The sequence below is a fragment of the Amaranthus tricolor genome, chromosome 3 (assembly GCF_026212465.1).
Source record: "Amaranthus tricolor cultivar Red isolate AtriRed21 chromosome 3, ASM2621246v1, whole genome shotgun sequence".
In the NCBI taxonomy this organism is placed as follows: domain Eukaryota; kingdom Viridiplantae; phylum Streptophyta; class Magnoliopsida; order Caryophyllales; family Amaranthaceae; genus Amaranthus; species Amaranthus tricolor.
In genome coordinates, this window is record NC_080049.1 from 30,045,781 (window position 1) to 30,161,289 (window position 115,509).

The following is a 115,509-nucleotide window of genomic DNA, read 5'->3' on the forward strand; positions in this document are numbered from 1 at the left end:
CTAAACTAACTTCAACTGACTAAAAAAATTCAGTCCCTATGTTGATGTTTGGTTTGATGCACTATCTAAATAATTTTCATCCCATTCTCTTTTGATTTTCTCTTGCTCTCGATTTTTACTGATTTTTTTTAGTGATTTTTACTGACTTTTCTTTGATTTTTTATTTTAGAGATTTCTTTTTTGTTTTTCTAATTTTTGTTCGTGTTTGTTTTTTTGATTGTTTCCATTACAGTTTTGTTTCTGTTATAGAGTTCTTTGTTTTTGAATTTAACTTTGTTTTTACATGCTTTTAGTTTTAAAATGGCTGTGCATGTGCTGAATTTTGTTTTTATTTGGATCATTTTGTTTTAAAACGTTAGAAGATGACCATTTGATTTTTGTTTCTTGATAACTGAAAAGGAACTCATTATTTTCAGTGTTGTTTCTTAATTCATAGCCAATAAGCATTGAAGAATTCCCTATTTATCTATGTCAGAGTTTCTTCGGCAATCGCAGGTTTATATTTTTCAATTTCATTTCTATTTTTTAAGGGTTTCATTTTGATACTTGTAATATTATTTGATAACTCGAGTAATCAATTTCAATTATTGATTTTCAGAATTTGCAGTTTAAGTATGACTTTAAAAATGACAAGTATCTCACTTTTATTGCGGAGCTACGTGACTTGATTAGAGATAATAATAGGACTTCCCATGGATGTCATATTTTACCATTGGAAGAAGAAGCTGATGCATTTTACATTGATCTTAAATTGCAAGAGGGTGGTATAGACAAGGGTTTAGTTGAAATAAGGAGGTATGATCTCCGTATAATTAACTACCAAGATCCTTTTGGCAATTCTCTTGATGTTAATGAATTTAATGAATTTACATTATACGATGATGACTCGAGACTACTTAAATTTGGGATAGAGGTTTTGAAATTGGAATTATCCACATTTTTGAAAGCCGTAAATTATCTCTCAAATATTTGTAAAAAGCTTTTGGGGACTTCTTTTCTCGTGATGTGTGATAAAAAGTTAGCTAAACACTCAAGAAAAGGTTAGAGTAAGAACTGCATTAGCTGTGCTGTGTTTTGTGACATGTGAAAGTATAAAAGTTGATTTATTTTCTTGCATATTAAGTAATGCTTTTGAACTTGGGTTTGAAGTACCTTTGTCTTCATGGTTATTGGATCGTATCAATGACTGGGGTTTCTTTTCTGAGCAGTTTTTGTCATATGAATTACATAAAAGTGATACTAGTAAGTGTAATGGTTGTATGCCTAACAGAAAATATTTCAACCAAACACTTGCCATCTAAAAGACACTCTTGTTCTATGGGTTCTATATGCGATGGAAATGCTTTACAAATACCTAAGAACTTCGCAACATCAAGATATGTAACTCCAATCACCCATCTTTCATCATGCAAATCATTTATATCATTAGGCATGCAACCATTACACTTATTAGTATCACTTTCATGTAATTCATATGAAAATAACTGCTCAGAAAAGAAACCCCAGTCATTGATACGATCCAATAGCCATGAAGACAAAGGTACTTCAAACCCAAGTTCAAAAGCATTCTATTTTTAGTTTTGGATTTAGTATAAGGAAAGTTGTTTTTAAATTCGGATGATTTCTTCACGCACATTCTATTTTGATTTTCTCTTATTCTCGATTTTTTTCTGGTTTTTCTTTGATTTTTTTTAATTTAGTGATTTGTTTTACTTTTTCAAAATTATGTTCGTTTTTGTTATTCTGATTGTTTCCATTACAGTTTTGTTTCTGTTTTAGGGTTCCTTGTTTTTGAATTTGATTGTTTTGGATTGTTCTTACATGCTTTTAGTTTTTAAATGGCTGTGCAGGTGCTGAATGTTGTTTTTGTTTGGATCATTTGAATATTCTGTAAAATTATTTAGGTTAGAATTATAACTGAAAACGAATTATTAATTTATATTGCAATAGGTACTGAAGAAGTCTTTGTGTATCAATGTCAGATTTTCCTCCGCTGTCGCAGATTTATATATCCTAATTTCTCTCTTGCTTCTTTTTTAGGTTTCATTTTGATACTGTTTTATCTAGTCATTTGATTTTATACATGGAGTAATCAATTTTAATGATTGATTTCAGAATTCGCAACTCCAGTATGACATCAAACATGACAAATATCAGAGTTTTATTACGGAGGTACGTGAAAAAGTGAAGGATAATGATAAAACGTCCCATGGATGTCCTATTCTACGGTTGAAAATAGAGAAATTAAATTTTGGAATTCAAATTTAAGAATTGTAAATGACACTTATATACTTAAAATTTGCAAATTTTAATACTTATCACATTTTACATTGTTATTGTAATTTTATGGAATTGACCTAATTTTACATTTTCAAATTCAAAGTTTGCCAAATATAGTATTTAACCCAATTTAACATTTGAAAATGAATTCTAAATTGCCAAACATACCATAAAATAATTTTATAAAATTTGATAGTGTAACTTGAGGGTAGTGTGCAGCCCCACAAGTAGTAATTAAAAATTTAGTATGAGAATAACAAATAAAACTCCTAAAATGACAAATAAAAGTTTCTTTAAAGTACAAAAGGAGTATAATTTTAAAAAAATTAGAAGTACAATTGTATTTCTTAAGATTTATAAAGTACTTTCTCTGTTCTAAAATACTCACTGCATAATAATAATTGATAGTATTTATCGTTCAAGCTTATTTTGCATATTGCGGCAAATGTGTAAGAAAAAATATAGTCAAATAATATCGTGTTTGAATCGTCTAATCGTGTACTTTTACATTAACTTTTTATAATTTTAAGACGTATATAATTTAATATATAAATTATCAAAATAAACATTAAATAAGTAGCCCATGGTTTTTACCACACAAAAGATAATAGTAGTAGTCCAACATGATCATTTTGTCTTTATGCCATTTTTATATAAGCCCTCATTTACGTACTTGGAAGTAAAATTCGAAATTTTTTTAAAATTATATATAATTTTAAAAAATTATGATATTTTTTTAAAATTTTACATTTTAAATATCTGAAACACACTTTGTAATTTAATATTGAGGCCCTCAACAATTTGAAGTCTTATACAAGACGTTGCAAATTAAAGAATTTTGATGTGAAGCTAATCCGATCGTATTCAGTAGCGGAACCAAAAAATAAATAAGTGATGTAATTAATTTAAATAAAAAAAATATAACATTGGACAATAGTTTGAATTTTATAAACATTCCATAACAATTTAAATGTACAACTACAAAGTTTCAAGTTAATGAAAATAAAATCAATACAAATACTAACTAAATATACCAAAAAAAACTAACTTGATCATAATAATTTTTCGGAAATTAATGTTATACTGAACAGCCCAAAAACATACAAAGGGTATGAAGATATTTAGTTGAGCAAAAGAAATATACATTTTGGATCATAAAATTAATGCTTTCAAAATTAAAACACCTACTTTAAATGATTAAATTATTCACTTTAAACACGTTTCACCATTAAATAGTCTTATACAAAAGTTGATCAATTTTATTTAAAAGGATATAAGTTAGTTTAATGATTAATGAGTGATCATTAAAAAAACTCGTAGAATAAGTAATTTAAATTGTGAAAAAAAAAAAAATAAATAAGCTTATTATAAAAAAAATTATCTAAATAAGCTTTGGAAAATTTTTATTCTCAAATAAGTGTCTTGTGTCCGAGTCTAAGGAAGCGAACAAAACAACTAGTCAAAAAAGTTATATTATTTGTTCGCGGTTAGCCTGTTACTGCGAACAAAAGGAACATTGAACAAAAGGAAGAAGGGAGAAAATGTCATGGTAAATTTTTCTCCCATCAATCGTTATGACATTGAAACTCTTTGTTTATTGTTAGTAACAACGAACAAAATTATGATAATAATTTATTTTTCTTGTTCACTGTTTATTATAACAGCGAACAAACCTGACTCTAAACTGATACATGAAGACACTTATTTTAATGCTCAAAGTTTATTTAGAGAATTTGTAAAGAACATAGTAAGGAAGTAAAAAACCTAAGTAGCGTGTGTAATTTGTAAAAAAAATGAGAACCTCTTTGTGTAAAAGTAGCCCTACAAATCAAATATTCACTTACAAGTGAACTCTGGGCTTCTAGGTTTAATATTCAGCCAGTTTCGGCCTCCCTTTGCGAAAATCGAAGCAAGTACATCAAAGCTTAGTTTCGCCTTCTCTTCCACGAAGAATCTCCGTCCACGGTGCAGCCAGCATTCCAGCACCGCGCCACCGCCGAATCTCCGTTAATTCCATCTCGCAGGTGATCCCTTAATTCTAGATGCTTGATTTGATTTTTTCATGATTTTGATGTTGATTCATGAATGGACTACTACATATGTATTTCCTACCATGAATGGACAGTGTACATCAAAGCTAAGTTAGTTTTCATTATTTTGGGCTTATTTTAAGAATTGAGATTAAGAACCCTAGATTTTGATGTCTACGTTAATTATATCAACAATCACTTATAAAAGGAGATTATTTTGCAGTTTTACCTGATTCTTTGGTCTATTTTCAACATCTCAGGCTAATAATTTACTACTTCTATTTGATTCTTTATGTTTTTATAGCTATGTGACTATGTCATCATCATCGAGCAATGTTGATGAAACAGAATCAAATACAGAAATTGCAGAAGTTTTTAGATCAAAAGCTATTAATTTTCCACCATTGCTTAGACATACTCTCGGATTTGCTCATACAAGGTCTATGGTTGAGATTTTTCAAATCCGCATTGATAAATTTGACGATACGGCGAGACGAGGAGAACTTTATGGAGACGTTCAAGTTGTTGATATAGATTATACCCATACTTTGTACCACCGTGATCGGGCAACTTCAGAGCATATAAGGGCCAATTCTAATATTTCGTTACAAGGCCCCAACCGCGCTATCGACCTGATGATTAATTTTGCCGTTAATATTGATCTCCGCTTGTGTGGTGAGGTGGAAGATGTTGTATCAAAATGGCAATTGTCATGGACCGCTTTGAAACCTGAAATTGCGCACATTACTAGAGGTCCCTTTTTGAAAGATTTTTGTCATCAGCCTAATATGTTAACATCTCAAACAAAAGATAAACATGAGTTTGCTGGATATGAGCAACCGCTGTCTGCAACCTTTGAAGAAGACAATGGATGTTGCGTCACCATGTTTTATGCTATACTTGAACATGCTGTCATAGCATCTATTCAAGTTAGAGTTATAGATAAGAATGTTGTACCTTTAAGTTCAAAATACCAAGTTCGTGGGACTATATTTGCTTCATACAGTCATTTTGAGGTTGGGGATGATTCCGTCATCAAGGAGGAGTGTAAAACAACAATTTTCAAGACTAGCGATTTCAAATCAGTGAAAGCAGAGCATGGAAAGAAACTTGAACTTTCTAGATGGGTTGTTGCTGTTCCAGCGTATAGTTCATTAATAATTGAAGCGGACTTGTGGGATACTGATTCTTCTATCAAAATTGCCGAAGGAAAACTGGAATGTTTGGCATCCAATATGAATTTATTGGCAGACTATATTTTGGGTTACAACAACCTTGCTATTGAAGTGATGGTTTGCTGGGTTTACGGGGGATCAGAGATTCCAGAAGCGTACCGAAATTAAACAGTAATACAATATTGTAACATGAAATTGAATTAGATTATTGTCGTTTAAAACTCAGTTTATCTATCTATTTATTTTAATATTGTAACATGTTTGAATTAACTTCATAATAGTAATTAGTGAGGTGTTTTTTCGGGTGCATTTTGGACTATTCCATGATTAGTTTTTTTTTTTTCTATATATAATAATAATAATAATAATAATAATGATAAGAATAACAGTGATAAAAACGCATAAAATCCTTGTTGCTCAAAACCTAGCCGTCGCTCTCTTCGCTCCTTCTCCTCTATCTTTCTCTCTTTTCCCCTTGCGCCGTCAGTGAGCAGCTGTGCCGCCACTAGCCTGCTGCACGGCCCCACAGAAACGCTGGTTTTCCTTCCCTCCTCCACGACAGCAACCAGCAGCAGCCGACTTCCACTCTCCCACGAGCAACAGCATGGTCAGCAGCACAAGATGCACTTGTCCACCCTAGCCGCACACCAACAGCCCCTCCATGAGCACAGTGCCGCCTCTATGCGCGCCACCATCACCGTGCATACCACCACTACAACAAGCTCTCTTCCACTCTTTTTCTCCAACTCTAATTGTGAGCCATCTATTCCTTACTTCCTAATTATTTCTTTAATAAATTGATGACTACTTTGTTATTGAGTTTACTAGCTACTTGAGTATTTGAAATGGGTACTGGTTAAAAATATCATCTTTAGACATGAAATGTTAGGGTTTGATTTAGTGAGGAGATTGTTAATGGTGCGTGTGCTTTTATGCTATATTTTGGTGGTATGATGATTGTTGGATAATCTTACAAGTTTTTTTTTTTAAGGCCTACTTGATTGATCAAATGTTGTTGTATGATAGTAGTAATGGTTAGTTGTCAATTGGGAGTAATAGTTGTTAAGTGTTGTGGTTTGATTGTTTGAATTACAAGTACCCTTGTTAGGTTATTGAAGTTATAAATAAATAGTTTTAGTAAAGTTATGAGCATAGTATCAACTTATTGTTGAGAGTTGCTACATGGTATTTGATTATAGTTCTTTCTAACTTTGGAGAATGTAATAAATGATGTTGTGACTCGATAACCTTAAGATTGTCGTTATTGTCACATTAGTGCTATATTGCCACCGTGAGATTTAAATGTAACACGTTATTCTATTTAATGGTAATGTAAATCTTTGTGACTCAAAGTTAGTTGATGTAACGAAACAGTTGACATAATTCTTTTATTCTTTGTCGATGAGAAGACTTGTGTTACCGTTGAATTGACGATTATATTTGGTGTTGAATGAGTTGCGTACGTGCTAGAAGTAATTGAAAAATTGTCGTGAATGGATGATAGTGGTCACTTTGGCTTTTAGCTGGTAGGTCAAAGTAGTTAAGGGAACTTATTTGTTCTATTCCTAACTTCTATAGGTTCCCAGTTCATAAGAGGAATGTAGAACCTTAGTTGGGTGATTTTTGTAACTTTGGTCGTGCAGTGACACTTGCAGGTACGTACACCAGTAATTAATTATCATATTCATCGTTTCAAAGTACTATCAATATTTCATGATTTATGCATTGTATTAGAATTATAGAGCGCCAGAAGGTAAACTATGTTAGCGAATAGTCATAATAGTGATATGGGCAAGTAGAATGAAAGCATTAGGAGACTATGAGAACAAATTTCTACATAGTAGAGAACGCACCATGGTTGTGTGTGGTAACAAAGTGATTTCCTACTTATTGAGCCTTGATTATGATTAGTTGGCGTCACTCAACTGGATTATGTCCGGTTGATTTAGTAGTCCCTATGTGCGATCCGACGGGATCACCGTAAGGGGGTATGAGCATACTTTTGTCATTGGGCGCCGGATGGCCGATACCGCCCCTTGACCGAGGTGTTACCATGCGGACTTTGCAAACCTCAATATGGTGGCCTCTTCACTAGTTTAGTACCCCAGTGTGTTAGTTTTTTCCCGAAGGTAGGACCCGAGAAGGTCAGCTGGAGGGCTAATGAGCTCATACTTTGCCATGGGCGCCGGATGGCCGATAACGCCCTTGGCCGTGTCACTATGCCATGAATAGAGAAAAGATCCACTACCTTTGAATATACTTCGAGGGATTAGTAGTTTGAAAGAGAAATCATGAGGGAATAAAGGTGTTTAAACAGATGAGTAGACTCGTTATTACCATACTATATCGTTGTCTATAGTTTTGTTCAATGACTCTAATTGTTATAAATTCATCGATTACTGACGTGTATGTGTTTGTTGTTGTTTGTTCATGAATTCCTATGATGTTCCTGCTATGACACATTTGACTTTGATCATTATGTTGAGCAGCAGGAGGATCATAGCTTGACATGATAGGTATAGGAGCTTCTTTTGCTTTGCATTGGGGGAAAGAGTGGAGTGCGATCGTGGCAAGATATGCTGAAGTTACCATTGAAATTCGAAAAAACACAATAATACCAAAGATGAAGTGCAATAACACAGGAGTATCATTAATAATTTTCCATTTGAAGAGACGGTATGGGTTACTATATATAAAAACTCATGAACTAACCCTAAAAATTGAAAAGAAAAGCCCGACACGGTAAAAACTTGTGATTGTGAAAGACTTCTCCTCAATACTCCTTCTCTCACCGTGATTTTCTTCCCACTTCGGCGCCTTCATCCACGAAGAATATCGAAATTGTTCATCTGATTTACATTCTTCTCAACACTCATTTTCTCTCCCTCGTTCTAATTCTTAGGTTCGTTTTCATTTTTTGTTTTTGGTTCAATAATTGTTGTTTTCGTTGTGGATGCATGCACTTTAATTGATGTTTGTTTAATGTTCGTAATTTGTGGATTTAGTAAAAGGAAAGCTGTTTTTGAATTTGGATGATTTCATCCCATTCTCTTTTGATTTTCTCTTGCTCTCGATTTTTACTGATTTTTTTTTTAGTGATTTATACTGACTTTTCTTTGATTTTTTATTTTAGAGATTTTTTTTTTGTTCTTCTAATTTTTGTTCGTGTTTGTTTTTTTGATTGTTTCCATTACAGTTTTGTTTCTGTTATAGAGTTCTTTGTTTTTGAATTTAACTTTGTTTTTACATGCTTTTAGTTTTAAAATGGCTGTGCATGTGCTGAATTTTGTTTTTATTTGGATCATTTTGTTTTAAAACGTTAGAACATGACCATTTGATTTTTGTTTCTTGATAACTGAAAAGGAACTCATTATTTTCAGTGTTGTTTCTTAATTCATAGCCAATAAGCATTGAAGAATTCCCTATTTATCTATGTCAGAGTTTCTTCGGCAATCGCAGGTTTATATTTTTCAGTTTCATTTCTATTTTTTAAGGGTTTCATTTTGATACTTGTAATATTATTTGATAACTCGAGTAATCAATTTCAATTATTGATTTTCAGAATTTGCAGTTTAAGTATGACTTTAAAAATGACAAGTATCTCACTTTTATTGCGGAGCTACGTGACTTGATTAGAGATAATAATAGGACTTCCCATGGCTGTCATATTTTACCATTGGAAGAAGAAGCTGATGCATTTTACATTGATCTTAAATTGCAAGAGGGTGGTATAGACAAGGGTTTAGTTAAAATAAGGAGGTATGATCTCCGTATAATTAACTACCAAGATCCTTTTGGCAATTCTCTTGATGTTAATGAATTTCAATTATACGATGATGACTCGAGACTACTTAAGTTTGGGATAGAGGATTTGAAATTGGGATTATCCACATTTTTGAAAGCCGTAAATTATCTCTCAAATATCTGTAAAAAGCTTTTGGGGACTTCTTTTCTCGTGATGCGTGATAAAAAGAAATTCGCTAACACTCAAGAAAAGGTTAGAGTAAGAACTTCATTAGCTGTGCTGTGTCTTGTGATATGTGAAAGTACAAAAGTTGATTTATTTTCTTGCATATTAAGTAATGCTTTTGAATTTGGGTTTGAAGTACCTTTGTCTTCATGGCTATTGGATCGTATCAATGACTGGGGTTTCTTTTCTGAGCAGTTATTGTCAGATGAATTACATGTAAGTGATACTAGTAAGTGTAATGGTTGCTTGCCTAATGATATGAATGATTGGCATGATGAAAGACGGATGATTGGAGTTACATGTCTTGATGTTGTGAAGTTCTTAGGTATTTGTAAGGCATTTCCATCCCATATAGAACCCATAGAACAAGAGTGTCTTTTAGATGGCAAGTATTTGGTTGAAATATTTTCTGTTAGTGTATATTTTAATGATGGACAATCTGGAAGTGCATATGGTTGCATCACGGTCAATACGGATTATGGTTCATTTTGTATTTATAAGCGAGATTGTAATGAATGTGAATTTATCAAGTCACATGGTACGCTTACATTACAAGATCCAAATGGCTTTATATCTACAAGGAATAAGGTTGAATTTGTTCTTGATCTCAAAGATGTGGGCGGTAATTTAGAAATCAACGAGGGTAAAACTCGGTGGGATGGTAGTTTAGGTGAGGATTCTTTGGACTCTCGTCTTGCTGTGATGGTTAAAGGTAAATGCGGCTATGCAATAGTGTACTACTCTATATTTATGCCGGCAATTCAAGTGGTGGTTGAGGCAACCCTTTTGATCAAAGAAGATCATTCTCATGCTAATGAGAATGTCTGTGTTTTTGGGAGATTTTCTACTCGCTCTGGTCTATCTGACTTCTCTACTGATTCATTTAAAAAATACTACGAGACAATCCTCTATCATAAACCTGTGAGCAAGGCTTGTACATGCAAACAAGTACAATCTGGAAAGGCTTTCAAATTGAAATTGTCCAAAACAAGGGTGAATGTACGTTTAATGGAATCGCTTATAATATTGGCAGAGTTGAAGAATTGTGACGGCAAGCCCATTGTGACTGGCTCTATAGAATTGTTACCTGAACAGTTAAGTGAATTTGAGGAGATTATTCAAGGGCATTCTGATGATTCTCATTTGCTTCAATTAAAGGTGAAACAAATAGGCTAAGCTTCATGTGCAAGATTATATTGATACTTAATTTTGATAAGTATTTTTATATTATAATAGTATTAGTTATGAATATTTTGAGGTGCTGAGGTGATGCACCATTTTCACTCTTCCTAGTGTTTATTTTGCCAAGAAATTGTTAAAGATATACAAAGCCTGATGTATATCCAATGTCTACACTGTAAGAAATTGTTTACTACTACCCCACTACCACTAGAAATTAGGGATAAGCACAGGTCTTGGAACCTAAGGTTCTACACCATGCTCGACCCTAGTTTAAGGGTTTGGATCTATCTAAATTTGGACCCTATGGGTTCAGGTCGGATCTAGGTTCATGACCTTAGGGTCTGAGTTTACGTTCGGGTCCACACGTTTTAAATCCAGATTCGAAACATAGTCCTATTTATAACTTTTTTTTCAAAATTATATTTAATCACCGTTTATATTTAATTATTTAATTTGGAACTTTGTATATATTGGAACATTATGTGATTTGAAACTTTATCGGTTGATTTAATTTGAAATATCTTCGTTGTATCTGTACTTTAAAAATCAAATGACTTGAATATTTCGTTTTAAAAACTTTAATGTTAGAAAACTTTATATAAAATATTACGATATCTTTTTTAGTTGAAAATGTTTAAATAATTTTATATAAATGGATAAAAATCATTTAATATATTTTAAAAAATTTTAAGGAAAAAAATAAAATATTATATTGGACTGATATTAGACCCCCAAATCTGGGTCCAAATTCAAAATTTCCAGATCCTATGAAATTGGATTCAACCATATTTATTCCTTCTAGGATCCATTTAGAGCACCTTAATTTTCACCTTAGTTTTCTAAAAATTTCACATACCAATGCCTTTTTCTTTACTTAATGAATATGCTCTCCTAGCCCCTTCAATTTTGTTATATATAAGTGATCAATGAAGTAAAACAATAGAACGAATAATTTTAACTTTCTTTTTTTAAAGGCAAATAACTTTAACTTAATAATCGACAAGTTTATATATAAATGATCAATTATAACAATTAATTATAATTTATAATCTTTAACAAATTTTTTGTAACCATAAAGAAATTAATTATATTCTTTAAAACTCTTATAAATTTGTTATGATATTAATTTTAACCTTAAAAATATTAATTGTGTCTTCAATAAGTAATTAGCCTGGTGCGAATAAAGATTAAGCATTGACACATCATAACATCAAATGTCAAGTACCAACCTTTAATTAATTTAATTGACATTAATTGAAGATTTTATTATCAGGACAGTATTGTAAAATTTGGTATAACCCTTAGTTGAGTTCCAGCGAATGCTCATCAATGGAGGAAGAGATTACGCTGACGGTGAAATGGAGTGGGAAGGAGTTTTCTGTTCGAGTCTGCGGTGACGATACGATTGGGGAGCTCAAGCGTCGTATTTGTCAATCCACAAATGTCCTCCCGAAACGTCAAAAACTTCTCTACCCTAAAATCATGGCTCCTAAGCTTTCAGATGATTCAACTCTTCTCTCTCTTTTACCTCTTAAATCTTCTGTCAAGATGACTATGATTGGGTGATTCGTCCTTTCTCTATTTTCTTTTGATTGAATTGAATTTTGTTTTTAATGAGTTGAAGAATTGATAAAAAAAAACTGTTATTGGGATTATGGTTATTGAGCATAGAAAACTTATTCTGAGTTTTAGTTTCTTTATTCTGAAATTTTTTTATTGAAGGTGTTTTTTATGAGTTGATCGAAGAATTGGAAAAAGAATATTAATCGGGATCATGGTTTGATTGGATAAACCAAACTTATGTTGAAGTGTAGTTTCCCTAATTAATTGTGAAGTGAGAAGTAAGAAGCTATTTTGAAACCCTAGTTTTGGAAATGTAGGTGCAATTAGTTTATTATTGTGCTCTTGTTCTTGCACAATGCCATTGCCATCCTTAAGAGGCGCTTAATTGTTTGGTGAGAACTCAGAACATCACATGATTCACTATCTTCCTCACGAATTGTCAATCAAAAAGGGAATTTTGGTCGGTTTTGATCTATTTTTGGCCATTTTGAGCGACAGGGAAATTGAAAAGAAGAATTCTGGTCGGTTTTTGATTCACTATTCCTGACGCAAGGCTTTGATCACTTTCATGGCATCCCCTAAGAATAATATTTTAACATTGTCACATGATTTACTATTTTCCTCATGAATTGTGAATCAAAATGCGAATTATGGTCGGTTTTGATCTATTTTTGGCCATTTTGAGCGAAAGGGGAGTTGAAAAGACAAATTTTGTTAACCTGGGTGGGAAATTGTAGTAATTGCTAGATTGATAATCAAATGACATGATCATGTAGGTCTGTTGAAGATGATATAATCATTGATCCAGTTGATGCTCCTGAGATTGTTGATGATTTTGAAATTGGACTTGATGAAGCTGTTGAAGTAAAGGATAAGGAGATTAACAAGCAGAAACTTAGGAGGCGCATTGATCAGTATAAGGTTGGTGTTTCTAGCTGTTATTATGAAATCGCTAAAACTATTCTTCTTCTTGTATTTTTTTGCTGTTGCTGTAATGATTAGATCGTTGAGTTTCGTTAATCCTTTGAATCTTCATGTCTGCTTTGTAATTATAATGTGAAAAGAACAACAAAGGGATACAATGTTTACTTAAACTAGTTAAAACTTGAAATACACTCTCAAATGAGATAATAATCAAACTTTTCAAAGCTAGTAATGCAGGAAGAAAGAATTGAATGTCACCCAAATTAATATTTTATTGTGTATGCAGCTATAAGAGTTTACATCACAATCACTTCAAAAAAAAGCACTTCTTATGGTTATTTATGTAGAACATGCGTGTTATCTCTAAATAAATGGATCAAAATAAGTACTATTGTTTAACTCCTGAAACTATAAATCAATCAATCCAACCCCTAAATAACATACAACACTCGATATCCCTCCTAGTGAATTCATTTACAGAAACAAATCTATGATTTGCTGCTGCATGCAATTTAATTTAATTTAACCCCGTTAAATATCAAAGGCTCAAAGCTCTTTCTCTTCAGCATGGATGCCTGCTGCATTCATTACAAACCCAAGTACATTAACCTCAACTTACCATACATCAAGCCCACAATGCCAAGATGATCAATTGGTGCTCAATGTAATTTAGCATATTCAGCTGCGTATTGTTATCAATTGCACACAACATAGAATTTTTTTTTTGCAGATGTCGTCATGATTGTGGTGACATTCTTGATGCTGTGATTCGTTCCGTGGACATCGCTATGTGGATTCTTAACTTGAAGTCAACTCTAGTTTTCTAGACCATATATTTAAACTAAAGCTTATGATAAACCTTTTAGAATCTAATACATATCGAAAAAAAGATAATACATACTTAATCCAGGAAATACAATCTAACACCCATCATGTAGCCACAAGTCTTGCACTAACAAAGTTGACAATGCAAATATTTAAACATCTTTTCAGACTATAATTTGTTTTGTAAGCCACACTCATCTCAAATATGATAATGCCCTAATAAGGTATTTTGTGTAGGCTTTCGCACGTACCACTCTCTACTTCTCCAAAATGATTTGTCGTGGATCTATCATCTCTTAGCAAAACGTTGCTGAGTACAAAAATAACAATCAAAATTGTACTTGTAGCAAAGTTAGTACATTTCCAATAAGAAAAACCAGATCAGATTTTACACTTCCTCCCTATTTTAATACAACATTAAGGTTTTTCATGTAACTCAATGCACTACTTGAGTCATTTATATCTTTAATTATGTACATGTAAAAATTATAAAAAATTTTGATCTTTGAAAACTACATTTTAAGACGAATCCAACGAGATTCCACTTAATTTTTAATTTCTTACAAATGGGGGAGAAAATTTGAAAGTTGAAACAAAGTCAACGAATAGTGTAAAAGTACAAGTGTTGCATTTAATTGAAACCACAGGAAGTACTTCTTATGAAATAACCAGCTACCCATTTCTCTTAAAGTAGGCAAAATAACTGAAGTCTTTTGTCATTAGTTTAGCCTTTTTACCCATCTGGTCTACAATAGTACTTTTTCTTGATGATGTTAACATACACACCATAATCTTTTTGACTGTAAATAACTTTGTCCATTACTTTTGATTCGGATTTAAACTTTGTTTCTATGACTTCTTATGTAAGCTTTTGAACCAATCCCATTCTTTCTTAAACTTTTAAGTGTTGTCGTCAAATATATTGAGTGGAAGTCATTATTAATACAAATTGTAAACCGTAAAGAGAAACTGTATAAGCTCGATGTTTCTGTTCAGAATTTTACTTTAATTCGTCACATTAGTATGACCTTGGAATCTACTCCTTCATACGAAACGTCTGTACAACCCCATCAAATCAACAAAACTACCACTGTCACTTCAAATGTCTACTGGACACTTTAAAATACCCTCAAAATACAAACGGAATTCTTTAGGAAAAAAAAATTAAGATACGAAAGAACTGCCCACAAACATATGGAGAAGTACAAAAAACAGTGACATAAATGACAGCTATTGTGGGTGTAGGGACATGATCTATAGAATCCTTTTTTCTTTTGCATCTATAAGGCTTTTTGGATGTACTTTTCTCATAGCAAATACTTAATTTATGTTGATTTTTGTTCTTCTCGGTGAAATCGTCCGAGTATCTATTCACTATTATGCCTCTTCTCGTTTTTTCTATATATTTAATCCATGAAGGTGTAATTGAAGAAAATTTAGCTGTTAGACGAAAAATTCCATATTCCACTCTTGTCGGTGTGGTGATTGTTTGGCATTGGTTTGCTGGTTGGATTTAAGTAGTGAAGTTTAAGAATTAAATATTCCTATTGATGTAAGAAATATGCTCCCTATTATGACTGAACTGGAAAATGAACACATGAGAATGTGAATTTGACAGAATTGTGTCTGATATCTTGCTGTTTTTCCTGTTTTTTGGAATCTACTATATCCTCTGGGATAATTCACATTTCCATAGCCCCTTATTTAATGTATATATCACATGATTTCACTTAAAGACCCTTTATAATTCTTGAGTCCACTCTTGCGGTCATCCAATTCAATTAGCGGCACCTTGGGAAGTAAATTGTAAACCATCACATTCTTAAGTTCTCCCAATGTTCTCTCTAGTTACCCAAAAATATATATGTGGCCGTTTTTTCTTGGGGTAGTGTGATTGTTATGTATGAACATGAGCCACATGTTTCTCTGGACAACGACAAAATAATTAAATCATCAGCATCAGCTTATTGCTCATGTAGTTTGGGTTAACCTAGAACCTGTGTATGTGATGTGTTGTGACCTCTTTATTGTCTCGTCAAACAATAGAAATAGTACAAGCTTTAATTCTGATCATCTGATTAATCAATAATTCTCTACTTGTTGTAATCTTATGTTTTCCTCATTCTAGATTCCTTTGTCTTGTGTTTTTGATTTCTCTTTTAGTGGAATTATGTTTCTCTTGGTCTTTTTGTGATCGGTTTCCTTCACCATTTGGGTATATTGTAGATTGAAGTACGGAATCCCTGCCGAAAGGGAAAGAAGCTACTTGTTCTTGATATTGACTATACTCTATTTGACCATCGTTCACCTGCAGAAAACCCTTTGCAGCTTATGCGTCCTTGTAAGTTTCTCTTTGGTGATTTGAACTTTTGTAGCAATGTATACAAGGGACTATCTAGTTGTGATTATTATTATCCTAATTCAGAACATAAAAATCATTCTTGCAGATCTCCATGAATTCCTCACTGCAGTTTATGCTGAGTATGATATAATGATATGGTCTGCAACGAGGCAAGTTTCATTTGTTTGGCCTACAAAACTCAAATATTATAGTTATCTCATCTCAATCATTTAGTCTTTTTAGCAATACTGAATATTTAGTCGACAATATTGCATTATCCTAATGCTACTTAATAGACCTGCATGGACCGGGTTATGTGATCGGATGCATGCAAGATGCAACCTTACTACCCTAGCAATAACGAATGCAATCTTACTGCCCTAGTAATATCAAAGAGAAGCTACCTAAGCAAACAAAATACTGAATATTCAATGAAGAAAGAATGGTTCTGTCTTTAAATTTTTTGATATTATTTAGTAGCACAAAATTTTGAATGGTGTGAATATTTAATTAAGGCTAATAAAATTGGGTACATTTTGCAGTATGAAGTGGGTTGAACTAAAGATGGGGCAACTTGGAGTACTTGACAATCCCAACTACAAAATTACTGCACTTTTAGACCATTTAGCAATGATCACGGTTCAATCAGAATCACGTGGTGTTTTTGACTGTAAACCCCTGGGTTTGATATGGGCTCAGTTTCCCGAGGTTAGTATAAAATTTCTTCTTTGTTTTGGATCTGCTCAACTTGTATTCTAATTCTGCAGGTCTCATAATATGTCATTGTAAACCTACCGTTTCATTTGTGGAGAATACCATATACACGCATTTGTACATTTGCACGAGCCTTAGTCAGTGTGCAATATCCGCTTTTTCTTGGGAGATAAATGCATTTGTGAATAATCTAACAATCGTTTTATGTGACAGCATTACAATTCAATGAACACTATAATGTTCGATGATTTGAGAAGAAATTTTGTGATGAACCCACAGAATGGACTGACAATCAGACCCTTCAGAAAAGCTCATGCTAATAGAGAGAGTGATAATGAACTAATAAAGCTCACACAATATCTGCTTTCTGTCGCTGAACTTGATGATCTCAGTGCCCTTGATCATCGTAGATGGGAATCATACACTGATGATAATTCAAAACGACGTCGTCGTGCTTGATGCATCTTCTATTGTTCTAATGCTATAGACTGGCAGCAGAAGATGAATTGTATTGTATTAATTATCAAGATTATGCTTTTCTTTCTTTTTTTTCTTAGATAAATTATGCTGTTGCAGATCATCAAGTTCATGATTAGTAGTATAATATTACTGTGGTGTTTCTGTAAAACAGATTGATGTGAAAATTATGTTTAATATTGGCATTTTTTTGAAAATAAGATTCTGATAAATGTAAGAGGTAGCCTCTATATCAGGTTAAAACGTTCATTGAAGCTTAAGGAGGAAATGGTTCAAAGTTAAGTTTATATTAGTAACTAAATGGTAAAAACAAATTCCTCCTGGTCTCGTTACATTAAATGCCCAATTTGTCTTCAAGTTAAATTTTCTTTCATTTAGGTTATCCCTAATTGTTGCTTTTGAGACCTTCTCTTTTAGAAACCTCTCCCATTTTTTTAAAATAAAAAAACTAAATGTTTCTATGATTTCCGATAAATGTTAAAGTTTGAAGAAGATAAGCTTTTTAAGCAAAAGATTTCAATATATAAGCTTTTGTAAAATTTAATTTCAAAAATCAGCACTTGTAGCCCAAATTTTAGTTAGGAATATGTTCGTAGTTAATAACAACGAATAAATAATTTGATCAAAAAGGTCACTTAATTTATTCACAGTTAGTAATTGCGAACAAAGATGTGGTCAAACATCTTTGTTCCCATTTAGTAAGTTACTCTCAATACATCATTAGTTAAATTTGAGATTGAAGAAGGAATATATGTTGATATTTTGACCTAATTTTAGAGAATTTAGTTGGTATTATAACATAGTTTAGTTGGAATTATAACATATTTAAGTTGTGGTTCTAACCAAAGCCATCTCCGACATTTCAAAGGCCCTTAGCAAAATATAAATTATGGGCCCGTAACTTAAATTATGTTCTTTTATATTTTGGTATTTGTAAATTTGTTTATTAATATATTAAAATATTTCTAAATTTTATAATTTTATGGAACCAATATCTCTTTATAATATTCATTGCTTCATTTTTAATATGTCCATCGGTCAATGAGAAACAATAATCATCATCATCCCGTTAAATCAATTGTAATCGTTAATTAATCTATTGTCAATCCTCTTGAATACTTGGTATTCATCTAACTAATGTTTTCTAGAAAAAAAATTGATATTGAAATAGGATAGAGTTGACATTATATATAGTACCACAAAATTGGTATTATAATACCATACAGTTGGGTTATAATGATTTACGTTTTTCTTTAATATTATTGTCAAATTACAATAATTAGATTTATAATTTTATAAAATAAATATTATAATACTATATTGTTGGGATTATAATACTACAACATTAGTATTATAAATTTACACAATTGGTATCATAATACTACAAAGTTGATATTATAACATTACAATTGGTATTATAATGCCATATGATTAGTATTAAATTACCACAAAGTTGGTATGTACTTCTTCCGTTCCGTTTTTTAGTTGCTACATTTGCATGGGCATGAGAATTAAGAAAAGTGATTGACCTACACTGTAGCTGATTGTTTACTTTATAGAGTATAGTATTTTATTATTGTTAATTGAAAAAGAAAAGGGAAAAATAGGTTGTTAGATGACTTTATAGAGTATAGTATAGTATTTTATTATAGAGTATAGAGTACGATAAAAATAGGGATAGGTAGAACTTTAAATGATTGTTTTTTTACTAAAAACGGAAATGTAACAAGTAATATGAAATTGTCAAAAATAGAAAATGTAGCGGGTATTATGAAACGGAGGAAGTAGTATATAGTACTATCCAGTTTCTGGTCTCCGGTGAGGGACCAATCAAGAAAATAAATAGATAAAAAAAGTGATTAAAATGAAAAAAGATAATACGTTTATAAATGAGATTAAAAGAAAAGAAGTAAAACCATTACCAAATAAAAGAAAAACGTAAATAAAAAAGACAAACTAAAATTAAAAAAAGAACGCAAAAAAAAAAACATAAAAAGTAGTAATATTTTTACGAAACCCATATAAATTATCCCATTTCTTATTTGTCGCCACCAATTTCATTTTATCGCCACCCCCCCCTTGAATGAAATTACGATTTTACCCCTGAAACTTAAAAAATTACGAAAATGCCACTAAGCTTATAATTTATATAAAAACACTTCAAATCCACTCCATAACACTTTCATCACTTCCATAAAATCAAATTCTTCACATAAAATTAAGCGGAGCTAAAACTTTGGAATCGAAATCGTCAACAAAAATTCGAGGTAAGTTTTTTTTAAATGAATCGAAGGGAAAAAAAAAAAAAAAAAAAAAATTCGATACGGCCCAGTCGCACAAAACGTGCGACTGTACAGTCGCACGTTTTGTGCGACTGGGCCGAAACCAAAATTTTTTTTTTTTATTTATTTTTTTTAAAATTTTTGAAAGAGTTCGTTGTTAGTTAATGTTATTTAGTAAATGTTGTAATAATATGTATTATGATAATGTTGTTGTAAGAAGTAGTTATTGATTTACGTATTCGAAAAAGAAAAAAAAAAAAAAAAAATATAACCGGTCGCACGAACCGGTCGCACAAAACGTGCGACTGTACAGTCGCACGTTTTGTGCGACCGGTTCGTGCGACCGGTATTATTTTTTTTTTTTTTTTTTATTGTAATGAATTTGTTTAGTGTAATTAATTTATTAAATTTGAGTTGTTTAAATATTTATGAATATAATAATTGTTTAATTATTTGTAAATGTGAAATATTTTACGTGTTGCTTGTTTTTAATTTATTTGATTTTAAGTAATTTAAAATGTTGTCTTAATTTAAATTATGAAAATTCTAGTAAATGGCTGGAAATCAAGGTAGGAAAAGGGTTTTTTAGAGGTTTATTAAGCGGCAATAGATCTAGGCCTACTTTACTGAGAGGTGATCCCCATGAGAGGGGGGTTACGGGATCTGCAAGGCGAGCAAGGCAAGAACAAGCGGCCATACATAGTCAGGCCCAACGTTCAAGTACCCTAGAGCAAGTGCGTAGTCGCTTTGAGCGCCAAAGTAGCCTACATAGTCATACGGTCGGCTCAGGTGACGATGATACTGATTACGACGAGTCTCTTAGTCGGGAAGAGTCTCTTGGTCAGGATGAGTCTGCATGTCATCCTGTTGATTGGACGATCGTAAGAGGCCATGCTGTTAAGTTCAAGAGTAGAGGGCAGGGCTCGAGTGGCACTTCTGATCAGGCAGGAGTAAGCCAGGCTGAGGATGCGGCTCCACGGGGGAGGAGGCGATCGCAGTCCGCGGACACGGACTGGTTAATCACATCAGCCCAGCCCGGGGGCCCTGTTGATACTACTTTAATACCCAGCTACGGTGGGCACGTAGCAAAGGCTATATTTGAGGGATCGGAGCGCACCCCTCCGATTTTGGAATGTCGTGCTCGGAAGAAAACGTTGGATTCAATCATTAGACTTCAGGACATGTCTGATGAATTGTACAGAGTGTTACCTGGTACTCCCCTTGGTCGGCTGCCGTATATAATGCACCAGCACATCGACAGTGCTCTCATTACGGCATTTGTGGAAAGGTGGCAGCCTGACACGAACATCTTCCACATGCCGTGGGGGGAGATGACCATAATGTTGCACGACGTGCAACGCATCTTGGGAATTGGCATTGACGGTTCACTTCCCGTGCAACCGTCTGATAATGAATGGCAGCTTGGCCTGGCCGGCCTTTTTGGTATGCCATTGTCGGAGCTGCGTGCGAAGGGGCACTTCACAAGCGGCAACATTAATGTTGGTGCACTGTTGCAGCTATGCCACCGTTCTCAGTCTATGGATACTCAACGTACCGCCTACTACATGGCTATAGTAGGTTCCACGTTGCTCGTGGATAAGACTAGAGTCGGGATGCGTCCTCACCCTGTTGTTACTGTTACCGCTGATGAGGCTGATATTGCTTGGGGTGCAGTGACGCTTGCTCACATGTATCGCCAACTGGGTATGGCGACAAGGACTGGGTGCAAGACTATTGCTGGTTGCCTGACACTGTTGCAGACATGGATTTACGAGTACTTCCCAGCCTTCCGCCCCCATCCGCGTCAAGCTGACATGCCGAACAAGACAAGGGCAGAGATGTGGTCCCCGCCGAAGCCAATCCGCGAGCTGAGCAGACTGATAGACTGTAGGAGCATACTGGATGCCATGACAGAGGCACAGGTTTTGTACATGACTTCAAACTTAATTGTTTAACTTGTCAAGGGCAGAGATGTTATGTTGATTATGTATTATATTCATTGTGAGCAGGTGGAGTGGACTCCGTACTTGACTTATGATAGGTCTTTATTGAACGAGCACCCACGTACCTCGTATATCGGTGGTATCACCTGTTTCGATATCGTGGAGGTCTATTTGCCTGAGAGGACAGTGAGGCAGCTCGGTTTTGCACAGGAGATTCCCCCGGCTCCGCTGAGACCTACCCAAGCTCTGCGACCAGCACAGGGCTCCTACTCAGTTACATTCGCTTCTTCCTGTATGTTTACGGAGATGTGGAGTAGGTTCCCTTACTGTGCCCGCGTAGTGGAGCAGGCACAGCGTCGCGCATCGGTTCCATCAGAGGCTGCCCCGGATTACGTGGACTGGTTTAGAGTGTCTTCCCACTGTTTTCTTATCCCAGGTGAAGGACCTGCTGCTGCGTTTGGTGCTGCTGATAACAGAGTCGAATATGTTAGTATTCCTAATTATATATTTTATTTTTATGTTTCATAACATGTATTGACTTTGCAATTGTCTGGTTTTACAGTTTGCTGCTGAATTTCCAACTCGACTTGCACCATTGCTCAGGATGCCAGCTATTGCTCAAATGACGCCTCGGGAAAGAGATGCTGCTGATATGTATTTAGAGGATCTTAGAGAGTTGTTTTCCGAATGGCAAGAGTGTAGAGGGCGCAGCCCCTTATAGACATTTACCTGTTTTGTAATGCATGAACAATTGTTGTATTTAATCTTTATGTATGAACAACTTTTTAATCGTTTGAACAATTGAATTATATATAAACACTATGGAGAATCTAAATTCACCGCGTCTCCAGCGGTGTTATTATGCTGTTGTCGTTGTATGTTGCACATTCTACTCCAAAGTGATATCCTATTACGATATTGTCTTTCTAAATCTGCACATGAATTGTTAGCTGCTCTCCAATTTTGTTGGACTGGCGGCACTGGAGATGAATCATCGTTCATTAAAAGCTGAACATAATGATTCCCGTTTACCCAAAGAATATGTATAAGTTTATTTACGCCATGCATTCCCCCTGTTCTTCTTAAAGGAAGCACTAAACAATTGTACATTGGATGACCATCCGCAGAGCCATAATACGCAATTGCTATGTTTAAAAATGTTGCTGCAGAATACAGTGTTGTCGCTTCCAACCAGTGATCGTACGGAGCAGGTCCTTTATTGTGGGCACCAACTCTGAATATAGCTTCCTCCACCGAATCTGCTGATAAATATAAGCGTGCATATTGTTCTCTATGCGTTTCCATTTCCAAACTCATTGCACGTCGTAACAGAGGCCATGCTTCCTCACCCCCTAACTCTGTGGCGGCAATAGCTCTAAATCCACAATTACCGTCACCTATAACATCAATCCAATCAAACAGATATGGCGGAAGAATAAATGGAATGTGATCTGGCCACGGAAAAAGTGAAAAATCACGACCTGCTGCACCATCTGAATAAGTAACAATATATCATTACGCCAATATTGATATAAAACATATAATATCTTAAATGAAAAGAAATAAGAGTACCTGATAAGTTGAAACTGAAGTTAATTCCAACTGACGATTGATGCGACCGGCTGCTTGATCTACCACTGGATCTCCCGCGTGATGATGATCTTGATCCGCGACCCCTTGAGGACGATCTACTGTACTCAAACGCACTTTTGTTTCTCCTCAAGGTTCTGCTTGTCATTGGTCTTCCTTTCCTCGGTGGACTTGCTTCGGGCTCAGGTATGTCGTGACCATCGGGGTGCAGCTCATGTTCAAGTACCTGAGAGACGCGTCGTAGTACTGAGGGGTCGGATTTTAAAACTTCATCCACCAACGATTGAAAGTACTCTTTATCATCGGCGTTTGCGTGCCGTACTTCTTCGTTCGCGTCTTCTTCTGCATCTAAATACTTTAACGTTTTCCAAAACGGATGTATATCGTCCAAGTACAGAGCACCATTAGACCTGATAGACAAGTAACAGTAACACGCGCATGGTAATCCGTGGGTTTTTTGAATGACACAACCGCATTTTTCTAAAAGACAACTGCCCAGGGTTAGCATCCGGTTGTGCTCCATCATCAATAGTTCCAAGGCAAATATAGAAACATGACGATACAACGGTCGTAGAAAATTTAGTCGCGACGTTCTTGAAATGGAATTCTTAGATTCCTCAAGAGCTTGTCTTATTTTTGATTGTTGATTCATAATTTGTGCGTGCGCCCTTTTAAACAGCGTATCGAATGAGCTATTACCGCTACCCAAGTAGTACTTGAAGGAAGAGTGTTGACTTTCAACTCGACTGGTAGTCTGGTTACCCAAGTGCAAACAATCATTCGTCCACGCACGCACATATTTCTCTTTGTGAGGAATCCATGTTCCTGCCAAATATTGCACGACTCTCCGGTTCCTAGTCGACCAAGTGGACACAATCCCTTCCCATCTGTTTTCAAAATCGGCGATCGTCATACTGTTAACCAAGGGGTTCCATTTTGTTTGCCTGAATAACTGGCCCTGTTGATTTTTCTTGCCGCCACACAATTTATCGACCATGTTCTCCACGTCATTGCCAATATGCCATACGCATAATAGATGTCGTACATCTGCATTAAACATAAATTTAAAATTAATTCAGAAATATATAATACATAGATCGACGATAATTAATAATTAAAACATGTTTACCTGGAAAGACAGCATGAATAGCTGCAGACAAACCTTCATCCCGATCCGTTACGATTACATCCGGCGTTTGCACTGTCCCGTAAATATCCCTCAACCTCTCCAACACCCAAGAATAAGACACAGCCGCCTCATCTCGCATCAAACATAATGCAACCAAGAAATTATGATTCGTTGGCGTCATTCCAATGATTTCGCAAAGGGGCCACTTTTGCTTATTCGTTTTGTACGTTGTGTCTATCAACACAACATGGGGCCACGAACGTAGCATCTGGATAGAAGTTGGATTCGCAATCAATAATCTAGTCAACTGATCCTCACTATCCAAGTCCCTCCAAACTACATAATTATGCTCCGTGGCCATATACAAACAGTGTTGAAGAGGAGTCCTACCATCCATCTCTTCTCTCCTCATTGACTGTCTCTCATTGTAAATTTGATTCATACTAGCATAAAAACGAGGAAAATTTCTTCTAATTGAAGACATTATAAATGCTGGTTGCATGCCAGTTGCACTTAGATCTCGTATGTGCTGCCTGATATCCACAGTCATCCTATTTACTCTTATTTGACCATCTACGTACATGAAGAACGGATGGTTATGTATTCCTTTTTCACCAGGAAACACTCTAACCGTCCAAGGTCTTTCCTTTGGGTTACGACTAGTTCCTAAAATCATAAATTTACACCCACAACCCCTACTTTTGGAACCTGGTCGGGGAGCATTGTCTAAGTTATGCAAATCAACACTTCTTTTATCGTAACGGTGACATCTTAAGTACAGACTCACTCTAGAACGCCCTTCTTTTTTTTTATATGAAGCACGTGTAAATTGAAATCCAATTGTTAGTGCTATCTCATTAGCCCAAGTATGTAAATCATCTACAGAATCAAATTCTCTATCGGTAACAAATCTATCAGAATAATCTATATTATCTCCTAAATTTTCAAAGTCCTGCAAATAATAATTATAATAACATTATCATAATATATCAAAATAATATTAACTTAAAAAATAATTATTTCTACAAAATAATTATAATAAAATACCATTATTATAGCACAACAATAGATTAAAATAAATTAATTTAATTAAACAAAATAAATTTTATAATTCGAAGTTAAAAAAAAAAAATAAATAGAAGTCGCACAAAATGTCAAATAAAAAAAAAAAAAAAAAAAAAAATAAATAAATAAATAAATTTGAAGCAGTCGCACGAACCAGTCGCACAAAACGTGCGACTGCCAGTCGCACGTTTTGTGCGACTGGTTTGTGCGACTACGTTCCTATTTTTTTTTTTTTTTTTTGCAAAAATCGAACCGATTAATTACTTACCGGATCGTTATCATGCACGTCTTGGTATGCCATTGATGTTCGATCTAGAGTACTAGCTTGTTTAACTTTACGTATTGTTTCTAGAGAGTTTTTAGAGAGAAGGTATCGTGTTTGAATTCGAATATACTACCATAAAGCCTCTGAAAATTCAATATATATATAATTCCGATAATAATGTCATTAAGCGATAACAATGTTATTAAGTGCCATTTACATTTCTTAAACATTTTTTAACTTAAGTGGCATTTTTGTAATTTTTTTAAATCTAGGGGTAATATGGTAATTTTGTTAGAAGGGGGGTGGCGATAAAATGAAACAGGTGGCGACAAATAATAATTCCCTAAATTATTTAGTGTGTATCTAAAAGGCATAGAAAGTACCAATCTTTTTCTTGGCAAGACCATATAAATCACTGTTAGAGTCACGTGACTTATGCCAAGTCACTCTTTATTTCTTACTTAGTCTTTGTTTTCTGGCCAAGTCATACTTATTTCCTTTTCCTTTTCCATATAAGCATTACAGTCATACAGTATTCATCTTGTGCATCTTATTTTTATGGATATACTTTCATTATATATTACTTTTTACGTAATTCAATATGTAATTTTACTCTCTTATATTTTAAATTATTCTTAACTAAAAACTAATAAAAAAATTTGATATGTAAAAATATGCGATTAGACGATTTAAACAAAATTTTACTTGACTATATTTCTTCTTATACACTAACCACAATATAAATAAGCTTGAAAAATAAATTATACCGTTATTTCTAATGTAGGGAGTAGCTGACCGCCTACGACTAGGGGTGTTCATTAGCGAGTACCCAAAAACCCGGGTACATATTTTAAAGGTCTGTGTCCCGGCCTAATTTATCCGGGTACTCGGATTTCAAGTACCCGGATAAATTGGATCGGGACACCATGTATCCGATTTTATTTGTGGTAATTTTGACCGTAATTTATTGGTAATTAAGCAATTCATTACAATGATACATCAATAAAATAACAAATTACACCATTTTTAGTTATGAAACTGTAAAGCAAATTCACAATCACATATTTGCAATAACCATTTTTAGTTATGAAACAGTAACTTTTTTTAAAAAAACATTGGTATGAAAATATATGGCTTGAGGGCTGTTAAGATTCCTAGCTTTACTACTATTGAAGGCCTTCTATAAAACAGTAAAAGCACTCCAAAATATGAAAAAAAATTTAATGTTCAAGAAATATATATTTTTTTGGTTAGCGGGTACCCGACTTAATGTATTTTATGGCCCATAACCTTACCCCGTTAAGGGGGGTCGAGTACCCAACCCACATCATCTTATTTTTAAATGAATTGACCTGCCATTTAAAATGCGGGTCGGGTTATTTTGAACACTCCTACGACCCCAGAAATAAAGGGTATCAAATATTAAATAATGTTGTGAGGCCTGGTTGAATAAGAAGACTATGAAGCTATTGAATAAGAGGTGTTCAGTGTCTACACCTAACACCCCTGCCATGATGTACCTTAGTTCTCTACTTACTTAGTTTTATCCTTTATAGTTTTGTACACATGTAAATATTTTATAGGTTTATGTGTATTTTTTTTCTGTTATGTAAAAGGCTTGTATTATGTTTTTTCTCATCAATAAACATTATTGATTGTTAAATCAAGTGTTATGCTTATAAAGAGAAAGTTTTAGTAAATAACAGTTATTTATAAAGTTAATAAATCATCCTTATATGGTAGGATGTGATAGGTGAGAATTTTATTATTTTAATTTATTTTTATTATTTTATTTATTTTAATATTATTTTTTTATCTTTTTGTGATAATTTATTACGGTTATTAATTAGAAATTTTTGACTTATATATAAGCTCCACCTCTACCTCTACCTCTACTTCACTCACCCTAGCTTCCTTTTGTCAAGTTTGTAATCTTGATAGTAGCATTCTTCCTTTTGTCAAATCTACCAATTCCACAACTTGTCTCTTTGTCTATTCTATATAATCAAAAATTTCCAAACTATTATTCCAAATTATTTTTGTTGTTGATACTCTAAGTTGATTGAGTGTTCTACATTTAACCATTTACATCAAGCAAGAGAAATGTTATTTGATTGAATGTAGTATAATTAAAATATCTCCTTTTTTAATTTATTACTAAAAAAAATAAATGTGAAAAAATAGAAGTGATTCAAATGATTTGAACTATTTGATGCCGTTTAATATATCTAACTCAAGTATTATTTTGTTGTCCTAATATTATGGGTTATAGTGCATTATGTTGGTATATGTTATTTTATTTGTTAATTAAAGTTGAATAGTATAATTAATAATTTTTTTTTATTTCAGGAAATTACTTTGATTGTGGTTACCTTAAAAATATGTCATTAATTGATCCTCAATTTGAATTTCCTCCCACGGCACCCACCTCCGATTTCGATAGTTTTGCTAAAAATTTTGGTTTTATATCAAAACATCCCTTAAGAATGTCAGCAAATGTTTCCGATCTACCCCGACAAGAAGAAACATGTCTAGCAAATTTGCCATATATAGACGGTCATGAATCTGAGTCCGATTCTAACTTAGCATATGACCAAACGAGAAAAAAAAAAAAAGTTAGAAGTCGAGGCAACATAAACAAATCAGAAATAAAACTTAAAAATTTTTTTCCGGTATCAATGACACACAAACAAAAATCAATATTATTATTATATAGTCGTCATAACGTCTATCTCGTCGTAGTACGAGATGCTAAACAACAATGGTGAGAATTTAGTATTGGTGGAGGTGTATTGTTTGAAAAATGTAAGGGACTTGATTTTTCGGAATCCTATACTCAAATGGTTTTGGAAACATCTATAAGCCTCTTCCAATTCCAGGAAGCATTTTATATATTTTCAGATCCTAATAAATGTACTATCGAACAAAGAAAATGAGCTACTAAAGTGATGATCGCATTATCAGCAGAGAGTGGTCGTATGACGACATTGTCCAAAAAATTTTGAGCCACTTCATGTGATGAGAGTGGACAATTAAAAGAAATGTTAAGCGGTCCGACGGACTTACTTATAAAAAATTGGAAAAAAATCAGTCATAAGATTATCGACAACTCAGGACCATCTAAAATAAACAATAACATGAATAATATTTTATATAAAAGCGATACTGAGCTTATAAAAGTATTAAGTGAAGTTGGGCTGAAAAAGTTAAAGATGCTACTAATATTTATGGATTGCTTCTGGTCAAACCAATCTTTGTTATTTAAGCTTTTTTTTTTTTTTCTAGCATTAACGCCTATGTACCTATGTAACTAGCTATGTAATTCTGATGTTTTATAAACGAAAAGTTGTTTTGGCATTTAACTAAAATGTATGTTTATTGTACTGTCCTTATATCTAGTTTATTACAATATATTTTCAAATTTAATGTTTATGATATAATTGTGAAGCTTAATAAATAAAATTAAATTAGATTATAATCGTTATATTTAATTTAATATTGTAAAATGTTGGATTTTATTCAATCCTATGATTAATTCTTTTTTTTTTTTTTTGTATCTCTGTGTACTTGATTTTTTCAAAAATATTCTTGTGTGCAATAGTACAAGAGGTTAATTTCAATGCGTATACCATAAGTAAAAATGAGCTTATTATAAAAAAAAAATCCCAAAAATTTTAATTAGTTTTTTTTTTTTACTTCCTTAGCTATTGTACGTGATATATTATGATTACTTTTTCATAGAGTAACATATTTAATGCTTTCATATTGTAAGTAATGATTCATAACTGCACTATTCCAGTAAGCCAACAATAAGGGAAAATAGAATAAAGTTGAACGATAAATACTGCCATAACTCGTAAACTATTATGTAGTAAGTATTTCAAAATAAAGGAAGTATATATAAATAGGTTATTGATGTACTTTGTTTTATTGATACATACAGAAATTACAATACTTCTTTCCATTTGCTAAGCTTTCCTTTGTAGTTTTAATGGCTACCACCTAAACTCTTCCACCATTTTTATTAATGAGGTTGGTTAAATTTAAGAGGCACAGAATCAATGCAAAGATGAGCAACGTTGTTAGTAGTACTTCCTCCGTTTCATAATACCCGCTATATTTTCTATTTTTGGCAATTTTATATTACTTGCTACATTTCCGTTTTTAGTAATAAAACTAGCATTTAAAGTTCTACCTACCCCTATTTTTATCCTACTCTATAATAAAATATTATACTATACTCTATAAAGTAACCTAACAACCTATTTATCCTTTTTCTTTTTCAATTAACAATAATAAAATAATATACTCTATAAAATAAACAATCAGCTACAGTATAGATCAATCACTTTTCTTAATTCGCGTGCCCATGCAAATATAGCGACTAAAACGGAACGGAGGAAGTATATAGTACTATCCACTTTCTGGTCTCCAGTGAGGAACCAATCAAGAAAGAGGAAATCATGTATTTTGGCTTGGAAAGTTTCTGTCAGCTTCAGCAACATCACTGGAAGAAGAGATTTTGCTGACGTGAAATGGATTTGGAAGGGCTTTACTTTTCGAGCCTTTTCCTTTAAACCTGTGAAAGTCATTGAACTATAGAAATTCAAACATTATAAAAAGTTAATACTATAAAATTATACGATTAGACGATTCAAATAAAATTTTACCTGTCTATATTTTTTTAACACATTAATCGCAATCTATAAAATAGACTTGAACAATAAATAATATCAAAATTTATTATGTAGCGAATATTTTAGGACGGAGTAATTACTTTTATATCAACAAAAGATTAAATAGGTAAACTGTTTTCATTAATACTTTGTCTGTCATGAGATATTTAGGAGTAATATATTATGTTTTTATACTATTTATCTAATTTGTAAGAAAATATATAGTCGAGCATAATCTTGTTTTAATCCTCTCATTGTATACTTTAATTATATTAACTTTTTATAATTTTTAGATGTACATAGTTCAATATATAAATAATTAAAATAATACATTAAATTGCATAGTAAATCAAATATAACAAGTATTATAGACCAGAAAAAATACTCAAATCATCAAAAGTAGAACCATAAGAAGGTGTGTCATAAAGTTGAGCACTATGTCAGTATGTTATTTCTCAAGTTGGGTAATATCAAGTCGACCCGATTGATCTTCCTCAGTAATATAAGTAGTCTTAGTAGTAAAAGTTACCCATCATAACGATTTTTAAACGGATGTCAGTTATTAGTATTATGGGATAACTCTTTTGAAAATTCGATCGAAATAAGTATTTATGATACCAATTGTGTAAATTTATAATACCAATGTTGTAGTATTATAATTCCAACAATATAATATTATTATATTAATTTATAAAATTATAAATCTAACTACTGTAATTTGACAATAATATAAAAGAAAAATATAAATCATTATAACCCAACTGCATGGTATTATAATACCAATTATGTGGTATTATATATAATGTCAACTCTATCCTATTTCAATATCAATAGTCAAATATATCAACTTAATAATTTAATACTTAAGAAGTATTGAACTAAAAGCAGTAAAGGGAGCTAAAATATAAACTAAAGCTTGAGCATATTTTATTGTCAAAATTACAATATAAACCAAATGCTTCATCTTGAGCAATCCTTCAAATCCGATATCCTTAAAATCCTCGATTTGTTTGGGAGTTAGTTTCATGACTTATTTTCCATTGGTGAGAAATAAATAAAGTTTGCAGTTAGTGTATATACTCTTGTCAACAATATAATAAATAAATTGCAAATTTATTAGATAATCATATATATAAAAATATATCATATTTAGCATAATACCAACTTAAGTACTTTATAAAGTCAACTTAAGTACTTTTTAATCACAACTAAACAATGTTATATTCTCAACTACATTATGTTATAACCCCAACTAAAAATGATATAAATTGCACTAAATAATGTTTGACTTCCAATTAAATAATGCTATACTTCAATGATACATCAATAAAATAACAAATTATATTTGCAATAACCGTTTTTAGTTGTGAAACAGTAACTTTTTAAAAAAAAACATTGGTATGAAAATATATGCTTGAGGGCTGTTAAGATTCCTAGCTTTACTACTATTGAAGGCCTTCTATAAAACAGTAAAAGCACTCCAAAATAAGAAAAAAAATTTAATGTTCAAGAAATATATTTTTTTTTCGGGTCAGCGGGTACCTGACTTAATGTATTTTGTGGCCCATAACCTTACTCTGTTAAGGGGGGTCGAGTACCCGACCCACATCATCTTATTTTTAAACGAATTGACCCACCATTTAAAATACGGGTCGAGTTATTTTGAATACTCCTACGGGCTACGCCCTAAAAATAAAGGGTATCAAATATTAAATAGTGTTGTGAGGCCTGGTTGAATAAGAAGACTATGAAGCTATGGAATAAGAAGTGTTCAGCGTCTACACCTAACACCCCTGCCATGAGAGGTACGTTATTTGATTGAATGTAATATAATTAAAGGATGTGTTTTTTTTTAATTTATTATTTTACTAAAAAAATAAATGTGGAAAAATAGGAGTGATTCAAATGATTTGAACAATTTGATTCAGTTTCAATATATCTAACCCAAGCATTATTTTGTTCTAATATTATGGGTTATAGTGTATTACATTGGTATATGTTATTTTATTTGTTAATTAAAGTTGAATAGTATAATTAATAATTTTTTTTTATTTCAAGAAATTACTATGACTGTGGTTACCTTAGAAATATGTGATTCTCAATTTGAATTTCCTCCCACGGCACCCACCTCCTATTTCGATAGTTTTGCTAAAAATTTTCGTTTTATAGCAAAACATCCATTAAGAATTTCAACAAATGTTTCCAAACTACCCCGACAAGAAGAAACATGTCGAGCAAATTTGCCATTTATAAACGGTCATGAGCCTAAGTCCGATTCTAACTTAGCATATGACCAAACGAAAAAATTAAAAAAATATAGAGGTCGAGACAACATAGACAAATCAGAAATAAAACTTAAAAATTTTTTTTGGTATCAATGTTATTTTCATATAGTCGTAATAACATCTATCTCGTCGCAGTATGAGATGCTAAACAACAATAGTGGAAATTTAGTATTGGTGGAGGTGTATTGTATGACTTGATTTTTCGGAATCCTATACCCAAATGGTTTTGAAAATATCCATAAGCCTCTTCCAATTCTATGAAACATTTTATATATTTTCAGATCCTAATAAATGTACTATCGAACAAAGAAAACGAGCTACTAAAGTGATGATCGCATTATCAGCAGAGAGTGATCGTATGATGACATTGTCCAAAAAATTTGGAGCCACTTTATGTGATGAGAGTAAACAATTAAGCGGTCCGACGGATTTGCTTATAAAAAATTGGAAAAAAGTCAGTCATAAGATTATCAACAACTCAAAACCATCTACGCTAAACAATAACATGAATAATATTTTAAATGAAAGCGATGCTGAGTTTATAAAAATATTAAGTGAAGCTAGAATGAAAAAAGTTAAAAATACTCCTAATGTTTATTGATTGGTTCTCGCAAAACCAACTTTTTCTAATACAATTTCGTAACTTTAATGTTGTTGCTTTGTTATTTAAGTTTTTTTTTTTCTAGCATAAATGCCTATGTATTATATAACTAGCTAGTTTAACACTTTTACTAATACTAGTTTAACACTAATAGAAGTAAAAGTTGGTTTGGCCAGAAGCAATCCAAACATTAGGAGCATCTTCAACTTTTTTCATCTCAGCTTCATTTAATACTTTTATAAGTTCAGCATCGCTTTCATTTAAAATATTATTTATATTATTGTTTATTTTAGATGGTCCTGAATTGTCAATAATCTTATGACCGACTTTTTTCCAATTTTTTATAAACAAGTCCATCGGACTGCTTAACATTTCTTTTAATTGTCCACTCTCATCACATAAAGTGGCTCCAGATTTTTTTTTGGACAATATCGTCATATGACCACTCTACTAATTATGCGATCATCACTTTAGTAGCTCGTTTTCTTTGTTCAACAGTACATTTATTAAGATCTGAAAATATATAAAATACTTCCTGGAATTGGAAGAAGCTTATAGATGTTTCCAAAATCATTTGAGTATAGAATTCCGAAAACCAAATCCCTTAGTTTTTTCAAACAATATACTTCCACCAATATTAAATTTTCACTATTGTTGTTTAGTATCTTGTACTACGACGACATAAACGTTATGATGACTATATAAAAATAATATTTATTTTTGTTTGTGTCATTGATACAGCAAAAAAAATCTTATTTCTGATTTGTCAATTTTGACTCGACCTCTATATTTTATTAATTTTCTCGTTTGGTTATAAGCTAAGTTAGAATCGGATTCAAACTCATGACCGTTTATAAATGGCAAATTTGCTCGACATGTTTCTTCTTGTCGGGGTAGTTGGGAAACATTTGCTGACATTCTTAAAGAATATTTTGCTATAAAACGAAAATTTTTAGCAAAACTATCAAAATCGAAAGTGGGTGCCGTGGAAAGAAATTCAAATTGAGGATCAATTAATGACATATTTTTAAGGCAACCACAATCAAAAATAATATCCTGAAAAAAAAAAGTATTAATTATACTATTTAATTTTAATTAACAAATAAAATAAAATAACATATACCAATATAATACAGTATAACCCATAATATTAGGACAACAAAATAATGCTTCGGTTAGATATTTTTAAACTGCATCAAATAGTTCAAATCATTTGAATCTTTTCTATTTTTCCACAATTTTTCTTTTAGTAAAATAATAAATTAAAAAAAAACTTAGATATTTTAATTATACTACATTCAATCAAATAACATACCTCTTGCATGATGTAAATGGTTAAATGTAGAACACTCAATGAACGTAGAGTATCAACACCAACAATAATTTCGAATAATTCCTTGATGTATTTCTAGCTGTGTGCATCTATGATCTGCATGTCTGAGAGTCGTTTTCTGCAAGGTGTTTAGGAGAATTCTTTGTTTGGGAGCTAAAGTAGTGGGATCTACTGTGTTTTTGCTTGCTCAAAACTGCTGATGGAGATGCTTGCTCAATAGGAGGGAGTATAATTTTAAAAAAATTTCAAATTTTACTTTCAAGTATAAGTAAGCAACAATACGTGAAGACAACAATATACTTGCTCAAATTTTAATATCTTACAAAATACGTGAAAAATACAGGGGTTGAAGAAATATATAGTAGTAGACAACAATATTAAAGTAAAACATTAAAACATATTAAAGGCTTTATATATTCAGTCATAAATTATAATTAGTTTGTTTAAGAAACCAACCAATTCAACTTTAAACGCAAATGTTATAATACTACGATGACAACAAAAGAACAAACCAAATTTGATGGAACAATTTAAAATGGAAGTATTATGATTATTTGTTGGGAGTTCTTTAAAATTAGTGAAGACATTTAATTGCAAATGTGGTGAGTAACACCACTATAAATTATCTTAATGACGAAATATTTGAACTTTAAATTACAAAAGATAAAACCATCAAATTTAGATTAAATCCAGAAAAAGTAGTAAATCTGACCCCTTATTATCAAATAAAATCTAGAGAAAAAGAAATAAGCAAAATTCAAATATGACCCACATTGTTAGAGAACATGATCTCCAAACAAGATGCGATATGGTGCAAGACTTTGGACGAACAAATTTTCGCAGTTACTAACTGCGAACAGTTATTTTGTCTTTTTTGATCTGTTCGCAGTTACTAACTGCGAACAGCCCCAAACCTTAGGTCTGGGAGTTTCACGCTTAGTTTTTGAAATAGTTTGGCTTTTCGGTTAATAAATTTATTTATTTTTTTCGCTTAACTTTTTCAAAAATTCCATAGTTGTTGCAGATTTAAAGGGGAGGAGTTTGAAGAAAAAATACAAACAAATTTTATCAAGAATACACTATCTTTTAAAGTGGGAAAATATGAATGGAAAATGCTGATTTTCCTTTCATCGTTCCCTCCCCTCTTAAACAAGCACAAGCACAGAGTACACTCGTCCTTTTCCTCCTCTTCTAATTTACTATCCAAACATAATGTTTGAACCTTTAATGTCCCGTCCTGAAGAAATTGAAGCATAAGATAGAATTAAGAAGGGCAAGGGAAACTAAAATAAGCTCGCAAAAACCAAGAAAAGAACATGAATCGCCTAATGTTCAAGTCGACTCGAAAATCTTCAAAAACTAAGATGATGCGTTAAAGTAAGAATCATAGATTTCACTCAATTTACAATCTAATGCTAAGCAGAACTCTGTACATCTTGTCATTAACCCAGCTACCACCATCCTTCATAATCTAAACTTCAGTAATCATTAAACAAACAAAAGAAGCCTCATTTCGGAGGGGGAGTCATGAGATGTCCAGTTTTCTGTCTGTGGCGGCTGAAATCGGACACAAACCTGAAAGTAAGTCCACAACCTTTAATCTTACACTGATACAGACGTTCACCAGTGTGTAATCTCATGTGTTCCGTCCTCGCCCATGCCCATTTGAAAGTCATAGCACATCCCCCCCACGTGCACTTCAGTGGCCTTTCGTCATCATGAACCCGCTGATGAAGAACCACATACTTATGGGACCTGAATGCTTTCCCACATTCCTTGTGATGGCATCTATTTTGGTTGTGTAACAAGAGATCACCCTTTGTCGTAAAACACATTCGACAGCCCTCGTAGTCACATGGGTACGTAATTCTTTTATCAGAAGATTTCTTTTTCTTCTTGGTCCGAGACTTTTCTTGTTCTGTGTGAACTGCACCCCCTTTATTCTTTCTCGGTCTTAGGCCTTCACACGGACTTCTTATAAAGTTATCTTCCGCATCGTTTTGCACCTCTATTATTCTCTTTCCTTTTCTTTTACCCTTTTCTTCCCGCTCATTTGACAATGAAGAAGCTCGCAAACCCATTTGAGAGGTATCGTTGAGGCTATCAACAGGGAGGACAGGCATATCTACCTCAACTGTAGCAGTTGACTCGGTACATGTTGTTACCAGCATTTCAGAAGTTTCATTACTAGTAGGATATATGTTTGCATATGGTTCCTCGGCCTCTTGACTTACCACGGAACATTTTTCAGAATCTGCCTCTGCTTTCTTGTAACACGGAGTCTTTGAACTTCCCTGCTCATCGATTTCATTAATCTTCCGACAATTGGTGTCGGTTTCTCCCCTTGAACAAGCCGAACTACACATAGGAGCTAAACTTTCCCTAGCTACTAATTGCATTTTAACCCTATACTTCTTCCTATAATACTGGAGAAGTATCTTTCCTCGTATTTCCATAGAATCGGACACCTCAATTGTATCCTTCTTACAGAGATTTCCATCAAGTCTTTTATGATTTGACTCCCGTTTAGTACGGGATTTTCTGGAACACCATTTGATTTTTGAGAACCTAGTAACAGGAGACATAATAGAAAGTAAATAATCAATATTTAGCGCATGCTCTATCTTCGTTGGCAGACAACTTTTTCTGGTCTTTACGCTTAAGCGTAGGTTGATTCCAAGTTTTGATGTCCAGTCTTCTTGGAAATCAGTAAGCTGCTCGCTATGAATTGCAATATCAATTATCTTCAAATCTTCCTGGGAAGCAGTATCGAGTTGGACCTCTTTATAATTGTATGAAGTTTTGAGCTCTTCTGCAATAGCTCTGGCATTTGCCTTTATTTTTTGATAATCTACAGCAAGGAGGCAATAGAACAAAGATAAGGAAAAAATGAATAATATCAAATAAATAAAAAAACCACAGTAGGGAAATTTTGACGCTTCTATACCATCCAATCTAAAATGAAAGACTGTAGTCTAGAAGAATATACAATGTTCTTAGTTCCAGAAAGCAAATGTTCCCAGGTTGAGCGAGTAACTAAACCTAAAGAGTGAGAAGCAAGGTAAATTTTGACTCTTGTATTACTGCATTTGCGTGAATTTTAGTATTGTATTTTTACAAAGAACAATTCGAGATTAAAAAGCGATAGAGATGAAGGGAAGATGCATATAACAGTTCAGAAGAGCAAAATAATCCCCCAAGTACACTTCACTAGTAGTGTTTATGTCCCATCTTTCACATTGCACCAAGGATGAACCTAGTGACTAAGTGCACCCTAGCACCTAGGTACATCTTTCAGCTTTGTTTCTAGGACTCTAGTTTACCTCAAGTACCCATGTAAAATCCCCAACATTTAAGACAAAAATTGGCACTTGAACACTTCCTTTTGGCCCAAAATCATGGAACTTTCATTTATAAACCAAGTCAGATGATTGAACGTGTATTCGTGTCCGACGTGGGTACATCAGTCAGCGTACATTAGGTCACTTGCTACCCTAAAACAATACACAGAGGTCCATAAATACGACATAACCCTGAGAAAGACGAGAATACTGAATAGGGATGATGCTGAAGCAAGAAGAACAACACATAATCACAACCCTGTAATTCCTGACTCTATTCAAATTAGAGAGTGAATGCCAAAGTCTGCACTGCTTCACTTATAATGATGCAGAAATATAAAACTGTAAAAGAGCAGCTTACCGGAGTGGCAGATTACAAGCATCTTTGATCCACCTTTGGATTGCAATAGCTTTTCCACTTGAACAGCATGCTCAAGGCAAAAAATGCGTGGTCTCAGGAAACCAGAATTATCCCATCTCTCCTCATTATAGGTTTCTGTAATAAATATGATTAATATTAGAGAGAAAAAATAACCATGGCCATAAGAACATATATTGCTCACTTAAGCCAACTTATAGACACTTAAAAGTGCACTTCAACATCAAACAGTTGGATCAGACCAAATAAAGTGCGAGTTAAGTACTTTATAATAACTCAAGGTCAATTGATATAAGTGCATGGAAACAATAGAAGATCTCCATTTGATAACAATAAAGCTCATTTTTTACCGGCAGCCATAAAGATTCTTAAAAAGGAAATCCCATGCAAAAAGGCAAAAGAAAGAGGAAAGAAATACAAAACGAAAAAAAAGAAAAAAGTAATCAACAGATTAGATCACCATTCCAGAACTTTTGGTTTGATGCAGCAAGAGAATCAACCATTCAATAAGAGAATCAGAAAAAAGAGGATATAAACAGCATCAAACAAATGGCAAACACAAAGCAAACATAAAAGAGGCAAATTAAGTTCATGTTAAAACATTTAATAGGAATCAACAACCCTCGGGAAATAAATTTTTGTTAAAAATGTGGAACCACTGAAATACTACCAAGCCAATTCAAGACAATCGCAATTTAATAGACAATGCCATACCAGGAAAAACATTCTTGATACATGAATCTGGCAGTAGTGGGATATGAAGAACCTCTTCAGAAGAACATTTTTCCATTAATATTTGTTTTGATGGTTGTACCACTGACATTATTGGATATCCAAGAATTCCACAGGCCACACACACCAAGGTTCCGGAGTCAATTTGGAAGTCACATGAAAGATCATTACTGTCCAAATACAAGTCATTTGAAGTTCTCCTATCAGTAATTAGGGGGTGAATATCCTGAGTCACTGGCTTCAGGGATGGAACAGACAGCTCAGTATCCAACACAGTTCCAACTGAAGACAGCTCAGTAAATGATGGCAGTGAATCAGGGTGCCATAACACAGCACGAATTGCAGAATTGTTTTCAATGAGAGTATTTAATAAATAATTTTCCTCGAGTATATCTTCAATAAAAGCTTTCTTGACCAGTTGCTCTCTTTCTTCCTTCAATCGGTTTTTCAAACGAGAACTTCGTGCACCGGGAAGCAGAGTTCTTGGTACACTGTCAAGCAAGTAGAATTTCAGCAGCTTTAAAAATAATAAACAGCTATTTAGCCATGTTAACTAAGAAAATTTCGTAAATTATTTCAAGTGAAGATGGGTAGGAGGGAATCAAAGAAGGATCTTAGCCATGTTAAATTAGATTCAACAAAAGGATTTCAGCAAATTGACAGGATTTTGTAGATTCAATTACTCTAAAACACAAATTGGAGCAGGCCAACTGTCCCAAAATTCAAAAGACAATGTTTGACAGAAGTATTTAAACTCCTTAAGAAAGCCATGGTAGAAGCGCTTGCAATGTAACACCCTGAAATTTGCACCTTTTATAACACAAAATAATTATGTAAAATCTTAGGTTCAAACTTTAAGAGTGTTACTACCACACTAATTCACCAAGCTAACTAAAGGCTATGAAAAATAATTACTATTTTATTACATAAAAATAAACTCCAAAATATCAAATATCCAAATCTTCAAAATCCTCCACTTCAAAAACTGAAATACTAAACTAGGGGATAATGTAATTCATCACACTTTCTAAGACGTGCGACCTACCTGCAAAATAAATAAGAAAAAAACACAAGGGGGAAATTCCCAAAGTTCGAAAATTTGAGTAATTTAAACTCCATTATGCAAAATAATAATAATTTCAGAACCAAAGATTAATTCAAAACCTCGAGGATCAGTTTAAAATGATTTGAGGATCAGTCAATCAATGAGGAATGGAGAGTCAATCACATTTTATATCCAACGACTCTGTATATGCATGGAGAACTACCATCTCAATAGGTACCATGGAAATTTTGACTACAACACAGACCAGGTACCCAGGTAGTTTACTTGTATTTACTTAGGGTGCAGAGGACCATTTTCTAACCTTAAAAGGGAGTATGATGGCATTATTAAGAGTAAACGACCAAATTGGAAAATGATGACAAGAGTCTAAAATAAGTGATGGATCAACAACGGAATAAAAAATGCCAATGACGATTGAGCAAACTAAATAACTTTGATTTTGAAATTCACTTCAAGCCTTGAATTTCAAATAAAATCATTGATGCAAAGTCAAACTTCCCATGATGATTGATAACATAAACCTTTGACAACTTTGACGAAACTGAACAAGGTAATTTGTTAAAGGTCCAAGAGTTATAAGGGAGTTTGTGGAAGAATCAAAGCATGATCCACAATATGGGTTGCTATACAAAGGATAACAAAATTAGGCAAGAAATCTTCTATAAGAGTATCATGAGTTCATGACTATTCAATAAGGTGTTCATTGTGGTGGCCTAAAAAACACCTTTTGCTGGCTGCTTTATGGTTTTCACCATAACACGATTTTGGTGGATGAGAGAACTTATGTTGAATACAGAGCAGAGAGTGTTTCGCATTGAAGCAATTGATGTGAGTTGAGGAGACTTATGGAAGTGATCAACAAATAGAAGAATATTTGTTTTGCTTGATCACCCAAGTAATAAGTCTCGAATTTGAGCTTTGGATTACACTAAAACAACAACCATTTTTCTTAAGTTTCCTCACTCCTTAGCCTAAATTTTATGAACTAGTAAAAATAATTGCCTATCCAAACAACAATCTAACAGAAAGAGACTCTCAGTACTTATAGCAATAATATAAAAAAAGTGCCCACTTCATTCTACATACTTAATCAGGTTGCACAAATCTTACAATTTTTTTGGTCCTAAACCCTCCACAAGGTGCTTCGTTTGAGGCGTTGAAGTAAATAGTATGGAAAGGTATTAGTTGGAAATCAAAGTAAAGTAAAATCTTACCAGTATATAAAAGACATCGTCAATAAGTACAGCAATTGCTGATGGGAGAGCATTGGCAGTTGATCCATGACAGCTCGACGAACAGCAGCTTCCTTTGCTATAGTGAGCCATTGAGGAGTACCAAAGTTAGCAGCTTCCCCACAGTTGAAGCCTAGACAATTTACATCAAATTAGCAGAACCATACGGAACTAACCATGAAGGTCGAAGTCCCTTCAAACACGCATAAACATTTATGACTGAAATTCTACAAACAAAGTCACAGAATCAATGTATGCGTGGTTACATCAAGAACTAAGCATAATGGAAGGAAACAAAAGCAAGACTTTGTGTTTACTTTTTCACGTTTCAATTTTACAAACTATTGCTTTTGCAAGGTAGGTTTTATGCTCTATTTAAAAGCCCACGCCCTCGCCCTTGCCCTTGCCCTTGCACTCTTCTTTTTTGAGTTTACTTTCCTTTAAATTCAACTGTACTAAACTGTAGCGTCAATGAACTGGCTTTTGTAGCCAAGCTCTATCCAGAAAATGTACACAGATAGCATAACTCAGTGGTTCTGCAGAACAATTCAACAAAGTAAAATACAAATGCCAAGAGAGAGATTTCCGGTGAAAATTAATCTAAAAGGTTAAAAATTTCCTCTTGGTATCTTTACTAAATCACAGGATATATTAACTCTCCAATGTAAAACCCACATAGAACCTAAATTACTCGGACACTTCACTTTGCTTCACGTACCTGTGTCCGATTCTTGATGCTCGGACATCGGTATGGCACTTAGACACTTCATTTAGGCGTAACATTGAAAATTTAGATGTATCCGACAATAGGATACGTACCAGTTTCCGACATCAGTACCCAAGTCCAAGTAACATAGCATAGAACACTGAACACTGAGCACTATCTTACAAGTTCATTTTCCTCGTCCAAGAACAAAGTCCTCAACTTAGAAAGGATTAATTCAAAACTTTGAACTGCAGTAAGCCACAATAGTTAAAGGCACGATTAAGCGGAATGTGGGCATGACTTTCTCATCGCACAAACTGAATAATTATGAGCAGAATCATATGTAGAAGCGAAAACAATTAACATTGACATAGCATTATATTGAACATGTCAAAAACTTATAACACTATACGTATTTTTGTTGAAGTAAAGCTGCGTATTAAGGTCTATATGGTCGGAAGTTTTACTGAGTGCAACACAATTTGTAATGAATTTTAAAAAATTCAAAGTAAATACCATGACTGAATCCTATATGATAAGCCCTTGGAAACGTCACAACGTATTCACCAGGGTTCTGTACCAACCTACAAAAGGTGCAAAACAATGTAATACTAATTCAAGAAAGATGGGCAAGATAAAGCAAATAACATAAAACAAAACTACTGATAGAATTTTATTATCTTTCAGTCACAGATTTGCAAAACAAGAAATGAGCATACCTGCAGCATGGAATACCAGAAGCAACAACTAGTTCAGGTGACAAAAGAGTGGTCTTCTCACCAAGAAGTTTCAATGCAGCTGTGCAATAGACAACCACCTGAGTTACAACGATATATTGTTCAACAAAAAAGAGAATTGACACAATGACAAAGCAAAATGAAAATCAATAGGTAATGCATAAACATTAACTCCACGTGATAAAATTCCTGTATAGCATGTTGGATATTACTGTTTGAAGTATAAAGCCTATCTTCAGTCTTCACAAACAAAATACTCACTAATTCTGCGAGAGAAAATCCCATCAAAACTCCCAACGGCCAACATATATTGTTACACCGGCTATGAAGGAGACTCAGTGGGTAACATACAAGAGGAGGAATAGGCAGAACATAAAGGCTTCAAAAGGCTGTAGGCCAGCTGTACATTTTCAGTTATGTTTTGTTATTTTTGCTATATTAGTTGGGGGCTGAACTGTACGGCTGTCCAAGTTAGTTAGGAGGTCAAGCTTAGGCTATATAAGCCATCATCCTTGTCATATGTAAGATGAGGTTGAAATTGATTAATAAGATTGGACAGAGACCGGCTCGAATGTTGCCACAACAAACAACAGACCATTCTGTTCTTTTCTATCGTGTGTGTTCTTAGATTTCAGTTTATAACACTCACCTTCTCAATTCTCACAAACTCATACTTGATTTTCTCTCTCCTCCCTCTTATACCTTGGACTTGACGAAGCAAACTCTTGCTAATTTTGCAGGAAAGATACAAATTTTCTTCATAGCTCAAACACAATCAAATCTCAATATTTACATATGCACACGAGTTCGATTACAAAAATCTATTGTGTTCCGTATGCTGTGTAGTGATTCCAAGTTAACAATATGCATGAAACATACATAAACAAAATTTTTACTACACCAATTGCCAAGTCACATTAACTTAACCAGGTAAGAAACCTAACATTTTTCACACATTAGAAACCCTCACTCTTCAGCTTTCTAAGCAACTAGAGATAACCATAGTGCAAAAATAAGGTCGCATCACATAGCATCGACAGCGTTATAAAGGTTTGGTTTTTATCCCATGTAGTCAAGGTATAAAAAATTGCATTTTAGGTCGTTTTGAGGGTCATATCATGTTTACGGCTGATATTAGGTGTTATGACAACCGATCACTGCTATGCCACTGTGTCGTTGCCGTAATCATGCATTTTTGCACCACGGATATAACAAAAATACATTTCTAATAGAATCATAATCATTATCATAGACTAGCAATTGAAAGCACTAACAGAAAATTAAATCACTATTATGTAATATGAATATGACCTACCCAAATGGTCAAGATCACCTCCATAAGCCTGTTTGCGTATAACATCTTCGAAAGCAAATGCATATTCCCCAGGTACAGCATACCATGTTTTTGGTGAGCCAGTATGCAAAAAGTTCAAGCTATGAAGCTCATGATCTTCAACGTGCCATGCAAACCAGCTAAACAACATACCAATGTAAACCATTGGAGAAGTAACCCCAGGAATATCATCGAGCATAAACCGAGTAAGGGAGCCAGCTGACCGCGCAATTACTTGTAGGTTCCAAGGACAATTTGATAGCTTCCATCCAGCAGTTCCTTCAAGTTCAGCATCAGCACACAATCCCCTCTTCTTAGAGTGTGATGAATCATCGAATGACGAATTTGATTGATCAATTGATTCCTTTCCGGACTCAGAAAAAGGTCTTAAATCCGAGATTAATGGTTCAATTTCCACCTCAACAGGCAAATTTCTTGCATCATTTACACTTGATTGCCCCCAGTAAGAGTATGATTTCCCTCCTTGAGTTTTAGAGCATAATTTTCTTCTCTTCTTATGAGTACAGGAGTAACCCAACATTCCTTCCGGTTCCCCAAACCCAGAACCCGGTACATCATTTGCATATTCTACATATATAGGCTTCTCCAACACGGCTTTCCAGAACAATGTTTCAATAACAAGTGGACTAACATCCTTAATCGAGCCTAAAACTCTTCGACTAAATGCTTTGGACTTGGATTCGAACTGTTCGAGTGTATAAAACTCCCCACTTTGCCATACTTGCTTCTGAGAGCCAGGTTGTGAGGAATCAACAGAAACCCTAATTCTCTTTGAATCTTGACCTAATTCTTGTTGCCTGGTGGTGAATACAGCTCTATTGATCGAACCCCTCTTCGAGGAATCAGTAGGTTCCGTCAAATTAAGATCCAAACCCAATTCGCGAGTTCTTAAAAGAGATTTATTTAGGTTATTGAAAACAAATCTTTTAGAAGGTTTGGGTAATGGAGGAATTACTTTACAAATTCCGAAAACACTAGCTTCCTTCTCAATTTTTGAAATATACGCAATTGGGTCTGCAAATTCTGTGTCGGTCGGTCGAAATTCCGGTGCTAACGGCAAATCCTTTAGCCATTGGGGAATTTCAAAATCACCCATTAAGAAACTACAACCAACATATAGAACACCAATGTGGTGTAAAACGGAATTCAAGTTGTTCAAAACAACAAGTGTAGGTTAAAACCTAGATTTGGAATCAATGGTTCAATTCAACTCAATAGTAGATAGAAATGAGATGATCCGGAACCCTTACAAGAGATATGCGAGATGAAATTGAGGAGTAAACTGACAGTTAAGCGTATGAGCGATGCAAACTGGATTGGAGCACTCCTATGAAACAAACAAGCACCGAATGCTTCGGGAATAGGACGAGGTATGGGTAGAGCACAGGTTAACACCATTGACCACTTCCGGTTTAACTTTCACCAATTGGGCTAACTATGGAAATTACGACATGTTGGACCGCATATTTCGTAATATCTTGTTTTGTGACAAAGTTTATTATATTAATTCGTTTCGTAGACAATGTTGTGCTTGTTGAACCGCCCAAAAATAAGGTTAAATCACATATGTTTTGTGTTCGATGATTTATGTGTCCTGTTTATCGTACTTTGTGTCATTTTGTACCAAGTTAAGTCATGACGTGAATAGTATATTGGTGACGTGTGTTGTAATTCAAAAGGGTTGTGCCTACACAACTTGCGTTTCAGCCCGGCCCACTTTCATCTTTAAATTGGGTTGGATAAAATTATGAATTTTGTAAATAGTAGACACCTAAACGGAATGTGAATATGAAGATATTATTCATCCACTAATTCTTGATTGAGACTATATCATGGTGAGACCTCTATTGAATAGGATGACCCATTAATTAAAAATTATAATAAAAAAATAAATAAAAAATAAAAATGATTGTTATAATTCCTAAACTAAGCATATTGTTTTGTAAACTACATTGTCTAATAAAGTTTAATTTAATTAATTAATGTTATTAATATATATGTATAATTTGGATTGCTTACGTGGTCTCGTCTTATAGTCAGACAATCCCATATAAGAGTCTCGTATTTCAGTCCGACCCACTTTTATCTTTTAATTGGATTGGATAAAAATATGAATTTTGTAATAGTAGACACCTAAACGGACATGAATATGAAGATATTGTTCGTCCTCTAATTCTTAATTGAGGCGATCTCATGGTGAGACCTCTATTTAATAAGATAGCCCATTAATTAAAAATTATAATAAAAAGTAAGTAAAAAAATAATAAATAATAGTTATAATTCCTAAAACTAAGCATATTATTGCCCAGCCTATTATGTTAATTTTAAAAAAAACAGATGCGCGCGTGTGAGTGTAATGTAAAAAGTTACATAATATATTTGGGTTATAACAACATTTATCTGGGGTAATAACATAATATATTTGCTGTTATACCAACATATATTTGAGGTTTATAACATAATTTATTTTGGATTATAACATAATATATTTGAAGTTATAACAATATATATTTTGAGGTTATAACATAATATATATAGGGTTATAATAACATATATTTGTGGTTATAACATAATATATTTGGGGTTATAACATAATATATTTAGAGTTGTAACAATGTATATTTGAAGTAATAATATAATATATATGGAGTTATAACAACGTACATTTGGGATTATAACATAATATATTTGGTGTTATAAAAATACTATACCCTCAAACACAGACTATTATATACCAAACTATACATTATATTATAACCCTAAATATAATATGTTATAACCTCAAATATATGTTGTTATAACCTCATATATATTATGTTATAACCTCAAATATATATATTGTTATAGCTTCAAATATATTATGTTATGACCCCAAATAAATTATGTTATAATCCTTAAATATATGCTGGTATAACACCAAATATATTATGTTATAACCCCAAATAAATGTTATAACTCCAAATATATTATGTGACTTTTCACATTACAATTACACGCGTGCGTCAGCTTTTTTTTTTTAATTAACATAATAGGCTGAGCTTCTGAAAACCGTCTCTAAAAAAGACTAATTTTACAAAGACGGGTGAAAAATAAATAAGACTCTCATTATTTATCCTTTTATTTGGTTATACTTTAGGCTCGGAAAATTATGCCAATGAAAATCAAACTCAAGTCCCAATTGGTAATATGGCACATGTCGATGTTGATGTTGCCACCGAGACAAAACACGACTCTTAGTAGACTTATTTTAATTCACAAATTTTTGTATAAGGCATGAGAAATGCCTCTTAGATAACCCAATAATAGAAACGTTTAGCTTATGGGCTTCGTATTTTAATTTCGTCGCACCGTAAGACGGTTTCATACAAGAGGGGCTGATTTTAACTTGTGAGGTTAGAATTACTAAATGATTATTTAGTATCACAAACAAATTTCGAGCTATTTTTGTACGCTGGTATGTTCATTACTGATGCCAACATATATTATGAAGATTATCACATTCACAACCAAAACCAACTTTTTGATGAGCTAATTTGCTAAAAAGAAACAAATAGTTATCTATTTGGTAATACAATATTAAAAAAATTTTAAAAAATTTATAGAATAATTTCGCTAGAAAAATCAAATGTAAAGATTCATGCTCATACTTATCTAACTCCAAAGATTTTCTTCACAAAATTCAATCCCGAAGATTATATGGGAATAAATATTGTGACGGGATTTGAGTTTAAAAGAATTACCTTGGATGATTTGAATTTTGAGAACATTGCATTGTATTATAGTAAAAAAAAAATGACTATATGAATTCATTTACATATGATGTGATACGAGGATGTTTGTAATTATCTGCAACGAGAGTGAGTCGATAAAGGGGCGGCCTTACATTTTGTACGCGCCAAAAATAATTTGCGTGGTCTCAAAAAGAGCAACGGAGAGAATATCAACTTATAGCACCTTGTTTGCTTGCTTCTGCTTCCTTTCTCTTAGAGGAAGGAAAGACAAGACCTTCATCCTAACAAAACCGAGCAAATATATTGTAATAACCAAACATGGAACGATTTATACAAAAAATAAATTTAGTACGATTAACGTAAATCCCTATTCTTTTACATTTTGATCTTCGTAATTTATGTTAGTAGAAGATAGAAAGTGAAGACATTGATCTACATTAGGGCAAAGGTCGGTCACAGCCCACCCACAAAAATCACCGAAAGTTTAGTTTATATGGTGTATGTGACCCACAAATTATTTTAACTCAATGTTCTACTTGCCCATTGGTCTTGGAATTAACACGAAAAAGCTGAACAAATGTGCTAAAATTCTTCTAATTTCAACCCCCTCATCTAAAATATTTGTTGAGATGTTAATATGAATGTTACTGGCTCCTCCTCACCTGAATCTGGGATTCGCCTAACACTATCCGTTGCAAGAAGTTCGAAGACAAATTACCTAGGCATGTAATATATTTATATGGAACCAAGTAGTGGCTTGTTGGGGGAACTCAAGAGAGGACTTGTGGAAGGGCAAGCATTTAGTGGATTGGTCGGACAAAAAGAAGAAAGAGAAGTTGGTAGAAACAAAAAACCAAGACGAAGCGAGGAGGGTGGTAGTTGATGGTGTTGGAAATACTTCATATGTGAGGAAGATCCCACATCGCTAAAATATTGAGTTGTGGAATTGCATATAATGCTTGGTGAGTAATCCTCCTAATACCATATGGTTTTGGAAAATAGTGAACCTCATCAACTGTGTATGCAAGTCTACACTTATTACCCGTGGGTTTGTGAGCCCAAGCTTACTGGTGCCCCGTGGGTGTGTCCTCATGAGTGGGCCTGCGGAGTGATTATGTGACGAATTGTCACGGCCTAACAGATGTAAGTATAGAACACAAAATAGACATAGTGGTGAAGGCTCGATGAAACTTGAGACAACGTTAAAGACATTATGCTTTTGGTGCTACACTTACATTCATAAGAATCATCCCAATTTCAAATCCTAGTTGTATCAAGAGCCAGCTCATAATAAACAAAGGTATCTAGAATTAGACCATGAATGAGAGAAGATGTGGAATACTTACGAGACATAATCAGCAGCACAAAATATAGGCACCCTTCCTAATCCAGCACCTAGCCACTGCTTCCTTGGAGACGTTACTAGATCATCAGCATCAGATCCTGTTGCTGTCAAGACAAACTTCAAGAAGAAATATTGAGAATGTGGATTTAGGTAAACAATTGCTACTATCATTCAATTTGTCTGAATCAAAAGAGGACGTCAAGAGAAAAGCACATATCTAGTATTCTGAAGCTATGATTTTGATACAAAGGAAATAAGGACAATATGACCGCCTAATTTTATCAATTAGCAGAAGTCCAACAACTTTTGTGGCCAGAATATATTACTATTCCTTCGTGCAACATGCATGATATACAATAAGAAGTTGGTGATTTGATTTTCTTACCAAAATTCAAATGTTTACCAACCAAAAAATTAAGAATGTCTTACTAAAGATGTATACTTATTGAAAGACTATTAAAATTTATCCATCACATCAAAGTAAAAAACGCATTTCATGATCACACAATGGAAAACTGGTCGATCAAAATTACTAGTGGTTATGTTTGAACCAGCTAGTTGAGGAATTCAGTTAGTTTTGAATCTACTTTTGCATATTAGCATTTAGCTGCATATTGAATTAAAACACATTCAAGGATAAGAAACGAAGCCTAAAACAAACAGCAGCGAGCATTTCAATTGTTATTTGTACAGTGAGAACCTTTCCATGTAATAAAGAAGATATAGCTCCAAGACACAGCATAAAATCCAGTACAGATCTCACTCTCATGGATCATTCAACAAATGGTCTCTAAAGTTAACATACCACTTACAATATATATCAACGAAAAAATTAAACCCCGTGATAAAGAAGGGAAAGACAAATAAAAAATTAACGAAAATTCCAAGAGTAAAGGAGCAACAGAGAAACTATGAGATCTTTTTGTTCAGAGAATTAAAGTGAACATACCAGAGGCAAAAGAGTGGCCATAACAGCATAGCTCTCCAAAGGAGGAAAACAGAAAATCGCCAGCACACACGGGCTTCCTGAAAGCAAGCCGCAATTTTTAGGAAAAGACGCATCGGAAATTCCCCCTATCTAACACCACAGCTTTATTAAAACTACTTTCAGGTGTACATAAATATGCTATGCCTTCTCCACCCATTATCTACAAACTCACCACACCATGCTTCTTATTGCCTTTCTTCATACTTTTATCTCAAATTTCGAATATCTTTTCTTTCGAGAGCCCTTGAGCATCTTTGACCACTAAAATCAATAACTTGGTTTTTGAACCACCCAATCCTTGCCAAAGAAATTTCTTATCTTGTAACAACCGTTTGATAAAATTCCTAGACCACTAAGTCATCTTAGTGTCATACCACTTGAACAAATAGAAAACCTCATCCTAAGATTAACATATATCCAAGCTTTCTTTAAAGCACTAGATGAATCACGCTTGCAATTAAACGTTTCTAAAGGGATAGTGATGGGAAGAGGAAGAAATTAAACATTCTACAATTAGAAAACATAAAAAAGTCAACCAACAACCTCTAATAATAATCACTAAATTAAGTTATTATTCATATATCCCAGTTATGAACTAAATTGTTGCCAAAATTTAAGTCCAACATTGTGATCAAAGTGATAATAATCTCAACTTCTTCTATCTAATTATCCAATCTACATTTATCAGCTTGATTAGAGGAAGCAATAACCTAGATGGCTAGCAATTAGCATTAATAAATTTATGAAAACAATCGAAACGAAAACAATCGAAACTAATACAACATCATAACAAGTAGAGAATCTATCATTCAAAGATATATTAAAAATGATACCATCAACTTGAATCCAAGTTCCTAAAATTAGAAAGTAATTGAGAGTTGCCTCAAAAACTAATTGAATCAATCTGGAGAGTATGGCCTACTTTACAGTTACTTTAACCAATTGTGTGGGAGTAATCGAAATTCATATTTGAAATAAATGTGTAATACAACTTGAAATGTAGATATACAATGAAAATTTGATGTAAAAATAGTGTTAGATAATATGTTTGTTTTCAACTTGCATATCTGATGCGCCTGCTAGCAAAATCAAGAATTCGACAAAGACATGGGACCAAAATTGACTTGGATGGAGGGGCCGAGGGGTAAACCAAGATATGGTGTAATGGGATTTTCAAAACCACTTAGCTTTACCAGATGGAAAATATAAGTTGTAACAGACAATCTTAACTGGCAAATTTTTGTTTTGTATAGTTAACCCCATATCTTGGTATTATGGCTTCGGCATCCTTGTTGATGCCATTATGTTCTTTTAATTAAAATTATTTAAACACTAAAATGCAAGATAAAAAAGGCAAGTACAAAGAAACAAAAATCATAGTTGAAATTAAGGTAGTACTACCAAAACCAGCAAAAAATGCCCAATTTGATTCAAAGAAGTCCAGCCTCCTGTCAAGAGTCACTCCAGAAAAATTCCATTTGTACCTGACGGAGACATTGATTGTCAGAACAAAACTGATGCAAAGGAAATTCAACCAATAGAGAAAAAAAAGAAGGATGACGTACTCAAAACAGTAATAAGCATACATCCAGGAAAGAAGCAAGAAATAGAGTGCTTTTCCAGCATATGGAATAAAACCAGTGGCAAAAACCTGCACATATGACGGTAAACAATTAAGGAAAACTAGAAACCCATCTTTTCATTTTACTCTGTCCTTTTTTCTCAGGGTTGGGTTTGGGTTTGAGTTGGAGTTGGAGAAGAAAGAACACAGCAGCTCATGTTTTGCATCACATTATGTACAGATGCCAAGTTAACTAAGAATGATGTTTCACTTACAAGCCTGTGATAACATACACATAAATGCATGAAGTAAAAAATGTGATCGACCAGAAATAATAAGTCTCACCTCCAGAAAGAATAAGGTCAAGAGGAGAAATGAGTATACTTGCTCCCCTATTCCAATCATGATCCTAAAAAAAGAAGAAAATGAATTAAAAGGAATTCAGCAAATGGCACTTAATGCTAAAATGATACTTAAAAGTTTGTTGCTGATTATGATATGATCCTAATAATATCAAATATGCAAGTCAATCCTCTACAATATTGACCAGGAAAATGCAAAAGATTTTTAGTATACAACTGCCATTTTTACAATTTTTTATAATTTCAGCCCTGAAATAAAAAGAAACACAATAAGAAGAGACAAATAGCAATGACATATAGTGTCAATGAAAATATAGACGATTTTAAAGTGCTCAAAAAGCGTCGAGCTTTACTATGATTCAAAATTACGTTATGATTTTTGGTTGTATTGATTGACTATATTTTAGCTGAATTTACAATTTTTTGTTAACTCCGCCCCTACTGCTCTAGTGAGTCGAGGTTATGGGTTTTTGGCCAATAAGAACCCAAAGGAAAACATCATCACTCACAAAACCAAAAAACGGACAAAAAACATCTTCACCTGCTTCCACATTCATCACTTCATCGTCTTCTTTTTTTCTGTTGAGATTTTAAGACAGAAAAACTTCAACCCACCTTTATTGTCTCATTCCATGCTCTTTCTAAACCCAAATTCACAAAATATGAAAATATACAGTTCCCTTCTCAACTTGTTCAATTAAACAGTTACGTGAGTCAACCCACTTAGCTTGTTTAAGTCAAGTATCTATAAAATTAAGAAAAAAAATCATCTTTTCGCGCCTAATCTTGTTTTACAATTGTATTAATTCATATTTACCTACCACAAACATTTCACTATATTGAATGAAGTAGCACTATTTGTTATCTATATTTTTAATTGAAATATGATTACATACATGTTTCAAGTTTAACATTTTATTACTCCAATGCCAATAAGTGGCTCCACCTAAAGTGAGGCATGGGGTTTGCATGTATGGATTCACGCTTGTGATACCCTGGTTACTTGTTAGAAATAACAAAGGTTTTTCCGATTGACTCTTGGTAGCAAACATCATATGAAACTTTACGTAAATATATGTTTCAAGTTATATTGATGAAAAAGCATCAACCTTATTTTTAAAAACTCAAGGTACCCTGATGGACTAATCCATTTAATGGTTAAACTCGTGTAGACTAAGCCAAGTGTGTAATATTCTCAACATTTACTAACTTAATATTTATTTGATTCACCATATTTGACTTGTCGTGTTGTGTTGTACATGATTGCTAGGTTACTTGGACTTTTTGTTTGACCTCAAGTACTTGTGTCAGATCCTTGACACTTCGCGCTTCGATATTGGTATGACACCTCAACACTTCAATTTGAAGAAAAAACATGGAAAGATATCATAATACAATGGACTCCGAAAATTGGGCAAGTAACCACTCCACCACAAATACCCAAGTTTGAGTAACATAGTATAATAGTCGACCAAGTACCAATTCGTGCATCAATATGATAAGTTGTTCGTATTGAATAGTAGGACACTTAATTGGTATCTTATAGAGGTAATATTCTCTTCAACTGATTGAGTGTGTTTAGATACCAAACAGAGGACGAAAGGGGTGGGAAGGGAAGAGGAGATAAATAAGTTTTCCTTCCATATATCCATTGTAGGAAGTTCTCTAACAAAATATAAAGTACATCACCTTTCTAATTCCTTTCCCTACACATTTTTTATCCAAATGCAAGAAACTCCATCCCCTTATTTCCTTCCCCTTCCATTCGCTCCATTTCATTCAACCCAAACAAAGCGTCTGGGAACTAATTTTTTTGTTTTTACTAATTCAAATTATTTGTTGATCGAACATAATTTGTTTCTTATTCTGATCCTCATTTTCTCCCGTGTATGCAATTATAATCTTGCATTTGAAAGTGTTGTTTCTCATTCAAATTGTTTTATCTACTTATTTCAATTGCAGAGATGGCTAAAGAAGAAAAGCCTCTAAAAACAAGTTCAAATAATTGAAAGAAGTGGGACAAATTTGAATTTTACCCTCCAAGACCAGCTGGCTTATCTAAACCAGGAGTTTGCGCAAGTGATGCCTTTTTTTCACATGTGGTTACAACAGCTGAAGGCTTACTTTTTCCCATTGCAATGAAACCCTGCTTAGCTATATCATTGTACCTATATTGAAAAAATGTTGAAACCAAAAATTAAAAGCAAATTGTAAGGAATGTCACAAAATGAAAAAAGAATTTCTTCCAATAATCCACTCTTGTTGCTCACTTAAACTTAATCTGGTACCTTATGGTATTATACCTTGCCTTTACCTTCATAAGATAAAGGGTATGCTTTCTTTAACCTTTGTTTTACTTATTATCTCTTATATGATCTTTTTGGCCTTTATTTGCACGTATTGCACTTGCACAAAATTAGATATGTGTCCTAACTCCTAGTGTCTCAAAAAGAAGGTTATATGTGATATGTCCACTGTCCAAGTGGCTCATACGGCAATATGTAAAAGTTCTGTTTTTGATCTAAAATAAAGTGTGAAGTGTTTTAACCATAACCAAGTGTTTATGATCCAACGAGAACACTTGGCTGAAATGAAGAGTTAGAGTTTCATAGGTTGTTCTCTTTATGCAATGCATGGCTTATATTTAAAAGAAAATGAAATAAATCTTTGATAAATTACAAGCCAAAACTCTAAAGTCCACTAAAACTCCCAAAAAATCTAAATTACAGTTTCCTTTTTTTTTTTAATAAAAACCAAAAAACTGTCCCAATATTAATTAAATGTGATTTTTCTAACCCAAAGCCCAATTGTCTTTAGTTTTCACCAACCTGATTAAATAGTACTTTAACCCACTAAAAATGGCCTTATCTACTCACAAAAACCATGGAAGACCATCTTCAAAGCTTCACATGAAAAAGCTCTACCTAAGGAAAAGATCAACTAGCAGAAAGTGACCACCTAAATCTTCTAAAAAGGGTCGAGTATGAGGTTGCAAAGGTTGATGTATAAGTATCTGATGTCAAAATATAAAGATGATCCAAACATTCAAAACAGATAACTAAGAACTTACCAGATACCGCTGAGTATAATGCTGGACACGTACAATGGATAGAACCATAATAGCTGCATCAATTGAACAAACAATATTTTTCAAACTCAGAAGCTTTCAAATAAATCTGCAAGACAATTTATTTCAGTGAAATAGTCCACACAAGCAAAGATATAAGCCATGCACCATTTAGTCTTTCCACTAGTTGTCAAGTTAACAACAAATTAAAAACACCCAAGAAGAATATAATAGGGAAAAAACCAAAGCCACCTCATGTACGAGGTAATGTACCAACCACAATGAACAAGGAGATAAAATGATAAGGGTTCATAGACGTAGGAATGACTAAACCCAATTGTCCCATTATAAACTGAAAAGCCAGTTGAATAAACATTTAAATATGTAATTGAAAATGTGACCTATATGACATAAACCACATAAATCAATAGCACAAATAAGAATTTTTCAAATTTATAGGCTTGCGTCTAGGTTCTAAGGACCTTTTGCGCCTTGATGCACCTCGTACTATTTAAAATGAAGCAAATGCCTACGATGCACGGTAAAACTCAAAATCTCTGGATGTGACCACCTCAACACATAGTGGAACAATGATTGGATAACCACTTTTCGATCAGGTGGTTTTGTGGCTGATATAGTTTATATTACACTCACTAAGATGCCTAACAAATTACAAAAGACTTAAGTTTGTGCCTAACGTCTATCAAATTAATCATCTCTCAAATTTCCCCTGATTATAGGTGAAATCCTCTTTTCTTGAGCATAATTCCAACATCATCTAAAGAATTACAAGTCTCCTTTCTTCCCTCGTTACCCAATCTAGCAAATGCAAGGGTGATTGGTGGTCTTAGTAGGTTCATCACATAATATAACAGTGGAGGTGTGTAGAGTTTACTACAAGCAATCAAACATAAACACACTCACATAGACGAGTTGTATCAAAAGCTTTCTTGTTGTTGAATAAAGAGTCAATAATACTCCATATTTGCATACTTCTTCATATATGATATGAGGGCACTCATCAGGCAATATCCACTGCAGCGCAGGAACGAGAAATGATTTCAATATAGATATACTGCAATAAGAACATAAATGAAAGATATTTCAATAGATAAGGCAACTTAAGTGTAACAACTATCATGACAATTATGGAACATATGACCAACTTTATCTACATCCTGTAAATTTTATCCAAAAGAATTGCAAAAAAATTTTGTGATAAGGCGTATTCAAAATAGGTTTAGATTTTTTAGATGTCTTAAAAGATCAACATCAAATTGGATATTTTCAAAAACTAGGCCAAATATCGAATCTCACTTTTGAATATCAAGATATATGATCATTTTTAATGTATTTTCTTCTTTTTATAGTCATTCATTGTTTGTTGTAGTCTACAATTCAAATATTCAGTTCATTGGTTTTGAATTATAATTGACTATAGTAAAATAACTTGTTACACATGTGCATTTGTTATTTACGTGAAGTTATTATTAGAGGTCAATCGGAAACGTCTTAATTTTACCAAGGTAAGGGTACAAAAGGTTAGGATGTTGGCTTGGCTTGGCTTGTGGCTCTACGCAAATAAAACATAATGGAAATTCTTCAAACTCGTCACCCCAATTTGGCTCTCAACCCGAAACAATGTCATGTGCCATAAAAGTCAAGAGTTTAATAATCATTTATTCTTCACTGTGATTATGCAAAAGAGGATTGTGGGATCGACTCTTTCTCATCAAATAGGAATCTTGGATTGCTCCACGACATATTTGTGATTTCTTGGGAGATGAAATTTTATGGCTTCGGGCCTAACAATATCCTAATTGAGCTTTGGAATAAATGTCTCTTGGCTACCATTTGGTCAATTTGGTTATATAGAAATCATCATATTTTAAGAGATCAATTTTTCATTGTTGGGAGAAAATTATTCTTTTACCATCTTTATAAATAAAAGGTTTTGCATTTTAGTGATATTTCTCTTGGATATCCTTATCGAAGTGAACTAAGGGTTATTTTGTAAGTAGTTTTATGGACGGGACATCTTGTCCCTTAAGTGTACTTTCTATTTTTACTAATAAATTTTCTTTATCAAGAAAATCCCTATAAATTTAATGAGTTTGTGACCAAGACTAAAAGACTATTTCCAAAATAAGAAATGTGGCAAATTCAAAGGGGCGGACTAAAGTAGTAAGTGTATCAAATTTAGAGAAACAAAGGGAGTACTTTAATGCGGATCCAATAATATTTAGGTATAGCACCCTACAACAATAACAGCAATGTCAGAGTTGTAATGCCAAAATATTTAGGTTGACTATATGAGCCAATATATCAGTTCTAATAGTCGTCTTACATACCATCCAATCCGATTTTCTACCATCTCAATCAGTAAATCTATATCCTTCATATTCTTTTTCAGTACCACCGTATAAATTTTATAGCTATTCTAATAAGCATAGAACTTGAGAAGAATAAGTGGACTAAATTCTCAATACTCATTATAACATCAATTAACTCACTCCTAAAAAAACCAATGTAAAGTTCCAAAGAGAAGAAATCAAAGATACAAGAGAAAAATGCAGATTCGCTCGATGCTAATTCCCAATAAAAATTCTACTTCATTCCTCAAAATGTCATTGTTTTATGAACATCCTGAAGGAGAAGCCTTTCTCTTCAAAGGGGGACCCAAAAAAAAAAAAAGAAAAACCTTCGAGAATATACCATTACATATTGTAATTCCTCTCAAAATTAACATCCTTAACAGATAGTGGTTTTAAAAGGCATTATATCATTGCTGCATTACCCAACACCATTAAGTGGCTCACGCCTCATGAACTCATTTGATCGAATACTATTATACGAATCAGTATACGGTAAAAACGCTCAGTGCTCTATTACCAAATGCTTCCATATATAAGCAAAATTCAAATTGCTTTTACAAAAATCAAGTAGTTCGAATCATCTTTACATCAAGCAGCTAAACCGGAGAGGAATGGGTTAGACTATGAATACCTGCCCAGAAAAATAAATCCATGGAAGAGAAAACATTGACTAGTTCGAATCAAAAGGCTTCTTGACCTGTAAAAATGGACTAACTTAATTCAACAAAGCAAAAAAGAAAAAATTAAGCAGAATATTCAAACCCATGGGAAACAAAAAGAGATAAAGGTCAAACCTTGAACACGATAAGACGACCTTATGAAGGCAACACGCCTCTTTGAAGCCATAGCACCATAAAAGTGAAGCTTGCTTCAGTTTTGCTATGACAATTGATCCCTTTGCCGGACTAGCCGTTGTGCAGCCAGTGGCGTCGGAAGGGGACGCCGGCATAATAGGGTGTTGTAGACAGTCGCTTTGTGCCAATACCGACGGAATTTCAAAGTGATCAAGATTCTGAATGTCTGTTGAAATCCAATTTCATGTATCACATAAACATGTGTACTCGATTCGCCTTCTGAAATGTACAGTCGAAATCACAATTCACAAACTAACAACTCGAATTCAGCAAATAATTTAGTACCAATCATAAGGCAATTTCGCAAATTTATGATGGTAAATTCCAGCCAAAACCCTAATTTTTCAAAATTAAATTTATCATCAATCAAGTGTATCAAATCAAGGATAAACCTTCTCGCTTCTACGTAATAAAATTATCTTTTTATTTAATTTTTTAATAAAATTTCTCTCAGAAAGTTATCATGATTCATGAGACATGAAGTATTAAATAATTTGGTCTATGAGATCACTTATATTTGATCGCCTAGGATTTGTGTAAATTAATATAAATTCACATAAACTAGATTTGGGCTGGATTTTTAGAGCTATTTTTATAAAAGATGGTTTTAAATAAAAATTTGTATTGTCTTAATGGACTTTAAATTATTTGGATTAGGTTTTGAGACAAGGACATGATAAATGGGTCAGTCCACTATGTGATTAATTTTAAGATTTATGTGATAACATGTATGTGATCACTGATCACTTTTAACTTTTTGTGTTATTTTAGTAGGAATATAACAAGTTAATCGCTATGATTATACTCTCCTTCAATAATCTTATTTCTTCACAAAATTCATTCTAACGTATTACCATTTAAACATGTGTTATTAAGTGGTATTGGAAAATTGTATAGAACAATTTTTTTATAATCAAACTTTCATTATCATGGTAATGACATGATACAAATCATGAAAATTTACACTACAAATTATTCTTATTGTTTTTAATGCTGCAAACTTTGAGTTGATGTGGTTTTCTTATCAAATGTTATGACAAAAACATTGAACATGTATCAAATTTTACTTTTTATGAGCAAACTTCAAACGGACGTCATTTATCACTTGGTTGTAAGAATTGGGCAAATAATATATCATTGAAAATCTCTTAAAGTCTAGTTTTTAATACTGCAAACCTTACAATAATGTGATTTTCTTATCAAAAGTTATGGGTAAAAGAGTAAACATATATATCAACCATATTGTTTCGATATTTAATTGTAGTTCAAAGTGCTTTTAGAGAGCATTTATGGAGATAGAATTATGAAATCATTAACGGTTCATTTGGTAATCAATATTAAATGGTGGAAATAGTAATGGTAAAATTAATGTAATTTTGATTAGAATATCTCTTGACAAACTTAGTGATCATACTTACTCTGCGTTAATAATCTTATTTTTTTCATAAAATTCATTATATGCATTACTATTTGAGCATGTAATATTAGGTGGTAATAAAAAAAAAAATAAATTTATACAATCATTTTCATAACCATGGAAATAAAATGATAAATATTATATGAATATTATGAAAATTTATACTACAAATTATCCTCGTTACCGCCTATTAGTATCGTTAACCAAACAGAAGGTAAGACTGCCAATCTGCCATTAAAAAGTAATACTCCATAAAAGGTGATGACAACTTATAGGAAAGCCTTTTGTTTTAACTAACCGGTAAGGTGAATGGGATAACACTCTCGGACTCCCGAGCCTGAAGTACTAATCACTGTATGACTCCTGCATACTCCTACCATGGATAGTGGAGCTCTGAACATTCATCAATGTCGGAATGCCACCATGTCCTCATTCCTTGAAATCCCGGTCTATCCTCTTTCTTCATTCCCAAGAACTCTAAATTGCGATACTCTTTTAGCAAGACGCTGTTTACCATCCAAATTACTTTGTGCTGCCAATACTCGAACCCCTCGCTCAATTTCTCGTTCGGCAAGAGATGCTGCCATTAAAAAGCTCCAGCAATCTTCTGAATTAAATTACGCACTTTCAAGGTTTGTGTAATTCATCCTTTCAATTCCCATCCCTAAAAAATTTCTTATTTCTTGCATAACTTAGTTGCATTTATCTTGTTGGGTTACTTGGGTTCCATCTTTTATGTGGGTTATAAACATGAAAAAAACAAATTTTGTAAAACATGATGAATCTTTGCAAAACTTATTGCAGTGCCATATCTCAAATTTATCATTTTTATGTACCTTAGTTGCACCCATCTTGTTGGGTTCCATTTATGGGTTTTTGTGGGTTAGTGGATTTTTTTTGAATATGTTAATTTTGGGATGATTTATCCCACATCCACAAATTGAACATAGTGTGGAGTACTTCTTCCCATTACCATATGATTTTGGGATGGTATATATATCTCCTTGGCTTATGAAGTATGTGCACCTCGTGTTTTCCCGATTACATGCTGACATTCACAATAAGATTAATGGATTAGTTATAAGAAGCTTGATGGTTATAATGTTTTGTTTAAAATGCCAATTTCTTTGAAAGAGAGTCACATTACGAGATTCAAGAAGCTATGAGGACCGAGGAGATACTTTCTTCTTGTTCTGCTCATTAATTTATATGATTAACCTGATTTAAAGTTTCATTCATTGATTAAGAGCAAAATCAAAGCGGTTCCAAAGAAAAGTAGAGGCCTAGGGTCTCAACTTTCGAGCTTGTAATGTATCAAGCAAGACAGGGAAGGGGGCCAGGGGGAATTTTTAAAATCTTAAGAGGGACATATTGCTTTATTTACTTGAATGTTTAATCAAATATTCCCACCATATTCTAATATAAGAAGTGGCGATTGGCTAGTTAGGTTATCTGCAAACAAAAAGATCACGGATGATATACTTTTGAGGAACATATTGCTTCTAGTTGGATAAACCCTTCATATTTTTGAATATGTGCAAGTATCTCTTATTGATATTGGGGTAAATCATATCAAATGGAATGAAACCAGATTTTTGGTAAGGAGTTAATGCTAGTGAGGGGTTTGAAGGTGATACTCATCTTAGTGGGTGGAGGTTTGGAAGTCGGGGACATGTCAAGTTTGAGAGATGGTGCAATTGGGGCATTGCGTTGAACTACTGTGTTGACATTGGTGATGCTGAATGGTAGGATCTGTGGTGGTGAGGTCGTTAAAGGCGAAGAGAGCCGGGAGGGGGGGGGGGGTTGAGGTAAATCATCTAGTTAGAGAATTTTAGGGAGGATGGGGGTGTGGACTGTCATGCTGTGGAGTTTTGGAGAGCAACACTGAAAAGGGAGTAAATACATGTAAAAGATGAAACCAAACAACAGTGGGGACATAATTCTTCATTCTCTTTCCGTACAACCAATAGCCATTTAGATTTGTTCCATATTAAATGCTACTATGACTGAAAACTGAAGCGTTGCACTAATAGTCATTCTAACTATGGTTAACTCCAAGAAATCATGAACCTGATAGTGTGGTTTATCAAATTTTCCGATAGCAAATGAAATTTGATCACTAGTATTAGTATTCTATCGTCAGATAATCTATTGGCTGAAGCAAACCAACACAGTCCTTTTATTACTAAGTGTACCAATTATGGTAATTTGTTTTCTAAGTGTTAATTAGTTGTGTTGATCTACTAACTTATAGGTATGAAGGCATCTTGATGGTACCTGATTTAAACATCATATTACGCAATCTTGGAAGGTCAAGGAGGTGGAAGGATCTTTCTCAGGTGTAATACTCTATAGCTTCGGTGCATTTTTGCAACATTAGAATTGTCCATAAAAAGAAATTTATTATTTAATATATCTCTGTAGTCTGCATTTGATGTGGCAAATTGGCAAAACCATAAGATACTTATAGCTTCTTTGTGATGCCTAACTATGTATTAGTTTTCTATCTTATTAATCTTCTTTTATGTTATGAATGGATTATATGTTTTTAAAACTCGCACTCACCAACTGTTAATCAGGGTGATATAGATTTGGTAGTTCAGATGTGCAATTGTGCATTCCTTGATTACCTACTTTGGCTACTTACCTTTGTACTTTCTGAACCTAGTTTATTTGAAATTCAATAACTAGATTTAACTATGTTGAAATTTTCCTATTTGTTAGGATTATTAATAATCAGTCTCCCAGTTGAAAGTTTGTGCATACAATCATACAATGGTTCTCGTTCCTTTCTCTATGCCTGAGTAACTTCTCTTTCTGCTGCGTGAGTGAATCAACTCGCTGTGAATTGTTTCAAGACAAGCTCTTACCTGTGCACATGATATTGTTTATCGACTTTAGATATTTGCAGTCTTGTAAATCCAGCACTGAATTTTGTTGGTTATCCCTTCTTAGAGATCAGACACAATTGGTAGTCCCAGGAACGTCATCTTTGAGTTTCTCCGAACTTAAATTGGCATATAGTCTAAATACTGTTAATCTAGGGTGAAGCTCAATTTCTGAAAGGGGGAGCATGATAAGTTTGTCTTGTCCTGTCATAGGCGTTCGAACTTAAAATATTTCAATAAGGGAAAATGGACCCAACCACCCAAGTCTGTATGTCTTCACAGATTCGTCAGTCTTTAGCTATGTGAAGAACCAAAATGTTATTTTTCTATCTGTATGTCTTCAAAGGGTTTCCTGAAAGCATAGTAGTAAAAATTTATGGATTTTCTCAAGATTTGACAACTAATACAGTTGGTTTTCAATTGTTTGTATCTGTCAAATTTATTCAGAGTCAGATTAGAGTTGACTTCATAGTGCTTTTTTTAGTATTCCTGTTTGCTTTTCACTTTTCCTGTCCTTTTTATACGTTCTCAACAGCTATATTTATATTCCAATCAACTTTTTGTTTCTTCTCTCCAACAGGTTTAGTGCTCCTACCAGTATTGCTAATGTTCCTATAGTGCAAATTGCAGTGCAAATGTCCATACTTTGAGCTTGAGTTTTTTTTACCTACATGTATGCCTGTTTTGATTGCAGATGTCAAAGTTATACTCACAGTTGCTTGTGTTGATATCTTGCAGCTATTTGAGTGGATGCAAAAGCATGGAAAGATCAATGTTGCATCATATAGCAGTTACATAAAATTTATGGGGGAGAGCAAGGACATTTCAAAGGCTCTAATTGTTTACAAGACTATTAGCGATGAAGACATGAAAAATCATATCTCAATATGCAATTCTGTTCTCAGCTGTTTGGTTAAGAATAACATCTCTGACCGAGCAATGAGTATGTTTGAGGAGATGAAGCACAATGGATTGCGGCCAGATGTAGTGACTTACAGTACGGTATGGTTTAATATTAATATTACTTATTGTCAACAATTCATAGTGCTTCAATTAGTTTAAATGATGCGTAGAGAAGTATATTAGCTTCAAGGTGCAAGAATTTGATAGTTTTAATTGAAAATATTATAGGGTGATTTGAAATGATAGATCTAGTTTATGTGGGGTGTCGGGATAGTCAAGTTTAAATTTTTGAAAGCTATTTAGTTTGTTGATTCATCTACTACATCATCTTAGTTGCTGGCAGGTTGCTTGAAAGTAAAACGTGGATACATGAAGGCACAAGAGCTGATTAAAGAGATGGAACATAATGAGATTTTGATGGATGCTGTTACTTATGGGACTGTTATAGCTGTATGTGCTTCAAACGGTCGATGTGAGGAGGCACATATGTACTTTATCCGCTTGCAGGCTGAGGGTCATTCTCCAAACATGTACCATTACAGCTCATTACTAAACGGGTATGCTGTGGATGGTGACTATATGAAGGCTGACAAACTTGTCCAAGATATGCAATCTGCAGGACTTTTGCCAAATAAGGTCAGCATTCTAACTTCTATGTCATTTGTTCGAATGATTAAGAGATATTAAGGAATCAGTTTTCGTGGCGCAGACATAAAATGACAAGTAAGCACAAGCATATAAAAAGTTAAAAACTGTGGGATCCACTAATCCAAGTATTAAACATACATATTATGCGTGTATATAAAAACACCAGTAAAGTAGTGGTGTGTAACTCATCATTCATATCAGTAAATTTTAACCTGGTGACTTGTGTATTAAGACTATGCACTCTCAAATATCTAAATCGTAAAGATCACGTCAGGTCAAAACACAACATTAAAGAATTTTTCTTGTTATCCTTTGAAAAACAATTTTTTTTTTTGCATATTGTTTTCTGTTTTGTTTTGTTTTGTTTCTTTTTGAGTTTATTTTAGTTTAGTTTTTAATCTGAACATTGATGTTTGATCATTGATGTTTATTTGGATGTATGCATCTTCTGATATGTGCATTAGACAGAATCACAGAACCCAACATCCTCAATTAAAACTTCTTTGTAGATTATTTTTTTTTCTGTTAGTGTATGTCACTTGGTCCCTATATGCCTTTCAACTTCCAAAAATGTTAACTGGTTAGAACTAAGAATGCTATAAAAACTCTACAGCAGGACCCTTGAGTAGTGTTTTTTGTGCTGATTGTGCCATCATTTGCATATGTAGCGCTCCTGGAGGGGCTTGTATTTTCTGTGCTGTGCAGCTCAGATAATCAGCTTTAACAAGCATTTTTATTGGATTCTTTCATGTGTTTCATCAGCTATATTCTCTCTACAGGTCATTTGGACAACTTTGTTAAAGGTCTATGTCCGAGGAGGCTTGTTTGAAAAATCAAGATCAATGCTATCTAAGTTGGAAAATTTGGGCTTTGCAGACGAAGAGGTATTCAAATGATGAAAGAGATTTATTTTTGCTTACATAGTCGAATCCTTTTTTTTTTGTGTTGCACCGTCTTAGCTTTCCACCTCATGGTGACATGAAGCAATACAGGTTACGAATTTCAGCAAAGTTGAAGTAGTTCTGATTAAACATGTTTTTTGCTTTGGGTTCCTATGGACTACGTCAAATGTCCCCAACATTGTGCTTTGCTTCTTTTATACTTCGAGGAAGCACCTAGATCAACATTTAATGTAACCAGTCATTTACAATGATTAAGATAAGATTACAAGATTATAGAGAAGCACCAAAACGATTTGGAAAAACTATCCTTTACTGAAAGGATTCACTATAGGAGATCTACTTTTCATCTTTTCTTTTGCAGATACAAAACCACAAATTGACTAATTAGGTTTTATGGATTTTACAATACTTTTCTTGCAAACTATTACGTTGTTATTGTTATTTGAGTTCATAATTTCTTATTGCCTTCTAACCTTTTGACAGATGCCTTATTGTATATTGATGGATGGTCTTTCAAAATCTGGGAAGGTTGATGAGGCTAAATCAATTTTTGATCGGATGAATGAGAGACAAGTCAAATCGGGTATTATTCATAGTGTGCCTAATAGCGAGAAAATAAGATTTTTTTGATTTGACTTTATTGTAGTTGAAAATTTACCTCGTTGACCTATCCCAAAAATTTTCTGCGTCATGTGAATCTCAACTATTCTTTATCCCAGTGTAATTAATTCGCTTGTCAATTCGCCTTTTGATTTCGCGATTCACTCAAAATGACCCTAAAATAGCCTAAAACCGACCATATTTCGCTTATTTTGATTCGCGATTCACCAGGAGATTAGCGAATCATGTGACGGTGCTTTATCCTCTATTTGTCATTCACTCTCGTTTGCCTTTTTCTTCTCTGCTTTGTTGGATGAAACTTGTCCGAGGACCATCACCATCTTTCACAACTTCTCCTTGTCTTGCTTTCTTTCGCCTTCTTCTCAACCTTTTGCTTCCTGGGATGCTGTCTCGTTAACGGAACGCACCCAGCTCTTGTAACTTATTGTCTAATTGTCTTCTTCTCTGCTTATACTCTGCCTGGTCAGAGACCATTTCCATCTGTCACACCTTCTCTCAGTCTTCCCTTTTTGCTGCTGTCTTGGAAGCAAATTTAATTAGTTCAATTTAGTCCTATCATGGTTGACTTTTCTGGTTAGGTACCTGATATAAAATCTCCTGACTAATCTGTTCAGAACTTATGAGTTCAGCCCTTGATGATGAATCTGTCTTAATTTGTTCTTGCAGATGGCTATTCGTACAGTATTATGATTGCAGCATTCTGCAGAGCTGGGCATTTGGAAGAAGCAAAGAAACTGGCTAGGGACTATGAAGCTTTCTACAATAAATATGACTTGGTCATTTTAAATGTATTGCTGTGTGCTTACTGCAGAGCAAGTGATATGGAATGTGTGATGCAGACGTTGGGAAAAATGGATAAACTGGCTATAACTCCTGATAAATATACCTTCAACATTCTAATAAAGTATTTTTGCAAAGAGAAGCTGTATCTCCTTGCATATCGTACACTGGAAGATATGAGAAATAAGGGTCATCAATTAGAGGAGGTGAGCTTTTTTCATGAAAAAATTTACATGCGCCACTTCGTTCTAACCGTTTTGGGTAGCATTTCCATTTGCCTCTTCATTCTATATGTTGCATTTATGTCAGGAAAAATGGGGTTCGGGTCCAAATTTTCAGACCTTATGAATCTGAGTCTGGGTCTAGGTCCAATAAAAAATAGGGTTTGGTTCTAGCTAGACCCAACCACGCATGCCCATCCCTAGTTGTGGTGCGTGAATAGTCATTGTAGAAGCAGAATCAGCTTGATGCCATCAATATGCCATTCTGCTTCCAAGGAATGTACTTGTTGGAGTCTTTTTCCTACACTCTCCTTTCACTCAACAAAAATCAATCATCTTTTTGAGCGTTAACACTGTGTTTGGATAGAGAGAAATAGAGGGAAAGGAAGGGGAGGGATTTGAGATGATGGAGGATCCCTTATTTGGATAACAAAAAGGGAGAGGAGGGGTTTGGAGGGAAAATATGGAAAAATTTTGTTAAGACAATATTTCCTGAAGTGGAAAAATTTTGTGGGAAAGCACTCATTTTTCTTCCTTTTTCCTTTCCTTCCATTCTAAACAAACAAGGTACACTCTTCCTCCTTTCCCCTCTCCTTCATTTCTCTTCCTTCCCTTCCCCTTCCCTTCCTTTCTTTTATCTTTTAATTTGCTATCCAAATCAGTGTCAAATTATTTGCTAATAGCCTTGCTAATCGCGAATTGAAAAAAATAAATTGTAGTCGGTTTTAGGCTATTTTGAACCATTTTGAGCGAAACGCAAACTCAAACACTATGTTTTGATAGTAAATTAGGAGAGAAAAGAAAGCAAAAGAAGGGAAGGGAAAGAGAGGGACAAACTACGTTGTATAGGAAGGAAAAGGAAGGGAAAGAAAGGAATTTCATTTTCCTTCCAAATCTTTCCTCTTTTGGAGAGATTTAGATGTTAACAAAATGAAGGGAATTAATCCCTCTAAATCCCTTCCCTCCAAATCCTTTCCCTCTCTTTTTGCTATCCAAACAAGGGGATTCCATCCCTCCAAATCCTTTTCTTTCTTTTCCCTCCATTTCCCTCCATCCAAACAAGACCAAAAGGCGAACTAACTAGCGAATTATGTTTTACTGATCCAAACATAGTGTAAATGTTGGTTCTTTGAACCTGTATGGGCTTTGCAGGAAGTATTATCCTCTTTACTTCTACAGCTTGGTGGAGTTGGTGCGCACTCTGAAGCATTTTCTGTCTACAATATCTTAATTTCTAGTGAAAAAGCAATAAGCAATACCCTTCATGAGAACATCTTGCACATACTAATGGCAGGGATGGATTTGGACAATGCATTTGCAGTAGTCAAGGTTTGCTGCCATTCCTTTGTTTCATTGTTTTTTAGTTGTCATTCTGTCAGATTGTGATTGTTTATAACTTCCATTTACAGGATCATGCGAAATTTATATCATCAAAAGCCCTGAAAAAGTTTTTAGGAGTATTCTTAAGATCGGGTAATATAAACTTAATATACGATGTGGTGGAAGTTATTCACGGTTCTGGTCATAAGATTGATCAGGTAACAAATTTTTGGGAGAAGCTTTCTTATTATGATCAATAGATGTCATCATTGTCCGTGTTTTCGGAATCATATATATTCATTGGTTATTTTTTTTTCAGGATTTATTTCAGCTTGTCATATCGCGTTATATTACAGAACTAGAAAAGGAACCAGAAAACACAGAAACATTTTTTCGGTTTCTGTGGTGGATGCAAAGTCATGGCTATATGATCGAGCAATCAACAAGAAACCTCATCCTTAAGAACTTAAACTTAAGGAAGCACCCATTTGTAGCTGAGATGTTGGCAAAACCATATGCTATTAAACGCGCATCATGACCTTGTTGAAATCGTCTAGTTCTATTACACCTTGGTCCCATTCTGTGAGCGTGCTAGGGCATTCGTTGTCGCGTACTTGTAAATAATCTCTATCCCCAGGCAATTAGCCTAAGGAGCGGTAAACTAAAGTCTGCTTAAATGTACCATATTACGTGATTTAATGTATAGTCGTAGGAACATTTGTTGTCTTATGATATGCTCGGCTGGTTGATGCTAATACCGTTAGTCATGTTTTTTGTTTTAGCCGAGGAGCTTGCAACACTGATTTTCTTGCTTTCAACTACGATGTTGGAGAATCAATCAACCCATCTGAATCTCAATCGAAGATCAACCTATTCAATATTTGAATTTGGTTCTTAAGGCTTTGGCAAATTGAAATTCATATAATGAATATTTCAAGATTGTAGTTATTTATTTAGTTAATTATAGTATTAAGCATTGACATTAATTCTTAGTTTAGTTGATTAAGTTTTATACTAATTCCTTTATGGCTTTGTCATAGCTGCAGTGGGGAATCCACATGGGAGTCCGGCAAGGGCCCATCAGGGGTCTGACCTTGAAAAAAAGAAATGAATAAGCTAAAAACCCTAAATTTCTAAAAATAAGCATTTAATTTTCAAACCTGAGGTCTGATGTTGGTCATAGTTAATAACTAGAACAGAAGAATTGGTCAAAAAAGTCAAGAAGAGCTGGTCAAAAAGGGTCAACCTCTGTTCGCAATTACTAACTGTGAAAAGCTTGGTTTTCCTCTGTTTGTAGTTACGAACTGCGAATAGCTCTTTGACTTTTTTTGACCAGTTCAGTCTTCTATAAATACCAAAACCTTATAACTCAATTCATTCATTCATATTCACCAATTTATCATCCTAAGTTAAGGTAATTTTCCATAACTTAGATTAATTCTTTATTGTTATTGTTGAATTGAATTATTGTTGATTTTGTTAATGCTTCTAAATATATACAAATGAAATATACAACTAAATAAACATATATACATAGTCAATCAAAACACACAAAAACCTAAAGCTAACGATCATCACCTTCATCTACCCTATCCAACTGATCTGGTCTCCTACGCCTCCTACGATAGTAAGAGGTGTTCGTGTGTCGCTCTGGTAGGGGAGGGGACTGGTATTTTGATGGTTGGGATGGCCCAGCCTGTGAGGTCCCCGCAACGTCACTAGGGTATGACAAGTCCATCTCCTTCAAATGAACGTCATAAGGAGGAGATGAGACGTGCACATTGGCGGTAGCCGGTGATGACTCCGCAGCGACTTCCAGTATGAAGTGCTGGAACTGCGTGCCGAGAAGCATGCCATGCGCAATCTCCCTCACTGACTCCTCGTGGCTAGACCGGATCACGGCCGCACCTTGTGCCTGCAATTAATAGTTAGTTAATGTAACATTATATTATGTAATCGGCAACTGAATCATTTAAATGCAAATGAAGACTTACGAATTGGGTCCAATCCTCAACTGGAAAGGCTAGCAATTTTCCACTCATGTCATATTTAAAGCTTATATTTACGGTACATCTAGTGGGGTCCAGTCCAATCTTAGAACATATAAAACGTATAATAAAGTGATTCAAATTCATGTTCGAGTCGCATGCAAACAACCTACCTCTACCTCCAACATAATAAACTTTGCTACTACTTTCTCAAATAGAACCATTCCAAAAACATACTATATTGACACGAAATAATGCCATTTCTACATGAATACAAACAAAATCAACATCATCATCAACTTCATGCCAATACAACTACATTATATTCATTTGATTATAATCATTTTGATATATAAAGTAATAAAGTACATAATGTAACTAAGTTCATACATATATAATGTACATAAAATTGAACTAATAAATCAATTAATAACAATATATAATGTACATAAAATTCAAATAATAAATCAATTAATAAGTTCATAAGTAATATTTCTAATAACAACATCAAAATTTCTAATAATATATAATGTACATAACATTCAACTAATTCAATATGCTCATCAACAATAATACATCAAAAAACAACAAAATAAAGCTATTAAAAAAATTAAACATTACCTTGATCAGTTGTGGATGAATAAGAAGAGTATAGATTTTAGAACTAGTAACCTACATTTGAGTAAATAACCAAACTTCATAAAACCCTAAAAAACGATATATATATATATATATATATATATATATATATATATATATATATATATATATATATATATATATATATATATATATATATATATATATATATATATATATATATATATATATATATATATATATATATATATTCAAAAAACGCATAAAAGTTTACCTTTAAGCAAACTAGAGTATCCCAAATTAAATTTGAAGTGCCAAATTGAAAGAGGAATGTAAAAATTGATGGATTGAAGGTAGTCTTTGATTGGTTTTTGAAAGGGAAATGTCGAGTTTTAGTAGGTTAGGGTTTTGAATTTGGGAAAAATGGGGAAGAAGAGACCAGCAGCTGTGTTAATGCTCGATGGTGTTCGTAGTTACTAACTGCGAATAAAGTTAAACAAGTCAACTTGTTTGTTCGTAGTTATTAACTGCGAACAACTTCAAAAATTTAAACAGTAACTGCGAACAGTCCAAACCTCAAGTCTGAAAGTTACATGCTTATTTTTGAATGCAAGTTAAATTTTGACTTATTTGGTGTTTTTTTTTAATAGATTAGCTTATCCATTTCATTTTTTCGTCTAACCTTTGCGTCCTACTTTAATCTATTTTTGCATTTTACTTTTACAATTCGTCTTTGCAAGTTGATTTTTCGATTATGTGGCGCTTCATACGTTCTTGACTCCCTTAAGTTATATTTTCTATCTTCATCCCTGAATATTTGGTTATTAAACTAACCTACACATAAGAGCTGGGCGAAGGAGGAACATAGTAGCTAGCTACACATAAAATGAGAAATCCAATAAATATTTGTGGCGTTAGAATTGAATTAATCAATATGTAATTTTATCTTACAATCCTTTTTGAAGTACATATTTATGTATCATTATAATTTGAGCATGTTGGTTGATATTAGAGCACAAGTGCAACTCTTGGCTAAGGTTGACAGTTTAGAGGGATGATTGCAAATTTGCCAAGCAAAATTTTTACATTAAACTTAAAATCATAATCAAGCATTCGGAAATCACAGGAGTAGGTAGAGAATTAGATCTTGTCTTAGTTGGAGAACAAGCACCACTTTTCGGGAAAGTTCTGGGTGTAATTTTCATCTTCTCCCCTTCTCTCAACCTAACTTGTAATTAAAAAAGAAGAAATCACATACGTAATAGTATATTGTTACCACGAATACAACCATGACAAAGCCTTAGTACCAAAAAAAACACCAAATTAAAATCCGCAGCTCTCAAACACAGATGAGACTTTGCTACTACTTTATGCAAGTTTCCTTTTGTATCCAAAAGCAATCTAAATATAGCACTCAGTGCAACCAAGTAGTTCACACATCCTATCGTCAACACCTTTGCACTTTGGACAAGGTACGCCGAGAGTGGATACTTGATTTTAAACAAATATATGACTCAAAAATTTACTAAATGCTCAGCTTTTCTAGGAACGGTCTTCATTGGTCACAACTCACCTCGTAAAACTCACAAAACAGTAAAATTGTGGATCATTAGAGGCCAAGTTTGGTGAGCAGTTCACGCCATCTTGGAGTTTCTTCATCGAAAATATAGGTGAGCGGTGAAATCAGGACTCCACTGCCACCAATCTGCATTAAACAAAACCATAGATAATTCAGATACAAGGAAAAGCCAATATATTGAATATAACAGTGACAATCCAATATGCTTTAGGAAGAGGGCACCAAAGCAATGAACGAGGTAACATACAGAAGTGATTGCTCTAATTCTAACATATTCCAGAATCAACGTGTAAGCTATAGCTCTCTCTAGCTACAAAGCGATTTGTGGTCCCACGAGGCTTCTCCATCTCATTAAGCAATTTAATCCTATCACGGGTGTATATAACAAAGATGTTTAACCATAATCAATAAGAAAAGTTGATTTCAGCTACATTAGAGTTGATTAATGAATACTAAGGGTTAATAATGTAGCTAAATGAAAATTTTGATGCATAGTTATTTTCTATTTTCTAAAGATCACATAAAATCAAACAAGGTATGAATCACTTAATGGCATTGGGGGTAATGTAATGTATCACATAAAATCGACCCACTGATCTAGGAATCAACATCCTTTCTTTAGACGAATGAATACCTTCACAAATAATAGCATTGAATAACTAACCGCAGCTGTTCATCCCTTGATATAGTGCTAAATAGGACCAAATGAAATGCAATCGTTTTTGGAGATGATCGCTCATGTTGATTTGTTTGAGTTCATGTAGTCAACCCCATATTTAGCAATTACGGGACATTGTTGTTATCATATTGATATTGCTATAAGAAGGTATGTGATGGATAAGAATGGCCCAATCATCACAAACAGCTTTGTTATGAGAGTTTGTTAAGCTGTTTTGGGGTATTCAGCAAGTCTATTATTGCTGAATTCAGTTTTGCTTTGTGCATACATAGGGATGATGTAATCCTTTCTTTTCACAGCTAGTCTTTTGAGAGACATATCTCAAGCCCAACCCATTAAAGGTTAATGCCTACTCACATTATCCTTATGTCCACTAACTGTATCCTTAATGCCTACTTTCAATATTATAAATATCTACTTATATTATTCTTAATACCTACTTATAATATTTTTTAAAATATAGAATGGGCCGGCCCAATTAGAGATGGTCTCTCAAAGAGACCGTCTCTCACAAGTATTTGTGTTCTTTTCATGCTTGTATCGACATTTCAGTGATTAAATCACTATAAAAGATACTGGCCCGCTCGAAGAGTCCAGAGTGAATACACCGTTCACTAGATACATACTTTTTAAATCCTTTCTTTGTGTATCCGATATGCTCGAGTTTCCCACATGTGTAGGGTCTAGGTAGATGCATACTATTTAAAGCTTCCATAGCAAAGACACTGCCTCCATTTAACCTGGCTATTTCTTCTGCTCTTTCATATGGATCAAACAAAATAAGTTGAGGTGCAATGACATCAAAGGAGTCAAGGACAAACTAGCAACGTGTGTATAAAAAATCCTAAACAAAATTAATCCCAAATTAAAGCGTTAATCCCAAATGACGGAGAGAGCTACGTATATATATTGACACTTAAAATCAACCACAAAAACCTTTCTGTTAAATGCGTCACACATACCCAAACCCACGGAAGTGATTGTCTTTAATTATAGTTATTTACAACTCCAAACTTTTTTTGTGTAGTTGAATAACTTCATAAATGCAGACTAAAACCTTGTTCATCTTTATTCTTGATTTCTTTCCTTCTCTCTCCATTCCACTGAACCAAAACAACCCAACAAGCTTAACCCTAACTGAAAAATGCAGACTAAAATCTTGTTCATCTTCTAATAAGAATGTAGATTTAAATGGATAATATCATATAACAATAAACTCCACAATTCGTAGCAACTCCTCCCTGTAGATGTTTTTATCACCTTTGAAAGTCTACAATGGTTCATTGTAAAAGTATTTTATGTCAATAAATCCAAAATACATCTTGATGCTGAAATGTGCTTTTTCTATTCACCATTCCGAAGTAAGATATTGGCCTTCAGGCGACGAGCTTTTAAATTCTGACCTTCACATAATCATTATGGATTTTACGGCCAGGACCAAGGTTTATGTTGTAAAAATCTGGGTGCAAGTTAAGTCACTTCATTAAGCAAGTACTAATTGTGCAATTTTATTACAGCTCCTCAAAGGTCAAAACACATGCATGACGGAAGCATTAAAAGATGCTGCAATAGTCAGAAGCCTTCATTTCCCTAACTAGAAAGTCAAGGGTTCAATTTTATTGGTCTTTTTGTCCTGCGTTCGAACCCACCAAAAGATCGCCAAGCTCATTATTAAGAATAGTATCGTCATCAACATGGGACAAGTGAGGACACTTAGCAAGCGACATCAAGCATATTTCGTTTCGTGAGGTAGAGGACATCAATATGGTCCTGAATGAGACCCATCAACAAACAATATAGTAGCTTCCGCTTAAACTTAACACTATATGTTTCCATCTGGGAATAGTGAAAGTGTGGCATACAATATGCATCATGGCAACAAATATAAATTAAAAAAAAGGAGAAGCTTACTGCTCTTAGCTGCTTAACCGACGTATAGAGGGCCTTTTTGGGAACACATATTACTATAGCATAATAATCTGCTGACACTTTTCCATTTCTTTTGCAGAATACAGGAGAAATAGTGGGTCCCTGCAGATACAAAAAGTACTGAGAAGGTTGGTATTAAAGATTACCATAGAGATGCTGAAAAATGACACCAATTCATAAATTGCCACTCAACAATGAGTATATAAAATATGAATGGCCAACTTATTGCCTAATATCAAAACATATCCTTACAAGGTATTTTGGGACTAAAATGTGATTGTTTAAAGAGCAGGGGTGTCTACATCCACTATGTCAAAATCGTGTGGTCATATAAGAAATTCATGGAAACTACCACTTAGTAGAATCTTATAACATCACCTGTAGCCCAGATAAAGATGATTGGCCAAGTATTCTCTGAGCAACGTCCTCTGCGCTTTTCCCCCGCATATTTGCCGTCACCTGGCACAGAGCATGAACATAATGAGAAGATAACATAAATAAGAGGACACTGGTAGAAGGAAAAGTTTTGCACCGTAAATTGACCAGCTGCCCTCAGGTGCGCCTCAAATCTTTCTAATATCTCATGGGTTGTGTCAAGAACATCATCACGCTGGATCAAAGATTTCCTGCTTGCAACAAGCACAGCCTTGATAATTATTTGTGTCAGAATATAGCATTTGAAGTGGGGAAGGAAGCAAGGCATACAAAAAGCCTCTCAACTTGCAGAACAAAACAAAGTACCTGACTCTGCAACACAATACCACCTTCAATCTCTTTCAAATTATTCTCTCTTAAGGTTGTACCGCTACTTACAAGGTCCAAGATTGCATCAGCGATACCCATCTGGTAGACAGGGAAGAAAGTTATGTCTTAAGAATATCACAAAACTCAAGAAACTTCAGAGAAATTATGATTTCTAAATTGAGTAGTAAACAGTTCATTACTAGTATAGTATGCATCGTGGATTGCAATCTTACAGGTTCAATGTTCCACATCAATATAAAAGTCAACACTATCCCAATGCTTTTAATACTAGTGCATATTGGAAAAGTCACAAATAACAGTTTCAAAATTTTCCATGTAAATATGTCAAGCTCAAGTGTTACAGAAACACACTAACACGACACGACATAAAACAATCTTACAGCGGGGGCTGCCTCGAGTGCTCCATCAGCAGTTGAGAATGTAACATGCTTCAGCCCATTTTCTCTCATGAACTTTGGACCAAGCTGTATATGTTGAAGATAAGAGAAAATGAAATTCAATCACACGAAATCCACCAACTTTACTTGAAAGCAGACAATTGCAACTATGACACATGAAGTCATGAATGCCCCCAGATTAGTTCTCAAGCAAAACAAACACCATGTTACCCACTTACTACACAAGAATACAAAATCTAACTAGCAGAATCCGATCCGAAGTCCAAAATATACTGATAACAGAATCAATGAAATGAATAGCTTTACTTACATAAGTAAAGCCAGTAGCAACACGCAGAGGTTTGTCTTCTGTCCATTGAGGCATTGCAGCAAGCTCCTTCAAAGAATTGATATTCTCAAATATGCCATACTTAGGAATCTGGAATACAAACAAAGAAAAAGTAAGATGGTTATAACAGTATGTTCAAACATCTAATCAGAAAGAAAAATATGAGACCTACTGCAAGTGATAAGTGGCACTCCCCATAATCAAGAGCATCGTGAACCATAACGAGATCTTTACTGCCCTACAGCAAAAAAATTATGTTCAGTCAAACATTTGAATATTATTTGATATTGTTTTGTACAGAATATACATACATAAGTCATAAGCCAGTGGATCCTTCTACAGTAACAGAAGGCACAACGCCTTACAGCTTTTTGCAATAGGTGGAATATAAGAGAAAACTACAGTTCCATTGCAACCAATAAGCTTATTAACCCTTCTAAGGTGAAGAATATCATCATAAGAAGTTTTATTTGTTTCAATGTTATTTGAATTTGGTAGATCTACAGTTCTTATGTAGGTGAATTTAACTTTGTTTCCGAAAAAGGCGAATCAAGAGTGGATTATTGTTAGGAAGAGTGAATCCTTTTCTATTAATCAACATATCATCATAAATAGATTCGTTGGCTAGTCAGGCCATTAAGTTCTTAAGAGCCCTTTGCTTTCTTTCATATGTAGTTGTTTGAAATCAAGCAATCGCTATAGGTTCAGCAAATAGTTCAGAAAGCATCCCTATAGTTTACATGTAAGCCACATACGAAAAAATTCTAATCAAACCTATTTTATCATCCCTAAATCATCAAGAATCACTGTATTTCGCAAAAGATAATATAAGGCACCTTGGTCATACCTCCTTAACGCATACCTATTAGTGCTACTTATAGTGTAATTTATGCAAGAACAAGTGTGGCATTCAGATAGGGTTTATGGAATTGGACTTAAATTAGGTCATCTCAGATCACGCCCATTCGGGTTAATGTCATCATTAAATTTAGTTTGTTCGTGGAAAGATTCATGTTAAATTTTTTATGCACTGGTTAAAAACAAATTCATATGATTTTGCATCAGGAATGGGGTCAGCATTCAAACTCGAAAAAACTAATTATATGGTCGCTTCAATATACAGCTGGAAGCTCTAGCATAGCAAGTCTGTAACATACTTGAAGGCTTGAAGATGAAGCTACTAGTTTCAAGCTAATAAAACAGAAAATATTTTAAGTATTTATTGAGCCTGGTAGACCTTAAATCCAAGTATTTTAGCAGTTTGTGGATTTTTTTCAAATAATTTATTTACATCATATAAAAATAATTATTTCCAACAGATTTTCAGGTAGGAAACTAGGCAAGTACACCCTCTGTACCATAATGGCTTATACATATTACTTTTTAGGCCGTCCCAATTTAATTGATACATTTTCTTTTAGTGAAATTTTCCCTAATTAAGCCTAAAATCTAACCTATTTTAAAAAAACTACACTATATTTTAATAAATTCACTACTTGACTGTATTTATGTTATCCAGCCTAACTTTTCAACACCCAACTCTATGCTTCAAAAAAAAGAGCCAAAACCGTTATTTATCTATTAATTTGGGAAAGAATCAACAAGTGAGCATTTAACTAATGAATCATACAACAATTGAACAAACTTGTCAAAAGAAGATTCTTCGCATAAACTTTATATACTTCAAAGTTTTACAAACTTCACTACAAAAGGTAAAGTGCAATTCTTTGAAGAACCCAAGAAGTATTTACCATGCGACTTTAGCATCAAATCAGCTAGAAGACAAAAATCAGCTGATAATAATGATAAAAGGTTTAATACTCTTGTTAACAATTACGATTATAAATAACTAGAGAAAGGAACTTCAAAGGTTTTCATTAAAAACATCTAAATTAGATATATATAGCAAGTGAGCTGACATGCCCTAAGGTGCATGAAATTGAATTTGACACTTCAAAGTATAGAAACTTACCTGTCCATACTCACTTAGAGTATCAAACCCTACAATTCCCAGATCCAAATCTCCAGATAGCAGCTTCCTCACAATATCTTTTGGCCGTTGAAACCACACTTCCACATTTGAAAGCTAAAAGGAGACATATATCAAGATTAGCATCATTAAAGGGTAGTAGGGAAACTTTTAAGACAAACTAATTAGTTAAATGCATCACAATTTCAAATAAATCCCCAAAAGTAAAGCGAAACAACAGAAAATGAGACAAGGCTTATCAATTATAGTGACGGGAGTCACATTCTAAAGATTGCAAGAGCAAAGCACAAAATATATTCAAAGCTCCCTACCTTTTTCATTCAAGTAATTGGGTAAGGGGCGAATATCAATATTCCACTATAATAAACTAATGACTAATGAGATCTTCAATATCCATAAAGCTTATTTTTTGTCATGACTCGGGTCAAAAGGTCTAAGGGCATTATCGACATTTCATATTAATTAGTCTTTGTACTTTGTAATTAGAATAGTTGTTATCTTTTAGTTGTCTTTTGGGGGCTTAGGCTATATATAAAGCCACCCTTGTAATAATTGTTTAGTTTTTGATTAATTGAATGATAAGAAAAGTCCTATGGGAGTTAGTGGGCAGACTCGAAGTGTCCATTCTATTTCTATCCAATTTCGGTAACGGGTCCGGCTGATTTGTTACAGTTTTCTTCAGAAAAAAAGTTCTAACAAGTAAAAACAGTAAAATCCATTTAAAAAATATAATGTAAAATGTAAAATCTTTGTACTCCCTCCGTCCATGGATTTTGCTACATTTTTCATTTTGGTCCCTCCTATGACATTTGCTACATTTCTATTTGTGGCCATGAACCACATTCTCTTTAATTTTCATCTACACATTTAAACTATCTTCTCATTTCATCTGCCCATTTCTTTCACTTCCCCATAAATCACACTTTATTACTCACTTTTAACCCTTGGTTATCTCACCTTTTGTCCTTGTAGCAAATGCTACAAAACAGAGGGAGTAATAATTAAACATTAGCAGATTTCAGTTAGAATGGAGAAAATTCAATGTTGGTCAGATTTCGGATCAATAAATTCAGTTGAGCAAAAATCAAGTGAGAATAACAAGACCTCATATCATAGAAGTCTTATTCTCCTTATGTACATTTCCTTCAGCCAAAAACAAACATTCCTACTTTCTGTTCTGAGATATCTCTTATAAACATTAATAAGCACCAACTCCATTGTATTGCCCACAATTCCTTCTTTTAATATCAATAGACCATTATAAATCCACTTATTAACAATTTACCAACAAATGGAATACACCGTGCAAAATATATATCACATAATGTTTTCAAAAAAACAGTTAGATGGTCAACTTAAAAAAAGCTATAAACCTTTTAAATAAACTAAGAACATGAACAGAAATTCCAGGTGAATAGTGATTCATTCTTCTACACTCCCTCCGTCCCATTCCTTTAGCACTATTTACTATTTTGGTTTGTCCCTCTCCTTTTGCATCATTTCTATTTTTGGACAATAGCCCCACTTTCTTTTAATCTTATCTATTCATTGGGACGGAATAATATATGTGAAAACAGTATCTTCAAAACAGTGTCACACAAATCAACAAAAAACAGTGTAACACCCTTGGATATGATGAAAGTGGCCAACCTCAGTTTTGAAAAGCTTGAAACGCAACGGGCTACCTATACCTCGCCTATTGGGGAAAAAATTTCTGGCAAATATACGTGGTTTCTTATATTTATAGGATTTGGTACTTGGGCTGCAGCATGAAATGACTTCCCTAAGCATTGGCTGCAGCACCCAAGTGTTTTTTAAAACTAAGTGGGCTGCTCACTGCCCTTTTCACTTTATCTCCCACAATCCTCTCGTTTCTCCTGCATCCTTATTTCATTTTTCCTTTCTTACTCTTCTTTTCTCCATTTTGGGTCTTATTATTCTTGTTAGTTAAAAAAATCACATAAAAGTAGATCTTTGGTAAAAGTTAATAATTCTTTGTTCACTTTATGAATTCGATTATTAAAATGGCGTTAGGAAAATCTCATTGATGAAAAACTGATCTATAAAATTTTATAAGAATGTGCTTTTATTGATTTTATGTTCTTTTATATACTTTTGTATATAAACAAAAATATATTGGACTCAGATTCAAACCTTAGACTCACCAGACCCTATGGATATGGCATAGGGTACTAGTTTTTCAAACCCTATGCATTTGGATCCAGGTCCAGTCCAACAAAAAAAAATAGAAATCAAAGGATCCTACCCAACTTCGACTCATGTCCATCTCTAACCCAAAGGCTGACACATTTGCAGTGTCCAAAGCGTCGGGGATCTTTAGAGCCTTGGGGCTTCAAGACTAAGGATAAATTAGGGTACGGTAAAATTGAATCTACAATGGCAATGGTGACGTTTATAGAAGATCTCATTAATTGATTTGTTTTAATTCGTATTGTTGATTTATCATCTTAGGATTAAGGTGATAATAATATAATACTATTCCAATGTTTTCCAACATTTGTTCCCTTAGTGCGTAGTGTCCCAAATCTTTCATAAAATGCTCAAAATTCTTGGGTTAGCTTTGTAGGTTGGCATCAGGTGGGCAGGTTAACGTTGGTGTTGAAATGCTCAAGTACAATTGGGAATGGACGGAAAATGTCAATATCAATAGCAAAAGGAGGGAATATGTCATAAATTTGATATGGGTTTGGAAAATTGAAAACCCTACCTCTAGATGTTTGCTAATTAATAATCTGGATTAGGATTCATGAACTGGATAAACCATAAATATTGTATGTACTAGTTAAGTGTTAGGAAACCCATTAGGATTCATTCGAACATTTAGCATGTGAAGACAAGCCACTAGCAAGAGGAGTCACGTAGACACTTGTGCATGTGAAGATAACTATGTCTTGCAAATCATACAAACTTAGAAAGTTGCATAGGATAGAGTTCTAGCTTGTGACCACACGTGCATCCTAATATGTGTCCGCACAACATATTGGGAAAGATCATACGCATAGCATATTAAGGCATGATTATGAGGCTAGGTACAACACATGTTACAAATGAGTGTTAAAATATAACATGAGAGAGAATTGAAAACAAGAAGACCAAGTTATCACTACCTTTTTGAGCTTCCCTTTCTCCTCTCAAAGCTCAAGTTGTGCACCTCTTTGCGAGTATCATCACGTTATCACAAACTACTATATGCTAGACATGTTTATTACTCCCTCCTATTTGGTTTACTTGTCCCATTTGATTTTTCAACACTATTAATCAATCACTCTTATTATGTGATTTGTTCTTAATCTATAAGTTATAACATAGTCATGTGGGATCTTGTTTAGTTCGTCTTATTGTAAATTTTATTCATATCAACTTTTTATAATTTTTACTCAAGCACAGTTAGAGATATTTAAGATTGAAAACATGCATTGGTAAATGTGCCAAAACCAAATGGGACAAGTAAAGAGAATAGGAGGGAGTATTAATTACTCGTTCTTTGCAACTTATATTTAGTTTTCATAAGTTAAGTTCAGTTATAGTAAATTGGCATATTATTTACACTCTCAACGTCTCACATTTTCTCAATTTATTATATTCAAATAATTTTCGTTCTAATATGTTGTGATCTGTTCAACATATTAAATAATAAGTTTAGTTTACTTATGCTCACTTTAGTTCTAGTAAGTTCGGGGAACAAGTCCTGTGATTGAAAAGCTTTGAGCTACTACTGATATTTTGAACCATATATGTACATGATTCATCCAACTATTTTTTAAGCTAAAATATAAATTTAATAGTACCAAACTAACCATTCAGCAAGAATATAACCAAAATACTCATTGAAAATCTTGACCATATATGGTGCTCATAATAGCTTGTTGGAATGGAATTGTGTTTAATTTAACCAATTGTGTTTCAAGAGGTTTAAATTTGATCAAATTGACTTACAATTAGGTTCAAGTCAAGTTGATGAACCTAGGATAAAATTTGTAGGTGTGAATGTGATTATAAATTTGGTACGTCCCTTATTTTGATAGAGTCAAAATTTTAGTTTTTTTTGTTAAGGATTATAATCGAATATAATAAAATGGCTCATTAAATCATGTGGCATGTGCACTTCTTATTTATATTGTTCAAGGATGAATGACTTTTGGTTTGGAGGGGAAGAACGTAAACCACAAAAGGATATTTTGATTTGTGAGCTAACAAGATTAGGTGTTAATCAATGGCTTTTCTTTGTTGGTATCCTATAATTTCTCCCTAGCTTCTAACAATTTGTTTCGACATGAATTTCTTACTTCCATGCGAGCACTTCACAATTGTTCATATATAACCATTCAAAGAGAGTGGTTAGATCAAAGAAAAGGGAGTATTCCTCATTTGAAAATTAGTTAGAATAGCTTCATTTCTTTCCCTTACTATGACATTCTTTGAGGAAATAAACATCAAGGCTCCAAGCATCTAACTCCCTCCATTGTTTTTCCTATTATGCGACCAACATCCAAACATTAAGCCGATAAATGTACTTCTCCAGCTCCCACCAAGGTCCACCATGAAACATAAAAATAACTCAAAATAAGGAACACCAAGGTCCACCATGAAACATAAAAATAACTCAAAATAAGAAACACGCATCCACTCAAATACACAAATATTATTTCACTAACTCAAAAATGAAAAACATTCCCCTTAAAAAATGAAAACGTAGTGCAAAATGCAAACCATTAATCAGTAGTACCTCAAAGCTAACATAATAACACACCGATAATTGATATTAAATGATGATAATGGGAATGAGCTTTAGTGTTAATTATTATAATGAAATGAGCAATGTCATTCTAATGATAGTGAAGTTCTAGTCCTCAAACATGATTCTTCATCACAGTTTTGCATTATTATCTTGTAGCATCTTCTCAAGCAAAAATCAAAAAGGATACATTTTGTGAAGAAAAGAAATAAAAGACTAGTACAAGCATCATCATAACCCTCATCGAGTAATTATGTTTTCGTTATCATTATAAACTCCAAAAGAAATTATAAAACAGAATCAGTGAAGTTGAAACAATAACAAGCAGTACCTAAATTCGAAGTAGACTAAGGTATAAGTACTTGTATATGAAAGTGATGATAGAGAAAGGGGAAAGAGGCAAACACCTGAGGAATTTGAGCAACATATTGACGAGGATTCACTTGCCTCACCGATAATTGACAATCCTGATATGAAAATTAAAGCCAGATAATCTATATCTACCTAAAATTACAAAATGTTTGTAAATAAATAAAAATGAGAAAACGAAATAGAATCAAAACCTTAAGGAGGTCAAGAGTGTCGGAAGCCATGCGACCTTTACTAGGAAGACCAAGGCGAATTTGAGAACGCGGAGCGGAATTCAAATCAGCGTTGCCATTGACGACATCCATGGGAGAAGGAGAAGTAGAAACAGACGGAGACGGAGATGTTTGGCGACATGCGAAGATTCCGAATTTGAGAGAGAATCGAGAAGAGGATTCAGAAATTGGAGTCTTCGCATGAAGAAATGGGGTGAGAGAAGGGGGTTGCTGAAGAAAGGGTTGTAGCATTGTCGCCATTGTTAACCACTGGTAGACGCACTGGTTGTGGCAATGATGGAAGAAGAGATGTGAAAATGTAACACCAGCCCTTGAAATTAAGAGAAGACAATTTACTCACGACTAAAGTCTAAGATTTGGTTGGATCGGCTCTATATTCATCGTTAGACGGCCTCTCCAATTGTTTGATTGGGTGGATTTTGAGTTGAATTATTTTTTATTTTGATTTATTTGATCTAAAGCTTAATACATTTATATCGGATAAGATATGGTTTTAAAAAATGGTCTCTTTCTTGAGAGATTGTTTTTTTAAATACGGTTCTTACAAGTCCAGCTCATTATGTTAATTTAAAAAAAAATTAACGTGCGCGTGTAATTGTAATGTGAAAAGTCGCATAATATATTTGAAATTATAACAACATTTATTTGGGGTTATAACATAATGGGCTGGGCTTTTGAAAACCGTCTTTAGAAAATACGGTCTTAAGTAAGAATTGTTGTAAATACAAAAGAGACTAGAAATAAAATTTGTGTTAACTAAAACTGAAGACATGAAATCATTAGAAAAATGGGTTTAAACTATTGGGTTTTGTTTATGGTGATTTTTAAAAAATTTATATTATGATCCAGAATTTTGAATCGAATTATGAGTCAATTTCAGTTTGGTAATTTTTTTTAACAGAAGTGCTCATTATACGCTAATTTTGGATTTACTTTTCACTTGAATTCGATCTACAACAATCTCAAAACGATTTTAGAGAACAAATAATGGAAAATATTATACTAGAAGTCATGCTAATTATCATAAGTAATTGTCATTTGAATGAGGTTATGTGATTAATTGTCGTATATATATAGCCAAAGGCATAATTATAGTATATATAGCCAAACGTGTGTAGTTTTGGATAAAAAAATTTTTTTAGGTAATTACTTAAAATAAATTGAGTCAAATCTAATCTATTTTTTAAATCAATACTACTCTTAAATATCAAATATAATTAAAATTTGTCAAATTAAAAGCCTATTCAACCCAATTCAGTGTAATTCTTTTGAATTTAGTTCTTTTAGTTTCAATTAATTAAATTCAACAATTAATTAAATTCAAGTTCATTTTATAAGTGTTAGAGAACATCCCTAAACACATTAAATTTGGTTCTCAAATAGCAAATAAATAGGTTGGTTTCTGAATGGAGAGTCAAATAGCAAATAAATACGGATCTCAAATAGCAAATGAGGAAAAATTCATATTAATAATTTAATTTTTTATTCATTTGAATGTGAATAATCTTGTTTTTTTTATTATTTTCTAATAATTTAATCCTTGTCATTTATTTGACCACACCATACCATACCAAATTACTAATAATAAGTAATAATAGGGTATACTACCAGTAAATTAAAATAAAGGTTGAATAATTTGTAGCGTACTAAATGCAAACGTTAAATTATTAAAAGTAACCTATAGATGGAATTATTCACAGCGGGCGATCAATAAAGGTTGGATTATTAATGTCAATTTTTCCTATTTTAAATAAAATTATGAGTTATATTTCATTGGTCTCACCCTTCAGTCTAGAGGTGTTCATTTGAGTTATCAGATTAATTTCAAGTCAAATTTTTTGCGTCAGTTTAAAATTGAGTATTGTGTTCATGTTAATTTTTACATAATTGTTAATTAAGTTTTTATGTATAGTCAAATCAAATTCAGTTATAAAATCAAATAAATATCATAAATCGTGTCTGTTTTGAACAATTTTACCTTGACCAACATTGTAATAAAAAAAAATGGCTTTTAGGTGTGACCAAATATTAGAAGCGAGTGAACCGAGTCGAATGGGGTAAAACTCAGAAAACGAGTTACCAAAAAAGAGATTGGGTTTCCCCCTTTGTCGGCTTTCAACAACCATCAAAAACCTACCCCTCTCCCACACTCCATTCCTCTTTCTTCTCCTTCTCTCTCATATACCCTCTCATTGGAAGAGAGAGAAAGCTTAAGGAGTTGAATACTAGGTTATCACTTCTCCATATCCTCCATTGTTACCCATTATCTGACTCCAATCATCCATATACACTTTCAATTCAATTTTATTGTTCTTCTTGATTGCAATTTTCCTAGAAAAACCATGTCTCACGCTGTATTTCAATCTGCACAAATCATGCCTATAAACACCCAAATACCTAATAATTCCCTTTTCATGAACCCTCTCACCATTGTTAATTGTTACCCACTTACCAGAAAATACAGAAAGTCGTTGATTATCAGGGATTCGCTTTCTCCTCCTCCTTCTGTTGATGGGGATTCTGCGATTCTTCACTTGGAGCGTTGTTTAGTGGCTTCGCCGACGACTTCTTCTTCGTCGTCTATGGCTTCTCCGATTATGAAGGATAAATATGGTGCGTTTGGTGCTGTTACTTTGGAGAAGTCTAAGCTTGATATGACTCAGAAGCAAACTCGATTGAGCCCTGAGGTTTATAACTTTTCAATTCTTTTACTTAATCTTCTTGTTGAGTATATTGAATTTTTTATTTTCCCTTTGTGAATTGCTTTTGCAAGATATTGTTTACTGATTTTAATTTACTCTACGAACGATTATTGTTTCAATGTTCTGTTTATTGCGTTGAATTGGGTTTTGAATTTTGAGTTGCCCTACCAAGAATGCATCATGTGTGTAATTTCCATCATTCGATAAGGTGTAGTTTTTTTTTTTTTTTTTTTTTTTTTTTTTTTTTTATATATATATTTTAATTTGAGGGGCAACGGATGGATAGATATATATGCAATATTAATTGCAAATTGTGGTTATAATGTCTGTTCTGGTATGAATTCATGGAGAACATTGATTGTCACTTGTCAGCCTCCGTGGAGTACCCAGATTCAGCCAAGTAAGTTACTGATGCAGCGATGCTTATAGATTACAGATTTTCTCATGGAGGGAAAAGGAGACAAATGGCGGATGCATTATTTTCGATAGAAAATGAGGAGAGGAGGGTGATGGCGGAAGGATTTTCCACAATAGCCATTGAGGATAGGTGGGAAATGGCGTATGGTTTTTCCTCGACAACAAATGAGGAGAGGAGGGAAATCCCGAGTGAGTTTTCTTTAATAGCATACGAGTAGAGAATGGAAATGGCGGATGAACTCTCCTCGTTTCTGGTGGATGGATTTTCCAAACATTTTATCAATTTTTTATATTAAGTTATACATGTTCATGATGATTATTTGATCTAATTCATTAATTAAGTATAAATAGTAATTTGACAAACCATGGTTTATAATACCCTAAGATAAAATTTGAATTTGAATAGTAATAAATTCACCTTAATTATATTATAGAGTAGTATTTAAAAAATTGAAGAACAATAGAATCACGAAGTTTGACAAATTAAAAATAAGAATTCTCAGATTTTTGAATAAAAATAGTAAAGAAATTGTTTAGAATGCTAGTTTTGATTTTAAAATGCCAGGACTAAATGTTTTGAAGTAAATGTTTTATCAGCTTTAAGATGTTGGCGTTTGTATGCTCGGTGCATGCTGGTGGTTTTATTACTCGGATGTTTGTGATAGAGTTGCACCCATACAAGGAAAGATATTATGATTGGAGAAAGTTGTATGCTCAATGATAGTAGCCTATATGAATGCAGTTCAAGAAGTTAAAGAAATATATTATGTTGTCATTTTTGTGCGAGAGAGTATAGAAGCTTAGCCAATTCTTAAAATATTGATGTGTAAGCTGAATGAATAATATATTGAAAAGACTTAATACCAAGAATCTTGCATATGTTAAACCTATATGTACAATAGAGTAACTAACTTGTCATAAGACCTGGTATGAGAACAAGTTAAATTGATGTGGGATCTAGGAGTTGGCCTAGCTTGTCATTTTTGGGCTTCAATTAGTCTTCCTTGCAAAATGAGGAGCTATCGCTTCGCTTGAGGTACAAAGTTCAAACACCGGGGTGGGAGGGGATCTTGATTCAAATGAATGTATATTTTACTGCTCTGGTATGAATATTATTGCAATAGAAACAAACTAGACATGATATAACTGCTTTGCTTTCTATGAGTATGAATGGTTGAAGTGTTCAAAGTATGGGTCCATTCAAACTCTAAACTTGATTATTTCTTATTAGAAGTCGGTGTAAAGATAGCTCTAATTTCGAATACCCATAGCATGATGACTTTTGACATCATTTTTTCCCAACTTTGAATGTATACTCTCACCAAACGTGGAAGGAAAACTTATCTAAGTCCTATCTTGTTTGTCTATTTAACAGTATCAAATATTTAATAATTTTTACTAATGTAATAAAATATGTTAATGGCTAAAATAATGTTATAGTGAGTGGTGTATGAAATATTGCGAGGTAATAGAACTAGAGGAAAGTTTTATTTGTCATAGGTATGATTATCTAGTTGAGGACACCATATTTTTATTGGTTACATTGTCCTGTATTATGTGGTATAATGATTCTTATACTATGGCGTTCTTTCTTTATAACTATAACATCCATGGTACAAAAACACGGCCGAGTTAACTTTGAACGGCCGAGTTGACACGGTTTTTCAGCTAGCCGTTCCGAGAACTCACGATTTGTCACGTTGTATGGAAAAACGGCGAGTCAACACGCTTTCCGACCGTTTTGACCATTTCATATCGGAGAATAACTTATATCACGAGCGATTTTTGAGTTTGTAGCCCGTGTTTTGAGTTTCCATGCCGAGTTAACGAGTTTCCACCCAGAATAACAGAAAATAAAGAGTTTTTTTTCATATGATTCACCAAATTCATCACTAATTCTCCCATTAAACTTACCAGAATCATTGGAATTTTGTTTGAATTCACTGAACATAGAGCTTGGTGCAGAATGAAATCTTAATAACCCAGAGTCCCAGAATCTTACCGTTGTGGTAAGTGCAGAACAAAATTTTCCTAACCCAAATTTTTACCGAATTTAATTTCTACCTAGAAAAAACGAAGGCAGAGCTTGTGAAATTAAAATTGGACCAAATTTTTTTGAGTTTTTGAAAGATGAATGAGGTAAAAGATGAAAGACAAGGTATGGGGAAAGATGAAAAAACAAATGGGAGATGGGTCATGAGTGGGAAAAAGCAAGTCGCTTGTAAGAAAAGCAAAATGTACAGGCTTTTCATTTTTTTGAAAATTTTGACACGTGTTTTCATAGTAAAGTAATTATTTTGTTTTTTTAGTATTTAAATATTTATTTATCATATTATTTTGTTTTTAAATAATTGTATTTTTTAAAAATTAATTTTCTACTCGTTAAAAACAAACCGCAATCCGTTCCGCGATAACCGAATTTTATCCGTTACCGTAATCCGCGATCGCAACCGCAACCGCGATTTTGCACCATGATCACATCTAGAGTTTGGGGATTTTTGTTTTGCCGTGCTTGCCTCTTACATTGCTGTATTTTGATGATCAAAATTTTTAAGCTTTCATTTCTTTCTATCGTTTGAGCTTTAAATGAGAATGTCTACTTTTCTTTTGATGTGTTAAGGCTCTTAATTTTCTTAATCATTCACAATTTACATTATTATACAGCTAGCAACAGGTGGAGGTGGTGGTGATATTGGAAAAAAAATCAATCATGGTGGTGGCGATGGTGGTGATGATGGTGGAGATGATGATGATTACTTTGATGATTTTGAGGATGGTGATGAAGGAGACGAGGGAGGGATTTTCAGGAGGCGGCTTGTTTTGCAAGAGGTTATTATATTTATAATAAGATTGTGCCACAGCTCCCTTTAAGAGAAGAATACATTCTGAATTGAAGTTTTTTTCTTGCATTATTCAGGTATTTGATCGAAAATTTTTAGATGCTGTGTTAAATGAGTGGCAGAAAACAGTAATGGATCTTCCAGCTGGGATCAGGCAAGCTTTTGAGATGGTGATAACTCTTACACTCTTGCCTTCCTTTTGGTTCCTGAATTTACTTTTGAGATTCTGATCGTGTTTTTTTTTCAGGGTTTAGTTAGTTCTGCTCAACTGGTTAAATTTTTAGCGATTAATGCGAGACCGAATACAATTAGAGCTATTGCACGTGGCCTTCCGCAGGGATTATCGAGAGCATTCATTGGGAGGTAATTGTCTCCTATAAATTTTTAGGATGTGTAAATTTGTTTGAATGATTGTGCTACATATCTCATAAAACTCATGCTTCATCACCCATTTGTCATAGGTACTATTGAGAATTGAGTGTATATGGTAAGATTCTTTTTGGTCTTGTTTTTTGGATGTTTATTTATCAAGCAAAATCAAGTGAGTGGGCTCATGCAGATTTGAGAGAAATAGAGATTGAGAGAGAAATAGCTATCTCTAAAGTGAACTATCCCATGTTTTAACTTAAGTGACGTGTGCTGAAGATGGCTGTAACAACATTAGCTGAGGACTTGTGCTAGTAAACATGCTTGACAGTAGCTGGCATACGTATTCTTAAATTTCTTTGGGGAACTGGAAGTGAGCTTGTATTGAGTGACTGTAGGTTAGCTGTTGCGAAGCTAAAAAGTTCCAACTGTGAGCAATATATCTGTGATATGCTGTTGGGACTAGAACTGGTCACTTCGAAAAAAAGATGTTAATGATTTGGCTTAGTTCAAGCTAAAAAGTTCCAGTATATTGTAATATTACTTTGCAAATTTCTTGATTGTACTATGAAAATTTAGAGTTTTACAACAGTATATGTTTTCATGATTATATTATATTTTTAATGTTTATGAAATAAAACCAAACCATAGTTCTGATGGAATTTTTGTGTGTTTGATTACTGTCTTAACATATTGGCTATTAGGTTGTGTTCTACTCGCATAATAGTTTTTTATATCTATCAGAATATCGTCTGTGAAACTGGCTTTTCAATGGGTAACGATTTAAAATTTTGATGTGGCAAAATATGTGATGTGGCATCCCACTTTATGTTTCAAGAACATTGATTCAGTTGAAAATTTCTTAATTAAACATATGTTTATCAAATAGTAAAGCTAGATAGGGGATGGGGATGAGGGAGATTTTACATCCCTCTTTTCTAGTTACTGCCAAGCTTATTTGAAGGCTCTATTGATATCTACTTTTCTTTAATCATATGTGAGAGATAAAAAGGTTCTCAATATTCATAATGTTTTGTTACAAGTCATATATGAGGTTAAAGCTAGGATTGCCTGTTCTGTGAGGAAAGATACTCTGAGGTAGACAATAGGTGGCTTGCTTATTTGTTATAACCTGTTTGAGACTTTTCTTTTCTGTAGTAGCTTGATAAGTTGTAATAGCCTGATAGCCTGTTTGAGACTCTTCTTTTCTGTAGTAGGTCTGTTTATTGTTTGAGGCTGCTTGTTGTACTGCCTTATTTGGCTTCCTGCTGGCTTGTATTGATGCTTTTTGTTTGGGGGGTGGGGGTTGGGGATGCAATTTCTCACTCAGATAGTGTATATATATATATATATATATATATTGGAAGATGTTCAAGTGAGAACCACCCGTATATGATAACTCTGAAAACCAATATGCTTGACAAAAAAGTGTTACCCTTTTACTAAAAAGGTGTTATTTTTAGGAAAAAAAGTGGTACTTTTTTTAAAAACAAATATGATACTTTTAGGCAAAAAAGTATTACTATAAGGAAAAAAAATCTGAAAAGAACTCACAATAAGGTGTTACTAACATAAAAATATGTTACTTTTCGTAAAAAATGTGTTACTTTGTATTTATATATATTTTTAAAAGTAACACTTTTTTGCTAAAAAGTACTAGATTTTTTTAAAAACAAAAGTAACATTTTTTTGTCCGAAAGTAACACCTTTTTTGTGAAAAAGTAACACTTTTTATCGGAGAGATTGGTTCTCACGGTTCTTCATAATATATATATATATATATATATATATATATATATATATATATATATATATATATATATATATATATATATGAAGAAGTTCAAGTGAGAACCATTTTTGTATGAGAACCAATCTGCCCGACAAAAAACCGCTACTTTTTTACTGAAAAGGTGTTACTTTTAGGCAAAAAAGTGTTATTTTTTTTGAAAAAAAAGATAATACTTTTAGGCAAAAAAGTGTTATTTTTTTTGAAGAAAAAAAGATGATACTTTTCGACAAAAAAGTGTTACTTTAAGAAAAAAATTCTGAAAAAAACTCACAATAAGGTGTTACTTTTCGGAAAAAAACTTGTTACTTTGTATTTATATTTTTTTCTGAAAGTAGCACTTTTTTTGCTAAAAATTGCCAGATTTTTTTAAAAACAAAAGTAACATTTTTTTGTTATATATATATATATATATATATATATATATATATATATATATATATATATATATATATATATATATATATATGGTCAAGTTCCAGTGAGAACCAAGCTTATATGAGAACCGTGAGAACCAATCTCTCCAATAAAAATGTGTTACTTTTTCACAGAAAAGGTGTTACTTTTGGACAAAAAAATGTTACTTTTTTTTAAAAAAAAATCTGGCACTTTTTAGCAAAAAAGTGTTACTTTCAGAAAAAAAATATAAATACTAAGTAACACGTTTTTTTCCGAAAAGTAATACCTTTTTATGTTAAACGTAACACCTTATTGTGCGTTTTTTTTCAGAATTTTTTTCTTAAAGTAACACTTTTTTGTCTAAAAGTATTATCTTTTTTTTTCAAAAAAAGTAACACTTTTTTGCCTAAAAGTAACACCTTTTTAGTAAAAAAGTAGCACTTTTTGTCAGGCAGATTGGTTTTCACGGTTTTCTTGTAAGGATGATTCTCACTTGAACTTCCTCTTTATATATATATATATATATATATATATATATATATATATATATATTTATATATATATATTTATCTATTTAATGATGGTATATTTATTTTTCAATGCATTTGTACAGGATGATTGCAGATCCAGCTTTCCTATATAGACTTCTTTTGGAACAGGCCACTACTATTGGTTGTACTACTTGGTGGGAGTTAAAAAATCGCAAGGATAGGTAGTGTCTCTTAAACTTTAATTTCTCATCATTTTCTTTGCATTTTTTGTTTTTGGAATTTGGAAAATTCGTTTCTTTTCATTGATTTCCCTCTCTTGAGTTTGGCTCTTTAGCTGTTTATATTCATCTCCGTTCTTTGCCAACTGCAGGATAAAGAAGGAATGGGATTTAGCACTTGTTAATGTACTAACAGCAGCAGCATGCAATGCTGTTGTTGTCTGGACACTTGCGCCTTGCCGTTCATATGGAAATACATTCCGTTTTGATTTGCAGAATACATTGCAAAAGCTTCCAAACAATGTGTTTGAAAAGAGTTATCCTCTTAGAGAATTCGATATACAAAAGAGAGTGCATTCCTTTTTTTACAAGGCTGCAGGCCTGTGTTTTGTGGGACTTACTGCTGGTGCAATACAAGGTGCTCTGTCCAATCTCTGTGCCAAGAATAAGGATGACAGGTCCACAGCCCTTTTTTCGATTCAGCTTTTCTTTGACTTATGTATTTGGTGCACGTATACTGATTGTAAGTTCTCTTTATCTCTAGGTTATCTGTGACAGTCCCATCTGTTAGGACAAATGCACTTGGCACTGGTGCCTTCCTTGGGCTTTATGCTAATTTGCGTTATCAAATGCTATGCGGTATTGATAGAGGATTGTCCAGCTACTTTGATGTTATTGGAGTATCCTTATTTTTCAGCACAGCTTTGAGGTCTGTAGCTCTTTCCGTTTGACCCCCACTCTCTTCCATATTTGTAAAAGTGTAATCCTATGTTTTTCACATTTTGCTTTGTTGCCATGGCATCTGGAGCTATGTGGCTATATGTGGTCTTTAATGCATGATAGCAACTTAGCAAGATATCGAAGGTGTTTAATTGAATAATATCTTATTTCCGAGATCCTCTCTTTGATTGTGTAGTTGTGGTCATGTCGAAATCGAAAATTGGGCGAGGCCTCATTTAAATTTCTCTGATTCCTAGTTTCGGAGAATTATATACTACTGTCTTATTTTCAATTGTAAAGTGATGCAACCTTGCAGCTTTTATATGTTCTGTGCTTTGGTAACTAGACAATGTTTCCTCTTAGATCTACTGTCTGCTTCTCCCTTTTTATCCCAATATTATGATTTATTTTCTTCAAACACGTCCTGTATAGGAAATTTTCCATCCTTGATGGAGCCAAAGATTTGTTCTTTGGTTTCAGATTGTAAAATGACTCTTTAAATCATGTGCATTTTCTATTTATTTATGTGTAGTTAATGAATTTGCTATTGAGAGTCAATCGGAAACCTTTGTTTTTACAACGATAAGGCTGTACTGCCTGTACACATACAACTCCCAAACCTCACCTAAGTGGAAGCATAAGTGGGAGTCACTTAATGACAATGGGATAATAGAATATGGTTTTTTAAATACGAGAATTCAGCATATGATGGTTATTTTGGCCCAAAGCTCCACAGTGGGTGCTGTTATTTGATCGTTCATCCATTTGTCACATCATCATTTGATCAATTGATGTTTTAGTTTTTTTCAATTTTTTGTGATTGTGGTTAAATGAGATTTATTTTTAATCCGATTTATCCCTTTTACTTATTCTTGATCATTTTAAAGTAATAAGTTGAAACAAAAAATACTGCCGAATGCAGGATCTTGAATGTTCAAATCGGGGAGACATCACGCTTGGCATGGCTGGGAATAGAGGCTGATCCACTTGTTCATTCAGACAACCTTTTGAAGGCTTACAATCGATCTCCCGAAACAAATGTTTCCAAGCAAGGTTCCAACTGGTTTATTTCAAAGAACACCATCGTCTCAGGTCTCGGTCTTCTTGGGCTTCCACAAGGAACTATCTCTGATTCTACTAAAGAGTCAGATCCACCTAAGCCTCGAAGGAAACGGGTCGTCAGGAAAAAGGTCTCACCTACATCGTAGTGCTCCTTAGCATATTTCCCATCAATTTTGCAACTATAATTAGGTAGCTCTTGAATGGTTTGCAAAACCGACCTTTGATTACTCGAGCATCCGTGCGGCCAATGGCAATGAGTAAGGAGGATTTGATGCAGTTTTAGTGTTCTACATGTTGAGATTTCTTATGCCCTATTGATGTCATAATGGTGGATCCAAATGATCTTAAAAGAGCTGTAAAGGTAGTTTTTTTGCCATGGAAATGTTAACACTGAGACAGCTTATTGTAGCATTCCTTTATTACTGTGATAAAAAAAGATAAAGGTCTGCCTGTTGGCTTCTACCTTTATTCATTTGCTATAATCTACAGTAGCCATTTCTTATCTTTAGATTTCATAATCTTCCACATTAATTTTCATTTTTATTTTTTAGCAACTTTTATTAATGAGATTTCATTAGTTGTTTTTAGCATCTAAATTTTTTTATACATTTGTTCGTTACTAATTATAATTTAATTAGTGATGGTAGTAATTTGAAAAATTTCTGCGATGATTAGAAACTTGTTAATTCGTGACGTGGTTATGAATCGTAACAAGTAACGTAAATTTTGGAGGTAAAACTTAAAGTTGAGCAACTACCCATAATAGTTCGAGAAAATTATAATTATTATCCGAGCAGATTATTTAACCATGATGGGAGTAAATTAAATATTTCATACATGTATACAAGTGACTTTAAACATGAAATACAAATTACATAACTTGTTACATGTATAATAATTTTTATCCAAACTTTAAACTATCTTAGATAAATTTTTCTTACACCATAATAGACCAAAATGAGACAAAAATCACCTCCAAAACAGCCCCAAACAGCAGCCCCATTGTTGTACCCCTATCCCTCTTTTTAGTCGTTGTACACTTACATACTCAACAAATTGTTCTATTCAAAATCCCTTTTGTTCTACTAAAAGCTTGTGCATCATTACAAGCATGCAAGAGGCAAATAGTACAAGCAAAAACACATTATTTTTCGGACCATTTTATTCAGCGATAATCCCCAACAAATTGCTCTCAAATTCATCCAAGAACAAGTATTAGAATCCTTCAAAGTTTCAACTACTAAAATACCTTCTTTTCTCATCAAATCTTCTTCAAAAACTCATCTTAAACTTCTGAAAATTTATGTTTATAAACTCAAATCTCTCAATAAAATAACCTTCATTTCAAGAGCTTTCCGTAGACACCAAAATTAGAGAAATCCACTAAGTATAGAGTAAGTTATATTCATTTCTTTATGTCACCACTTTTTGTTAGAACTTATTTATGTGAAACATTTTTTTTACATGAATCCTTCTATAAAGTAAGATCATTATAAATTTTCTAACAGTAAGAAAATCATCACTTATTAATCTATAAAAATCGGCCAAATAGAAAATAAGAAGATGTATTTCAACAAACATATAAATTTTCTTACTTCAAGGATTTAAGTAAAATTATGGGACTTGATTAAGTATGTTGCTCAACATAATAAGTATACTCCAAATATGTTAAAATCATCACAAGTATTAGTTTAACAACTCCAACTAAGGAAAGTTAAGTGCATGTTAGAAATTCAAAATTGTTATTGATTTTTTGATAAATACAATATGTTTAATTGAAGAGTTGGAGTTAAGACTTGAAGAATAAGTACCCAAAGTTGGAACCACTTCTAAGAACACATAGGAGCTTACGTGGGAGCTTACGAAATATTTATATAAGCTTGGAGTCGAGGTACGTCACATGGGGGGATTTTTAAAGAATTTAAAAACAAATTGAAAAAATTTGTGTATAAACTTGTTTTTAAAAATAAAATTCCCAAAAGAGAAGTTCTTAAATCTTGAAAAATGATGTCAAAATGATAATTTTGAGTATGGAATAATTATTACCTGTATTATTATTGTAGGCATCATGCATGTTGATTTTATAAATTGTTGTATGTTTAAAGGCATGTTTAACATTACTTTGTGAAACTTATTGTGATGAAAATGGTTATATAGATTGGAAAATATTTAAAATAAATTTTAAAAGTATGGGAATCATTACTTTGTTAAGAAAATCTCTTGGATATTTTTGTAGGAATTTATCGTTAAAATAATATTTTAATGGATTTTAAGGTGTTAAATACTTTTATTATGAAATATGGTATTAGATAAACTCTTGATCATAAAATATAATTAATAAAATCATATTATACTGTCTCCAACAAGATTTGGCTATAATATAATTAGTTTGGAATTTTTCATGATTTTTAAGTAATCGTTAAATTGTTTATCGGTAAATTGTGAAATAGTAAAATATAGAATAATTACCAAATGAAGATATATAGATTTGAAAGTTTTATCACATACTCATATGGATAGTAACTAATATTTTCAAAAGTTTGGGAATATTCTGTGGACGTTTAAGGACCTTAATAATTTTTACTCGGTTATTAATAATCGGTAAGCTAGAAAACGGTACAATATAAAAAAATATTAAATGATATCTTTTGGACATGAAAATTTTGTGAGACACTTATATAAACAGTAGATACATGTAAAAAAATTTATATGGATTTTTATGACCAAATATACACTAAATAAATTCTATTTATTTTATCGGTAAAATAATGACATTAATTATTAAAAATATCCCAAGTGATTTATAATGGTTATTTAAAATTTTCTATCCCTTAAAAATAGTTTATAAAAAATCGTAGAATTTTTATATCATTTTATTCGGACTCAAATAATTTTAAACCGATTTTATTTTATTTATAGATAAAATGCCTATACAAAATAATAAAATATCATACATGACTTTTATATGTTTAAATGTCTTAATAAATGTGTTATATGACTTCTAGAACTTTGGTATAATTTTATGAAGCTAACTATTAATTATATACTAATTTATCAAATTAATGAAAATCATTTATTTAATTAAAAGGTGTAATATTGATAATTAAGTTAGAGTAAAATAGATATATGTCAAAAAGTTATAATTGTATCAATAACTTACTGCCTCGTAGTATAAAATAAGTTTAACTTAGATGGTTTACAAATCTTAGGAATTTAAAACATCATCTAAATAACGATATATACCTAAATTGTCGAAAATAATCGATAACCAACTATAATCTGGTGGGATAACCTTTAATTTAATTTAAGTAAAATATTATAATGACTTGATTAATTTAGGCCTTGTTGGAGAATTAATATGTATTTTGTAAATCAAGTATCGATTTTATTACCGGCAAAACTATCTCGTATTTATGAAAATAGTGTTTTATAAAATCTCTTGTCATAATGATTTTATAGACTTTCTTATTTTTAAGTTATATTTACTTTAAGAATGATTGAAACGAAACATTCTATTTAGTGGTTTCCTTGAAAAATCGTATTGAATTTTAATCAATTTTTGTTATATGCATTTCCATACATGATAATGATGCCCTAATATAATACAAATGTTATGTTTGATGATATGATTATGCTAAGCATGTTTTATTCATGTGGGAAAGATTATGATTTGATTTTACTATGTTGTAAATAAAGTATGTGTGCTATGTTGCAAATAAAAGATGTTTATCATATGGAAAAAGGTTAATATTTTTGACTTTTCGAATGCTCTTGAAATTACAGAGATATATATTATATACAAAAATGTTTTAGCCTGAATGGCAGGTACATATGTCACAGCAAATGTTGTCTGCATAATTAAACGACTTACCAATGCTGAGTGCGTATTGTTCACACTACCATTGTGTTACACTTGCTGGACATGTCGCGGACGGTAGACCGACTACCAAACAAATCACAGGATGACTCACAGAGTAACCATGCAAACTTATGATATGAGTTTGAAATTGATTTGGATCCATTGAGATCTTATGATTTATGATGAAAAATGAGAATTTAAAATGACTATAGAACCATTGAACTGGGTTTGAATGATAATATGATTTATCAAATGAAAAGGTATTCAAAATGAATTTACTCAAATCAAAAAGGTTTTAATAACTTGATAAACACTTTTGTGTTTATACTCAACCTTTTACTAATACTATGCTTTGTATGTTTTTCCAATGGTTTTGTTTTTAGAGTAAACTCCTATGGCACCTCGACGGAGAATGGATATGCGAGCGGAAGATAAACCCGAGTTAGAGTATGACTCCCATTTTGTTTAGTTCTCTTTATTGTATTTGAGAGACTATTAGTTTTTGTTTAGGTTTGGACTACTTTAAAGATGTGATTTGAATTTTGGACTTATTTCGATTTGATTGTAATTTTCCTTTATTTTAGATTGTTAAGAATCTGTTATATTGTTTTGGTTTAAGTTCAAGTATTCTACTTGGACATTGGTTTACCTTTTAAGTAACTCCTTAATTTTGTTGGCAAAATTAAGCTTCCACTTGATTAATACTAAATTTAAGTTAGTGTTGGCCTTCATGATTCGAGACGGTTACATGAATGTTCCCTTTAGAATTTCTTATTAGCTTATTTCAAAAATTTTAACATTTCATCACCCTTAGAGGTGTTCACCTCATTTGTAATTAAATTTAACTTGACCCGACATCAAAATTTAATTTACAATTATGTAAAAATTAATATGTATACAAGATTCAATTTTAAATCGATCCGACTCAAAATCACCTCTATGACATTCGACTTCCAACCCATGATTCTTTACGCTCTATGTTACTTTAGGGACGTCACTTTTCACATTCTTATTTAAGACGATCTTATCGTAAATCAATCCTTAGTTAGGATACATATCCCAATTAAATTATTTAAATATTTTTTTCATACTTAAAATACTTTCTTTAAATGTGTGATATTTAAAATATCATTTTAGATGATAAACTTGACATTTTGAATATTATGAATAAATACTATGAAAGTGTTAATATGGATCAATTAAAAATTTTCAAAAGTAGGAAAGTGAAAATAGAGATGGTTTTCTTAAAATTATGAAAGATATATATAGAGATTATTTTTTTAAAACGAAAAAAAAAATCATTAAAAGTAAAATTTGTAAAGAAAATTGGTGTCCAAATCTGTGAACTGAAAACTGAAAATTGAAAACTGTAACTGGAAAGCTCAAGAAAAAAATGATATTGGGTTTTGGAGGAGGACCTCCATCTCCATTTCCATTTCCATCATCCCGCAATTCAGATAATTGCTTTCCGCCATTAAACCCAGCTTTTTTGTTCTCAAACTCCGTCTCTCTTCATCGCCATCCTCGTCTTTCTCTCTTCCTCTGCTCTTCGGTTAAGGTACTTCTATCTATCCACTTTCTTCTTTTTCTTTTTGGGTCTCTTTAATGGTGTACTGCTACTATCATGTTTTTTTCTAATTTTAACCACTCTAGGTATTAAGCACTGATTGAACATGTCAATTATTCAATCCTTTTGTTTTATTTTTTATTAATGGTTATGCAATTTCTCTTGTTCTCTTTTATAAAGGGTTGATATTATTTTTATCTGAAGTGGGTATTGCTTTGATCTCGGCACAATGTCTTGTATCGGGCTCTCTATGGTGTTGCTATTGCCTAGTTGACTTGCAATATACTTCATATAGGTGCAAGACAATTGTATAAAGCTTTTGCGATTTTTGTTTTGTGGGCGGGGAGCTATTCAGGGAATGATTTAGATGAGATTCGAATTTGGTCTATGTAGGCTATCTAATGAACAAATTTTCTATTGAATATTGTTGCTTGTTGTATGTTGTGTTATTTATTTTGGTTGGTAGTTACTAGTTAGTGGGAGTTTAATGGATAAAAGAATAAGTAGATCAAAGAATTGTGGAGATGAGATGGCATAAATATTGGGTTTGTAATGAGATTAAAAGAAAAAACTGTGGGATCATAGTCCATAGACAAAAGTGTAAGTGTAGCAAAATAATCCTAAAAATTCTAGCTAATTGAGAGGGATGGAACATGGAAGGAATAATCCATTGTTGCTAAAAGGGCAGGGATAGGATAATAAAGTAAAATAGCTCATTAAATTATGTGCATTTCTTATTTATGTGAAGTTGCACATGACGTTTTCTTCCTAGTTAATCGAATTTTGTTGGTTTTATCTTTATTAAGGGTAAGATTGCGTGCATCCGACCCTTCCAAACCCCTCGTTAGGTTGGAGGCTAGTAATGACATTGGGGTGGTGAAATTTTGTTGGTGAAGGAGTTTTAATTAAAGGAAAAATTACCATGAATAATATCAACTTAGGGGTATTTTTCTAGAATAATATCAACTTTAGTTTATTAACTAATTACTATTTCTTTTGTCTTATAATCACCTATAGTTTCATTTTTAACATGTTAGGGATTCTAGGAAAATACCCCTTTAAGTTGGTATTATTCATGGTTAATTAATAGTTGATAACTTGATATTATTGTAGGGAAATTAACAACAGGTTGTATTATTCACGGTAACTTTTCCTTAATTAAAAGAGGGGATAAGTGGCTTCTGATTTTTGAGTGTTATTTTGGAATGGTTTGGATTGATGCTACATGCTGTACATGTCAGATTTTTGTGAGTATTCGTCAGTTTATATTTTGGAAGTTATGGACGATACATGCTATTCATGGGTAATTTTTTTTGCCTTTGTTATGGATTGAAGGGAGCATTGAAGAGATGGGGGAGACACCTAAAGCAATTGAACTTTTTCCAGAGTTTAAATGATGTTATTGTTACCTCAACAGCATATACCTCATGCTTCTGTTTCTTGAATGGTAAATCATCAGGACAGGACAAAGGCGATGAAGCAAGCTCACCACAAGGTGCATCAAGAAATAATTTCATTCTACGGGGGCGTTGTACCAGTACCCTCCTTGCTGTCAATGTGCTGTGAGTACAGCTGAGCTATTTTTAAGAATTTTCGTGTTATAAACTTCATACATAGATACTGTGTTCAGTATTGCTAATATAATCGAACCCATATGTTGGATTAAAACTTTGTCATTGCAATCTTTAAAACTTTCAGTTGGATCTTATAATGTAGTATTTGTGCATGAATAGAGTGCATCACCTTGTCTAGAATCAGTAATATTTTGGAGCTTTTTGAATAATCTGAAAAGGGAAAGAGATTAAGACTGATGTATAGTTGTTTTTCTTTCCCTTTTTTCCCTAACTTGGGGATTCATTCTCCCTTTCTTAATTTTGTTTAGGCTTTATGTTGCACAAGTTGCCACACGAGGGAGGCTAATGCTGTGGGGTGCTAAGGTTAGATCTTTCAATTGTTAACTTGTACATGTATGTCCTTTAATTAAGTATTTTATCTGGTCATATCAACCATGAACAGGTGAATAGACTAATTGATGAAGGACAGTTATGGAGGCTGGTGACATCAGCCTTTCTACATGCAAATGTTGGGCATCTGTTGGTATGACATGGGTCTATCGACTACGAATTGTCAGTTTATGTTGAAATACCGTAATCATAGGTGTTTTCTGTTCCCAGGTGAACTGCTATTCGTTAAATTCTGTTGGTCCCTCTGTAGAGAATATTTGTGGAACTCGAAGATTCTTCACCATCTATTTTGCCTCTGCTGTTGCAAGTAAAAGTCTTATAGATTCCGTGTGAAAGATTGTTGCCTTTTCTTAATCTCTCCTGTCAAAGATAATACCTTGAATTGAATTTTTTATACGTGTATGATGTTTTCATCAGGTTCTGCCATGAGCTATTGGTTGTCTAAAGCTCCTGCTGTTGGTGCATCAGGAGCCATTTTTGGACTGGTAAACCTTTTCCATTTCTGTTTTTTTTTTTTACATTAAAATTTGGATGCAAGTCAAATATTTGACTCTTAAATTTCGATGCCTTGTAGGTTGGCTCGGTTGCTGTGTTTTCCATGAGGCATAGAAGACTTCTCGGATCTGGTGGACAGGATTTGAAGCATATAGCACAAGTCATTGTGTTGAATATGGTAATTATTCTGCCCAGTATCAAAGTCTATTAAAACCTACAATGAACATTTGACAAGTCTTGGTAGTTACAAGAGATTCTCATTTGCAATTATTTTGAGTTTATAGTATTATTTTTTCAAGTCCATCTTAGCCTTGATCTTTGCCTTCCCCTCCCATGCCCACTTAGCTTTGTTATTTTAAAAAAAAAAAATTTGTCAACATCTAACAGGTTCTAGGATTGTGGGTGTGAAAAAGATCTCTGCGACCTTGTTGCCAGTTGGTAACTTAGACTATTTCAGATGTGTTTTGAAGTCGAGTAATGGAAGTAGAGATGCATTCGGAATTTCGGATGCAACTTTAACATGTTTCTTGCTATTCTTTAGGACTGACATGTCAATATAAGCCATTGCTGCTTTCTATTTAGTTTTAGTGAAATGCTATTCACACTTGATATCGACCGTTTTTCTGCAGGTTATCGGACTTGCGTCTAGTGGGATAGACAACTGGGGCCATGTGAGTATATCATATTGTCTCTGCTTATAAACCTGAATATACTTTTTGGAAAAGTTTCTATTTTCCTTGAATTGTTTCTTCTGATTGATACTGCATCATGGATTTAAACTGTTGAAGTCACTATATGTAAGAGACCTATATGGAGTAACAAAGCCACATTAATGTATGAATGGTTCAATAATGGATAAAAAAGTGTTTACCAAAGCAATCAACTGGTTCTCTTTAGTTTCATAGCTTCCATTCCTTTTAATCAAATGCCATTTAGCGGCTCCCACCTAGGCGGGAAAGGGGGGTCGGATTTTCACAACCTTTGTTAGTAATGACCGATAACAAAGAGGTTGTTTCCGATTGACCCTTGTTAGCAAACATTTTCTGCAATCTCACATAAATAAGAAGTGCATGTGTTTGATAACTATTTTAATACTATAATCTGAAATCAATTAGCTTTTATGAGCGGGATATATCAGGTATGATGATGATGATCTGAAATCTGAACTATTGATCTTTGGCATGATCGTCTAACTAGTCGAGCGAGCACAATGATGGAAAAGCTAAACAGTAATTGAAGAACTTACCCTTATATTTTTACAACGACTGACCATCTTTTCAACTTTTCTATGTTGTGATCTCAGTTGGGAGGCTTGATTGGCGGAGCAGCTGTCTCATGGCTAGTTGGTCCTGCATGGACATACGATTACACTACTAAAGACGGACGTAAAGTGTTTGTCGACAAAGCTCCTATCTACCTCTTCAATCGTAAGAACGCTCGTTGATTAAATCGACGATACATCAAAAATGTTATTCTTGATGTCCAAAGATTCAAACTTTTGATGTACTGAAGAATCCTTTGTATTTTTGGTTGAAATGTTCAAAATCAACATTTCAACATAGCTTATACTTCTATAAGAAAGCATAATTAATCGCTACTATGTTCGTAAGAGTCGATCAAGATGTCGATTATTCATCGTATATTCTCTTCAAATTCACGATGGTACTAGTCTTATCGCATGACAATATTAAATTTTTTAAATTGAATAATATTTTAACTTTTAAGTATTAGAATATATTGAAAAAAATTATCATAACAATTTTCCAATAACAAATTTGATTGTTTAAAATTTTTACCATGTTAAAAAGTAAAACATGACATAAATAATGTAATATATTGCTTAACTGTTGAAAATAAATTTACTTTTTAATTATTTTTAAACAATATATACTGTATATATTCTTTGAAAATATAATCAACGGAATTTTATGAAATGAGAAAATGAGACAATTTATATTGAAAATAGGAATCGCTTCCTCTTATGGCATGTGTTGATTATTTATTTTCAATGGAATCTTGTAGGACATTTTTTTTATTGTAAAGTCATGTGACCCCAATTAAAACTTTATAATTATAATTAAAAATTTCTATATATTTTCTTATATTATAAATTTACAGAGACTGTTATGAGAGATGGTCTATCCAAGAGACTTATTAGATATATGTGTTAAATACTACAATTAATACAAATTAATAAGAAAATAAAAATATGAGTTTTTTTTTAAAGTGGTGTTTTTGAGAGACGGTGGATAAATTTAACAATTCAACCTCATTAATAATACATTTGGATCCCAACTAAAGATATTTCATAGAAGTGCCAATATTATAATACTCTCATCGTCATATAGAAGTATGCTCCCTTTCAAATTTAATAATAATATTTTTCATAATAAAAACTTTTGATCGATTATTTTACTTATATACCTATCATATTGTATAGCTTTACACAATAAATTTAATAACTATTTTGTATTAAATAAAATATAAATTTTAAAATAAATAAATGTTAGAAAATATTTAAAATTAAATTTAAATAGTTAATTGTCTATATTTATAATATCTTTGAAAAAAGACTTTTGATATCTTTATTAATAATGTGTAGAAGAGAATCACTTTTTGTATGAGTAAATTTTCAGTTTTCATTACAAATCTTGGGTTTGATTCTAGTGAACTATTTTATTCTCTTTGCCTCCTCTATAATAATCATTTTTAAGAAAATGTGTTGAAAGGCAAAAAATAAATTACTAATTCTCAAATGAGATGCTCTGACCATCTCTATTGAAGTGGTCCATATATGCTTTTTGTCTTAAAGTGATTACTTATAACATTAAAATGATCGATTACAATTTTAAAATATTCCCTTTTTATAGTTTTAAATTGATTACTTATAACCTTAAAACGATTACTTACAATCTTAAAGTAATCAATTAAAGAAATGGACTAATTATATAGACCCGTCTCATGGTGAGACGGTCTTATATAAGAGGAGCCGAAAATAAATAAATAAATAAACAACTAGTCTCTTTGTATCTCAAGCCCAGTCCATTAAATATTAATGCCTACATAACATATCCTTAATGCCTATTTTCAATATCTTAAATATCTACTTACATCATTCTTAATGTCTACTAATAATATTTTAAAAAATATATAATAGCTCAACTCAAAAGAGAGCTTCTCTCTAAAGAATTTGGGATAAATAAACAAATAAATAAATAAAGACAAACATTAAAAAAGAAAAGAAAAATGAAGAAATGGTAGATGAATGCATATACCACGATTGACAGGTAATCTTGATTCTGTCTGTCTTTGCTGGGCACTCCAACTCTAAGTGCGCCATTAGATTATACACTCCAATCTCCATTTTCTAAAGCAACGCATATTACTTCCATCTCCATTTTCTTCTCTTCACACACAATTATTCCTTCTCCTTTACCCACAACATTCAACGACAACAATTTTCTAATTGGTGAGCTTTCTGTTTTTTCTGTTTATTTTTGATTTGATTATTACTGTTTGTTTTGTTTGATTCAAATTGTTTTCTTATTTATCTGTGGAGTATGATCAGTTTCATTACTATGTTTATAATTGAACTATTTGCGCTTCTGGGTCTGTGTTGTTGTTTTGAAACTCTGCTGGGTTTTTATCACCAGGAGCATACTGGTTGGGAAATGGGAATTATGGTTACTAAAACATCACTATATATGATTGAATTATGTTGTCTATGTATTATATATGACATATGCCCTGGAATACTCGAGTTGAGGGCTCTCTTTGATTGCGACCTCCTTGTGATGAGGGTATTTTTTTCACTTCACTTTGGGCGGCACTCATTGGGATGATGATGATGATGTACTATATGTGACATTGTTGTAAATCTTGTCATTCTTGTGTAGAAATATGGCCTTTGGGTTTGATTTGATAAGTCATGAATGGCTTGGTTCTAACTTCTAAGTTAATGTCTATACCAATGAACATAATTCGCTAGTTAGTTCGCTTTTTGGATTTGCAATACGCTTAAAATGGTTCAGAAATAGCCTAAAATCAACCATAATTCGCTTTTTCGATTTGCGATTTGCGGGCAACTAGCGGATCATGTGACACTAGTCTATACTTTCATGTCATGGGGCTCCTAATTGATGTCTATGATTTCATTTTAGAGTTTATTTTTCCACTTCTTTTGTGTTTGTAAACATCAATTGAAATTGAGGAAGGATTTGGCTTTTAATACATGACGTTTGTCGTCTCGATTATCTTATCTGTTCTAGGTCGTTGAAACCTCTGTAAAGCTGTTAAATTTTTTAATTTAACATAGCGGGCTTATTATGCAGTGCACAGAACGGTAATTCACTTCTCTTTTAAACAGATTCTTGTTTCTTTCATTCTGCTCATAGTACTCTGGCCCTTATTTCTGGCATTTACTATGATTAATTATACCTGCAACAATATTTGTTTCTTATTAGGGATAAGGTGTTTTCTAATGGTGATGTATATTGTGGGAATACTGTGGGCATGGTTCCCCATGGAAAGGGAAAATATAAATGGTCAAATGGGACCATTTACGAAGGTGATTGGGATGAAGGGAAAATGACAGGGAAAGGGCAAATGATATGGTCTTCCGGAGCAGTATACGAGGGCGATTTTTCTGGGGGTTATCTTCATGGACAGGGAGCTTTTACTGCTTCTGATGGTTCTACTTATGATGGGGCTTGGCGGATGAATACGAAGCATGGATTTGGAAGGAAGAAATACTCCAACTCTGATTTTTACGAGGGTTCATGGAAAGAAGGTCTTCGTGAAGGAAGTGGAAAGTATAATTGGAGTTCAGGAAATACATACGTTGGTACTTGGAAATCTGGAATGATGTGTGGAAAAGGACTTTTGAAGTGGGCTAATGGTGATATATTTTATGGTTCGTGGTTAGATGGGTTACGGGATGGATCGGGTTTCTATCGCTTTGCTGATGGAGGCTGTTATTGTGGAACTTGGAGCAGGGGTTTAAAAGATGGTAGAGGAACATTTTATCCTGCTGGAAGTAAACATGTATCTCTAAAGAAGTGGTTCAAATCTGAAGGTTATGATGGAAACTTGAGAGATGAGCTTTCTCGTAGTTCTTCCATGAGATTAGAAACAAGTGTGACTTCAGGACCAAATATGAAACGATGCATCTCTGAAAACGTAGCTGGTGGTAACTTAACTAGAAGTTCAAGTCAAATTTCACCGAGGGCTTCTTTTGACGGAGACTGCATACTTGATGACATTGCAAGAGATCTATCATTGAAAGACAAATCTTGCAAATTGGTCAATACCTCTAGTGATGATCTGTTTGATGGGCAAGAGGAAAATGATGTAGTTTTTGAGAGAGAATATATGCAGGGTGTCTTGATTAGAGAACGTGTAAAGAAAAATGATGGAAAATCTTCCAAGGTGAAGTCTCACAGTAAATTTTCTATCAAACCAAAAAGTCGTTCTTGCTTCACAACTTCCAGAGTCAACCAGAGCCACTATTTTATGCTTAACCTACAGCTTGGTATCAGGTAATTACTCGATAGGTTATCATCATTCTCTAAACTTCACCATGCTTATTTTGCAATTAGATAGCATAAACAATTTTTATTCTTAGCTATTCTTTATTAATAAAAGTCTTTGCTACCACCATGCTTCTTTCTATGATTTCTTTTGTCTGTAAAGCCAAAAATTCTCATAGTAGTTTTAGTAAAGAATTTTACAACTTACATTTCCTTAGTTACAAATCAAAAGAATTGAAAATTGTGTACATCAGACTTTATGCTTTTTCCTACTTGGCACTGTGAGGTGATGTACATTCTTTTCCCATCATCATACTTGTTTTTGCTTGGGTAGTGGTTCTACATGCATGTTCATTTCATTGTGGTGTGGACTTTTCAGTCAATTCTTGATGCAAAAAAAATAACAGGTACACAGTTGGCAAGATAACACCAGTTCCTGCTCGCGAAGTTAGGTACACGGATTTTGCCAAACAAGCGAGAATTAAAATGTTCTTTCCTAAAAAGGGTTCTCAACTTACACCTCCACATTATTCGCTAGATTTTTACTGGAAGGATTATTGCCCTATGGTATTCAGGTTTGTCTTTTCCATGGAATAGCTTCTGTTTTGTTGTAGTTATGAATGATGACTATGTTTCAGATTAATACTGTTTCTGGTTGTCTGTAAAAATTGGTCCCTGTGGAAATTCTAGAATCCAGCAAATTCTTATAAACTTGATCAAGTTTGTGCACGAAATTTTCTTTGTTTGCAAAGGTTATTTGTTCCAAAATGTTAAGGTACATCAAAAGAAATTTTCATGTATGTTTAAATACTGTGATCTGAGCTCGTTGAGCATGAAATAATGGTTTACAATTTAAGTGTTCTATTTTCTTCCATCTTGCCAGTGCTTGTCTCACTAGCTTTTCATCGAACATGACTTTTACAAATTTATATTGGTTAGTGTAAATTGAGTTTAGCTTTGGTATATGGCTTCTCTACTCTTCTATCATTCTATGACATTTCTTAGTCCAATGTGACAATTCTTTTTCCTATTTTTTGTCAGGAATTTGAGAGAGATGTTTAAGTTAAATGCTGCAGATTACATGATGTCCATCTGTGGTGATGATGGTTTAAGAGAGATTTGCTCTCCAGGAAAGAGTGGCAGCATGTTTTATCTGTCACACGATGATAGATTTGTGATCAAAACATTGCGTAAATCTGAGTTGAAGGTTACAGAATATTTTTCTCTTGAAAAAAGTCATTTCTTTTGGCTTTCCATTCCAGCACTCGCAATGATCCTGACTTATTGACATGTTTTATAGGTTTTCCTCCAAATGCTTCCTAGCTACTATAATCATGTGCAATTGTACGAGAACACTCTGATCACAAAATTTTTTGGGCTGCATCGCATAAAACTGAAATGTGGCAGAAAGGTACATCTGATAAGCTTGTAAATTATTCTTTCCAAATCATTTGATGTTATTTAGGAGTTTAATACTAGAACTTGGTTAGTTGGATGTCTTTCCCTTTTTAAAACAATCTAGGTACAGTAATTTTGGTTTGCATTGCAAGAGGAAGAAGGGAGGGAAGAGAATGAGTAACATATTTTCCTTTTAAATGTTTCAAGCATTGGAAAATTTCAAATTCTTGAACGGAGAAGTAGAATTGAATTCTTGAATTTTCTTATCATTCCTTCCGCTTTTCTATATCCGAACAATAAATTTTGCATCTCATGGTAATCCTGCATGCCTGATTCAAACAAATTGTTCCAATTCTTAAATTTAAGTGAGATATAATTAATAGAAATTTTCATTTTTATTTAGGGTGGTCCTTGGCTATCTAGAAAGCTAGTGAGCTATGCTTCAAAGATAAGAATCATGTGTAGTATCTTGTATCAATCCGTGCTATGTATTTCTTGTATTTAAATTAAATACTGAATGCCTTTGCAAGCTTTGCTTAGTTTTTTGTTTCCCTTTTGTATAATAACCCCTCGTAGGATTGGTTTAGGACTGCATGCTTATTTTTGATGCCTAAGAAAGAAGGCAATGCATTATGCTTTAGTTGAATAAGTAAATGTGCCATTACTTAATTATGAATCTGTTGGGGCATGCACGAAAGTACGGAATGGAAAGTACGAGAAAATGTTATAGTGATGCCAAATTCAGCAGCTATGGAGAAGGATGGTTGTGGGATTAATGTGATAGGACAGTCTGGTAGCCAAAATGGAATTCAGTTTGTAGAGATAACTTTCTTCTTTTTATTTTGTATGAATCAACAACTCAAAAAGGTGTTTGGTTAAATTCCCCGTGTAGAGTAACAACATTAATTAACTTTTTCTTATTTCTATCGCTTTCCATTTTCTAAGTGAGTTGAGCAATCCCATAATTGTCTAGTTTCTCTATCTACTACCTTTCTCTCTTTAGGGTTTTGCTATCTTCATTTTTCTTAATCTATGGTCACTTTTAGGGAATTACAAGAGGAATCTTTGCAAGGAGAATACCTTTTTATCACTTATCAACCTTAAATATTGCTCCATTTTTACGGTTCAAGATTCTAAAAGGTCACAATATGTTTTATAATATTCTTTTCACAAGAAATTAGCGGGAACTGAAAGGAAATTGGCTTTATTCCCCTTTCTCTGAACATTATTGAATTCCTTAGTGTCCTCTAAGATCTAGTTATCTTAATCATAATATTGTTGTTGCTAATTCCTTAGTAATCTATAAATCCTTTTATAAACATGTGAACAAAATTATGATTCTGAAATAATTCCACTTTTCTAATTTAAGATAACTTTTATATGAAGTTTAAGACTTACGTGTGGATAAGTTCCGAAATGTAAATTACAATTGATAATTTAATTCCATCTCTGTCTTTTATAATTTGTATTTATCTTTCATGAATCCAATGATCATCTCTTCATAAATGAGGTACCCGGTGTGTATGGCTGTTGGACTTCTACTTTTAAAAGAGTAATTATGGATGTGCTCTGCTTCGTTGTTGGGTCTATGCATGTAAGGTGGATTAGTTTTAAATGAAGCAAACAATAACAATTGTTTAAAAGGTGCACATACTTGGACATAATGTGGATGCGTAATTGCAAAGTATTCCTTTAATACATAATAAGTCTATAGTTGATTTTTGATATTATGTAAATTAATGGGGTTTTCTCTTTTATGGTTCATCATGTTTAGTTCTCTCCATTCATGTGTGCGTTCTAATGTCCATTGTGTCTGGTATGCTTTCGCATAATCTTTGAGGTGTAATTTGTAAACTTGTTCCTTTGGTTGTAATGTGTGTCACTAATAAATATTGTTTGTATGACAATATAATACTTTCGTACTTTCCTTTGTTACATGTGATTTAATTGGCTTCAATATTTTAGAATTTCATCTGCAGGTAAGGTTTGTGGTTATGGGCAATATGTTCTACACTGAATTACGAATTCATCAGCGTTATGACTTGAAGGGGTCTTCTTATGGAAGATATACGAGCAAAGAAAAGATCAATCAAAATGCCACCTTGAAAGATCTTGACCTCTCTTATGAATTTTATATGGATAGATCTTTGCGTGATGCCCTATTTAAGTAAGAGTTTCATATCTTCAATATGATTTTACTTTATTAACCGAAAGCATACACAATTTGGTGCGTTATTTGGTTGTTCTTGCCTAATGTTTTTGAAGAAGTATTATGTTGTCGGTAGTAGTAAGCAAAAAAATAAATAAATAGGTTTGGGCATTGCTATGGTGGAAGTGATAGTTGTAACACCCCCATAATTAGGTTCAATTTAAAAAATACATTTTAAAGGAAAAACATGAACCAAAATCCTGATCATGGGAGCGTTACCGCCACATCTATTTCTAAGAAATAAATGTAGGCTAAACAACTACTCCGCCATTTGTCATCAAGTTTAATGTCAATATTAATGTGTGATAAGTAACACAAACAACAATCATTGCATATATAGAATTAGTATCATGTAATAATATTAAAACGAGTCAAAACCAACGCTAGTAAATCAATATAACCTGAATATTGTGACCACATTTTAGTACTAATAAAAATGTAACAACATTATACGACCAAAATCACACATAACCACATAGAAATTAAAGTACTAATGGTAAATTCTAATAGATGGACATTAAAAATTACCGTGTGTAACGAGTCTATAATATTAATATACCCTACTAATAACCTTCGTCTACAAATCCGACATCTGAAGTGAAATTGTTTGCAATTTATAGGATGAAAATGACTAAAAGAGAAACAGACTTTGAAAGAGGAAAAAAAAAAAACTAAAAATAGTGCGAAAGGAATAAAAACAATGGTGACATCAAATTGATATTCATCTTTACTATGCTATGGAATATGCTACCTCCTTGTGTGTACATAGTCTTCTTGCTGGATAATGAAAGGGTTTTCATTCGATATAAATATTTTCTTGTGCAGACAAATAGAGTTAGATTGCAGTTTTCTGCAATCTCAACATATAATTGACTATAGTCTTCTGCTGGGTTTGCATTTTCGAGCTCCCGAGCATCTGAAATCTCTCATGGAATTACCAGACCCATCCTATGACACTGAGGATAAACTTGCTGCCAATGGTAAGCAACATTATTTGTAATGTACATGTCTGCCTTTTGCATTAATTGAGTCAGTGTGCTGTAAGTCTAATAATTTAGTGATGCTATATATTTTCTCCCAAGAAAAATCATATTATTCATGGGATAGAAAAATTTAAGGCTGGAAATTTGAGGAATTTAGTAAAGGAAGACATTGGCATAAGATGACCTAGATATAAGTATGAAGAATGGCTAAAGAATTGGGAGTTGCATGACATTATATATAAATGAGTGGAGGAGGAAAATTTGATTTTGTTAGTTGTAGATTTGTATTAGATAGGATCGAATAGAGTATAGTCTTTGTTACGATAATTTCTCATGTTGATTTGTTTTGGTTCATGTAACCGACGTCGTATATTGGAATTATGGTTTTGGCGTTATCATTATGTAGCACACTGCTTAGCTAGTTAGCCATGTCTTGTATTTGTCATAACATTGAGGTTGTCACTAATTGTTCCTCAATTCATAATGACCATCAATTACATCACAATAGATTAGCGTTTGTGTTATAAGGTTTACCTTTTATCACTTTCTAGCTTTATTTGTAGGATATGGTTTCCATTTGGGTCAAAATCTGTGAATGCTAAATTACTTGGACTCTTCATTTTTATTTTAAGCATCCTCTACACTTCATTTTGGACCAAAGATAATAATCAAATGAATGGAGTGAACACATGATAGACATGCTTTCGGTCTTTTGGAATTTGGAGTATGGTTAAGTGTTATGGATGCTTAAGATAAAATGGAGAGTCCAAGTTGGTTATAAATGCATTAAATTGCTGCCTTAAGATTTGATAGCTTAAATACTTCAGATTGTTGGTTATTTTAAACACATTAAACTACCTTTGGTTCGTTAATTGATAAGAGGTGCTTGGCGAATCCTGGGCCAAGATGATATGCCAAGAGGCCAATTGGTAAAATGCTGCGTGCCTGTGTCAACTGCAATCCTTACATGTCACCGTAATTATTTTAAACATATTACACTCCTGTCAGTCGCTGTTGACACGGGGCTGCTCTTACGTTCATATCCTGTTTTGTTGCTATAACATTAGCTTATGCTCCCTTTTTAGGTGTGACTTCATTAGGGGGGCTGTCGGTTCCTCCGACAGGTCTGATGTTGGTAACACATGAGCCAGGTTCAGTGAGCACTGCTCCCGGTCCTCATATTAGAGGAAGTACATTGAGGGCATACTCTGTAGGTGATAAGGAAGTTGATCTCCTCCTCCCTGGAACTGGAAGGTATCCAATTAATACGGCTGAATGCTCGTTGGAATCCTAATCTGTTGCGTGAATGATTCACATATAATAAACGTTATTTTTGTTTCTGTTTTCCTAGGCTGAGGGTGCAATTAGGTGTAAACATGCCCGCTCTAGCAAACCGAAAAATCCAACAAAGTGAGACTAAAAATGAGACGGATTCAATGGAAGTTGAACTATTTGAGGTTTTTGATGTCGTTCTTTACCTTGGCATAATTGATATATTGCAAGATTACAACTTGAAAAAGAAAATCGAGCATACAAGCAAATCTTTGCTTTTAGACCCTGTGACAATCTCCGTTGTTGAACCTAACTTCTATGCAAGACGTTTTATTAGTTTCCTCGAAAAAGTTTTTCCTGTTCCCCCTTAAAATTGAACGGCCCTTACAAGTTACGTATCCTTGTACAACTCCACTCTGGCTGATTCTTTCGATTTCCGCCAAATTGCCTTGAAACGGCAAGAATAAAGAAGTGCATAGATATTGTAAGTCGGAACAGATCATCAGTCTTCCTCATTTTCGGCGATCTTTCATCCTGAAGAAACAGACTTTTTGAGGAGCAAGATTAATGATAGAGTTTTCTGTATGTTTTTAATGCTGTAAATTTATAGTTGTGCAGTTCAGTCTTATAACTCTATAATTCCTCGTAAATTTTACTAAACGATCTGCCGAATTGGTGGCATTTTGTTGATATGGTGTATAATATACACAATGTAAATGGTTACCCTGTAAATTTTTTGTCATGTTTGAAGGGTTCCAATTAGAGATGGTAATGGATTCTGGACCAGGCCTAGATTTGTGGATCCAGATCAGTTTTGGCAGCTCTGGATCCTAAAAGTTTGGACTTATTGGACCCGTACTGGGTCTGGATCTGTTTAAATGTGTCAAAGTTGGGTCTTAAAGAATATTCGGACCCAAATCCGTGGATCCTTGGATCCTTTTTTTTACAAAATTAGTAAACTATATAATTTCCCACTCATGTAATATGTGTTTTAACATTTTCAAACAATGAGGTGAAAATTGATGTGTTTGTAATTGATGTATATTCAAAACATAATGTATAGCAATTAAAAACTAATCAGAATTCCTTTACAAATAGTTTTTATTGGTGGTATAACAAGCGTTATAATTTCTATGTTGAATAAGTGGTATAATAAAGTTATTATGAACTAAATTGGTGGAGTATAAATTTGTAGTTGTTTTGTTATTATTGTTAACTGAACAAAAAGTTTCAAAGTGGTATTATTGGTTAAGTTATATCATCATCATTAATCAATATATATCTCGATCACAATCTCAATACGAAGTCAAATTCAATCAAACATGTAAAAATAAGTTGAATCTGATTTAAACTCGAATTTATTCCTGGATTTAGATCTGAGTTTTGAAAATTTAGACCTGTAGATCAGGATCTGAATTTGGTCCTCCCTATGAAAA

The 115,509-nt window shown here is 33.2% G+C and overlaps 13 protein-coding genes across 20 annotated transcripts; 9 read left to right on the forward strand and 4 right to left on the reverse strand.

Annotated features, from left to right (window-relative positions):
- Positions 1-416: 416 nt before the first annotated feature.
- On the forward strand, positions 417-2,312 carry LOC130808966 (uncharacterized). Of its 2 annotated transcripts, XM_057674541.1 has the most exons (3): positions 417-495; positions 599-795; positions 2,116-2,312. In XM_057674541.1, exons 1-3 carry the CDS (start codon positions 469-471, stop codon positions 2,186-2,188), a joined length of 297 nt encoding a protein of 98 aa, XP_057530524.1. In that variant the 5' UTR covers positions 417-468; the 3' UTR covers positions 2,189-2,312. The 2 variants fall into 2 exon arrangements, with proteins under 2 accessions (XP_057530524.1, XP_057530523.1); XM_057674540.1 differs by lacking the exons at positions 417-495; positions 599-795 and adding an exon at positions 1,198-1,540.
- A 1,796-nt stretch (positions 2,313-4,108) lies between these two features.
- Positions 4,109-5,794, forward strand: LOC130808967 (uncharacterized). Of its 2 annotated transcripts, none has more exons than XM_057674542.1 (2): positions 4,109-4,304; positions 4,615-5,794. In XM_057674542.1, the coding sequence occupies exon 2, from the start codon at positions 4,625-4,627 to the stop codon at positions 5,651-5,653; it is 1,029 nt and encodes a 342-aa protein (XP_057530525.1). In that variant the 5' UTR covers positions 4,109-4,304; positions 4,615-4,624; the 3' UTR covers positions 5,654-5,794. The 2 variants fall into 2 exon arrangements, with proteins under 2 accessions (XP_057530525.1, XP_057530526.1); XM_057674543.1 differs by having other exon boundaries at positions 4,115-4,304; positions 4,750-5,794.
- Positions 5,795-8,147: 2,353 nt separating this feature from the next.
- LOC130808968 (uncharacterized) lies at positions 8,148-10,831 on the forward strand. Of its 2 annotated transcripts, none has more exons than XM_057674545.1 (3): positions 8,148-8,387; positions 8,866-8,944; positions 9,048-10,831. In XM_057674545.1, the coding sequence occupies exons 2-3, from the start codon at positions 8,918-8,920 to the stop codon at positions 10,629-10,631; spliced, it is 1,611 nt and encodes a 536-aa protein (XP_057530528.1). In that variant the 5' UTR covers positions 8,148-8,387; positions 8,866-8,917; the 3' UTR covers positions 10,632-10,831. The 2 variants fall into 2 exon arrangements, with proteins under 2 accessions (XP_057530528.1, XP_057530527.1); XM_057674544.1 differs by having other exon boundaries at positions 8,149-8,387; positions 8,886-8,944.
- Positions 10,832-11,814: 983 nt separating this feature from the next.
- LOC130808969 (ubiquitin-like domain-containing CTD phosphatase) lies at positions 11,815-17,698 on the forward strand. The gene is made up of 6 exons (XM_057674546.1): positions 11,815-12,199; positions 12,977-13,121; positions 16,176-16,290; positions 16,397-16,460; positions 16,833-16,998; positions 17,218-17,698. Exons 1-6 carry the CDS (start codon positions 11,967-11,969, stop codon positions 17,461-17,463), a joined length of 969 nt encoding a protein of 322 aa, XP_057530529.1. The 5' UTR covers positions 11,815-11,966; the 3' UTR covers positions 17,464-17,698.
- A 3,510-nt stretch (positions 17,699-21,208) lies between these two features.
- LOC130808535 (protein MAIN-LIKE 1-like) lies at positions 21,209-22,527 on the forward strand. The gene is made up of 3 exons (XM_057673996.1): positions 21,209-21,685; positions 21,773-22,192; positions 22,269-22,527. The coding sequence occupies exons 1-3, from the start codon at positions 21,209-21,211 to the stop codon at positions 22,425-22,427; spliced, it is 1,056 nt and encodes a 351-aa protein (XP_057529979.1). The 3' UTR covers positions 22,428-22,527.
- On the reverse strand, positions 22,381-25,822 carry LOC130808970 (PKS-NRPS hybrid synthetase cheA-like). Its single transcript, XM_057674547.1, has 4 exons — positions 25,759-25,822; positions 24,426-25,377; positions 23,279-24,343; positions 22,381-23,199 (listed from the first exon to the last, which is right to left on the reverse strand). Exons 1-4 carry the CDS (start codon positions 25,789-25,791, stop codon positions 22,526-22,528), a joined length of 2,724 nt encoding a protein of 907 aa, XP_057530530.1. The 5' UTR covers positions 25,792-25,822; the 3' UTR covers positions 22,381-22,525.
- Positions 25,823-35,569: 9,747 nt separating this feature from the next.
- Positions 35,570-45,615, reverse strand: LOC130808971 (lysine-specific demethylase ELF6). The gene is made up of 7 exons (XM_057674548.1): positions 44,159-45,615; positions 42,826-42,904; positions 42,623-42,690; positions 41,383-41,533; positions 39,085-39,593; positions 38,353-38,487; positions 35,570-37,501 (listed from the first exon to the last, which is right to left on the reverse strand). The coding sequence occupies exons 1-7, from the start codon at positions 45,291-45,293 to the stop codon at positions 36,159-36,161; spliced, it is 3,420 nt and encodes a 1,139-aa protein (XP_057530531.1). The 5' UTR covers positions 45,294-45,615; the 3' UTR covers positions 35,570-36,158.
- Positions 45,616-47,917: 2,302 nt separating this feature from the next.
- Positions 47,918-59,033, reverse strand: LOC130808972 (protein EI24 homolog). 4 transcript variants are annotated; one of them, XR_009040758.1, is made up of 11 exons: positions 58,421-59,033; positions 58,258-58,323; positions 56,176-56,326; positions 55,255-55,307; positions 54,221-54,352; positions 52,168-52,231; positions 51,827-51,912; positions 51,663-51,745; positions 50,223-50,299; positions 49,275-49,377; positions 47,918-48,209 (listed from the first exon to the last, which is right to left on the reverse strand). XR_009040758.1 is itself a non-coding variant. In XM_057674549.1 (11 exons), exons 1-11 carry the CDS (start codon positions 58,573-58,575, stop codon positions 48,143-48,145), a joined length of 1,050 nt encoding a protein of 349 aa, XP_057530532.1. In that variant the 5' UTR covers positions 58,576-59,029; the 3' UTR covers positions 47,918-48,142. The 4 variants fall into 4 exon arrangements, 3 of the variants coding, with proteins under 3 accessions (XP_057530532.1, XP_057530534.1, XP_057530533.1); XM_057674549.1 differs by having other exon boundaries at positions 49,275-49,390; positions 58,421-59,029; XM_057674551.1 differs by having other exon boundaries at positions 49,275-49,390; positions 56,176-56,286; positions 58,421-58,497.
- A 1,106-nt stretch (positions 59,034-60,139) lies between these two features.
- On the forward strand, positions 60,140-69,198 carry LOC130808973 (pentatricopeptide repeat-containing protein At1g10910, chloroplastic). Its single transcript, XM_057674553.1, has 10 exons — positions 60,140-60,529; positions 62,152-62,236; positions 63,524-63,787; positions 64,022-64,324; positions 65,116-65,220; positions 65,722-65,821; positions 66,526-66,845; positions 68,013-68,189; positions 68,270-68,398; positions 68,500-69,198. The coding sequence occupies exons 1-10, from the start codon at positions 60,276-60,278 to the stop codon at positions 68,716-68,718; spliced, it is 1,956 nt and encodes a 651-aa protein (XP_057530536.1). The 5' UTR covers positions 60,140-60,275; the 3' UTR covers positions 68,719-69,198.
- Positions 69,199-71,823: 2,625 nt separating this feature from the next.
- On the reverse strand, positions 71,824-84,219 carry LOC130808974 (ATP phosphoribosyltransferase 1, chloroplastic-like). Of its 2 annotated transcripts, XR_009040759.1 has the most exons (12): positions 83,756-84,210; positions 83,600-83,659; positions 78,419-78,532; positions 76,619-76,684; positions 76,429-76,536; positions 76,101-76,184; positions 75,697-75,798; positions 75,488-75,601; positions 75,334-75,414; positions 74,938-75,057; positions 72,595-72,713; positions 71,824-72,473 (listed from the first exon to the last, which is right to left on the reverse strand). XR_009040759.1 is itself a non-coding variant. In XM_057674554.1 (11 exons), the coding sequence occupies exons 1-11, from the start codon at positions 84,032-84,034 to the stop codon at positions 72,378-72,380; spliced, it is 1,224 nt and encodes a 407-aa protein (XP_057530537.1). In that variant the 5' UTR covers positions 84,035-84,219; the 3' UTR covers positions 71,824-72,377. The 2 variants fall into 2 exon arrangements, 1 of the variants encoding a protein (XP_057530537.1); XM_057674554.1 differs by lacking the exon at positions 72,595-72,713 and having other exon boundaries at positions 83,756-84,219.
- A 1,647-nt stretch (positions 84,220-85,866) lies between these two features.
- LOC130808975 (protein RETICULATA-RELATED 1, chloroplastic) lies at positions 85,867-95,306 on the forward strand. The gene is made up of 8 exons (XM_057674555.1): positions 85,867-86,481; positions 89,578-89,742; positions 89,831-89,923; positions 90,001-90,116; positions 92,921-93,019; positions 93,169-93,474; positions 93,561-93,725; positions 94,659-95,306. The coding sequence occupies exons 1-8, from the start codon at positions 86,137-86,139 to the stop codon at positions 94,942-94,944; spliced, it is 1,575 nt and encodes a 524-aa protein (XP_057530538.1). The 5' UTR covers positions 85,867-86,136; the 3' UTR covers positions 94,945-95,306.
- A 4,653-nt stretch (positions 95,307-99,959) lies between these two features.
- LOC130808976 (RHOMBOID-like protein 10, chloroplastic) lies at positions 99,960-104,292 on the forward strand. The gene is made up of 9 exons (XM_057674556.1): positions 99,960-100,215; positions 101,560-101,786; positions 102,107-102,161; positions 102,241-102,321; positions 102,399-102,495; positions 102,606-102,673; positions 102,763-102,861; positions 103,313-103,354; positions 103,987-104,292. Exons 1-9 carry the CDS (start codon positions 100,051-100,053, stop codon positions 104,125-104,127), a joined length of 975 nt encoding a protein of 324 aa, XP_057530539.1. The 5' UTR covers positions 99,960-100,050; the 3' UTR covers positions 104,128-104,292.
- A 1,629-nt stretch (positions 104,293-105,921) lies between these two features.
- LOC130808977 (phosphatidylinositol 4-phosphate 5-kinase 7-like) lies at positions 105,922-114,859 on the forward strand. The gene is made up of 10 exons (XM_057674557.1): positions 105,922-106,152; positions 106,952-107,025; positions 107,147-108,220; positions 108,619-108,786; positions 109,253-109,418; positions 109,512-109,622; positions 111,589-111,776; positions 112,644-112,798; positions 113,887-114,055; positions 114,153-114,859. The coding sequence occupies exons 2-10, from the start codon at positions 107,009-107,011 to the stop codon at positions 114,442-114,444; spliced, it is 2,340 nt and encodes a 779-aa protein (XP_057530540.1). The 5' UTR covers positions 105,922-106,152; positions 106,952-107,008; the 3' UTR covers positions 114,445-114,859.
- Positions 114,860-115,509: the final 650 nt, after the last annotated feature.

Bases quoted from the DNA above. Each gene is read 5' to 3' on its own strand.
- LOC130808966 (XM_057674540.1), top strand. From the start codon at position 1,219: ATGAATTACATAAAAGTGATACTAGTAAGTGTAATGGTTGTATGCCTA. The intron at 1,541-2,115 runs GTACTTCAAACC...GATTGATTTCAG, and splicing joins CAATAGCCATGAAGACAAAG to AATTCGCAACTCCAGTATGA.
- LOC130808967 (XM_057674542.1), top strand. From the start codon at position 4,625: ATGTCATCATCATCGAGCAATGTTGATGAAACAGAATCAAATACAGAA.
- LOC130808968 (XM_057674545.1), top strand. From the start codon at position 8,918: ATGTCAGAGTTTCTTCGGCAATCGCAG. The intron at 8,945-9,047 runs GTTTATATTTTT...ATTGATTTTCAG, and splicing joins AGTTTCTTCGGCAATCGCAG to AATTTGCAGTTTAAGTATGA.
- LOC130808969 (XM_057674546.1), top strand. From the start codon at position 11,967: ATGGAGGAAGAGATTACGCTGACGGTGAAATGGAGTGGGAAGGAGTTT. The intron at 16,461-16,832 runs GCAAGTTTCATT...TACATTTTGCAG, and splicing joins ATGATATGGTCTGCAACGAG to TATGAAGTGGGTTGAACTAA. The intron at 16,999-17,217 runs GTTAGTATAAAA...TTTATGTGACAG, and splicing joins TATGGGCTCAGTTTCCCGAG to CATTACAATTCAATGAACAC.
- LOC130808535 (XM_057673996.1), top strand. From the start codon at position 21,209: ATGCCATTGTCGGAGCTGCGTGCGAAGGGGCACTTCACAAGCGGCAAC. The intron at 21,686-21,772 runs GTTTTGTACATG...CATTGTGAGCAG, and splicing joins ATGCCATGACAGAGGCACAG to GTGGAGTGGACTCCGTACTT. The intron at 22,193-22,268 runs GTTAGTATTCCT...CTGGTTTTACAG, and splicing joins CTGATAACAGAGTCGAATAT to TTTGCTGCTGAATTTCCAAC.
- LOC130808970 (XM_057674547.1), bottom strand. From the start codon at position 25,791: ATGGCATACCAAGACGTGCATGATAACGATCCG. The intron at 25,378-25,758 runs GTAAGTAATTAA...TATTATTTGCAG, and splicing joins ACGTGCATGATAACGATCCG to GACTTTGAAAATTTAGGAGA. The intron at 23,200-23,278 runs GTACTCTTATTT...TTACTTATTCAG, and splicing joins CTTCAGTTTCAACTTATCAG to ATGGTGCAGCAGGTCGTGAT.
- LOC130808971 (XM_057674548.1), bottom strand. From the start codon at position 45,293: ATGGGTGATTTTGAAATTCCCCAATGGCTAAAGGATTTGCCGTTAGCA. The intron at 42,691-42,825 runs GTATGCTCATTT...CACCTTTTGTAG, and splicing joins TCTGGTATTCCATGCTGCAG to GTTGGTACAGAACCCTGGTG. The intron at 39,594-41,382 runs GTAAGATTTTAC...CTTGCTTGACAG, and splicing joins ACGATGTCTTTTATATACTG to TGTACCAAGAACTCTGCTTC.
- LOC130808972 (XM_057674549.1), bottom strand. From the start codon at position 58,575: ATGCCGGCGTCCCCTTCCGACGCCACTGGCTGCACAACGGCTAGTCCG. The intron at 58,324-58,420 runs GTTTGACCTTTA...CCATTTTTACAG, and splicing joins GTCGTCTTATCGTGTTCAAG to GTCAAGAAGCCTTTTGATTC. The intron at 51,913-52,167 runs GTGAGACTTATT...TCATATGTGCAG, and splicing joins TGACCTTATTCTTTCTGGAG to GTTTTTGCCACTGGTTTTAT.
- LOC130808973 (XM_057674553.1), top strand. From the start codon at position 60,276: ATGGATAGTGGAGCTCTGAACATTCATCAATGTCGGAATGCCACCATG. The intron at 62,237-63,523 runs GTGTAATACTCT...GATATCTTGCAG, and splicing joins GGTGGAAGGATCTTTCTCAG to CTATTTGAGTGGATGCAAAA. The intron at 63,788-64,021 runs GTATGGTTTAAT...ACATCATCTTAG, and splicing joins ATGTAGTGACTTACAGTACG to TTGCTGGCAGGTTGCTTGAA.
- LOC130808974 (XM_057674554.1), bottom strand. From the start codon at position 84,034: ATGGCGACAATGCTACAACCCTTTCTTCAGCAACCCCCTTCTCTCACC. The intron at 76,185-76,428 runs GTAAGTAAAGCT...CAACATATACAG, and splicing joins TTGCTACTGGCTTTACTTAT to CTTGGTCCAAAGTTCATGAG. The intron at 75,415-75,487 runs GTGCAAAACTTT...GCTCTGTGCCAG, and splicing joins GGGCAGCTGGTCAATTTACG to GTGACGGCAAATATGCGGGG.
- LOC130808975 (XM_057674555.1), top strand. From the start codon at position 86,137: ATGTCTCACGCTGTATTTCAATCTGCACAAATCATGCCTATAAACACC. The intron at 89,743-89,830 runs GTTATTATATTT...TGCATTATTCAG, and splicing joins GGCGGCTTGTTTTGCAAGAG to GTATTTGATCGAAAATTTTT. The intron at 90,117-92,920 runs GTAATTGTCTCC...GCATTTGTACAG, and splicing joins TCGAGAGCATTCATTGGGAG to GATGATTGCAGATCCAGCTT.
- LOC130808976 (XM_057674556.1), top strand. From the start codon at position 100,051: ATGATATTGGGTTTTGGAGGAGGACCTCCATCTCCATTTCCATTTCCA. The intron at 101,787-102,106 runs GTGAGTACAGCT...AATTTTGTTTAG, and splicing joins CTCCTTGCTGTCAATGTGCT to GCTTTATGTTGCACAAGTTG. The intron at 102,322-102,398 runs GTATGACATGGG...TTCTGTTCCCAG, and splicing joins CAAATGTTGGGCATCTGTTG to GTGAACTGCTATTCGTTAAA.
- LOC130808977 (XM_057674557.1), top strand. The intron at 108,221-108,618 runs GTAATTACTCGA...AAAAAATAACAG, and splicing joins AACCTACAGCTTGGTATCAG to GTACACAGTTGGCAAGATAA. The intron at 109,419-109,511 runs GTTACAGAATAT...CATGTTTTATAG, and splicing joins TGCGTAAATCTGAGTTGAAG to GTTTTCCTCCAAATGCTTCC.